Raw genomic sequence first — 111,395 nt, 5'->3', positions numbered from 1 at the left:
AAAAATTGTCATATATGTTCGTAAGCTTTTAGTAAAACATACACTTTTTTTTTTTGTTTAATTTTTTACCACTGTGGAGTCTGTAGACCGTAGAAAGTAGCAGCCATATAAGTACATGTGGGTGAGGCGACCATCGAGAAGTTCATTGTTGGAGGAGTTAAAAAGATAATATTGGTTTATATAATATAAAAATATATATGATTAAATTATTAAAAAGTAAAGAAAATAAAATAATTATGAACTATTAATCAATTTTTTCACAAGTCAACAAAAAACTATCAATAATCTAAGAAAAAATAAGCAAGTAATATGCTATATATAAAGAAAAAAGTATAATATATTATTAACTTATTTATGAGTTTTTCTTTTCTAGTGTAAATTTTCATAACTAAGAGTTATCTTTAATTTTTTATTTTTTATCTCTAATTTATTTTATTTTTTTTCTATTTTTAAATTATAATCTATATTACTTCAATAAAATCTTAAAATTAAATTGTAATTTTTCACTTCTTTATCACGATTTTCTTTTATGATATATAATCATTATTGATTAATTTTTCCAAATTCATAGTCTTACACAAATTTAATATACATTTACTCATTTATTTATACAACTATGTACTTAATTATTGATCTATTTACATTTATAAGTTTGAGAATTAAGATCATTAGTAATATTAAAATATTTAACGGGACATTATTTTTTACTTCGCTCAAGACATTAAAAAAAAAACAAAAACAAAAACCTAGGACCGAATTATTGCAGATACCATTCTAGTGGCTAATGAAGAGGGGGGGGGGGGGGGTGGAATATAAATATGAAAGGGAATAAAATATAAACATTGGATAATCGCCGCTCCCAACAAAAATAATATGCAAAAATAAAATACAGTTTAAACAATTAACGTTTCGAAATACAACTATTTTAAAAATGTTTACACAATTCAATTTTATTGATGATACAAATTAACCGAGTTATCTTTGTTGACAACTATATTTTATCGGATTTTAGTTGCACTAACACTATTTTCTTCTTCTTTTTTTTTAATAAAATTGCAACAATTAAACTTAAAACTTTGAGACTTGAGCATCAATTATAGTATTAGGTGAACCAATGAACTTTGGTTGCTTTAAGTCATCATATATAATTAAATTTATAATTAATTAAATAAAATATTTATTAAAAAATTATTTGCTATAATTACAATTAGTTAATTAAAAGTCCTCGAGGATCCATTCATCTGTTTATTAAATAAAAATTATAATTAATTAATATTTATTTGGTATATTTTTAAAAGATTTAAATATGTTTTTAAACTCTGTAAAATTAGTGAATTTTAATTTTTGTCCCTATAAAATTTGTTTGTTTACTTTTGATTCTTCTAAATTTTGTAAACATTAGTTTTGGTTATTGTAAAATGAACAAATTTTGATCTTAATTTTTGTAAAATATTTTTTTTTAATTTTTATTCCTCTAAAATTTTAAATTACTATTTTTGGTCCCTGATGACCATTTTAAGATATATGTGTAAAACTTATTTTAAAAATTTATATAAAAAAATAAAATGTATTTTATTTATCATAGACAATTATAGACATTACTTGAAATAATCACATAACCTTCTAATAAACACATAAGTGGTAAAATAAATGTCACACAGTAAAAAGGATTAAAACATTAGTTTCAAATTTTAGAATGATGAAAAATAAAGATTTTTTTTTAAATAACTAAAATCAAAATATACTCATTTTATGGAGATCAAAGATATATTTAAGCCTTTTTAAAAATATTTATTTACTTAAATTAAGATGAACATTGAAACACAAATTAAATTTCGTAATAAAAAACTATTTTTTAACCTAACGTATGTTTTCATTACATAAATTAATATTTAAAAAATTTTAATATTTAATTTACTATATTTCGTAAGATATATTTACTACTTAAATTTAATGAAAATATCTAGAAGAAAAAAAATTAATAAAACATTAAATACTCTTTTTTTTTTTAACATTTATAATAAGAAAAATTTAGCAAAACTACTATGATATTAGTAAAATTTAATGTAAAAAACTAATTTTTTAAATATACATAAAATTATTATTATTTTATCTATAATAGATAAAAAAAAAGTATAACATAATGTAAAAATTAAAATTACAAATAAATTTAATATTACATCTGTTCCTATCTATTATATCCAGCATAAAATAATTATTTATTTCTTTATATAACACTCAATCCAAAAATATTTGATGTATTTATTATTTTTAAATTAAAATAATTTAATTAAATATTTTTTTTAAAATTTGATGGAATACATTAATTATAGACTTTTTTAATAAATATGTATTTTAATTAATTAAAAAATTAAACTATATTAATTATAAAAAAAATAGTATATGTACTCTAATTTATTAAGAGAAATATGATTATTAATTAAGAAAAAAAATACATTATAATTTTAGAAAAATATATAAAAGTATAATAAATTTATTATGATAAATTAAGTATTTAAATCTTATATATGATGACATATGTGATATATATATATATATATATATATATATATATATATATATATTATTTGATCATTGATTAGTCAAACTAGTAATACTATTTACGTCATTGGAGCTTCTTATTGGAGTTGGTTTGGTTTCCGTACGAGTGCTAAAATTTTGTCGGAATTTATTGTCGATGCAAACATAATTTTGTAGAGTTCTCCTTGGACTTGTATTTTGTCTATCCTAAAATACAACAAGTAATTTTGACCGATCAAAGCCTTAAATGTGACAGTGCTACATTTGACGTGTGTCCATCTACTCACCTCAATCCTGGCTAATCAAAGCGTCACACAAGGTACTGTATAGTGAAATAAAAAACTAAATTGCATAATATTCAAAAATTAAATTCATATCACATGTACGCCATTCAAAAGGATATTCATTAAAAAATTGCAAATAATTAAAATGAAACCTATGTGACAGGGAAATGCAAATATAACTTGTGTTTTCTCTCGTTGACCACTCAAAAATAGAAATTTGTTTAGAAATGATCCTAGAGCGATAAATAGTTACTATAATTATAACGATCAATATCCTTCTATTATAAATAAGAATTAATATTGAGTTAAAAATTTATTAATTTGAATTTGTTTGAAAGTCTCTAAATAAATTCTTTAGGATAATATATTACATATCTCAAAAGTTTGGATAAATTCATATTTTCAACATTCATGAACAATAAAATTTGCATATTTCATCTCACGCAGTTTTTTTTCTTTCTAAAATTAATCCCTTTTCACATGTATGTCATATGAAAAATACTAAACTATTTTATATTTTTTTACATGATCAACACTCGAGACAAAAAAAAAAAAAAATAATTTTCGTTTTATATCTTTTATCTCACAATCCCACATGATCTCTCGGGTCTAATACTAAAAAAATGATATTGTATTTTGGGGATTTGCATGGGAGGTTGCAGATAAACCATCTAGCATAATATATTGTACACCTTGAGCACTTCATATTTTCAATATTTATGGACAACAAAATTTACATATTCCATCTCACCTAGTTTTTTTCTCTCTAAAATCAATACCTTTCTGCATGTACATCATATGAAAGATGTTAAACTATTTTATATTTTTTACATGATCAACATTCAAGACATTCTTTTTAATTCCGTTTCATATCTTTCATCTCACAATCCCACATGTCAAGTGTATTTGGGGCATGATTTAAATTAGATTTAAAAAAAAAAGGATAAATGATTTGTAGGAAATTGAAAAAAAGTTAAATTGTTTGAAGAGAGTGATTTGTGAGGATTTAAGGATAAATAGAAATGAATCTCATAGAGAAAAAAATTACTTTTTAAAGAGAGGAAATTTGCTAAAAAAAATTAAGAAAATGACAAATTTCTATACATTGATTTTTATTTTTTGTCTCATTCTACTAAATAATAATTAAATATAATAAAAATATAATTTTAAATTACTTATTTATCACTATTTCTTAATTAATTCAACTTTATCAAATAATTACAAATTTCACTTTATTTCTTATCAAATTAATTCTCATTTATTTTCTTTCATTCTTTTAAATTCTTTCCTCTCTCCCAAACAGAGCAATGATGCATGTCAATTCTACATCTTCTTCCAGCAATGCCATGTATTTAATTATGATCATATTGAATTAAATTTACAATTAATCAAATAAAATACTTTTAAAATTAATAAAATTACAATGAATTTATATCTTTAATTATAAGTAATTAATACTTTCTATAATTGCAATTAATTAATTAATTAGATTTCCTATGGGATCCCTTCGTTTTTTAATTAATTAAAAAATTAATTATTTACTTAAATTAAGAAGAACTTTAAAGAAAAAATTAAATTACATCTTTAAAATTAATATTTTTGTACATAATATTTGCTTTCATTACATAATTAATAGTTAATATTTATTATATTTTCAAGAATTATTTATTAGTTAAATTTAATGCAATCATTCAGGAAAAAATCAACACAATATTAAATATAGCATAATATCAAAATTAAAATTACAAATAATTTTAATAATACAATTTATTAATCGATCATAGATAAGTCAAACTAATAATAACGTCTTCGTCATTGGAGATTGTAGATGACTTTAGTTCAAGTAAGAGTGCCAAAAATTTGCCAAAGTTCATGTTGATGCAAACATAATACTAATAGAGTTGAACGTGTGATGTTTTAAATTGACAGTGGTATGCATGTTACTTTTAAAATATACTGAAGACTTTAATTAACATTTGAAATTTAAATGACACTAAATTTGCAAAATGTTTATTTTTTATTGTAAAATTATTTAACACTTCAATAGGATAAAAATATATTAATGAATTTTATATTTATTGAAAATGATATTGCAATACATGATAAAAAAAAAATCTAGTAATAATGTACTATTAAAAACAAATATTTCTCATGTCTCAAATTATAAAATTTTATAATATTAAATTACACGATTTGAAGAATTAACTTAAATCGAAGTTTATTGATAGATTGTGTATTTTGTTTTTACTGAATATAGATTATATATTAGTCTTTTAACTTTGGTATAATATAAAAAGTTGAACTACTCAATCCACATTTTGTTATCAATTATAATCTAAATTAATATATTCAATCAAAATATAAATATTTTGGTCAAAGAGCCCAGCTATTTATAAATATTTTTAATCCTTATATTAATTATTTTAGTTTTTTGGTTATATATTAAAGTTTATAATTTAATATATCATTCTAAATATAAATAGGAATAAATTAATCGATGAAAGGCACAATATTAAGATTAAACTATTTTTTTTTCCAACTTTCCTTTTTATTTGTTAATTTTTCAAAACCACTTTAATATTTCTATTACTACAATTATACAAACCTAAGAATAAATAAAAGAAAAAGGTAACAATAAATAAACAAATAAAATAAAATATATGGTGCAAAGTAAATAAAAGAAAATGACGAAATGGCAAAACTTTTCATATAATTATGTACTTTTGATAATTTACTTCAAATATTCAAAAGAATGCATGGTAAGATGCTGGTGCATCGTGTCAATTTTAAAGAAAGGTATATATACAAAGAACATTTTTGTGTTCATTCCATGATATGCACATTTGGAACAAGGTAAAAAAAGAGGACCAAAATATAGTTAGCAAAAGGTGGGAAATAGAAAAGAGCGAGGCTTAAGGTTACGGTAAAGACAAAGATACCGAAATTGAGCATGCATGGAGTAAACAATTAAAAAGTGGTCAATTCCTTGCACTTGACGAACCAACTATTTCGGCTTCTGATTCGTTACCTCCATCTCTAACGCTACCATTTGTCCTTCCTTCACCATAACAAAAACTTTGCACTAAACCATGCCACAAGCTATTCTAACCTTACCTAGTAAGTCACACTTGCTCACTCAAAAAGTTGTCACCATTTTGAGACACCAAATGTAGTTTGTTCCCCTTTGCTAAAAAACACCACATAATTAACCGACTCTGTCATGCTCAATTCAACCAATCGCTTCTTATTTCTTCCTTTTTTCTTCTTCTTCCTCATTTCCGTTCCCTCCTTTCAACAAAAATGCTTAGCTTCAGCCTCCTCCCTTCATGAAAGGAGCTTCCATAGACCTGATCCTTTGCGTCATTTCAAAAACTACAATGGAGATTTCGATGTTCGAAACAAGCATTATGTGGCTGTGAGTAGTTTTCACTTTAACCATTTTTTATCTTCATTGTTTCTTAAATTTTGTGCTATATCATTCCACTCTAAACTTAAAAAACAAATTATAAGACTTGGTTACGTTACACTTCTTTAGATGTTTTATCTAATCAAATTGCCTCATGTAATAAAGGTTTACATGAAAAGATAAAGCAGATTACTGAAATGAAACTTCAATTTTGATCAGAAAACAATAAAGAACTCAAGAAATTGTATGAGTTTTCTCTGAAAACAAATAAAGTGTATGATCATGTTATATATGTTTACTATGCTTGCTTTCTGATCCTTTTCAGTCTGCGGCATTTACAGGAGTCCACGGATACGCATTTGCCTGCGTCTGGTTGCTATGTGGGTTGGCTTTGGCCATTTTCATGATAGTGAAGTATCTATGCGGTGGCTCAGTTTCATTACCTTGTTTGAACCATTACTATCTCCACATTTTCTTCCTACTCCTCTTCTTCACCTCTCTCGCCATGTAAGTCCCCAATTTCCTACCTACCATTCAATCAAAGCTATAAGCTAAAGTCATAAAACTGTAATTGAGACAATTGGGTGGCATGACAGAGTTGCTTCCAGTTTTGTTCTGGCCACGAGTCAGAAGACCCTGCGGAGGACAGAAAAACTTAAAGAATCTGTGGTTGGTATAGGAGAAGATGCTCTTGGGACCATAAGCAAAGTCATAAAAACAACCAACCAAATGCAGTTCCTTTTGCTTCCGTATAATCCACAGATATGTGCGAGTTTGAATTCCACCACTCAAGACCTCAGAAGCAACTCCCGTGTGATACGCCGTTTTATTGACAAAAGTGGACAATCAATCGATAAGGCCACTCATACTTCGTATGTTTTTCCTTTAAACAACTTCAATTTTATGTTGACAATGCTTATTTCCCACTTAGATTTTATTGATTTCGGTTCTTGATGTGACATAGGTACATAGCACATTTTGTTGTTTTAACCATCAACTTAGTGACACTGGTTGCAGCATTAGGTAATTTCCTTTAACCAATATTGCTTATAAACTTATTATATTAGATCAGGCTAATTTCTTTAATCTAATGGTTGATATTAATTAATGGTTTGCTCCTTTTGTTGTTTTGGCTCAGTTCTAATGCTATTGCATTGGCGTCCTGGATTCATAATGTAAGTTATTTCTTAACTAAAACTATAGTAGTTGTATTCTGAATTACCCTATGCGTATGAGGTATGACTTTTACATTTTGCCTTTGTTTCAGCATAATTTTTTGCTTTTGGATCTTAACAAGCCTGTGCTGGTTCTTGACTGGATTTGATTTCTTCCTTAACACGTGAGTAAACAAACTGTTCATGCTTGAGTTATAAATGTGAATGAAGTCATGAAATAATGCTCTTCTCAAGCTTCATGACGTTGTGTATACTTTGTATTCAGCTTTGCAGATGATGCATGCTCGGCTTTTGAAGACTTCGAAGAAAACCCACAAAACAGTAGCCTAGGTTCGATGTTGCCATGCATTGATGAATCTTTCTCTGGAAAATTGATAGCTAATATTGGCTATACCATCCATAGGTTCATAGTTGAGGTAGAAAATTTGATTTTGGTTCCTTCATTCAGAATCAAAAGGAAGTGAACACACACGGTTTCTTCCAATTCTACTATATCATGTTCTGATGTAATGTTTTTTGTGTGTCTCAGTTGAATACTAATATGTCGGTGATTTATCGGCTCCTAGGAATAAGTGAAGAAAATGAAGAACTAATGGGAGCCATAAAAATTTGTGATCCTTTCTCTGGTGCCTTAAACTTTAGTTATGTTCCACAGAGCTGTCCTCAAGATGCCATTCGGATTGGTGATTTGTCTAAAGTAATTAACTCTTCACTAAACTAAATCTAGTGTGTGTTTATTCGTTTAGCAAAATCATACTCATAACTCTTAAACGCATCTGGGTTAAGATTCTTGCACAGATCACATGTCACAAAGAGGTGAGCACAAGAGAAGAATGCAGAAAAGAGGGGAGATTTCTTCCAGAAGCTTCATATAACATGGCTCATGCCTATAGTAGATCCATCCAGGATTTGTTGGATATATATCCTGACTTGCAAACACTGGCAAAATGCACAGTTGTGAAGAACAAAGTTGCTGAAATTGTGTCACATCAATGCAGGCCAATAAGAATGTCAACTAAATTGTTATGGTCATCTATGCTGTCTCTCTCCATTATTATGGTAGTCTTGGTATTCACCTGGCTGGTTGAGGCTCTTCAATGCTCGGGAAAACCCCCCCCTTCAATATGTTCCAGGAGCCCCAGATCAATATAGGAAATTTTCTTTATTTTCAAACTTAAAAGGGTAGAAAATCAAAGATAAAAGTAGTTTTCTTTCTTTTTCTTTTTTTCTTTTTAGGTGGGAGGGGGGTGTATAAATTAATTTGCCTTTTTTGAGTTATTTTGTTCCAATTTCAGTTTAATAACAGGGAAAATAGCACTCCAAGCAAGTCGTAAGACAAAAGTTGGAGAATGATGTAAAGAAATAAAATAATTTGTTGAAGTGTGAATATTGCTTCTTTGAGGACAAAAATAAGAGTGATATATACTGTAGCTTAACTATTGTATGAGTTGCACTTGCCTATTGGTTTTGGTTTTAAAGTTTTGACATTAGTCTTGCTTCACTCATAAGTTAACAATATAAATTATTTCTTGTATTATTGTTTAAAAGTTTGGCCACAACTACAGGTCAATAGAAATTACAATGACATTAGACTTGCGGGTTTTGGTTTTATCACATCCCAGACGACAAAAAAAAAATGGAGAATAATGTAAAGAAATGAAAATAATTTGTAAGTGTGAATGTTGCTTGTTTGAGGACAAAAATGTGGGTGATATACTGCAGCTTAATCATTGTATGAGTTGCAATTGACAATTGGTTTTGGTTAAGTTTAGACAGTAATATTAGTTGGATATGGATCACTAGTGACAGTAGTATATATAAATAACAAACGATTTTCATTTTAAACATTGGTGTCATAAAGTTGGGTTAAGCTTAATTATTTATTTTTTAAGTTGATAAGAGCTTATTTTAAATGGTATGAACATATTTCTCTTAATACACAATCTTTTATTAATTAGAATAATTCAATCAATTATATACAAATAGTATTGTTAAAAGAATATGTTCCTAATATTGAATTTTTATTGGATCACTCATAAATATTTAATATTATAAATTTTACGTTTAAAATATTAATCTTTCAAATTTTGCATTCGAAATATTTAGTTCTTAATAAAAAAATTAAATAAATAACAATTCTTAATTTACAAACAAATTTTATATGATTGAAATGAAACACAAATCTACTTTCTATCAAAAGTTAATGATACATATTGTTTCTTATATTACTATTTAAAAGTTTGGCCTCAACTACATGTCAACAAAAATTACAATGACATTAGTCTTGTAGGTTTTGGTTTTATCACATCCCAAATATAAAAATATTACAACTTCTAATTATTAGTTCTCTTTATCTTTTATAAAAGTATTGAATGAAAAATTAGATACATATTATATAATTATATATATATTACATGTCTATAGAAATAACAATGAGATTAGTCTTACCGGTTTTTGGTTTTATACTTTTATCACATCCCAGTTAAAGAATACTGTAATATCTTATTATTAATTCTCTTTATATTTTATAAAGTATTGAATGAAAAATTAGATATATAAAGTTTAAAAAAGAAAAAAAAAACATTTATTTTATTTAGTATAAAGGAAGATTTGTAAGAAGATATACAGGAAAGTTTATCATTATTTTTTTATTTAATTATAAAATGTATTGTAAAACTAACAAACAAATGGTAGAATTGGATCATTAAATTGTATAAAGGATGTTGTTGCAGACATCGATTCTCTCCCCTCATTTTATAATTTGTTAATTTCTTTAGATTTTTGACATTGTTGCTGAAAAAAAATTGTCATCAGAAAGTATTTCTTTTCAAAGGTTAATTTGTGTCTACCAATTACAAATTTTCAGTTATAACACAATACGATAATTAAACAAGCACGCGACTTAGCCACGTGCATAACCCTATCAACGAATTCATTAAAACATAACTCTACATATCTAATGAATATGTTAGTTTAAACTTTTTTTCCTTTTAAAAACACTACTTTTTAATAAAATAAGCATTTTTTTATTTTATAATGCGATTCTATTTTAAAAAAAAAAAACAATTTTTTACTTTTTTAAGAAGTAACTTTACCTATTTTTTAAATAATTATTTTTTAAAAATATTTATTTTTAAATTTAAATAAACAGATCCAATTAATATGTTAAAATTATCGGTGTAAAAAGTCAAATTGAAAAAATAAACTTATAACATGCAAGTATATTCTAAAAGGCAATGACATAACGTTGTTGCCTTCACGAGAACATAGAAACCCACCACGTATCTATCTTCAAGAAATAGAACTATAATGAGTTATTATATTTTATAAACTTTTTTCTATTTTATTCTTACATCATTTGATTTTTTAGAGATATTTATTTTATTTAAGTTGGTTTTTTTTTTTGGTTTAGTAAGGATAACTCCTTTTAATCGAAGAGTGAGCTTTTATAAAGGTAAAATGAAAATTTTAATTATTATTTCGTACTCAAACAGGAATAGAACCCACTCCTTAATAGAGGTAGAAATAGGATATGTCAGATTAAATTTTGAATAAGAAAGACTTGTTTTACAAAATTAAAGTTTAAATTTGACTTATTATCTATTATAGACTTTTTTTTTATAAGTTTAACTTGACCTGTTTAAAGACTGATATGACCTATTAGTCTATTTTATATTAATAATATTAAATAGATCAATAAGTTTGATTTTTTAAAAATTAACAAATTTATTTGTAAATACGTCATTGCGAATTATTTTTTAGTTTATATAATATAATTTATTTAATATTATTAAAATTTAAATTTTGAAATATATACAATGTCACAAAGAGAAAAAAAAGTAAATCATTTTCTGTTATAGATAATTTATGTGCAATCATTTATATTGGTGTACACTCATATACAGTCCGTAACCCTAATATATAATGAAAAAGGATAATTGTATAAAAAAATATTTTAAATATTTCCTATATCTAATTTTGTATATTTTAAATAATCAACTCATATTTTAACAAACTAAAATAGTTATAATAATAATTTATAAACTAAATAAATACTTATTGTACATGAGGTAGTCTCAAGACTACTAAATACATATACAATGTCACAAAGAAAGAATAAATGATATTATTTTCTATTAAAGAGACAACTCATGCATATCCAAGTATGTCAACAACCATCTTTGATAAAACCTTATATTTTATTTTGTTGTTCCTCCAATACTCCAAGACATTAAATAAGTTATTATTACTCGTTGGAATATAAACTCCTTCATCAAGATAAGTTTGTAATTTTGATTTCATTGGAGGAATAACTTCCTTTTCACGTACCATGCTCATAATATGGTCAAATCCAATCATGATTGAAGAATTAACTTTAATAGAAGATGTTGAATTATTGCCACCATGACCTATTTCTGCATAAGATGATTCTCCCAAACTCAAAGTCATATACTCATCATATAATTGTTTCAATGACTTCCGAACCTTCACTACATTCTCTTTAGCAACATCCTCGGGTTTATATATTAAGGGAAAACATATATCAACAATATGAAATTTGACCCTAGGGCCTAAAACACTTGCAATAGCCATAAGTAAATTACATTGTCCTCAATACTTGTCAAACTTCATTTTCATTGGAGTTGTCATCTCTCTCATAAAAAGATCTTCATCTTTATAGCTGCACTATCAATTACCATTTTCAGTCTCCACACTTCTACAACATATAAATTTATAGTAGGATACTCACTTCCTGAAATTATATGTGTAGTTAGATTAAACACTTCCAAAAGCTTATAAACTTTCTCAACTTTGTTACAATCTTCAAGTGAAGGTGCATAATCATAATGTGGCTCCCTCTCCTTGTAAGCTACAAAAACAATCTTAAACTTGACAACATTTGATACGTGGAATTCCATCTTACAAGGAAATGAGTAATTAATTTTCTATCTTTCAAATGCTTTTGTTTAACAACATCACAAAAAGCCTTCAACCTATAATCATTGTGATTTATATACTTGACAATACTTTCACGTACATTGAAAACAATAGCCTTAATCTTACCCAATTCATCTTGCACTAGTAGATTCAATATGTGAGCACAATATCTAACATAAAATAATGAATCATCCAAAATTAACTTGGTACTTAATGATAAGTTCTCCTTTAGAGTTCTCAAGCACGAATCATTATAAGATGCATTGTTAATGGATATATATTGAAAAAACTTTATTTTCAATACCCTAAGCCTTTAAATATTTTAAAATTGCATCAGCCACATCAATTCCATATCTTGGAGTAGGAACTTTTACAAAACTCAACTTTTTTTTGAAGTTTCCATGTCATGTGAATGAAATGACTGGTGATAATCATATATTCAGCTACCTGGTGGCTTGATTTTCACATATCTGTTGTTAAACTAATCTTGCTCACATTTTCAACTAAGTCTTCAATTTAAACAATCATGTCTTTCTGTTTTATGAATAACCTTTTGAAACTCTAGATTTGCATATTCAAAGCCCTACATCCAGACCTCATCCTTAACAATGCTAAAAGGATGCTCATGAACTATAATAGCAATGACAAATATTTCTCTTATCTTCTCATTATTATGTCCAACACCAAAGCTCATAAATGGGTTAACATGATTAGAAGAATGAAATGGAATGGTAGATTGCTTCTTTTATACAGTAATGTGTATCATTATTTGCAAGTAACTCCCAGTATGTCGTTTTAGATGGTTAATGCTAACCCTATCCTGTTAATTGCAAATCTACCTTTGCAGTATTTGCAAACAATTATTTTTACGCCTTTACTAATTTCAACTTCATCAAAATCATTCCAAACAATTGATTTTTTTTGCCTTTTCCTCTTAATCACAACAATATCACTTTCTCGATCATTTTCATGTGCATTGTTTTTCACCTGACTTGAATTTGTTGGTATTGGTTCATGTGCATTTAGCAGTAATTGGAATGATAAATGCAACCCCTTTGTTGTTTTCAAATAGTGAAGTCATCCCTTGACACTAAAAAATAATATAATCATGACTATGAACATGAATTCAAGTCTGTAATATAAAAAAGAAACATTGAATCTTTTTCAATCTCAATCCAAAATTGTGAAACTAATAAGAAAATTATATCAATGAGAATCATCTAATTACAAAAAATATAGAAAACATACAAAAAGAAAAAGATAGACAAAGTTACCTGTGAGAGGAAGAATACGAAGTTGTAGACTTGTAGTTGATTATTTTTGTATGAGTTGAGTGATGACTATCAAATATAAAGGTCAAAGATGGAAGATAATGTAGATGAAGGATTGGAGGTGAATTGCAAAGCCACAAAATGAATGAAGGATTGAAGGTTAAAGTTGAAGTCACAATTCAAAATAAAAGATAAAGACACTTAATCAACCAATGACCATGAAGATGAAGGAAGAGAGTAGATGAAGATGTGGCTAAGGTTTCTATTTACGGTTTTTTGATTTTCTATGAATAAGATACATAAAGTGTTTAAGTGAAGTAATAAAAAAATATTGATAATTTATTTTTTGCTTTATAAAATTATTTATTTATTTATATAATTATATTGATAATAATATATGAATATTAATTTTTTAGTATATTATATAGATAAATAGGCTAATTTATCAAATCTAACAGACTTTTTACTAAACCTAAGTCTGACCTTAAATAAATAGACTTTTTTAAAGGCCTAAATATGACATTTTTATTAAATAAGTCAGGTTAGATTAGACTTTAAAGAGATTAGGTCATAGACCCCTATTTAAGGTCTGACCTATTCTCATCCTTACTCCTTTGTTAAAGAGTACACATGTCAAACAACCTTACCTAATGATTATTGATTTAGTTTGAAATCTTTATTATTTATAATATATATATAATATATATATATATATATATATATATATATATATTAAATTTGTGCTAATTTTGAAGATGATATGCTAATAAAAATAAATAACTTCAAACAATATGTATTTTTTATGTTATTTAATTAATATTTATTAATTAACTTATTAATTAATTTCACCAAATACTTTTAGCTTAATCAATTAGTTTTTAAGTTTTCATCTTTTTTTAATTGTTAGCGTATAGTTTATAAGCATTGGTCAACTTATAAGTTTTGTCACCTGTAATAATCTTGTTGTGAAAAATATATTTGGTCTATACAAAAAGAAAAAAAGAAATCAAAATATCTTGATCGGAAGGTATTATAATTAAAACAAAAACTATATACAAGATGTTAGTTTAGGTAGAACTAAGTTCAAATCTTATGGATAAAAAATGTGATTAGGAAAAACTATATACAAGATGTTAGTTTAGGTAGAAGTAAGTTCAAATCTTATGGATAAAAAATGTGATTAGGAATGAAGACTTTATTAAAAGTGTAATGAGTCAAATTTCTTAGTAGAGAATGTTATCAATAGAATTAATATATTTATACAAAAGACATAAAAATTAACAACAAACTTCTTAATGTCTTCGAAGAATAATTAACAAAGTATAAAATGAAATACACGGTTCAACAACTAATTTTAATCAAATATAAATTGATTTAACAACACTTAAATAAAAATAAGATTTCAATTTCTAATTATTTTAAGTTTAATTACACTTTTTGTCACTCATATTTTATAATTTTATAAACGTTGTTACTCAATTTTTAAAATTTTTTGCACTTTTTATCACACTATTGACTCTTTGATATCATATTATTGTGGTATTTTGAATTTTGACAAATTAAGTTAACGGTTAATATAAATTTTTAACGTGAATACAAATGATAATGTGATATAAAGTGTCATAATGTCATTTAATGTACCACATGATAATTAATTAATGATGTCAAACAATCAATTAATAAAATGATATGCAAAATTTTTAAAACTGAGTAATAAAATATATGATTCCAAAAGTTAAATAACAAAATTTACAAAATCATCATATATAAATAAAAAAACGCAATTAACCCATTGTCTCATAAACTATTCTTCCGAAAACAGCTTGTTACTAAGTTAATAAATTCTCAAGATATATTAGCATTCCTAATGAGAGTTTTGGTCGGTCGACAAACATTATTCATAACTTCAATCTTATTAAACTATCTTCACAAAGTAAACAAACAAGTTTTGATTTTGGTGTATATATATTACTTTTAAAATTTAAAAACAATGTTTTTGTTTGCAAATGAACACATTATGATTTTAACCCTATATTTTTTTTTTTAATTTTTATACCCTAAAATATTAAATTATTATTTTTTGTTTCTAACAATAATTTTAAAGTAGATGAATAATATTTATTTTAAGTTTATTATTTTTTTTAAGGATATCACATACTACTAGTGGTAGGGAACATCTAATATTTTAATAAATAAATAAATAAAAATAATTATATAATAACATGGACTAAATCCTAAATTTGTTAATTTTATATGAACTAAAAATATATTTAAACCAAAAAATAAAATATAATAACGTTTTGATTGAACCACAAGCGATTTTCATTATTTTATTGAAAGGAATTTTCCTCTCCATATTATTGCTTTGTTTTTAGTGAAACTTAAAATAAATTTTAGAAATTGTTTTTTTTTTTAAATGAGAAAAAATTATATGTTAGATTTTCTTATTAATATAGAAGTCTTTTTATCAGCAATAGAAAACGAGACTTTTTTATTATATAAAATTGAATATAAAATATATTTTTTTTGAGTGAGCTCAAAACTTAACTTTAGAAGTCTTACTATTAGGTTGACATCGACTTTAAATGATTAACAATTATTTTAAAATGGAAAACAAAATTAAATCATCTCTTACATTATGTTATCTCTTTCGCACAAAAATACAAATATATTAAAAAAAATGAAAAGTAATGGAGAAAGAAATAAAATTTAGAAAGAGATAGAATATGTGTTTGCATTCATTTAAAACATAAAAAATCATGTTTAACTGAAAGTAATAAATAATAGCTTCCATGTTAAATATGATTTTTTACGTTTTAAACGCGAATGTAAACACACATAAAGTACGGAGAGAGGGTGGAGATGTTACTACTTACTAGAGAGGATTCATATTCATCCGCAACACTGTAAAATTCTGATCATAACTTTTGCATCATGCAATTTAGTTTTTATACAGGTGTACTCATACATTACCATTCTGAAATTTTTAGGAAAACTCTTATGTCAAGAAATGATTAATTGTTCATTTTTATTTCTCCTAAGTTTAGGAAATATACTAATTATATTATTGGTAACTCGATCAATTAGACCTTAATCCAAATAAGAAGGGATTCATATCGAATTAATGAGATTAGATGGATGAGATAAAGTCAAATACATATCAGAAAAGCACAACAAAAGACTCTTAATGTTTCTAAAGAATAATTAACAACTCAAGTGAATTTCACCATTGCACATGGAATGTGGTTTGTTCCAACCCATACTGAAATGTCATCATGTGACAAGCATACATTTCTCATTGCGAGAATGAGACATTACTAAAATTGGTTGTATATGTACTGTGACTTTCTGGTAATGAATTATTTATTACTAACACTTTCCTAATGAACGTATTACAGTACTCTCGCAAGAAATTTAGACTAATCACCAGCATCATTGAATTTACGGTCTTCCCTCCGAAAAACAAAATCCAGTTATAGATCGTTTCACCTTTTGTATTTTACTTTTTAAAAAACTTATTTTGTATCGCTTGCAAAACTTCGTTAATTCTAAATCTAAGCAAAACCCCATACCAGAGTAATAAAAAAGCAAGTATCTGTTTATATTTTCTCAACAACTAATTAATGCCCAGCACCTTTGTTAATGCTATTTTCACGTGCCAACATCACAAAAACAAATTTTCAACCCAAAGTCCGTTTTATTGAACATTAGTTGGGTTTTATAATTAGACTAAGGATAATTAAAATTGATAAAGAAGGAAAGAAAATCGTCTTATCATGTACACAACACAAAAACGTTAAAAGAAGAGTCGTGTTAGATGACCAATCATTATCACCATTTGGCCGGAGGATTATTGAATAAAGTGGATTTAAATGCTGAGGTGTTGCTAACTGTCGTGGTCTCATTGGACATGAAACAGTAAAAATCTAGTATTATGTCTTTACCAAAATGTTATGAACATAGCATAAAAGTGTTGGTATCTGAGACAAGGAACTAAACAACAGAAAGAGAGAAAGGAGAAAAACGGAAGAAGAAAGAGATGAAATAAGTTAAAGGATAGAATACTAGTTTGGGGACATTTATGGTAAAAGAGAAGTTCTAGAACTGTTCCTGGGTGGGTACCAAAAAGCCACAGTGAAAACAGCTTTGGTTGCAAATCAATGTCATCAACCTCAAACTCAGATCCAAACAGCATCGGAACTTAACTACCCTTACCCAACATAGTCTCATTAATTTTTTTTTCTGCCTTTTCTCTCTCTGACCTCGTTTTTGGACTTAGCTTAGTTCGGTGGTTGCGTCATGCCAGTGTGTCTGTGACCCTCAAAACCCACCAACGAAACCGCATGTCGGGGAGTTTTCTTCATTCCACCGTTCGGCTGGTACCAGGTGAGCCTCTTTACTTTTGTAACACTTGCCTTTGTTCCGATGTTATTAATTATTATTCTCTTGTTTTCGTTATGCATATATTAGGTTTTTGTTCTTTTTAATGGATCTGACACATGAGGGTTGAACTATGAAGAAGAAGGAAGAATTTGTGCTAGTTATTAATATTTAGATACGAAGTAGGGTAAAGATAGCGGTTTCAATTACTTCTAACAAACCTGGAAGAGAGGGTAATTTATTACAACTAATCAATCATTGAAACTGCTTGCACTTGTACTTTAATTTTGTGATTACATTATGTGAGAAATTCATGAAACTGAAGGGGATTAAGTGATAAAGCCGATTAGGCAATATTCGGTGTCATCATTTGCAGTTTCGTTTTAAGCTGATTTTGATTTATGAAATTCTTCGCGTGTGGGGAAGTCATGTTTGTGAGTGTGACTTCTATTTGGTCACGTTATCAGGTTTCCATAGGTTGCACTTTGTTAATTGCAGCATTATCTTGAAGATAAAAAGGAAGGGAAAATGAGGATGAGGAACAAATGCAGGAAACCAACCAGTTTACGATGCAATGCAGGGAGCAGATGTTCAACTTCTGCTGTGGTGTTCAGCTTGTTAGGATGCCTATTTTTGCTTAATTTATATAGCTATATACACTACAAAGATAGAAATGGTGGAGACTCTCAATTGCGCTTGAGTCGTCATCCCCAATTCCGGGAGCTTCAAGAAGTGGAAGAGGAGAACATTCAAATCCCCCCACCAAGGGGAAAGAGGTCCCCCCGGGCAGCGAAACGCAGACCTAAAAAGAAAACCACATTGATTGATGAATTCTTGGATGAAAATTCCCAACTGAGGCACGTGTTTTTTCCTGGTCATAAAAGAGCTATAGATCCAATGCAGACTGCTGCAAATGAAACATTTTACTACTACCCTGGGAGAATTTGGTTGGATACTGATGGAAATCCTATTCAAGCCCATGGAGGGGGCATTCTATATGATAAAAATTCAAGAACATACTATTGGTATGGTGAATTTAAAGATGGGCCTACCTACCAAGTTCACAACAAAGGAGCTGCCCGGGTAATTCATCTTTTTCAAGAGAACCCTTGTTTTTGTTTGTTAGTTAATAACTGTCCTCATGGCTGTAGGATTTTATGTAGCTTTGATTTTCCCTATTATAATTATAATTTATTGGTTGTTTACATGGTTTCATATTCTGCTTATTAGAGATTAGAGATGCGTGTTTGATTCTAATATATACATCGATCCTTCTTCTCCTTCAGTAGCTTATTTAGAGATGAATTTAATTTGTGTTAAATTATTGTTTAAGGTACCGTATGCTTCGAGTCTATTTTTAAGCAACTTCTGTATCTTTGAAGTTCTGAACATTCTTAATATCATCCTTAATAGCTGAAGTCTTTGAAAGAGAAGTGTTACATATTTCAAAGGTCTCATTGTTCTTAATATGCTAAAATTGGCATAAATTTTCCATATGCTTATTTGTCTATGAAAAAGGGTTATATAATATTAATTGACCTTCCATTTGCACAGATGGAGATATAAACAAATGTAAGGAGTATTGCTAATTTGGATCAAATGAAAACACAAAGATATTAATAATTGTATTTTTTTATTAAAAAAGGTAATTTTAACTGATATAAGCATTAATGAATTTGGATTCATTAAGATGCACTTTATAGAATAAAGTGTGAAGTAATAATTCTTGGTGTTACCTTACAAAGAAAATGAAACCTTCTGCTGCGACTGAAATTGCACAAGTTCATTGCCTTGTTCACCCTTCCACTGCTTAGAAATCCAATCGTTATTTGTTGAAAACCTCTCAAATCTACTGATTATAAGGTGTTATCACTGAACAAGAAGATTTATGATGTTTTTTTTCTGCAACTTGGTAGTCCTAGAAAAATGTTTCACCTAAATAGTCCAATTTCTTCTAGTTATTGAGTCAGAGAAATTTACATGGCTCCTGGCTGTATTCAAAAACAAAGAAATGAAATTACCCTGACTATATACCTTCCACATGGCGTCCCTTAACTCTTCCAGTTGGTAAGACTTTAAGTGATGCTAAAGTTAGAGAAATTTCTTTCAAATGACTCAATTCATCATCTTAATTGACATACACATAGGGTTAGCTACCAAGTTCGCAAGTGGAGTGGCTGAAGAAAAACTTCTGTATCTGTTTCCGAATAACTTGGGCAAAGTACTGTATCACTGGTGGGTTTGCATGTAGAATGCTTTTGCATCGATGCCCAAATAGATACTGATATGAATGATTGTTAGCACCACAAGATGTTTTGTTTTTATCTGCACCTTTCCTTTTTCTCCGTCAATTTTATGAAAAGTAAACTTGTTTTAATAAATTAGTTTGTTCTTTAAATGCATATTTTAAAATAACAATTCTTCATACTCTTTTGGTTAAAGTTGTGGCTTTGTACAATGTTATAAGCCAATTATCTTGCTGTTATAACCTCACGTTCCAGTGGCTACAAAGGAATGCTTTTTCCTTTAATTTATATTTTTCAACCAACCTTGCAAATTTAGTTAGATGCATAACTTTGTCTCCAAACTCAAATTGTTATCTCTCTTTCCACCAGGTGGACATTATTGGAGTTGGTTGCTATTCTTCTAAGGATTTGTGGACCTGGAAACATGAGGGGATTGTATTGGCAGCAGAGGAAACAAATGAAACCCATGATTTGCACAAGTCTAATGTGCTTGAGAGGCCAAAAGTGATATACAATGAGAGGACCGGAAAGTATGTGATGTGGATGCATGTTGATGATGCCAACTATACCAAAGCAGCTGTTGGAGTAGCAACCAGTGACACACCTGATGGACCTTTTGATTATCTTGGTAGCCAAAGACCCCATGGATGTGAAAGCAGGGATATGACAGTTTTCAAAGACGAGGATGGTGTAGCATATCTAATCTACTCCTCCGAAGACAATAGTGAACTACACATTGGACCCCTTACCGAAGATTATCTCAACGTGACATCTGTAATGAGAAGGATTCTTGTGGGACAGCACAGAGAAGCTCCAGCATTGTTCAAGCATCAGGGCACATATTACATGATCACATCAGGCTGCACAGGATGGGCACCAAATGAGGCACTGGCTCATGCAGCTGAGTCTATTTTGGGGCCTTGGGAAACAATTGGAAATCCATGCATTGGAGGGAACAAAGTGTTTAGGCTTACAACCTTCTTTGCTCAGAGCACTTTTGTTCTTCCTTTACCTGGCTTCCCAGGCTCATTTATTTTCATGGCGGATCGGTGGAATCCGGCTGACTTACGAGACTCGAGGTATGTATGGTTGCCTTTGATTGTGGCAGGACCTGTTGATCAGCCTCTTGAGTACAGTTTTCAGTTCCCATTGTGGTCAAGAGTGTCTATCTATTGGCACAGAAAATGGAGACTTCCTCACGGCTGGATCGGGTTCATATAATGTAGCTTCTCTTTGTACATTGTCATATACAAAGATTTCGTATACGGTTATAATATATATCTTGACCTGTTTCATGTCAAGCTCCCTGCTTGAGGAATCGGACATAGAAACATGTGGCTCAATAATATGCTCACGTTAATTTAGGATTAAGTTGAGATTAGTACGAGGGAGCGAATGTATACCGAGAAAGATTATCCACTTGATTGGAATTTTGCTAATAATGCATTGTTGATCAGTTGTGTCATGACTTATGTAATTAATTGTTAGCTATGTAAATGATTCTTTCACGTGTGTTCTTTTATTACTCTATGTTGCTTCATAATTTTAATTTTTTTGTGCGGGTTCCTTTCCTTGGTTACGTGCATAGAGGTGGAGGTAATAAATTCGTTATTTAATGGCGTCATGAGCGAGCTATAGCTGAATTAATTTCTTTTAAAAAATGATAGTTTTTTTTTACCCATCTGCTCCATCTCTCATAATGAGGGTTGATGAGCTACGCTTGTGTGTCTAACCCGTAGCAAGTTACTAGTAATGAGGGCCTAGTTTGGGCCCAATATGAAGCCCATATGATGTGATCCAAGTAGCTAGCCATAACATGCATAACACGTATCATCCAGTGTGGGCTCTAAAAGCCCAAAGGTGTCTGGAAAATAAAAAAAAAATGAGAGGGAATGTGGTTACCATAGATCCATTGGTTCTCATTTTCATTCGTATTCGGGAGGGACTATAGTATAGATACCATAAATTCATTTAATTTTAATTGTAAGTTTGGTCTTCATTTTCTTTAAGATTATGTGATGAGAAAATATTTTGTTCCATTATTGTCGGAAAGAGAAATATTTTGGAGAAAAAAACGGATTAATACGGAGAGACAGAGATCGTGTACATTCTGAAGTACTATGGGTTTGAAATTAATACACTGGAGTTAGCATTCTACATGAACTTGGTCCCATAAAAATATAAAGGCATCAGCTTGTCGTTGTCATTGCTATAGAAAAGGATACAAAAGCTTAAACCTGCAGAAGAAGGTATGGGCCAGCATCAAACTCCCTTTAATAAAAAACCAAAAGAAAGGAGCTATAAATGTTTTTAAATCAAGGAGGAAAAGATGCAAAAAGAGTGGAGTGTATATATGTTAACGTGGAGGGGGCAAGTCTCATCAGAAGTTCAAGATGTGCAACCCTAAAAAGATGAACCCACTATTCATATTATTTCCTTTTCATTGTTTATGTACTTACCAATTTATTGGCTTTCTTAGGAAAAAGGAGCCTCTTATGAGTCCCCCCTTATCTTTCCTCCATGAAAGAGCTCAGGGTTTTGTGGGGGCCATGCAGAGGGTAAAGTTAAAACAGGTGCCATATACAAAGATCATAGATAGGAGTATAGTTTAGACTTAGAGAGAGAAATTAAAAATGAACAAGACCATTTCAAAGACAGCATGCTGTGCTGGCCACTAATTACTATACACCTTTTAATGATGTTCCCAAGCAATAACCCAACTTGTTGGCCGTCCTAAGATTCTATTGCCCATAAACTAGATAACGACCTTGTTTATATGTACCTTCATTTGCCTTTTCCTTATTATTATTTATTAAACTCGATCGTAATATGCTTAAAGATGATATCATCTTCTTACGCAGAAATACCAAATCCTATTTCTTTTGGACCTTTTTGTGAATATGAATTTAATTGGTTTGGTAGGGACGGTAAGTATAACTACTGTTGAAGATCGTAAATATATTGTAAAATACAATGTTATCAGAGAATTCTCCTTCTTAATTATGTTTTATGCCTTGTTGATTAGTTAAGTGCACAAACAATTATGCTGCTCATCTCTGGTCAAATCCGGACCAAAACCGAGCTTTAGATAATACATATATATAAATATATCAATGATCAACTACCACCTACATGAACTTAATTAGTCAATAATCAATACGCTTGAACCTACAAATTTGGAAAGCGACAATTAGTTATATTTTAGCCTAATAAATCAAGAATTTGTTTGCAAAACCAAAATAAAATAACAAATACTTGAGAGAGTATACAACTTCACAATCATTGACGATTCATTAGTGTTTTTCCTAGTTATTGAAAAGGTCACACATGATTATTTTGTAAAGCTGGAAATGGTCCCAGATTTAATCTGAAAAGTAAAAGAAAGAAAAAAACTTTAAATGTCATTATTACTCAATAAAATGTAATTTCTTCTTTACATATTATCTATTATTTAAAAAAAAAATGAAGTATTGCCTTTTTTCTTACAAATTCAATACTAGATATAGAATGATAATACTATTTTTAAAAACTTAATAACAACTCTAGGGTAACTCATGCAAATGTATCTTTAATATATATATAATTAAAACTAAATTCAATGATTTTTCATCATTGCAAAAATACTAAATACTATCCATGAATTTTTTTTCCCTCCAAAATAATCCAAAACACTGAAAAATTGAAATCAAACCCTTTTTCAATTAATTCATACATACATATATAAACTGATCGAAATATAAAGGCAAATATATACAACACGTGAAAAGGCAAAAAATAAAAATGAAAATGAAAATGAAAATAAATTTAGTTGATGATTCCTTTTTGAATAATACATTCAAATCCCCATCCTCCTATCATCCTCATACCCTCCAATTAATCCCACTGTCTTACGTACGGACGAAACTGGAACCAAGAAAACCCCATTAATCAGCTTCAAAAAGAAATTAAAAGAAAGAAAAAAAGAGCTGAGGGCACGTGCTGATAGATCAGAGAGCACGTGGGAAGCAGACCCTCAACTCAACACAACTCATTACTCACGTCAAGTCATTCTCCTCTACTCTACTACGTCAATTGGGCCTCCATGCACTGGCCCACACCACCGCCTGCTCCTTCCACGACAAGAATATTCCGGCGTCGGAGCACTGTGTCATCGCCCAACCCTCCTTATACCTCCTCAACAACGCCCTAACATCATCACAAACCTCCTCACTAAACGCCACCGTACTCAACCCTCCTCCATGCATCCTTTGCGTCCACCGCGCCGCCCTCTCCCGCCGCTCCACCGACTCCGCCGCCGCGCACGCCACCAAGTCCACCACCGCCCTCCCCGCCGCCCGCTCCAGCATCAGCCTCTCGTTGCTCGTCCGCGGAAAACTCTCATCCAACGCTTCAAAGTAAACCCTAAACCACCTCAAACACTCTTCAAACCCTTTCACAAACTCAAACCCCTCCAATCCCACGTCCAAGTCCGCCTCCTCCTCCACCACCGTCACGATCCTCGGTTGCAGCCTCCGCAAGGAGGCTATCACCCTGTCGCGGTGGTCCCCGACGGCGGCGATCGAGTGCAACGTGTTGACGCAGTTTATCGCCAAAGCCTCGTCCTCTTTGATATCCAACTCGCTAAAATCGAACTCGGAGAGTTTACCTTGGTGGTGAACGACGTTGAATTTGAACGGCACGCCCATGAGTCTGGCGAATCTCTCCATTCTGGCGGAGATTTCGTTCATTAGGGATAGGGAGGTTCCGGTGGTGGTGACGAGGGAGGTTAAACGGAGGTGCGGAGTGTCGTCGTTTCGAGTTGCTAAGGCTTCGAAGAGTGTGGGCCATTGAGTGCAATAGGTGTTGCTGATGTCAACTATGTGAAGCTTTGGCTCGCCTTCCAACGCTTCCAGGATGGCGCCATTGGACGCCACGTGGCCGAACGTCGTCCAGGGACTCACCTCTTGGAACTTCAGCACCGTCCTCCGCGTCGATTCGAACGAGCATGTTTTCTCCGACGCCGAAGCTAGGGTTCGGTAGGTTCGCTCTCCGGCTTGGGTGACGCGGCTGAACACGGCTTGGAGGAAGTACGAGGCCAGTTTCTGGTCGGTGTCGCCGTAGGGGGAGGCCAACTCGTTTAGCATCCACATCAGTTGTTGGAGGCGCGTGGTGTTCTTGTCGCCGATGGCTCGTGCGGTCTCCACCAGGATGTCGTGGGCCCACTTGCCGGAGAGTTCCAAAGGGAGGTCTGGGGTGGTGGTGGAGGCTTGATAGGGATAGTAGTGCTTGGAAGAAGACGAGGAGAGGTCTTCTTCATCCATGAAAAACTTTAAGCATTCTTCGTCTTCTTGTGGGTAGGGATAGTTTTGTCTCGAGGATTGAGAACTACTCGTGGTCGTCGAGTTGTTCAAAGATTCATCTTGATCGCCTTCCAAACTTACTACCCTGAACAACGTATCCATTTAAGGTTTAACCTTTTCACTCGCATGGATGCTCTCAACCAATACCAAAGATAATGGACGTAACGAGTTTTTAACGGTGGGAATAGCGGTGTTCAGCATCTTTCAAACCTCACATCTAATGACTAATTTGTACTTGTAAGGTTTAACATTATTTTAACACATCCTTCCTTAGTTCCTATATAGTATTTTGTACAAAATGAATTAGAATTACGCATATGTGGGTCAATTGAAGGGTGAGGTGGAAATGAAAAATGAAAGGAGAAGATAGTATAGTTGTTTGATTTAAATTGTGGTGGATGTAGCTCCTTTTTGTGCAATCGATGTGGGGGTGGGGGTGGGGGGGGGAGGGCAGTGGGGTTGGGTTGGGTTTCTTTTCTAGGTTATTCTTTTATTGGGGTGTGGCTTCTTTATTGAAAAATAAAAAAGAATATGGAGAGAGGGGATTGACTGAGAATTGTATAGTATAGGGGTTGTGGCCTATAGCTGATGCTTAGAATGGAATTGGGTCTGACAAAAGACGAAAAATAACAAAGTGTGAGGAAAAGGTAGGGAGAGGAGATCCTTTTCATTGTTTGTAGATGAGTGGGAGCATGCGTGCCAATTGGAATTGGGTAGAGATAGAGAGAGAAGGTAAAGCTGCCGGCGTGGATCACCTTCATCAAACCCACTATCATCACCATAACCAACTCCAAACACTGCCAAAACTTCCACCAACTTTTTTCTTTTTAGATAATCCCACACATCATCATGTCATCTTAATATATTGTTTTCTCTTAATGCCAAAATGCACTCCTTCTCTAACTTCTAGGGCATGCCTTCTTGCTTATATATATGCACTCGTGTTTGATGGATTATAACTTTATAATAAGTACGCACTAATCAGTAATAATCACCACACAAACTCTACTCTAGGCCATTTCTTTCAACTTTAGAGCCCAAACCAATTAACCATTTATTTTATCCTTTAATTTGTTGTCTTAGTCCTCAAATATTTATATACTGATGGCTACCAAAAACTCTAGCTGCTTAACTTTCTTTTAGTCTCAATCAGCCTTAATCCTAGTTTGATTAGAATAAATTACTTCCACGTTTGTGGCCCAGGCCACCCTCATGACAAATTGACGTTTCAATTAATTATTTTATAAACCACGTCTGCGATTATCGTATATATTGTTCGTACGGGGTTTCGGTATATCCACGTTTGAGTTTCTTTAATTTAATTAGTCATTATGATTATTGTTAGACAACGCGTTTGCCGTGTGACTAGTTTTTCTTACTTATATACCAATTGATTATTGAACGGAGGTGATCTTGTTCGAAAAGGTGCAGGGCTTCTTGAATTTGTTTTTCTTCTTCAATCATTTGGAAAAAAAAAAATCATGTTATATTTTGAGCTCCTAGCTTACCCATGTTATAGTTGCCTTTCAAGTTGTACACTTTTTTTTTCTTCTTCGAAACGATTAATCTCCGACAGGATGAGACAGATTATTAGCCATGCTGAAAATCCATGGATATAAATGGGAAAGGAAGTTTCAAGAAGCTTTCCTTCTTTTTTTTCTTTCTTTATATCCCATAATTGACTTGTTGGACTGGTCGTTGGTGAGTTGGGAGGGTTGAGTGAAACAGATCCACATAGCTTTTGTTTTCAATATGCATTCATCACCATAACTATATAAAAATATAATAAATTAAATGAGAGCAACCTTCTTCAATATATTTTTTAACACTTACAATTTAATAAAGTTTAAGAAATAATAAAACAAATATTAGAAAGAAAAAAATGTTTTTATTAACGTTCCTCTAGTAAATATAATTGATAAATTAAACTGGGTAAAAATATTAGATGCTTAATATATATCCTCCTATGTGCTGCCAACAAATAAAATAAGAAAGCAAATGAAACAAGGCATAGACGTGTACCGCTTAATTGGCGGCTTTTTATCCTTTTCTTTTTCCATCGTTGAGGTGTGTCCCATATCCACTCTGTTTATTTTAAAAGCTGTTACATATGTAAGAAGAAAGGCTATAGTTGGTATGTCACTACCTCAATTAGAACACTAGTTAATTTTCGTTTGGACTGTAGCACATTTATAAAAAAAAATTGCATTATACGTCATTTTCATAAATACCTATTTACTTCTTTCATTTTGTAACTAGTAAAAGTTAAATTTTATGAGGAAGAAAAAACAAAACAAGGAACTACTATTTATTAAAGAGATATAACGGACGTTTATATAATAGTTGCTCAAGAAAATGTTATTTTACTTTACTCTTTTTACTCTTTCAGTGATGGATTTTATGGGGTACTGATATTGCTCTGTTGCATGAGCATAACACATGAGGCGCACTCTGCACCACTGTTCCGAAATCTCAATTTTAACAACAAAAAAAAAAAAAAACAAAACAAGTTATGAAATGTGACAATTACTTTTCAAGGGCATTTTTTCAAATATTTATTATCTGTTTTCCTTTATTTCATCCGCCATGGACATAACTTTAGACACATTTTCCATCTCACAGTCACAGCTATGCATTATCATTGAATACAAAAAAGTTGGTATCACGGCTTTAAGAGACAATTTTAAAAGCACATGTTTATTTTAGGTCCCACTCACGGTTAAATTTAACCTGAATCTATTCCTTTTGTGGTATAAATATTGTTTCATGTGATTTTAGGTATTATTGTGTAAATGTTTACTCTTATTTAGATACTATCCATTAAAAAAAAATAGAGAAAAAATATATCTCTTAGTATTTTGTATGGTTATTAGATGTTATTTGTAGTTATTAAGGATAAAATGAAAAAGAAAAAAAAAAGTGGACACTAAATCAAGTAATTCCTTTTATTATTTAAATTGTGCTATAAGAGAGAGGATTTTTTATACGAGAGTGAGAAGATAAAATTTCAATCTTTAATTAAATTTAATGGCTTAGATTAAAGAATAAAAAAAATTCTACATATCACTATCATATTGTCTTAGACATCATTGTTGTCACTGTTACTATTAAAACACATCAATATTATCATTGTCACAATCATGATTGTTATTACCATCATTACTATCACTCTCATTGTCACCACCAATAAAGGTGGCAACAACACTAAGAGTGGTAGTGACAACAACGTTGGTAAAACAATAATATGAATTCCAATGGTGATAATAACAATAACAGTAGAGACAATATAGTAATAGTGATATGTCATACATGATAAATTTATTTGTAATCTCTTAATTTAAGTCATTAAATTTATATAGAAAAAAAAAGTCAAAATCTATTTACACTAGATATAAGTTTAAAAACTTACACTAAATCTTATATCTTTAATAATTTTTTATACAATACAATTTAATTGATTCAACCATTGAATTGTATGATATTATGCTTAAGATTCGTTATATAAAATTTTACATGATTTCAAAATTATTTAATAGTTCATTACATTATTTTTTTTTAACATGTGATATGATATTCAAAATGTATAAAAAATCATTTTGAAAAACATTTAAAAAAATTATATGAAATTTGATATACATAACCTTGAGTATAATATCTCATGATTCAACAATTAAATCACCTAAATTTACATTATATAAAAAATAATTAAAAATATAAAATTTGATTTAAGTGTTTAAACTTAGATATGATATTAATGTATCCTGAATTATATATATATATATATATATATATATATATATATATATATATGTGTGTGTATTTAACAACATAATTATCAACTAATTATACAAGTATAAAATTTAATATATATTTTTATATAACTAGATGTTTTTATGCTTTATATTTAATTGTGCAATTTTTTTTGTGAATGTTAAGAAATTTAAACATTAAAAAATATTCACTAATAGAATGCGTAATTGTATTCCTGATAAATTGATCCGAATAAATATTTGAAACCCTAAACAACCAACCTAGCAATGCTTTAAAGCAAAAGTACGAAGTGAGAAACCAATGATGCTTTCACTCAGTTTAATTAAATATCTCATTAATTCATTTTTTACAATCAAGAAAAATACACCTTTCCTTTTTTATCATGTCAGAGACACAATCTTGACATGAGATGCATGGAGAGGATCGCGTATGAACCTATGAACTGGTTTTCCTTCCGACCCCATAACACAGTTTTCATTTTTGTTCTCCGTAGTATGCATAATGAATTAATCCATCATTTTAATTTTAAATGTAGTTTGATATTCTGTATTCTGAATTGTACAGCCCCTGTATACATGCCAAAATGTGAGCAGGTATCCATGACTAAAGTCAATGAAAACCTAGCTAGCTAGGCTTACTGACTTGGAAGTGCCCTTGGCCTTGGGAATGACACCCTTAGCATTCACGCCAGACAACTGTTTAGTGAGCAGGAATAAAAGAAATTCCCTGATCGGATTGACTCATAACGCCCTAGAAAGCAAGGAACATTGTACATAGGGATAGGGGAGCTCTCCCTTTAGTTGAAATGTTTAATTTCCAACACTATTAGGATTAGGATTAGGAAAGTCCATCTATCTATCTATCAAATCCATAACCAAATTATAAATCTTTTCTGAGCAGCAACAGAACATGAGGGGGAGAGAGAAAGCAAAATCGAGACCAAATGACTCTAATCTCGCATCCAATGAGTACGCTATATTGTACATAACCTTAATGACGTGCCTAAAAAATTTATCACCCACCTGGCAATGCATAACTACAAGAAAAATATACACTTTTTACAAATTGTACGAAATTGGGATTGTTACCATGCAGAAAAATCTTTAAATTCACTGCTGACAACTCCCACTTTTCTTTTCTTTACTAGAACGGTTGTACCGGTGTCAACACTAGCAGATGTAGCTTGAGCATTCCTAGCTTTCAAGTACTTCCCCACACCACCACCAACCCCCGTACCACCAGATTCAGACGTTCCAGCGCCAGGATTGCTATACCATGAGCCTACCTTACCCTGAAAGATAAGCCAAAGTTAACAAAAATCATGCAGAAGTAAGCAAGAGGTATCTCAAATATTCTGGAACATACATTATCTTCATCCTCCGCATTCTTCTCTTTGGCATTATCCTGCTCTTCTCCCTCATCTGGTTCTGTGTAAGGATTGACAAAGACTGTGACACCTGTTATCTTGATTTCCTCCTGCAAGATAAATATGTATGGAACATAAAGCATTGTTTGAAGTGGCTAGTATGGCACGCTTGATAATGATTAATGGATCATTTAGAAAACATCAAATATTCCGGTAAGCATTGTTAATTATTAAAGCAACACCTCAAACCAGTAAAAACTTGTCACCATCGACAAACAAGCCTGAGGCACAATGAAACACAAAAAAGTATTACCCTGTACTTGAGTAAGATTAAACCTGAATGTTAATAAATGAAATTGCAAAACATAGTAATCCCACATGTCAGTACTTGGTGGTGGTGGTAGTAGTAGTAGTAATAGAAATAGTATCCACAAAGAAAAAATAATGCACAAAACCCAAAGTCCAAACTAGACAGACGTAAGGGAAAAGAATATATTTATGCAGAAGATAACAAAATATGTACAACGGGAGAAGAATCTACTTTTTAAAAGCAGATCCATATTTTGTGATCATATGTTTGTAATTACACCAGTTGAAACTTGATGCATTTGAGAAGAATAAAACCTAAAAGAGGGGGGCAATGTATTGCATCAACAGTGAAAAGAAAATATGACTCACCAGAGGTCGGTCATTATCATCAACAGGAACCTTTTCCATTGCTGCTAGAGTAGTCAAACCACCGACAACTCCTCCAAAAACTGTATGTTTGAAGTTTAGATGATTTGCAGACTTGTACAAGATGAAGAACTGGGAACCATTAGTGTGCGGGCCACTGTTTGCCATGCTTACCACACCCCTTCCTGAGTGAACTAATTTGGAGTTAAGTTCATCTTTAAAAGGCTTTCCCCATATAGATTCACCTCCTCTACCAGTACCAGTAGGATCACCACCCTGTATCATAAAATTCCTGCATAAAATGGATCATAAGACAATAAATCTGAGGCTTAAATTACTCCAGGGAGAAAGACGCAGAGAATGTCATCATACCTAATGTTTCTATGAAAAGCAACTCCATTATAATATCCACGTTCACAAAGAGTGATGAAGTTCTCACATGCCCTGGGTGTTATATCACAATGCAGCTCAATGTTCAAATCACCATGTGTCGTATGCAGTTGCACATATCCCTTCTTTTTTGGATTCTTCTCAACTTTCACATATTCAAAATCATTTTTCGTAACTGGATCAAATGATGTTGAAGTGAAAGACCGAGAAGCAGCACCAGTTGTGAAGCGGCTTTTTACCTGAAATAAGCAACTTCATTAGAAGTTGACAATACATAACATACTTCCCTCTCATCAATAAGAGACAATATGAAAAACATTCACGAGTCTTTACCTAGTGATTACATCTCAAATATGTTAAGATCTCACATCATCTAGAAACAAATATGACAATGTCGTCTTCATAAGATTTGCAATCAGCGTGCCCCTGCCCCCCTGCGGGGTTGGAGTTAGCTTTTGGTGTTATGTTAAGCTCAGTCTATTCTCATTTGTAATAGAGTATCAAAATTCTATCCAATTGATATTTGATTACCGAAAATGTGAAGTCATGTAAAGTTCATGACTATGATGTTGATCCTAGGTTGTGTGTGTGGAGAGGGGGTGGGCTAGGCTAAGCCCTCATTGGCCGGCTAGTCAAAAGACTTAGACAACCCTTTCCCCTTGAGCTAAATTTGGGTTGAGTTAGATCCAGTTTCTTGTCATTTCTAGTGTAAAACCAACCATGTGTTAGAGATGTAATATAAAATCATTCAAGTGGTGACTCTTTCAACTATAATAAAGACACATTAATGGTTTTATATTACATCTCTAAATCTTCATAACATAGAAAAAATCACTTAAATTATGTGTGTAATCTCCCAATATGTATTGGTGAGAAAGAGAACTAACCATCTTTGCATTCACTGGGGCCCTGTCACCAGCCATATGCATAGCTATTCTAGCTGCAGTTTTATCACCTGCTGAGGCTTTAGCAGCAGCTGCACTTCTTCCGTGTACTGAAGCAGATGCAGCATCTACAATACTAAATGCCTGAGGAGCTTTGACCTCTTTATTTGGATCTGATTTGGAATCTTCTTCAATACGTGACCTTGCAGCTAAGATGGCAGCAAGTGCAGCAGCCCTTTCTTTTCGTGCCTTGCCACCACCTCCCCCATGCATTGCAGTTTCCTTTCCTTTCTCAGTTCCAAGCTCCTTAAGCATTTGCTTGATATCACCCGACATGTTTATGTTATAGGTTGGATCTGAACTCATTTTCTGTAATTCTGAATGGAGAAAAAAATTGAACGTCATAGCCAATACTACTAAAAACAACAAAAGCAACAACATCAAGATTCATGACCAAGGTGAGATTTATAACTGACAACAGATGAAGGAGCTAGCATACCTTCATCATCAATTTTCAAACTATTTTTAACATGATCAAAATCCAGAAGAACCTTGCTGTCAAGTGCATTAGGATTCTGCACATAGTACACAGGCCAACAAAACACTTGATATTAAGCCAATTAAAGATGGAGGAATGGGAAAAATGTGCTTGTTCAAATACAACTTACCTGAATGGTTATAAGGTCATCCTTGGTGAATGGCTCATCGGTGAGGAGTTCCTTCCAGTTTTTTGTCTTAATGTTTAACTCTTTAACAGCCTAATCCCCATAACTTACATAAACATAAATATCATCTACATAAGAAATTAGCATTATCAACACTAAGGATCTGAGAAAACAAACCTCATAGCAGAAAACGTTTCCTGTGGTCTTCACTGCCACAATATGTGTAAATTCGGTGAAAACTTTGTTTAGCACTGGGCAATGATATTCTCCTGCAGAATGACAAAGAAAGGTTAGTCATTACAGAAAACTGAATGTATAGGTTATGTTTAGCAAAACTAGCTGATAAGCTAGCTTAAAGTGTATAAAGTTATTAGTTAATCATCCATACACTGTCAGTGTAAAGTTTTTTATACTGGCAACCAATCATATCTTTTAAATTATTTTATTTTATTTTTATTTCATTAAATAAGCAATTGACATGACACTATTAAAAAATATGATTGGTTGCCAGTGTAAAAAAAATTTACATTGGCAGTGTATAGGTGATTAACTTTTAAGTTATTAGTTGAAAGTTTATGAATTAGAAGCATTTGATAAAACTATTTCTTTAAGTAGTTGATAAATGTAAAGGAGAGGGTAAAGGAGATTGTGTATTAAAAAAATCAGGAAAAAAATGGAAAGGAAAAAAATTAAGCTACAAGCTTATAGTTATAAGCAATAAACTACCTGAAGTAACTTAAACTAACAAGGCACAAGTAGGTTGTTTACCTAACATTTTAGTTTAGTCAAACAAGTTTAGAATCAAGTTAAATAAGCTAGAAACTAGCTTATTTGATATGTCAATGTAACAAAGGAAAATGATAAAAGGGTAAAAGAGGCAATTGACATAACTGGAGACATTGAACACGTGGCAAATGAAAAGAGGAAGAGTGGGGCACTAAAATAACTAATTCAAGGCTGCACGATTTCGTGTGGGAGGGGAATTAATATATAGATTCTGTTAGAGGAAAGAGGGAGGGGGGCAGATGATGAATTCTCTTATCTCTCTACTGATTTTCTTGGTTCATGGTTTTCACTCTATTGTAATGCTCTGTTTTTACTGCTAGCTTTCATGGCAGAGTTTTGCACTAGTTTTGCAAAAATACGTAAATAAATCATACAGCATTACACTTCCTTTTTCAATTGATGCTCTGTTGAAATTTGTTCCTTGATCATATACAAATTATACACAACATTTTGGTGCTTTCATTGATTCATGGCGGAGAATACGCGCCTGAAAGAACTCTCAGCAGATGTCAAAAGAATCTTGGATCTCATGGAAGCTCGTAATGCCGATTACTCACATAGGTTTGAGACTATTGAATCCTCTCTTGAGGAATTGATCAAGAAAAAGGTCAGAGGGACACTCCAGTTCTAGCATTACAGGTTCACACCATCCGTTTCAGGTACGAAATGTAAAACTCGATTTTCCACAATTTGATGGTACCAATGTTCTTCAATGGATCTTTAAGGCGGAACAATTCTTTAATTACTATCACACCCCAGATGAACAACGGTTGACTATAGCTGCTATTCACATGGATAACGAAGCTGTACCTTGGTTTCAAATGATGTCTCGAACAAATGCATTTCCATCTTGGATTGGGTTTACTCGAGCTCTTGAACAGGAATTTGGACCTTCCCCTTATGAAAATCCTCGTTCTGATTTGTTTAAGCTTACACAAGTGGGTTCTGTCCATGATTATTATGTGCAGTTTTCTGCCTTAGCTAATCGAGTGCAGGGTGTTACCCCTAAGGCCATATTGGATTGTTTCATTGGTGGGTTGCAACCTGATATCCGCCGCGTGTGATTGCCCAAGACCCCACTACCCTGATCAGATCAGTATCCTTAGCAAAATTGTATGAAGAGAAATACCTCCCTAAGCCCAAACAGTATACCTCTAACTATTCGCCCAAAAACCAAACCACAAACACAAGCCTACCCTTAAACCAAACCGTAAAATCCACCAGCTTACCCCCTCTTTTAACCCGATCCAACCTTAAACCGTCAAATATGCATCAGCAAACATCAAACGTCAAAAAAATGTCCCCAGCTGAAATGCAACTTAGAAGGGAGAAGGGCCTCTGTTTTACCTGTGATGATAAATTTTCACCCAGCCACAGATTTCCTAATAAACAGTACCTGCTATTGCAGATGGATGATGAGGATAATGTGGAACTTGTGCCTGATCCTCCAGATAATTCTGGTAGTCATATGTCACCACCATTGCAGGAGCATCATTTATCTTATAATGCCCTGAAGGGCTCATCGGGCTTAGGAACAATGCGATTTCAAGGATCAATCAATGGTATGCTTGTTCAGGTATTATTGGACAGTGGAAGTTCTGATAACTTCCTCCAACCTAGAATTGCTCACTGTCTCAAATTACCTATTGAACCTATTCCAAATTTCAAGGTGTTAGTGGGAAATGGAAATTCTTTAATTGCTGATGGAGCTGTTAGTGACCTGCACGTTACCATCCAGGGTCATGTGTTAACACTTCCTGTATATCTGCTTCCTGTCTCAGGTGCAGATTTGGTGTTAGGTGCTGCTTGGCTAGCCACACTTGGACCTCACATATCTGACTATAGCAATCTGACTTTGAAATTTTATCTGGGAAATCAGTTTATTACTCTTCGTGGGGAACAACCCAAGCTTCCTGGCCCTGCTGAATTTCATCAGCTCAAAAGGATGATGCACACTAATGCTATTGCTGAGTTATTTACTCTTCACTATGAGATTCCCCCTGGACCTCAAGATCAATGGCTTGAATTACCATGTGACATGGAACCTGAATTAGTTGTGCTGCTTCATACTTATCAACAAGTTTTTTCCATTCCTATTGGTTTACCTCCTAGTAGGTCTCAAAATCACACTATTCCATTATTACAGGGTGCTGGTCCTGTTAAGGTGAGACCCTATCGATATCCCCACAGTCAGAAGCAACAGATTGAGATCATGATTCAAGACATGTTGAATGAAGGAATCATTGTTCCTAGCACGAGTCCATTTTCTTCTCCTATTGTTCTTGTTAAGAAGAAAGATGGAACATGGAGATTTTGTACCGACTATAGGGCCTTAAATGCTATTACAGTTAAGGATAGCTTTCCAATTCCAACTGTAGATGAACTGATTGATGAATTACATGGAAGTCACTATTTTTCCAAGTTGGACCTTCGGTCAGGATATCACCAAATCTTGGTTAGGGAGGAAGATCGATACAAAACGGCTTTTCAAACTCATCAAGGACATTATGAATGGCTTGTCATGCCATTTGGTCTCACTAATGCACCTGCCACTTTTCAGTGTTTAATGAATGAAGTGTTCCATGGATTATTGAGGAAATTTGTGCTTGTATTCTTTGATGACATACTTGTGTATAGTCCCTCATGGTATTCTCATTTACAGCACTTGGAAGCTGTCCTAAAGTTATTACAACAGCATGAATTATATGCCAAGCTGTCTAAATGCTCTTTTGGGGTGCAACAAATAGAGTATTTAGGACACACAGTTTCAGGCAATGGTGTTGCTATGGATAAGGAGAAAGTTCAGGCAGTTCTTGAGTGGTCACCTCCCCGCAATCTTAAATAGTTACGTGGTTTTCTTGGGTTGACTGGTTATTATCGTAGATTTATACGAGGCTATGCATCATTAGCTTCACCTTTAACCAATTTATTGAAGAAGGATAACTTCAAGTGGGATTCTATGGCTGCAGCAGCTTTTGAACGATTGAAGGCAACTGTTACTCAAGCCCCTGTGTTAGCATTACCAAATTTTTCCCAACCCTTCACCTTGGAGACAGATGCTTCTAGCATAGGAGTCGGTGCAGTTTTGACTCAAAACAACCACCCTATTGCTTTCTTCTCTAAGAAATTGACGCCCAAGTTACAAAAGCAATCAACATATACACGAGAGTTTTATGCCATCACTGAGGCCATTGCAAAATTCAAACATTATTTATTGGGTCATCGATTTGTCATCAAAACTGACCAAAGAAGTTTGAAAAGCTTACCGGATCAGGCTCTCCAAACGCCTGAACAACAAAATTGGTTACACAAGCTCCTAGGCTATGATTTTACCATTGAATATAAACCTGGGAAAGATAATGTTGTTGCTGATTCCTTGTCCAAATCGTTTTATATGGCATGGTCTCAACCCCAGTTTCAAATTTTACCTAAGCTAAGAACTGCTATCGCTGTTGATCTTAAGCTGAAGTTTGTCATGGAGTTGTGTTTATCTGATCAACCCCCTAGCCCACACTACTCTGTTCATGATAAATTGCTATATTGGAAAGGACGATTAGTGATTTCTGATGATCATGCACTTATTCAGCAACTTCTGTATGAGTTCCACAGTTCTTTATTAGGGGGACATGCTGGATACAGTAGAACTTTGGCCCGAGTTACTGCTCAATTTTATTGGCCAGGAATGCAAAAAGATGTAAGAGTATATGTCCAGAATTGTCTTGTATGTCACCAAGCAAAGACTACAACTACCCTACCCTCAGGGTTGCTTCAGCCACTACCTATTCCTGACCAAATTTGGGAAGATTTGGCCATGGATTTTATAACTGGTCTTCCTCCTTCACATGGTTTCACAGTAATTATGGTGGTGATAGATAGGTTGTCAAAGTATGCTCACTTTACAACGATGAAATCTGATTATACTAGTAAGTTGGTGGCTGAATCCTTCATGAAAATGGTGGTGAAATTACATGGGTTTCCTAAGACAATCGTATCCGACAGAGACAAAGTTTTCACTAGTCAATTTTGGCAGCACTTGTTTAGATTGAGTGGTACTTCCTTGAACTTGTCAACTGCATACCATCCTCAATCTGATGGCCAATCAGAAGCCTTGAATAAATGTTTGGAGATGTATCTCAGGTGTTTTACGTTTGACAGACCTAAAGATTGGGCTATACTTCCTATCACACTAGTATCGGCATGACACCTTTCAAGGTGGTGTATGGTAGAGACCCTCCTCAGATTTTGAAGTATGTTCCTAACTCTACTGATCCAGTCTCAGTACAGGAACAATTACTGCAGCGAGATGATGTCTTAAAAAAATTGAAAAACAACCTTCAAAGAGCTCAACAAGTGATGAAAAAGTATGCAGATCAGAAACGGATTGCCAGGGTCTTTCAAGTTGGAGATATGGTACTTGTTAAGTTGCAACCTTATAGACAACATACAGTTGCCTTAAGGAAGAATCAGAAATTGAGCTTGCGATATTTTGGGCCTTTTCCTGTAATACAAAAAATAGGCCAGGTTGCTTACAAATTGTTATTGCCTCCTACCACCAAGATCCATCCAGTTTTTCATTCGTCACAGCTAAAAATTTGTCATAGTGCGCATAATCAACCTTATGTTCCTTTGCCTCTCACTACAAATGAGCCTTATCCGGTTATGCAACCTGCCGCCATCTTGCAAAATCGGGTGATTCTCAGGGGCAACAATCAGGTTCAGCAGTATTTAGTTCAATGGGAGGGGTTGGATGCATCTCATGCCACTTGGGAGGACCAAACTGCTCTAGAGTTAGCTTTTCCAAACCTCAACCTTGGGGACAAGGTTGATTCTAATGGGGGAGGAATTGTAACGAAGGAAAATGATAAAAGGGTAAAAGAGGCAATTGACATAGCTGGAGACATTGAACACGTGGCAAATGAAAAGAGGAAGAGTGGGCGCACTAAAATAACTAATTCGAGGTTGCACGATTTCGTGTGGGAGGGGAATTAATATATAGATTCTGTTAAAGGAAAGAGGGAGGGGGGCAGATGATGAATTCTCTTATCTCTCTACTGATTTTCTTGGTTCATGGTTTTCACTCTATTGTAATGCTCTGTTTTTACTGCTAGCTTTCATGGCAGAGTTTTGCACCAGTTTTGCAAAAATACGTAAATAAATCATACAGCATTACACTTCCTTTTTTCCATTGATGCTCTGTTGAAATTTGTTCCTTGATCATATACGAATTATACACATAACAGTCAACCACATACAGGAAAACCATTAATGCCGATCCCATCCCTAACCTCTCCCCCAAACAGAAACAAATCGTATGTATTATGTAACATGAAGAAACATTGATATAAACAATGACAAAACCACACAAGAATAGTTTCAAAAACAAAACATTGTGTTTGAGCTGAGTCAAAATTGTGATTGCCTTTGAAGTTTGTCACAATCTTTCACATTGCAGAAAACTGCAAACAAATGTAGCTGATGCAGTTGTCAAGAGTCAAAAAAAAAAAAAACTTGACAACATGGCAAAAATTGGGGTTGCAAACTGTTTTTAAAACCTTAACAATGCTTTTGGCAATAGTTATGTTTGACTTTAAAAAACAGTATACTTATTGGCATTCAATCAGCAGTCCAACATCCAATAGTTCTAGAGACATATCATTTGCTGTTCAGGAACTAAGGATCTCTATTTTTCAAAACAAAAATCAAGTTCTTAAAATCAATTTTGAATATTAAAATTTCTGAATTTTTATCTAGGTTCCTAGAATCCCAGGAAATCATTGTAAACCTGCCACTTCAATCAATAATGATAAAAGATTTGGTTTAGAAAGCGTGACATGACAAAACAAATCCCACACTTTGGCTACAAACTACATTTTTAGGATGGTATACTCCTCATATCACAATGCTAATTCTCTCAAATATTTATTTCAATCTTTTAACCTATGAAGACTCCATTGTATCACTCAAAACCAATTCAAGAATAGAGCTGCCAATTCAAAGATAGAGATATCTCCATTCAAAATGTTAAAGCTTGAAGAACCAAACGGGTCCAAAACCTATGTATCATCCTTTGTTACAACCAAGGTTAGTGACACAAAAGTAACTTCGATTTTCTTCCTTTTCTTTTTGGGTGGTTCGGGGGTGTGACAAAGGTTAGTAAAATGTGCCATCTATTTCTCTCCTGATAATATTACCATTTTCTAATCCCCAAAAAGCAAAGAAACAAAACATGTCACCCCATTTGGTTAAATTACAATAATAATTTGGGTAAGTGCAACAGTTTTTCATGCAACCAAAATTGTTCCTCCGCCAGCAGAACAGGAGATGCCAACGTTCACAGGTCCATTTTGGCCAATATTACATCACACATAAATTATGGACTTTGATACTTATCTCATCCAAAAATAGAACGGTAGTTGAATTGAGATTCAAATTGCAAATCAGTAGGCCAATTTTTTTCATTGCGTGAATCAAACCATATCTTAAATCATAAGTTTCATGATTAACAATAAAACTTAGCATATATAACAAACAAAAACATATAAAAGCCCAAATTTGTGATCAATAACTAAAAAAATCATAAACCTACATATATATATTAGCATGTTCAAATCAAATGACTGACAAAGTGACCACCAAGCTTGCAAGTGTAGTGACAGACAAAAGACCAAAACCAGCACAATAAAATAGCAGGGAAAACAAGACATGCACAAAGCACGATGGGGCAGACTAGGACAGGCAAAGATGAATACAAAACAAAATGAAATAGACAAAAAAGAGTATAGGAAGCATGATCCCCACTAGGTCTGATTGGAGGGAAATAATCGATTTATTCCCTCCTATTTCCACTTTTTTTTTTATAAAAAAAAAAGCCTGTTTTTAGAGTTTATTGAAATTGGCCATGTAAGAAACCTAGTTGCACAAGAATTGCACAATTCATGCACAGAACATGATTCATGGTGCGATTCGAGCGCCAAAATGATTTGTTCGTTGATTCACATCGCCAGGAGTGTAAATTGTATCATATATTGTATATTGTATGATACTGATAACAATGATAAATAGTACAAACGAATTAACAACAAAATGATGCAATAACTTTAATTCCTAATATGTGCAACCTAAATTAAAAAGTCTAATTATACACGTGAGTGACCAGATTCCTACTCCTAATATATATAGCATATAGGCCTGATTCCTATTCCTTATACATACAGTATATAATTAAGAAACAATAATAATGACTGATTCCCTTGTTGATGAGTACAGAAGAGGGAAAATTGGATCAAAATGTATAACCCGGTGTCAACCTATCATATTAATTCAATGTCATTGATATTTTGTGGGCATGCAAGGATTTAAGTTAGGAGTCTACACATGGAAGCAAAGTCTAATACCAGGAATTAGACGTAAAGCTACAACAACAGCAACAAAGTCATATTACTCTAGGTGAGGTCAACTGCATAGATCACATGACACTCTTCAGCTCAGTTAAACACAGCAATAGGGCACGTTACTTCCAGGTAACAACCTAGCCTAACAGAAATCTGTTGTGGGTCATCCATGAGCTATACCAGCAAGTTCCACGTTGTCTATCAAAGGCCAAACACAACAGTCTTCCTCTATTATCTGGGACTGGCTATCAGACCATAGACAGAGTTTATAAGAGGTGCAGCGCTAGAACTTCCTAGAAAATCCATCCAACTTAGCTTAAAGAAGGAACACGAGAAAATAAAATTTAAACTGCCACAGATTTGTAGCTGAAGTGACAATTTGTAATTTGTGGAGGTTGTACCTAAAGAAGTAGAGCTAACACACTTAATGACAGGGACCAGAACATCCGTTAAAACACACTTAATGACAGGAACCAAAACGTAATCAAAGTGCTCGTATGGGCCTAAAACAAGTAGTTTATAGATATAGGAATCAAAACATACAAATGGCGAGTATATGAACCAAATGAGTAATTAAGCAAGGAACAAAAAAAAGTGATAACCTTCTGAATTCTTGTGAAAAGTGAGTGGAATGAGATCCTGCAGCTTGAGAGGAGTTCCAGTGACGGGATGTTTACCATACTTTATAACATAGGGAGTTATATGCCTGAAGCCAAATTGCAAAACCAATCAAACAATTGGCAACAAAAGAGAAAACGTATAAATATTGATCTCGCAGAGAGACTCACATAACATCGAAAACACTTCCATCAGCCGTGCAGACGGGTTCCCCAAACGGCGTAAACGTAAGCCTAAATGAAAAAAAGAGTTGAATGAATAAAATGAGTGAAAGGAGAGTAAGAATGAGAATATTAGGTTTGTTATCGTACGCGCAGCAATAGAAGGGAAGGCGTTTGAAGGGAGCGCGATTGTCTTTGGATTTGGCGCCTCCCCATTCGGTTGCCCACTCCGTTTTGGTGATGAACATTCTGTCTTTGCTGTGCTGCTTCTTCCCCATGGCTAGGGTTCCTCGTAATCACAACCTGATGAATTACTTTCTTCTTAGATGCAGTTGCGGTTGCAGTTCAACACACCTATCTATTATATTGTGCTTCAATTTCCGCCGAATTTCAGCAATGCAACAAACAGACTCCGCCAACTCGATTTTCTGCTCTCTCACAACCGACTTCACGGGACTACGCGATTTGCTTAAACACCGCCGTGAAGTGGTTCCTGGACCGGGTTTTTTTTTTGCCATGGACATGTCTTACTAACTCAATTTAAAAGGACTTTTTGAGCCTTTTTTTTAGGAATCTTTTTTTTTAATAACTCTCGAAATGGGGTAAGTTTCTAAAAGGCTCGTCGTATAAACAAATCCCTACATTAATAGTACATTTTATTATTTTTTCTAAAATATTTTTAATATTTTTTATTTTCTGATTTTTTAATTTTATTCAAATATTGACATTTAAAGATTAATTTTTCAAGTAAATAATTAATATTTTTTTATTTTTATAAATATGCTCCTTTTTCTTTTTATAAAAAAATTCTAAAATATCATTCTAATTAATTTCTTATTTGTTGAGAGAGGAAAATATTTGTATTTTTTTAATTTACATCTCTTGAGAGATGTTAGTGTAAATGATATTTTTGTTGTGATTTTTTTAAGGAAGTTAATGAAATTTTAACAAAATTTTTTTAAATGAGTTAAAATATAATTTTCATATCTTTCTAGAGAGAAATGTAACTTATTCAAAATAAAATTGTATAACCTGTATATATAAATACAATTTCTAACATTTTTATTCCATGATAAAGTACGAATGTTTGTTTTTTATATAATAAAATAACTTGTTTTGTATTTATAATCAATAATAATATATAATAAAAGGAATGTCTCTTTTTTATGTTCTCTTCTTCAAAGATGATTAGACCTCTATATTTGTATTCTAATATTTTTTTTTTACCAATATATATATATATCTAAGAATTAAATAGAAAAAAATACATATACAAAATAGTGACTTTTTTAAAAATAGTAACTACCAACTTATTTGAATAAATATTATTTATTTTAAAAAAATAGGGAGTGTCTTTTTAATAGCTAGTTGATAAGTAAGCATATAGTTTTGTTGATGGATGGGTGCAAATGCATAGAGAACGATGATTTTTTTTAGATGTTTTTACTATGATGGTATAATTTTGTTTCAAAATTTTCGTAATGAGTAATTTTTAAAAAATATTTTGGAAATGTATAAGTCATGTTTATTATACATAAAATTTAACGTAAAAATCATATTTTAAAGCACAATTTCTTTGTTTATAATTTAAAAATATTTTAAAATTTTAAAAATCAAAATCATGTGTAATAACATTACTTTTGTAAATACTCATATTTGTTTTTTTTTATTTATTTGATTTTTTTTACAAAAAAAAATAGTGAAATCGTGCTTGCTCTCATAACTTTTTTTTTTAAATGGGGGTCGGGATTGAAAACACAATTTTCCCTCCCCCTTGTTTTCTTTACTTTTTATGAAAGTCATGACTGAAAAAATGCTTTTAATACATTATTTCTTTTTAGCATTATTGATTTGACTACACTATTAATTTTAGTACATAAATGTGAATGAAATTACATACATTTTACATGTAATATATTTTCTTTTTTGTAATGTAACTTTCTTTTATGTTTGTATATACTACAAATATTTTTTCCAAACTCATGACTATACATATACATCCACAAACTAAAGTTGAGGTAATTATATATACACTCTTAGTGTAAATGAATATATTATCATTTCTACACTTTTCACATTCACTCACTCCATATCACTTTTACACCTTCACTTTAAGAATGTGGCAAATGCTCTACTAAGACCAATCAATGGGTCATTATTGCACTTTTAAAATACTCATATTTCAACCAAAGTATGAGAGGGACTTGACAAATTGATTCATCCAAAATGTCATGCTACATCGGCTTTCAAAATCTTAGCCTCATTAGATCCTATTGTGAGACAATTAATTGATCAATATAGTTTTGATCATGTCCCTACCATTGAAAAAATTGAGATAAATTATCACTTAGTCACAACATTAATAAAACGTTGGAGAATTGAAACACATGTTTCATTTTCCTCATGGATAGACAACTAACACTTTATAAGACATGGTTTTACAACTTAACCACCCAATTAATGGTGAGTCTATCACTGGTTACAACAGTGCTAATTTGGCTCCTGCTTATGAAATGTTACTTAGAGTAATACCACAGAGTGAACACATTAAAGGAAATACTATTTATTTATCATGGTTTAACTCTTTATTCCAACAACTACCTAGTGATGTTAATGAATTAGTCATTGCACAACACGCTAGACCTCGTATAATGATGCTTATAGGTGGATTTTTGATACTTGTTATCTCCTTTGGCAAGTGTACCAAATTGTATAAGTAGTTCAATGAAAGTATGAGTATCGTCTCCCAAGGGACTTGCGCAACACTTTCCAATTTTACTTGTTATACTAACTAAGCTACCAAAAAGCAATAAGAGTTTGATTTGTTGCAGTAAATAATGTAAACAAACAATAACAATTCTTTTTGGTATTTTGGTAAACACTTAGGGTGCAAAACTTGATTCTAATGCAATATTAATAAATTGTTGAGGTTTGACTTCGCTAAACCTTCCTCTTATGTTTATCACTAAGTTCACAGTAGTTATTATTCATAATTTATCAATTACTCTCAAAAGTAACTAACCCTAATCTCTTACAAGTTGGCATCTAAGTTGCTAACTTAAACTATCAATCTCTTGCATAGTTTAACCAAGAAACCAGCTTTAGAAACAAGAGCTTAAGAAAGACCAATGACATTTATTCTATCTTTAGCAATAAGCACCATTAGCTGCTCTATTTCAAGTCAAAGGTTTAAAATCATTTCTCAATCTCTTAAAAACCTTAAGTTCAAGTTAAGGGGTGATTAAGCTATAACAAGCATTATGCACAAAAAAAGAGCAATAAAACTTAATAATAACTTAGATTGATAGCTTAGAGTTTACACATGAGAATGAGTTTAGTTACATCAAACCCCAACAAGGGTGAGTTTAGCTACACATAGACATGTAGAACTCTACAAATGATGAAGAAAGGAAGAAGCTTGATCTTGAAGGTTCCAGAGCTCTCCAGCTGCCACACAAACTCCAAGAATGATCCTCCTTGCTTCCCTCCTTGAAAATCCCACTTTTAGGTCATAAAAACTTTTGTCTTGTGTGAATAATGACATGTCAGCATAATCCACGCTAAGCGTGAGATGCCACGCTAAGCTTGAGGGAAGGTCTGGAGTGAAATGAGGTTATGGGACTCTCATGCTCAGCCCCAATTTCACGCTCAGCGTGGGGAATAAAATTATGTTCCAGGGATTTTTTGCCGAGCTGAGGCTAAGCTTGGATCTGAGGCTTAGCCTAGGGACTTAACCAAAAAAATTTTCAACTTCGAATTCACCACTTTGTGCTTAACTTCCTTCCTTCTTTCCTAGCTTTCTCCTAAACTACAAAACAACACCCAAATACTTGTAAGTTACCTAAAAACATGATTCAAAGACAAAATGTGATCACCTAACAATTTATATATGTTTTGAGTTAAAAATAATGTCTAAAGCAAGGAAAATTGATATAAGTGTTTCAAACTAGGCCATAAACTTAATGAAATCATGACACTTATCAATACTAAATACATCAACATCAAGCATTCATATGATGTATCTGTTATTATTACAAAACTTAACAATTATTAGAAATTACAATTGGAATTCACCAGTATTGACTTTATTAAATTAAACTTTAAATCATGCGATATTATCCAAACAGATAGATATTGAAGGATACATGTTACTTTTGCAATCATAAGCTTACTAAACAGTTCTCAAATGAGGATGTTGAACAAGGATTTGGATAATTTGAATAAAAAGTAAAGAAAAAACAATGAAGCAGGAACCATATTTTCAATCACAATTCCTTTTTTTTTATATAAATAAATAGTTGTGAGAATAAACACAACTTCATTATTCTATGAAAATAAATAAATAATAATAAATAAAGTTTTTACAAAAATTGTGTTATTAAACACAACTTTAATTTTTATTTTTTTAAATGTCTTAAAATTATAAAATAGAAACACGATTTTTACATTAAATTTTATAAACAAACATATATACCATTATAAAGGAGATACAAGAATATGTAATCGTTTTTTATCTTCACTTTTAGTGGACCATTATACCCCTCAAATATAACACAAAAAAAAATTATATTTTCTTTAAATAATTACAAATAACTTTATAATATTATATCTGTATATAATTATTAGAGGCACAAAATACTTCCACCCCTCCTCTAGTTATTATAAAAGTTATCTAAAACAAAATTACATCATCAGAATAAAATAACTTTTTTCTAGGATGCGGGGAGGAGCAGTTTTGTTGTGCCTCCAATTATGTTGCATACAGACCCGGTGGATGACATTTTATGGGTCTTAGAAAAAATATTAAATTGACATTCTTTAAATATAACTATTAAAATTAAAATATTTTATAAAAAGAAATAAACGCAGATTTTTATTAATTTTGTTTACATCTAATTATATTAAATACATAATATAATTTTAGAGGGTGCGGGTATGATATTAATATGTAGTGCAGTTTTTTTTTAAACAGTTTTTCAAAAGTATCATGTATATACTTTATTAAGTGCAATTTTTACATTTAAGATATATCAAACTTAAATTGTTATATAATATTTTATTGAGTGTAGATTTTTTATTTTAAAATATTTTTTTAATATTTTTTATGAGCTTAATTATGAGTTTTGATTTTCATCCTGTAAACTTTTTTCTTTATTTTTTAGCTTTCTAAATTTTATAAATATTATTTTTTGTTTCACAAGTAAGTTTTAATTTTGATTCTTATATAATATATATATATATATATGTATATATATATATAATATTTTTTCTAAATCTAAAAACACTTTTGTCCTTAACTATTATTTTAAAAGTAGATAAATATTATCAATTTTAAAAATCTATAATTTTTTTTAGAAGTATCAAACACTAATTTAATATTACTAATAGTTGTCGATAACACATAAGAATGTCACTTTATATTTTAGTCAATGGAATATAGTAAAAAAACGATCACATGAAAAATAAAAACTATAAATAATAGTTTTAATTTTAAAAAGAAAAAAAAAATATTTCACAAAAACCAAGATTAAAACGTGTTAATTTTGAAGGTATCAAAATCATATTTAAACTTTTTCGATGGCATTTTTAAAAACTCAACGACAGTTATTTTCTATAAATAAAAAAAATGACAATTTTTTTTTGTTACATATTTGAATTACAATTAAATAAATTTATTTTAAAAAAACATTTAAAAGTATAAAATAAGTTGAAATTGTTAACATGTGAAAGAAAAAAAATTAGAAAGTACTTTTATTTTTTTCTTAAAATATAAGAGATTAAGGAAAGTGGATTGAATTAAAATTTTAATAAATTTAAAAGACTTTTTTTAAATATAAAAATTCATATGATATTTAATCAAGACAATCAAACTTTCTTGGAGAATCCATCAAAATTTAGTAGTATTCAATTTAAACAATTAGATTTTTTTAGGAGTCCGTCGATATTTAGTGATATTCAATTAAAAAAAATACATAAAAAAATTTGTTAGTATTAAGAAAAATATAGAAATTTTAATAAATTATTTTGAATATTAGTTACAAGGATATTAAAGTTAATTATTTGTCAAAAAATAAAAAAGCGTGTTGAATTTACTTTTTTATTATTATTTAGATTATATATTTTTATTAAATCTTATAGTATTACAAATTCATATTTTTTTATAAAATTTATAAAAATCTTTAAAATTTTATAACATAAATCTATTAAAATTTAAATTATAAAGTCTTGATTAAGATCCAAAATTTAAAAGATATGACATCCCTGAAAATACTCTCCCTTAAAAAGAAAAAAGAAAAAATAACTAAACCCCTTTTTAGTAAGAGGGATACAAGACTGCACTTTCAAATTACCTTCACAACCCGCATGGGTTATAAACATCACACATTATAGCCATAACAACCAAGAAAGACAAACCCCATCCAGAAAATCTCAGACCCGGAGATAACCATTTTTCTCTAAATACGATGTTACTATTTCTGCTGTATCACTCGGAGACATACACTCACTTCCTTTTTGTTTTAATACTATCTGCAAGAGAATGAGAAGGTGTGATCAATTAATGAAAGTTCTGCAGAAGTTTCAAGAGGAAAGCAAATACTGAATTACTCACATTTCATTCTCATTCACAATGTTAATTTTCCCCTTCAAAGTTGGATTCCGGGCAAAGAGAAAAAAAAATTCTTATCGCAAGTCGGTATGGTATACTAAAAAGTCTAAAATCTGTTCATATTATTCCTTTTTTACAACACTAACCACTATGTGTTAGTCTAACATTTATAAAAAGCAAGTTATGCAACAAATACACACCTCACAATTATACGGTGGTTCATATGGATCATCTATTCCTGTGAAACCTGCAGAATTCCAAATAATAATTCAATATCGATGCACAATTCGATCAACAATAAAAAGGGAAATAACCACAACCTGATGTAGATAACTTCGTGAAACTAGTATAGTTAAATAATAACACCAACACATACTTGACTGCTACACATAATACCAATAGTCCAAGAAGATAACTATTAGATGCAAAGCAATAATGCAAAATATTAAACCAAGATACCTTTGATCTTTCCAGCCCGAGCAAGCTTGTAGAGTCCCTTTGGGTCCCTTGCTTCACACACATCTAGTGGCACATCTATGAAAACCTGCAAGACGTGTGGGTTAAGGGTTGTAAACTTTGCATTGACATTGAAAAACCTCGTCTTGTTTAATAATGGTAGTCTTGTGTAGTTGTGTCACCATTATTGGCACTTAACAGATGCTAAACAACTCGCATAATTTGGTTCTTCACAGTAAGAATGTACCTCAATAAAATCTCCCTTTGGCAATAGAGCTCGGCAAGCATCCCTATCCTTTCTGTACGGTGATATTAAACTAGTGATGCAAATAACACCTGCATCTGCCAAGAGTTTTGCTACCTCACCTGAAAATTATTTGTCACGATCGATGTTTGAATATTAATAAACAGTATAGTTATATAGAAAAATACATGCAAGATGGAAAGAAGAACTTTTGTGTACGTATATATGTTCTTATGTAATAACTCACCAATCCTTCGTATGTTCTCTGAACGATCTTCTGCTCTAAAACTAAGATCACGGTTTAGACCGTGTCGAATATTGTCACCATCAAGGATGTAAGTCAACTTTCCTTTGGAGTGCAGACTTCTACTCAAAGCACACGCCAGAGTGCTTTTTCCTGAAATCAATATTTACGACTCTAACTAATCGGAGAGAGAGAAAGAGACAGTGCTAGTATCTATCGTAAAAGAATGAAAGGTAAAGGAGTAATGGAGTATCCTTATATTCTAAAGAAACTACACACAATTGTTGTCATTTTTGTGGTTCACTGTTGTTAGGATACAAACACCTCTCGCATCGATAAAATAAGATAAGAAATAACAACTTATAAGTACAAAAATAATTTAATGGTAAAAAAGCCTTTTGAGTAATAACAAAAAACAAAACTGTGAGGACGGACAATATCTAATTACTGTGGGGTATGCTTATGTAATAATCTTATAAAATATCCCCCAACAACTATCGGTAACTAACTATTTTATAGCAGAGACAATTATTGTTGGAAACAAACGTGACACTGCTTCATATAAAGACCATACTGTAATAGCATTCATAAGCGAATAAAATTTATTTTGAATTGACTGGCTTCCATTCATCGTATCATTCTTATGGGGCAAAATTGGTCAAGTGTGGTTGCATAGATAAGATAAAAGAAGTTGACACTGTAACATGGAAAGAAAAGTAGCAGAGAATGAATGACATACAACAATATGACACTTTATATATGAAAAAGGAGCAATACTTAAATGAATGTCCACTATTTTTGGTTGTGCATATAATTTAAGACAATGGACATTGTATAAAAAATAACATCAAACGCAAAAACTACAAATCAGAACACCAGGCATTTAAGAATGATAAAAGGAAGCTAGGACTCTGTTACTCCACACAATTATGCGCTTATTTCGTCTCGACTGCAATAATGAACTAAAGCGAACATTCAAACAATCACTATTCACTATATATATTTAAAAGTTGACTGAATTTCACAAACCTGAACCACTGAGACCCGTTAACCAAATGACGCAGCCTTTTTGTTGAAGTAGTTGTTGTCTATTAAGTTTCTGGACTGAACATTCGTGCCAAAAAATGTTCACTGAATTCCCAGTATTTGACACGTCGCTGAGATTTTTACCTAACTAGATAAAAACTGGATTAGAAGTACATATTAACTGATTTTAAAAATTTTCATGTAGGATCAGATCTTCCAAATAAATCTATCACTCTAATGTTTCTGTTCTTCATCTCCCTAGAATCACTCAAACTCTCTTCAATGTTTTATAGCAATAAAGGCTCGTTAGCTGATTTTAAGTTGATTGCATAGCAGTAAAGGATCTTAGACGCAACTATTATAAAAATATACTCTTATAATAAACACATCACGTGGTGTCGTGCATAATATGCATTAGGCATTAGCCTTTTAAAGTATTTAACGTTGAACATGTGACCATTTTTTTACAGTGAGAGTTGGCTTTCATTATAAATTTTCATTTTTCAAAGACAAGTCCAAGATTGCGAGCGATCTCATTCTACGCTCCACTGTCTGTAATGATTAAAAACCTAATCATACTCAATTCTGTCAAAAGTATATATATATATATATATATATATATATATATATATATATATATGAGAAATGATATGTTTATTTTAGGAATAAGTTTATCTACAATTATTTCGTTTAATAACTTATGTTCTACGTCAAATTTCAACGATCCAACTGTTAAATTTAAAGTTCTTAATGCATAGATCAAATCTACAAATTTTTAAAAATTTAAAAATTATTTAATATTTTATTTTATTAATTCAAATCGACAGATAATCATAAAATTATTTTATATATTAATTTAAATTAATAAAACGAAATATCAAATAATTTTTAATTTTTTTAAAAATTTATAAATTTGATATACGCATTAAAATTTTTAAATTAACGATTGAATCGTTAAAATTTAATGTAGAATATATATGAATTATTAAAACGAATAAATCTATATAAACATACTTTTAGAATAAACTCGATAAATATATATATAAAGAGCAATTAAAGCATTTAAAAAAGAATAAGATTCCAGATGTTGATAGTACCGGATAATGCAGTAGAGTGATTAGTCAAAGGCGTGAATCCATTCAGCTTCTTCACTTGATGTCCCTGGCATTCAGGACTTCCTTCATCGATCAGCGACGCGCCAAGATCTTCCTTGGCCATAATCGGCTTCAACAAGTTTTTACGACTACGGCTTAATCCAGCGACGTTGATTTCGCAGAACTTGGAGAACCCTAACTCATGCGTCGCCGAAGGTCTGTATTCGATGTTCTGGAACACTCCATTACCATACAGTGAACACAGTGCTTGTACAGCGTTCATCTCTACTAACAGAAACGAAATTAGTTGGCAAAAACCAGATTGTGTTAAGCGTTGGCGTATGTGAATTACGACTGATTAAGCTAGGCCTGAAAAATGGAAGATATTGTCAATAAATAAATCAAATAACGAGGTTTGCTAACTTTTATATATATGATCAAACTATACTAACTTGTGAAGGTAGATTTTTCGGTGAATTGTTATTGTTATCGAGTTAGAAGATATTTGCACGACTAGTAAAGTATGTAAAACGTACGGAGTTCAGAATTCGTGTGGTGGTGGCGGGAGCTGAACTGCGTGTCCTGTGTGAGCACGTTAAGGTGGAAAATGACAATGGCGAATTAGAGAATCACTAATGAGAAATGAAGCTTATTTAGATCTTCGAATCGTGCGTGGGATATTGCGTGCTGCCACATCCGTAATCACGATAGATTTGTCACTAAATCACCTTCAACTCTACAATCTACCGCTTTAGGACTCTTCTTAATACATAATCTTTTTATGGGTTATAATTTATTAAAAATCAAGAAAAAGATATTAAAAGATAGTTTTTTAAAAAACATAATATACACATTGTATCAAAACTCACAATCAAAGAAAGAAGAGTATGTTTAAAAGAGTTTTGATGTTGTAGCATTTCTGTAGTTGTTATATTTATTATTTTATTTTAACTTTGCGCTCCAGGTGTCTCGCTCACCTAAACCAATTCGTGGTGAGTTGTCTATCTTAATAGTTTTTTAACTCGCTAAAACGCATGAACATATATTCGATTTGGTTGAGTTGTGTGTCTACTAGTTTTATAACTCGAGAAAAGCACAAAATATATTCTATTTGGTGATAAATATTATAACTATTATTAAGTAAATATAAAGCATTCCTTTTTAGCATTTAAATTATTAATGTATGAATAAACGAATAAAGATATTTCTCTAGAATGCTTGACGTGTGACACTTATCCTAAGAGATGATTAAGTGAAACGCATGGGTGTATATTCCATTTAGTGACAAATATAATAAGTATTATATTAAATAAATATAAAATAGTAAGGTCTATACACAATTTATTTTGGATGTAAAGTTTATATGAAAATAAAATATATCAGCATATACAATAGAAAAAATCAAAATATTTTATTACATTGATTTTTATTTTATGTCATTTAATTATGTTAAAATATTTTATTAAATCGATGTTAAGTGAAGAAAAAAAAAATAGCAAGCAAAAAGAAAAATAAATTGTCTATCTACTCGTTAAAAGGTATTAAGCAGTTGATGTCTTGTAAGGCCACTTGATCTCAATTGTTCTTTTTCTTTAATACCAAACAAAGACACAGTCACACAGAACTGTGTATATATAAAAAGAACTAAAAAGGACAAAGAGTTGTGGTTTGTGATAAAACCGGAGATGTTGAGACTTGTCATTACGCACTGTATATAGATATAGATGTGAGACAATGTATATCCTTTAAGAAAAATAACTGATGCGACACTCGGCACCAGGGTTTGAGTTAAATCAATAATTGAGAATTTAATAATTGATGCGACACTAGCGAAATTTTAGTAATTTTAGAAGAAAACAATCTTACATTTATGAAGAGAATAATAATTACTTTATCTGTCCTAAAAAATAATTTTTTTTAATATTTTTTTATAAAGAAGTATATCTTTCAATAGAATAATTAATCCTTATGAAAATAAAGTGTTATTTCAATAGCTACTTCATATTCAGATCGGAGATGAAATTTTGATCTTTGGTTAAGTATCAATACATTCTTAACATTATAAAAAAAATATCTTTTATTTAGAACTTATTTCACAAAACATTTAAAAGGGTTTATAATTTTTTTTCATTTATTTATAAATTAATTTGACCAAAATATGTTTATTTGCTATAAGTAATTTATTTTAGGAAGGATCAAATTCAATAACAGACTTATTCTATTATCAGAATGAGTAAATTTAATTTTCCATTTTAATTAAATTATTAATATATGTCAAAAATATATTTTATTTTTCACTTGTTGATTTTATATATTAAATACATCGATAATTATTTTCAATATTTATATTTGTCTCTACTGCCCTAGCTCTTAAATCTGTCATTATATTTGAACTCCAATATTTAATTATGGATCATAATTGATTTGCTAACAATTTTTAGTATATTAGTATTATATAAATACATACGGTAACTTCACTTGTTTGTCATTACTAAAATAAAACATTAGATCGTTTTAAGCTTAACATATGGCTCAACTTTCTTTGTTTTCTTTGCCTTAAAAGAAAAATTAGGTAAAAAAATATTTAAAAAAAAACTCTTTAAAGTTAATTAAGGTTATGTTTTATAAAAGAAAAAAACATCTTTCTAAAAGAAAATTGAGTGGAAGAACTTTTAGTAAATAAATAACTTAGATTGGTTTTCTTTATGCTGTCCACTTTAGCTTGCTCACTCCGCTTTCTTTCTTCTAGCTTTCTCCCTACAATCATCTTCCTCTTGAGCGAAAAAATGAAAATTATTAAAGAATTAAAAATGATTTAATCTTCTCATTACTTCTAGGTAACAAAGGTAAACTAGAATTAAACTCCTATGTATAAAATAAGAAAAACGCTAGCTACACAATTTTACTAATAAACACATCCCTTCACACTTTGATGGGTAGCTAGGTAGATATATTCTAAAATTAATTCAGATACAACGATACATGGTGAATACTCCAACAAATAATTGACCCAAGAAATTGATCGTTAGGTTCCAATACTTGAACAAATAAAGTAATTTGAAACGACCTTATCCGAAATATAAAAAGTTAAATTACCAATCGGTACAAAAAGTAACTGACTTGGGCCAGGAAAAAATCTTCAAAACAGCAAAAAAAAAAACAAAAAAAAAGAAGACAACAAACTTTAGTACTCTTGAGTTGTTGAGTCATAATCATAAGTGATAAGACCATCCCCACCCACACTCCTATGTATAGAGTATATAGTATATAGACATAAAAATAAAATGGAAAATGCTTCATCGTCCGAAAGATGGAGCCGAAATTTCTTCCGAATAATTAAAAAATTAATTTAAATAATAAAATATTAGATTAAATAATTATTTTATAATAAATTTATTATAAAATAATAATATTTAAATAATTCGGACAGTAATTCAGAACATCTTTCGGCTTCTGTAGCATTTGCATTTATAACTAACTGTGGTTAGTTGGACGTAGAATTGGAAATCCGAAATGCATTCTTGAGACCAGTTATGAACCTATGGCCAAAAAACCTAGTCATCTTCGGAACCTTGTTTCCGTGGTGACATGGTCCTGCAGACAGAGTATAACTCCCCACTTCATCATCGTTCTTCTTGGTTCCATCTCGAAGCAGAAATCCCGAAGACGAAACAGACCCTCTTCCTCCCCTTTGTATTCTACTACTCTCTGGCGGAACATAATGAAAACTCGCGGAACGCTCCGAGTTCAACGCGTTACTGTTATCAAGAAGGACCTTCTTCATGCCCCTCAGCTCTCTCTCCAGGCTTTGAATGCGAGAGTACGTTGAATCCATGGCCTCTTTGATCTGTGCCGCTTGGCGATGAGCCGTGTCGCGCTGAAGAAATTCTCTTAGTGACGTTCGTTGCTCTGCTTGTTGCGCGCCGCTGGCTGCGGCGGCCACGGAGCGGCGAGTGTTCAGGTGTTCCACTAATATTGCTCGCACCATGAATCTCAGAGGCATTCGTGGGTTTTGAACGCAGTTCACAAGAGTACCACGAGAGAGCTTAGCGCAATCTATGCTGTTGCATATCTCTGTTTTCTGATCCTCCGTTAGGTTACCGTACTTGTTTTCCTTCACACATTTGCCAACATATATTATTATCAAGTAATAATTCATGCACTTTGCAATTCAACATTTTTATTTTTCATGTTATATACTAGGGGTGAGCATTAAACCGACACCCGAACCGAACTCGAAAAACCCGATAAAAAATATTGTTTTTGGATGGGTTCGGGCGGGTCTTATGGGTAAATCGGGTTAAAATTTTGATTTTATACGGGTTATATTAGGCGGGTTCGGTTTTGAATTTTTAAACCCGCCAAAAACCGAACCCAACCGAAAATGAGATAAGTTTAAATTTTTATTACTTTTGTATAACTAAATAACAATGGTCCAAACTTAAAAGTCTTTATTTCAAGTATAATATAGCCATCAATTTGTAACTTATTTTTTTCCTTTTTCTCATAACTTAGATATTTATTTTGTCTTCTCCTTCCTCATTCAACTTCTCAACACACTAGTCCATTTTTAGAGTTATCTTTTTGTTTCTTTCTTTGTCTTTCTTTTCCATCTTCTTATCTCTATTTTGAGTACATTTTGTGTGACTGTGATTTCTTATGATTTTGTAATCTAACTTTATATTTCTTTTCCATGTAACAACTATGAATTTTGTTATCTTTTATTTTTGCTTCTTTAGTTTGTAAATGTTTCAACTACAAATCTACTTACACAATCTATTGTCACCTTCATTCTATTTTTATACACTATTTTAAAATATTTTTTTATCGTTTTAAGCTTCATCTTCCTTAAGATAAATTGGTTTACAAAAAAATTCAAACCCGATTATACTCACCCGCTTAAATCCGAATCCGTTTCAACCCGAACCGCCTCAAATTGAAAGCTTAGTCGGTCGGATATGGGTCACATTTTTTCAAAGTCGGTTTACAATGGGTTGGACATTTTTCACCCGAACCCGACCAAACCCATCCGTTGCTCACCCCTATTATATACAATGGTTTCGTTATTTGGAGATTATTATTATTTTTTGGTTAGATTTTATAGGTTAAAAATATGAGAAATTTTATGGTACCCATCTTATTTGAGAGGGTACCGGTACAATTTTTTATATTTTATATTTTTAATAATTTATTTAAATAATATTTATGATATTTTATTCTTTCAATTTTTAAATTATTTACTCATTTTATTTTTTATTTTATATATTCTAATTTATTTGTAATAATATTATTATGTATTTAAATAGTTTAATTTTAATAATTTTTTAAGTATATTTTTATCTTTTTACTTAAAATTTTTAAATTTCTATATTTTAATTTTAATAAATTTTTAAGTATGTTTTTTGTCTTTTGTCTTAAATTTTTAAATTTATATATTGTAATTTTAATAATTTTTTATTTCTACGATTTGTTAATTTTTTTTTTTAATATTTTATAATATTATTGAAATCTTATAATTTTAATTTCTATAATTTTATCTTACTTTTTATTTTATAAGTATAATTTAGATTATTTATTTTATAATTAAATTAATTTTTTTAAAATTTTTTATGAATTTATATAGAAAAATGTATTAAAATCCCTCAATCTTTGAGGGTACCGTAGCAACTCCTTAAAAATATTCTTCATGTTTCATAATAAGAGGATAAACTCACCATTAATCAGTAATATTATGAAAAGAACATGTTTTTATAGAACATATTTAAATTAGTTGATCGAATTTTTATATGTGACGTGATAATTGATTCATTATTAACACAAATAAACACTTTTAATGTATTTTGCAATATATCTATATTTTCCATTTAGATAATTCTTTTTAATAAATACTTTTTTTATATTTAAACTAAAATTATTAAATCATTTCTTAAAGTATATATAAACATTAGTCATATTTTTTTCTTGAATGATAAAAAGCACACAAAAGAAAATTTTTAATAGAGGAGAAGGAAGGTGAAGAGTTAGAATTTATTTATTTTTTAGAGGAGGAGAGTCACAAGAGGAAATAAGAAATTTTAAAAAATAATTTACTCTTATATTTTTATAATTTTAAATTTAATAAAATAATTAAGAATATTTTTAATATTATATTAAAATATTTTAAAATTCGTCTCATCCAAATCCAAAAAATTGAATTAAAAAAGAAGTGTTTTTAAAATTTTATCTCCTCCCTAGCGAATATTATGTTAAGATTTTGAAATAATTTAATTCCTAATTAGCAGAATAAGAAAAATACATTCATATTTTAATATAATGATTAAATGTACATTTAAAAATTAAAATCATACATTTATGACACGAATAGAGCAAAAGATAGGAGATGAGACGTGGCGTACCTTGAGATAAAGATCAACCATCATGTACAGAACGTCGTGGTTGGGTAACCGTCTATTGAGTGAATACGCAACCGTTTGAAAATCCTGAGGATGCATTTCCACAACCACGTCCAAAAACGTCACGTCGTCTCCTTCCCAAACCAACGCTTCAATACACCTGCTGGCAAGCGACGCTGTCGTTTCGGCTTCGGGAAGCAGAGGCACGCACGAACGCAGAACCCTCGACGCGTCACTGCCAACCACTCTCTCCAAGTACGATTCCGCCACGTCACGCAGACTCTCCCCCACCGTCAACGTCATGCCCAGCATCTCCGCCGCCACTCTCACGGCGGCAACGTTCCTCGCCGTCAAGTGGACTCTGCGCCTGTAACAGAATTCGGCCACCGCGGCGAAAGTCTCCGCCGTTATGTTTAACGGCGGGGAGAGAGCGACGTTAGAGACTCCCGTTAGATGCCGTTTGAGATATGAACTTTGTGATATCATACGATCCTAAAAGCCACGTGAAGAGGAGAACGAATTTAAGGTATCTATCGTACATACGTAACATTGTGACATGTCATTTCATTATTTCATGAATGCTTCATAATAACAAATGAACAAAGTGTTGCACATATTTTTATGTGTTTAAAGGAATGTCCCCTTTTGCTGGGGTTTAAAAGCAGAGCTTTTCAGACAAAGCAAAGAAAGTGAAAAAGAATTGTGGTCAGCACTCAGCATATATGTGTGGTGGGATAAGGATTCCTCTAAGAACAAGAACCATGTATATCCCTTGGTTTCACAGGGTGTTCAACAAAGAACATTGGTGCCTACGTTTAAAAACTTTTTGAGCTACTCAAGGAGGGGTTGGTAGGCCATACCCCCCCTTTAATGTGAGCAAGGGAATTTCCACTTGCAGTACGATGCTTAATCATGCCAAATTCTATAATTTCAAATACATAATTACATTTTTCCCTAATGTCTCTATCAATATTATCTAAGTCACCTTTTCACACCAATCCCAAATTCAATTATATCAATTTTGCATGTATTCAAAAACAAAAAACTAGTGTAGCTAAGAAAAACGTCATATTCTTGCGGTTGCAGCGAAGTTGGTGCATTGATCCAAATACTAAAACAAGAAGAAGCTATAATAATGCAATTTTTTTTGACGGGAAATCGAAGTAAAGGGAAGAGAAGAAATAAAGGGCATTTACGTAACGAAGAGAAAAGAGGTGAATGAGTGACATTATTGGTGAATAATGAATGAACAAACCTTGTGCAGATGAAAAGAGGTTCCTTGAACACGTATCAATACATCTGGTTCGCACCCAGAGTCGAGAGACCTAAACGAATTCATAATTTGATAAAAAAATTTGAGAGGGGAAATAAACAATATTGGGGAAGGAGAACAGGAGGAGCATTTTTATTTTATATAAATAGAAATAATAATAAAGAAATGGTACGAACCACGCATTGATAATGGAGTGGAGGGATGGAGGGGAAGAGGAGGAGGAGGAAGGGGAAAGAGAGGGAGAAGAGAACTCGCGTTCTTCCTCGTAGATGGTCTCAATAGCACCAAATTGGTTCCAGCTCTTCATCTGTGTTGTGTGTCCTTGCCTTGGTTTGGTTTCTATTCCGTTAAATCTTCAAAACCCAAAACACAGTTTTCAAGACTCTCTCTAAATGCTGCTACTGTTATTTTTCCATGGAGTTTATGGGAGCTCATAAATATGGTTTCGGAATGATATTAATGCCACATGTGATGACTCATAAATGCCTGCTTTTATTTGCCTTTGCTTATTTCAATTTTACTTTTTATGCTAAGATAAATTTTCGAATTCAACCATGATTTGTTTGATAAAATTACTGTAACTAATAGCTAAAGCTTATAAGTTCTAAGATTGCGTATGCTTGCGAAAAAAATCTCTGTACATTAGAGAATCAAAAATATTTTGTCAACATAAAAAGTTGTGCAATTAAAGTTATCATTTTTAAATATGCAAATAGTAGTAAATAAAAAATTACCTTAATGTTGTATGTAATGTCAGTTTTATTATAGTCAAATAATGAAATTATTGTACAATAAAAAAGTCACTGAATCACGAACAATTAAGTCAAAACCGTTTCACTCTAGTCTCATGAGTAGACCAATCAGATGCAATAAACGTGGGCAAACAATTTCCTCTCTTTAAAGGCTATTTATGCACTCTGCCATTCCAAACGTTTCTACTGTTCTCACATTAATTTTTATAATAAAAACGCAATGTAAAATTATATTTTTGGTAGATACAAAATTATTTGCATTATAGTATAATTTTATTTTTAAAAAAATTCAAACTTTATTCAATAAATTTTATTATCATAAGTTTGTAACTCTCGAGGAGTACAATGGTAAATCTTTAGTGTCAAAACTTTTAAACTCTTTGTTAATTGAAAACTTTCAACGATCAATTACCTATAAAAAGTAATCAAGTATTTAGGTAGATAATAAATGAATAATAATTTTATTTTAATTTATGTAATTATTTATATTTATCATAATGAACTTGGATTTAGTGAACTTTATTTTTTGATTTATAATCAGGTATAGGTATGTTGATGATAGATTAACCTCTTAATTTAGATTATTTGCTTTGTTAGTTATGTAATTCATATTATTAATGTTTCACGATATGATAGTATCAACTATCTTGATAATCAAGACTGTTGAAACCATTCTAAATAAGAGAAGCATACATAGAGTGATCTTAACATTTGAAATTTACATTTGTAGTTTACTTGTCTTATTATTGATGGAAAAATAATAAAATGTCTTTTTAAATAATATTTTTTAGGTTTTTTTTTTTAGTTTCAAAATATATTTTTTACATTAAAAATGAATTAAAGAAACATGTTTTCATTATTTTAATTTTCTAAAAAAAATCATATAATAAATAAAACAAACATACTTTCCAAAATTTTAAAACATCTTAATAAAAATCATTTAAAAATTAAATGAAAAATAACTGAATAAATTTTTCCCTTTCATTAGAACAACAACAATAATAATAAATAAATTAAAAATAAAACAGTTTATGTTATTGAATTTGGTCCAGCAGGCCCAATCTGAAAACCATCATATGGACCACCCCCATCGTTTTTACGTATAGACGTATAGTCAAATTGGGCTAGCTTGGATGGTAGAAGCAAGACCAAATCCAAGACGACACAAAATACAATTAAATTTGGCTAATGATATATATACACTTATTCATATATATAGCCCACTTTTTTTTATTTTAAAAAAGTGCATATATGATGAGCCTTAAATTTTCTTTTGGGTGATGATATATATACTTCCTATTTTTTATAAATACACCTTTAATTTCTTTTTTTTAAGTAAAATAACCTCTAACTAAATATGATTATGTTGATTGAAACGTTAATTTTAGCATTCTGGAAAGTATTTTCCAGAATAGTAAAATTATTGTTATGAAAAACATTTTCTGGAAGTATGTTTCTTATATAATTCCGAAAAGTTATTTCTGGAACATTAAATTTAGTCTTCCGAAAAATATTTTTTTGAATTATGTAACAAGCACACTTCCAGAAAATGCTTTCCAAAATAAAAAATTTACTTTCTGGAACAAAAGCTTTATTATTCCAAAACAAATAGTGAAAATAATTACTTGGAGGAAAAAATGCATATGATTTGATACATTTTCCTTCGACACTGAACCCGCTTTCAACTTATAACAAGACTAAAAAGGGAAGAGGATAATGCAAAAATTAAAAAGAGAAGGGGAGGTAAGGAGATGTGAAGAAAAAAATAAAGAAAAAGAAACGGGGTGCACAAAGAAGAAAGAAAAATAGTGAAAAGAGAGGTGTGAATCTGAAAAATTATAAATTAGAAAAATATTAAGGATAATTTAAATTTTTTTTAATAAAAAGTATGTATTTATAAAGAAATGGAGGTAAAAAGTATGTATTTATAAAGAAATGGAGGTGTGCATATCATTTGCCTTTTCTTTTTCATTAGAACAACAATAATAATAAAAATAAAATAGTATGTCATAAAGTTGGTCCAGAAGGCCCAATTTTTCCCCCACAATCCCCATCATACCTACTTACAGTCAAACTGGGCTTGCTTAGCAAGACCCAATCCAAAACCACACAATAAACACTTAAATTTAAAAAAATAAAAAAAGAGTGAAACTGAAAACCCTAAATCTCAGTATTTTCTTATACACAAACTCTCCCATTCCCATTCTCATTCTCATTGCCGTGGCAGCGCAGAGAGAGAGAGAGAGAGAGTGACAATGAAGTTCAACCCAAGGGTTTCTAGCAGCCGCCGCAAGAGCCGCAAGGCCCACTTCTCGGCGCCGTCGAGCGTGCGGCGCGTGCTGATGAGCGCGCCTCTCTCCGGCGACCTTCGCTCGAAGTACAACGTGCGGTCGATCCCGGTCCGGAAGGACGACGAGGTGCAAGTGGTGAGGGGAACCTACAAGGGCCGCGAGGGAAAGGTGGTTCAGGTCTATCGCCGCAAGTGGGTCATCCACATCGAGCGCATCACCCGCGAGAAGGTTAACGGCTCCACCGTTAACGTCGGCATTCACCCTTCGAAGGTCGTCGTCACCAAGCTCCGAATGGACAAGGACCGCAAATCCTTGCTCGATCGCAAGGCCAAGGGTCGCGCCGCCGCTGATAAGGAAAAGGGTACCAAGTTTGCTCCTGAGGATATCATGCAGACCGTTGATTAGTCTTCTTTTTTTTATCTCTATCTATATACTCATTTTTACTGCTTTTTGTTGTTTGGAACTTTCGATCGTTTATTAGGGTTTTGTTGAGTTTATTTTGGGGGTCTTGTGCTTTCCATGTTATCGGTTCCGCTATTTTCAGGCCTTGCTGTTTTGTTTAATTTAATGAAATGTTTGACGTTATTGCTGCTAGTGTTGAGTATTGCTTGTTTATTTTTCTTTGTGATTTTCACTGCCGCGCGATTTTGATGAGGTATGTAGGGTTTAGCGTTAGAATGTGGTTGGCTTGGAGATGGAAATAGGTTTTGAGCAATGGAATTGGATTTGTTTGTCTCACAAAGGTTTAATCACTTTTGGTTAAACTATTGTTGGTTTGGGTGCTGGAATTTGAGGTAACATTTTTATTTGTGGATTATCTGTTTTACAAGGAGGTTTGAAGGAGTGAGCTTAGGCAAACTAGCACACCCTTTCTGGTGGACTGTGATATAGATAGGTTTAATTCTAGTGTTATAATCGTAAGATTTGCTGGCTGATGCTTGGAATATGTATGGTGATTGATTCCACCATGCATGTTTTGCCCTCTCTGCCACTCAGTTCTCTTGAGAAAAGCTCAAAGCAAAGGTGCATTTCAAGGTTTATGATTTTTACATGGAATGATGCCTCGAGAAATACGATCTCAAATAACAATGCTTGGTTTCACGATTTGATTGGACTTCAATACGTTTTGTTCCCTATAGTTCCGAACATCCTGAAATTCTTGTTTGATGTTCAATGTCTGTATATTTTGAAGCAAAAACACCTCTCTGCACTTAAATCGACTCTTTTACATAACCTGAACACTTGACTCGTCTTCTCCATATGGATGGACTCACTAATATTTTATTTAAAGGTTATTCATTTTTTAACTTTTTAAATTAGTCAAGTTAAAATGTAATACAAATTACAAAAAAATAATGACTCGCCTTTTTTAGGGCCTGTGTTATTCTATATACCATATTTTAGACTTTTACTATTACTATGTTAGAGGATCTTTGTTTTGTTAGACGTTGAGTCTGTGCTTCATAGGTTATATAAGAAGAGTAGAGTGATAATATATTTGCTTGTCGTTATTTGATTATTGAAATAGAGCAGTGTCCGGGTAGAATGGGGGAGATGTCTAGGCGTTTTGTTTAAGGAGCAAATTTTTACTATCCCTTGACCCTCCACTGAAAGAATGTATGGGTAAGTTAAATTTTCAATGAGAGTAGTAGCTTTCTCATTTTTCAATAGATCTGTTGGCAGTAAACACTGGAAATTTAGTGAAGTGAAAGATAGTCTTGTATTTAATAGATCGTAGCTTTCTCTGCCAGGATCGGAGTATGGTTTGTTTGTCCTGAAATTTTATCTTACCCGAAAGCTGAACCAAATTGCGAGGTGCTCTGCCATATGTAATTTTGCGCTTATTTCAGTTGTGATGGCCTGAAAGGTGAGGGTGGCATCTAGTGTGCATCTTAACACGCCTCCGGCAGAAATTATAATTTCGAAATGATGCTAACTAATGGTTTTTTCTTGGGTGCATCTTAACCCTAAACTATGTATGCTAAACTATATATATATATATATATATATATATATATATATATATATGTATATGTATATGTATATGTATTCATTTGCTTTAAAAATAAGTATACCTGAATTAATTATATTCAATAATTCGTATTTTACATCAAATTTAAATTAATAAAATAAAATATTAAATAGTTTTTAAAATTTATTTTAAAATATAATATTAAAAAATTAAAATTGTACCATATTGAAGATGGTTAAATTACCAAAAAGAAAGAAAATAGTGGTTAACTAATTTTTTGTTATAAAAATTAATCGTTAACAAAGTTATTAAATATTTCGTCAATTATATAATTAAAAAATATGCAATTAGGTATTTAATTATATAAAATTTTGTAAACAATTTTTAATTTTTTTTAATATAATGGTTAGATTGAAAAAATTAAAAATTAAAAAATAAAATAAATGAAATTTTGGTATAGCCGATAATTATGTATGACAAGTTTTATCTAATTTAGACATTCTCATATATGTAATATAATACCAAATTCTACTTACATTTTAATACCATGTTATAACATTAAAATAATATGCAATGAAGTATCTAATTTGATTTTAAAGTCATGCGAGAAATTGTAATTTTATTTTATTTTGAATATTTTTAGAGTAATTAATATTTTAGTTTATGGAACGCACCAGATAAAATTTTATTTTATTCGAGAAAATTTATATTCAATATATATTTTTGAGTTTATAAATTATACATAATTAAATATTTTTAAACATTAATTTTATAATTAAATATTTTTAAACATAAATATAAGACTTATAAAAAATGATTTATATTATAACACAAGATTATTTTATTTAGATAAATTCTAATGAGAGGTTCTTATATAGATATTTATTTTCAAAACTAGAACCGATTTTTATTTTTTATTTTTACCATTGGAATGGAATGATATGACTTCAACGTATAGAACTAGTTTTTATATAAGAATCCACGAGAAGTTCTTGTAACGATAGAGGAAGAAAATAGTTTGATTGTAAAACTCACATAACTTTAATTAAAAATTCAATTTAGATTCTTCCATCGTTTAGAAAAATAGAAAAAGTTTTAAAATCTTGCATGACATATAGACTCAAAAAATGCATAAGGAATCTAAAAGATTCTGAAACTAAAGATGCTTATTGATAATTTTTTAAATATTAAAATTTAACTTAAAATAAAAATAAAATGATATATCAAAAGAAATAAGAGAATAGAAAAACCCTAGAAGATCCACTAGTTACACTAGGAAAAAAAAAAACATCTACTGACTTCATGATGATATTTCTTTACCTATATGAACGATTTATTACAGAATTCCCATACCCCAAAGTTATTAAATATACATAGTTTAGCATATATATATATATGCTAAACTATGTATGTTTAATAAAGAAACCTAAGAAGTCAAGGAACACAAAGGTCCTTCTATTCTTCAAGTCATGAACATTGTGTTAAAGGGGAAAGAAATAAAAAAGAAAGGTGTTTTTTATTTTATTTTATTTTATTTATACTATCTCATTCAGTAGGAAAAATTTGAAGTCAGGAGGAGAAATGAGAGCGATAAAATCACTTATTTTTGTCGCGAGAGAATTTAAAGGGAATCCGTTCATATTTAAATTATGCCGACTAAATTATCGTAAAATCTTTAACTCTCATGTCTCATCCTATTCGTTAATATTTATAAGAGCACAACTACAGATATATTATATTTCCCCTGCCCTCCTCTCACTTTTCTTGTACAGAACAAATGGGTTACTCTTTCCTCCCTCCCTCTTTTTGAACCAAATTCACTGACAGAACTGAGGTTAACAATATTCTAAACGTATGAAAGTAAACAAGTGACAGAAAACAATCTCGAAAATAGAATTGTAAGAAAAAGACACTGGATAAAAATCCTCCAAGACAACAGGACCTCCAAATCTTGTAGCACAATGTTGGAGGAAAAGCAGAAAATTCAATAAAAATTGGGAAACAGAAGCCACTCGTGGATTCCAAGTTATTGAAATATTTTATCAATTCATGAAGAGCCTAGAAATGCTCATCTGTGGAGCTTAATTATTTCCCCTCCTTTCAAGGGCCACCAAAAAAATTGAATGAAGTTTGGAATTCGAATCACTTTTCTAAAAATGAATAAAAACCCTCAAGGTTTGAGGGCAATGGCCAATCCAAACTTGGCTTTTTTATCCAGGGCCTTGGTGTCAATCTCACCGGAAATAGTCAACACTGACTTTGGTATGATCTCATGTTGCAGAAGGGCCCCAAGCCTTCCACGGTTGTTGAGCCTTGCTTTGACCTGTGTCAGATGGTCAACAGCAAAAGACCCTCCTACTGTAAAAATGTTGTCATTTGTTGAGAACTTTCTAGTGATCTCTGCAACAGCAGCACTCTTCTTCAATAGGTCCAGATGATGGACATATGATGCTTTAATGCTGTCACCCTTGTCACCACTGATTGGGAAATACATATAAATTTGTTAGCTTTTAACATGATAGCAATTGCTAGATAATTCTAACACATTTTTTATGGCTAAAAAAGCTTACAGGATTATTGAAGCAGATGAATCAGGTCTCGTGACACTAATCCCAGCAGTGTATTTTGTAAAACCACCAGATGTAGTGTCATAGCCTGCCTCAGCACCAAAAGCAATGCTTGGGGTACCAACGGTTGCAGAAACATCAATGACAGGATTTGAGTGGTTCAGTGCAACGGCTGTCGCTAAGGTAGCATGATCATGGAAGTATTGGACCTCTAACTGTCAAACAAATCAGACAAAATTTTCAGAAACAATGTCCAGCAGTTAGCCGAATTTCCCAGCTAGATGCAAGTTTATGTACCTTGCCAGAATTATAATCAGGAAGTTTAAATGAAGCAATAGTCTTCGTGGACGGAAGAATGTCAGTGAATGTGAGGGTTGTGGAGATCTGGGAAGAGAAAAGGAGTGAGTTAACAAGATGACTTACTCAAGAACAAACACTATATAACCTTAAAAGACAAAGTAACCCACAATTGATGCTGTGTCAAGTTTAACATCGATAATAGTGTTCTTATACTTGTACAGTGCTGCTACATCCCCAGTTGAGAGTGCTCCTTTCTTCAGAGCCGTTGAAGTGATGGCCTGAAAGGAGCAAAAATAAGAAATGTTAAAATGAACATTATGCATCTTTTGCTCCTAGCAAATTACCACGTGCGCTGGTGCACATACATAACACTACAAAAGCAACCATGATTTCAGTAGCAAGACAAGAATTTATAAAGAACATAAACAATACAACTGTAAATAGATATCCTCTCTATATATAATTGTCAACAGTTGTCACTTTCATGTAAAACATCAGCTTCAACATGAACCCACTGCAATACTACATTAAGAATAAGTCCATATTCATGCACAGTATGTTATTGTTGATTATGATGAGTTTGTATTCGTAATCCTAAAAACAGGATAACAATAAAATATATGAATTATTGAACTTAACAGTACTCGCATTCAGATACAACCCAACTTAAGAAAAGCCTTCATTGCTATTAACAGGTATCGATTATACCCAAATCCTCAGATAATAAGCACGCAGTTTGCAATAGGCTAAAATTCCAAAAGGATCAATAAGAGAAGTCAATAATAGATCATCTGTGCCCCTTGTCAGTCTTACATTATCTATTTAGGTCACATGACATTGAATCCATATCCTCTATCAGACTATCCAGATCTTACCTTACCTTAACTCAAGAAGTCAATCTTACATTATCTCAGTTTTAATTATATACTTTCAATCAATTAGATCCTCATAAATCAAATTTCAAGCATCAAACAATTTCTCTCAACCTCTGCAGTCTATTATCAACCTTTCTTTCATGACCTTTCTAATGCACCCAAGTGGTGTTTCCAGTCACCGGATACTTTATTGGCAAAGGTGCACAACTTGTTTGATAATTGATGGTTTGTAACACCTAGAACATATCTAAAAAGGTTGTCATCATGTCAACCTGTAAAAAACAATTCATCAGCTTTAATAGTATATATCAGAATTCATAACCTCGGTACAAAAAGGCATGAAAATGGCATAATCAGCAAGATAACTTTGATCAATTATCAGCGATCAATGACTGCCGATAATACCCCCTTTTAAAATATTTTTTTATCAAGATTTCGCATCTGGATCTGCATTTCTTCTACTTCCAATTCCAAATACATATCCAAGGATAATTCCATTTTCTTGCGTCATTAGATTTGCCCCGAGGTCATGCTAGGTGACATCAAAACCCTTCTGCACAAGTCTACATGCAATTCAACAAGCTCTACACACTCGATCTCTTTGTAATCTCCAGGTATTGTTCATACAGTACTATTCCTTAATCCCCATCCAATAAATTAGTATTTTGATTAAAAAAAATACTACAACAATAAAGGTTGTTTTCTGTAAGAAGAACTTAATTAGTTGATAGTTGATAGGGACTTATTTATCAAACTGCATATTTTGAAAACCAATGCCCCGTTCTTATGATATAGTGGTCATGAATAGCAGTAAGCGAAAATAAAAATCCACAGAATGAATAGATCGACACAAAACAAATTCAGACAGAAGAATTCAGAGCAAGTAACCGCGCATCAAATAGCCTCGACTTCCTTTTATTAATTTTGAATTTGCAGTGATGAATCTGTCTACACAACAAGGACTAACTTAACGTACTAACAATGTAATGAGCCATACGCTTAAAATACAAATAAATATTAGCGAACCCGAGATATATAATTTCTCGAATGCAACTTCATGATTCGTATAAAAAGAACAAGTCAATACAACATGTAAAAGGAGCTTTTAAAGGAACGAGCAACGGTCATCAACAACCACATAATGCGATTAATTAATTGCCGCGTATACACTCGCACTAGATCTTAACAACTAGACCTCGCAGACAATAACGTAATTAATGTATATAACGAAAAATAGATTGATCATAACAGAAATTCGAAGAGCTTACCACTCCGGCGCTGCTGTAGGATGAAACAGTGAGTTTCTGATCGGAGTTGTAGTCCTTAGTCAAAAGATCTATAAGCAATAACAAATCGAAACTTTTAGTCAATTATATTTGTTTTTGCTTCGATAAAGTGCTGTGGAATCAATAATGGAGAATGTTAAAGAGCATGTTCGTTCACCTTTGGCTTTTTTGCCGATATCGGTGAAGAGACCTGGTCCTTTGCTCATTTTCGATACCAGAGAGAATGAGAGACACAGAGAAAGATAGAGAGAGAGAGAGAGAGAGAGAGAGAGAGAGATCTTGATGCTCTGTGCTTCACGAACCAGGGTGTGGCGAGGAAATGACGAACTTTTTTTCACGTTTTAATTTTAAATGTGAATTATGTAATTTAGAATCGCGAATCTGAATGGTTGAACTGGTTGTGTCTGATCGTGCTTTTTTGGCCGTTGATTTAGGGATGCGTGGGACCATCATGTCCGCGCTCGCTCTTTCTTTGATCTGATTTCCAGCTAATACAAATCTTCAAATCAATGAAATCCTCGTTCCACAAGTTATTATTATTATAAATATTTATTAAATACGAGGAGTATGATATATTTTGTACTTTTAAATTATTAAAAAAAATTACAAGTAGATTTTATTAAATATTCACATAATTCTCTAAATTTTAATTAATAATGTATAATATATTAAAAAAGCATGTTAAAAAATATGGTTAACATTTCTCTTTAACTTTTTGTCCCTGGGAGGCACATGGACGTCAATTCTACGAACGTGATTCAAATGATTGACAAAAAAAACTATGATTAACATTCATATCAACTGTATATTTTCTTGCAGAAAATTTACTTTGATTTATTAGTCCTGAATTATTAATCGTTGTTTAATATTAGCCTATAGTGATTGGCGAGTGAAATTTTTTTACATTATGTTATCTAGTTAGTCATAAAGTTATGTCACTGAAGTAAATTTTATTACAGTCGGATCTTATTGTATAATTATAAATTAAATTATCTACTTGGTTTCCCAATATTGCGGTGTTATTACATTAATTTTCTAAATTAATAAAATCAGTTCATTAAAATACAACATAATCTCTAAACTTTTTTATTTATTTTTAATCTTGCTTTTAGTGAAAAATATAATAACATTTTAAAAGATGAATAATTTTTAAACACCAGGTGGTGAGATATAATGGGTTTTTGATGAATCAATACAATAAAAATTAAGAAAATCCACAATAACACTTTAATGTTTAATTTACAAGTATGTTCCATCGAAAATAATTTTAATCGAGACACAGACGAATCACTAAAATTAACTTAATGACAAATAATTAAGAATTTAGAATAATAGAGACCTTCTTCCAGGTAGTACCTTCCCTGCATTGACCGGTCCAAGTCATCTACGCGTATGGAAACTTCTGCTTGTGCCATTCAATATAACTAAATAATATATTTCCGAACTTAGCTAACACTGGTTTTAATTCCCACGTACTGCATCTGCATATATAAATTGATGCCATATAGAGATCAATGGTGCAAGTATCTTCGGCTCCAATATTCTCTATCTTCGTTGCTAAATTTCTTGTTTAAATAACTCTCCATCACTTTCTAAGTCTCCAATGCCGATCCAGTACATTAAACACTGATATTGGAAGGTGATGGAGAGTTGTTTAAACGAGAATTTTCGCAATTAAGTTGAAGAATTGGTCGGAAGCCTTTTCAGGAAAAAAAGACTAAAATTATAGCTCGAGGTAACAACAATGCTGAAAATCTGTTTCGCGATCCCTTCTGTATATATTTGTAGAATTTTAAGTTTATCAGGGTTGTTGAGTAAAATTCTCTATAGGTTGTAATTGCATCATCAAAAAATAAAAATAAAAATAAAAATTGTTCTGTAATTTACACTATTACATAATTTTTTGGGTACAAATTTATACTGCTATTTATATATACTAAAACAAAAACAGACTTGTGTCTTTTACCTATGGGAGGCAGAAAAGTTTTCACTAATTCTAAGACTCTTGTATAGGAATTAAAGAAATCAAAGAGCATGCCTTGAAGAGAAAATAAGTAGTGGTGGAGGATGAAGATGAGCTTGACCTATGTTCGAATATCCATGTGACATAAGAAGAGTTTGAAGAATGGCGCTCTCCATGGTGGAATACTTTGGTGATAAACATTTTCGGCAAACGTGTGTCATATGGGATTGTTCGTATTGTGGATATGTCACAAGACTACATTTTAGATCAGCTCTCAACTGAAAAAGATTATAAACATGCCTTCTTAAGGGACCGTGGATGCTTATTGACCATTATATCGTTGTTCAATGATGACAACCCAACTTTACGATCACAACTCAACAAGTTAGGATGGTGGCATCATGAATATGTATCTCGAGCCTCCCAATCGAGTTATATAATGATTGTTTTCTTTGAAGGGTAGGGAGTGAACTCAAAACCATATTGAAAGTAGATAAAATAAATTCTATTCATTCCCGTGGAAGACTTGCTAGGATTTGTGTGAGATAAATCTAGCAAAGAAAATAGTCTCTCAAATTAATGTTATGGGGCTAATCATTAAATTGGAGTATGAAAGGATACATTGCATATGTTGTAACCGCAGGAAATATGGTCACAAGTAGGGTTAGTGCAATGAAACAAGAATGAATGATATTCTTCCTCAAAGTTTTGGTACCAAGGAGGTAGTAGCAACCATAATTAGTTAATGATATGATAAAGGATTTTGAGGTGGGCTTGCTTTACCCATAGAGACACATGTAAGCGGTAATAAAGCATATCAGATAGCATGTAAAATATCAGAAAATTAAATCAAGCCGTAATGTTGGACTTGGAATTTGAGTATTCCACAATGGCTGCACCGTAATGTTAAATGGCTGCAACACAGACTTGGAATTTTAACTATTCCACAATGGCTGCACCGTCTAAATTTGCTTCAAAGTTAAGAATACTAAAAGTAACTTAATAATTAAGTTTTATAAATTGTAAATGCCTATAAAAGGCAGTGTATGCAAAACAAAGTATGCAGAATTTCCTTTGAGTGAAATTTCATATCTAGAAAAATCTCCTCTTCCTTTTCTCTCATTTCCACTGTACGTATGTTTGAGTGTATTTGATAAAATTATGTCCAACTGATATCAAATTGGTATCAGAGCCTGAGAGTCCGGTGATAGTGTGAGTGAAAAGAAAAAAATATTTGAGTGAGGAACAAAAAGGGTTCTCACTTTGTTAAAAAAAAAATAGAGTTGTTATATCTTTGAGAGAGAGATATGGCCACCAGTTACAATATTATTTGGTCTGGTCCCAAGTTAGATGGGAAATTAGATTTTAGTTATTGGGAGACTTTGATGGCCACACATTTAAGAGCTCACAACATTTGGAGCTTTGTTGAACCGAGATTAGTAGAAGGAGCTGATGATACTGCTAGAAGAAGAGACCAATTGGCGCTGTCACAAATTCACCAAGGAGTAGATTATTCTATTTTTGGCAAAATTGCAAATGCCAAAACTGCCAAAGAAGCGTGGAATATTTTGAAGCTATCATACAAAGGAGTAGAGAAAGCTCAGAAATCTAAACTGCAATCCATGCTTCGAGAATATGAAAGATATGAAATGTCCAGTTCAGAAACAGTGGAACAATATTTTTCACGGGGAACAATATTTTTCACGGGTAACAAATCTTGTCAATAAGATGAGGGTGTATGGAGAAGACATCCCTGAAAGCAAGGTGGTGGAGAAAATTCTACGCACCATGCCGATGAAGTTTGATCATGTGGTGACTACAATAATTGAGTCCCACGACACAGACATCATGACAGTTGCAGAATTGCAAGGTAGCATTGAAAGCCATGTGAGCAGAATCTTGGAGAAAACTGAAAAAGCAAATTAATGAAGAAGCATTGAAAAGCCAGGTGAATTTTACCAACATAGCAGAACCCAGCCGAAGTGAAGACAGTAGAGGTCATGAAGGTGGAAATATAAATTTCAGAAGTAGAGGTCGTGGTAGTTTCAGAGGAAGAGGTCATTGTAATTTTAATCAACAATGGAGAGACAACAATTTCAGGCCACCTAATCAAGGAAGAGGTGGACACAATGTCAGATCTACCAATCGTGGAAGAGGAAGAGGCAGTTTCACCAGCCAGGAGAGGACAAACTTCAATTGCTACCACTGTGGAAAGTTCGGGCACAGAGCTGCAGATTGTAGATTCAACAACAAGCAAATATAGCAGAAAATCAATATAAGCATACTGGTGAGAGTTCTGATAATCCACAAACCTTACTTCTAGTAGCAAATAATTTTTCAGGCGATGGAGATATTTGGTACCTAGATACTGGCTGCAGCAACCACATGTGTGGGAAAAAGGAGTTATTTTTCTCACTAGATGAAACAGTAAAATCTACTGTGAAATTCGAAAATAACTCTAACATTCCGATTTTGGGAAAAGGTCGAGTTGCAATTAGATTGAAGGATGGTTCTCAAAATTTCATCTCTGATGTTTTCTATGCTCCTGGTCTTCATCATAACCTGTTGAGCATGGGACAATTATCAGAGAAAGGCTACAACATGCAGATTTATGATGGCTACTGTATGTTGATTGACAAAAATAGGAGATTCATTGCCAAGGTAAAAATGACTTCTAATCGACTATTCCCTTTGAATGTTCAACACGATAAAATTCCTTGCTTGAGTTCCATTATACAAAATGATGATTGGCTGTGGCACATGCGTTTTGGACATTATCACTTTTCTAGATTAAATTTTTCTATCTAGAAAAGAGTATGTATCTGGTTTGCCTGTTATAAACATTCCTGAAGGTATATGTGAGACTTGTGAAATTGGAAAGAAACACAGAGAATCCTTTCCAACTGGAAAGTCCTGGAGAGCAAGAAAGCCATTGGAGATTGTGCATTCAGATTTATGCATGGTTGAGATACCAACACATGGCGGTAGTAGGTATTTCATTACTTTTATTGATGACTTTAGCAGAAAAGCTTGGGTGTATTTTTTAAAACAGAAATCAGAAGCTTGTGATGCCTTTAAGTCATTTAAGGCATTTGTGGAGAAACAAAGTGGCCGCAAGATTAAAGCATTGAGGACAGATAGAGGCCAAGAATACCTTGCCTGTGCAGATTTCTTTGACCACCATGGAATTCAACATCAAATGACAACTAGATACACTCGTCAACAAAATGGAGTAGTAGAAAGGAAGAACAGAACAATCATGGATATGGTGAGATGCATGCTAAAGGCAAAACAAATGCCTAGAGAATTCTGGGCAGAAGCAGTTTCTACTGTTGTGTATATTTTGAATAGGTGTCCAACAAAGAGTGTTTGTGATAAAACACCAGAAGAAGCTTGGAGTGGAAGGAAGCCCTCAATCCGGCATCTCAAAATTTTTGGGTGTATCATATGCTCATGTACCAGATCAACTCAGAAAGAAGCTTGATGACAAAGGAGAGAAGTGCATCTTCATTGGTTACAGCACCAACTCAAAGGCATATAAGCTTTACAATCTAGTGACAAAAAAGGTAATTATCAGCAGAGATGTGACCTTTGATGAAGAAGGAATGTGGGGTTGGTCTTTCAAATCCCAAAAGGAGCCTGCAGTAAACCCAGAAAACTATGACGAAGAGAATGGAAATATAGATCCAACACCTGATGAGCCAGAAGCATCAAGTAGACCACAAAGGCAAAGAAGACTACCAGCCAGATTGGAGGATTATGTTGTGGGTAATGATAATGACCCATCTGATGAAGAAATTATCAATTTTGCCTTATTTGCAGATTGTGAGCCTGTAACTTTTGAAGAAGCTTCAAATAATCAACATTGAAGAAAAGCAATGGATGAAAAAATTCATGCCATTGAGAAGAATCAAACATGGGAGCTGACAGACTTACCAGCAGACAAAAGGCCAATTGGAGTAAAGTGGGTGTACAAAACTAAGTACAAGTCTAGTGGAGAAATTGATCGCCTTAAAGCAAGGTTGGTAGCAAAAGGATATAAACAAAAGATAGGTATTGATTATTTTGAGGTATTTGCTCCTGTAGCAAGATTAGATACAATTCGTATGTATCTCTCTATCAGCTCAAAATAATTGGAAAATTCATCAAATGGATGTTAAATCTGCTTTTCTGAATGACACTTTGGAAGAAGAAGTATATGTTGAGCAGCCTGCAGGATATGAAGTTGAAGGAAAAGAAGATAAAGTCTACAAATTGAAAAAGGCATTGTATGGTTTGAAGCAGGCACCCAGGGCGTGGTATAAGAAGATTGATTCTTACTTTGTGCATAATGTTTTTCAGAGATGCCCGTTTGAACACACTTTGTATATCAAATTTGTTGATCCTGACAATATTCTTATTGTGTGCCTCTATGTTGATGATCTAATTTTTATTGGCAATAATCCAAAAATGTTTGCAGAATTCAGGGAGGCTATGGTTAAATGTTTTGAAATGACGGATTTGGGTCTAATGTCATACTTTCTTGGCATTGAGGTCATTCAGCAGGATGATGGAATTTTTATATCTCAAAAGAAATATGCTGCTGACATTTTAAAAAAATTCAAGATGGAGAATTCAAAACCAGTTTCTACGCCAGTTGAAGGAAAGTTGAAGCTGACAAGTGACATTGAAGGCAAGAAAGTCAATCCAACTCTCTATAAAAGTTTGATTGGAAGCCTCAGATATTTAACTGCAACCAGGCCAGATATTGTCTATGGAGTTGGACTACTCAGCAGATTCATGGAAAAGCCTCGAGATTCTCATTGGCAGGCAGCTAAAAGAATTCTCAGATACATCAAAGGTACTCTGACAGAAGGAATTTTCTATGATAAAGATATTGATGTGAATCTTGTTGGATATACAGATAGTGATTGGGCAGGAGATATAGAAATGAGAAAGAGCACGTCAGGATATGCATTCAATCTTGGAAGTGGTACAATATCATGGTCATCAAAGAAACAACCTGTTGTCGCCCTTTCAACAGCCGAAGCAAAATACATGGCAACAGCTAGTTGTGCAACTCAGTCAGTATGGTTAAGAAGAATGCTTGAAGTGATGCATCATAAGCAAGATACTCCCACAATGATATTTTGTGATAACAAGTCAGCAATTGCATTATGCAGAAATCCAGTATTTCATGGACGGTCCAAGCACATAGATATTCGGTTTCATAAAATCCGAGAACTGATAGCTGAGAAAGAAGTAGCAATTGAATATTGTCCAACTGAAGAACAAGTTGCAGATATTTTTACAAAACCACTAAAAGCTGAGTTATTTTATAAGTTAAAAAGAATGCTTGGAATGATACAAGCTTGATTTAAGGGAGGCAATGTCAGAAAATTAAATCAAGCCGTAATGTTGGACTTGGAATTTGAGTATTCCACAATGGTTGCACCGTAATGTTAAATGGCTGCAACACAGACTTGGAACTTTAACTATTCCACAATGGCTGCACCGTCTAAATTTGCTTCAAAGTTAAGAATACTAAAAGTAACTTAGTAATTAAGTTTTATAAATTGTAAATGCCTATAAAAGGCAGTGTATGCAAAACAAAGTATGCAGAATTATTTCCTTTGAGTGAAATTTCATATCTAGAAAAATCTCCTCTTCCTTTTCTCTCATTTCCACTGTACGTATGTTTGAGTGTATTTGATAAAATTATGTCCAACTGATATCATAAAATTAATCTTGATAGCTATAATATGGTTCATACTTAGGAGCATGTAGGAGGTTTATGGTGTTTTTGGGACTCTAATCAATGGCACTTAGAGGTTTTGTCGCAATCATCCCAATTTATCCATCTTTAGGTTAAAAAAGGTTCACATATATGGTTCTTAATTATAGTTTACACAAGCCCTCATTCCCAATTTAAGATTGATCTTTGAAGGGATCTTTGTCGTATAGCTTCACATACAAGTGAACCTTGGGGTCTTTTGGAAGATTTTAATGCTATTTTGAAGGATCATGAGCGAAATACTAGTTCTAGACAGACTTGTTTTAGAGGGGATAATGTTTTAAAGGGTTTCATGAGAGATTCACTTATTGGATGTTGGTTTACAGGGGGCACCTTTCACCTAACATCGAAAGTCCCATTTTAAAAGGCTCGATATAACAAATTATAAACTTCGATAAAAGTGTTACTTTTTTTTTTAGGGTGATTGACCATATTGGAGCAGTTCCCAAACTTATTTACGTAAATGGGGTTGTTTTTAAACAATATACACCTTTGAGGTACTTTTTAACGGTGTCGCTATGGCTCATAGCGACACTGGTGACACGTGGCATTTTTGTAACTTCAGCGAAGCCATGAAAGCCATATTAATAATGTCGCTACAGCCTATAGCGACACAAAACAGCTTCATTGAAGTCGCTATAGCCTACAGCGCCTCATATTTAATATAAAAAAGATAATTTTAAAAAATATAAATATAAAAAAAAGAATTTGTGAAAGTGGCGCTATGGCCTATAGCGACACTGTGTCGCTATAGCCCATAGCGCCACCCATTTAAAAAATAAAAAACAAAAATAGAAAAAATATATATATAAAATAAAGAAAAAACACAAAAGGTAAATATATAAATATATATTTTTATGATATTCATAAAATAAATTAAAATGTGGGAAAAATTAATTTCTTTAATAATTAAAAAAAAACGTAAAAAATAGTGGCGTTATGGCCTATAGCGACACTGTGTCGCTATAGGCCATAGCACCACTTTTATAAATATTTAAATAGATAAAAAAGAAAAAAAAATATGTATAAAATAAAGAAATTACAGAAATAATAAATTTATAAATATAAATTTATATGAAATTGATAGTACAAATTAAAATTTGAAAAAAAGAAATTAAGTTAATAATTTTAAAAAATAATTTACTGGAATTAAATAAATTTTTGTAAAATAATTTACTAGAATGTTGAGTATATAATAATTTTTTAACAGATATATTTTATTTAAAAATTGTGTATAGTGTATAATAAAAAATGAAAAAAATAATTTTTTTCTAGGAACAAAATTTATTTATATAAATGGAAATAATAAAAAACACAAAAAAATGAATTACAAAATAATTTTTAGAAAAAAAACTAGTACAATAAATCTGGAGAAAGAAAAAGACCTAATAACCCAAAAAAAACAAAAATTTTGAAAAAAAAAGGCTGGTGTCGCTATGGGGTATAGCGACACAATGTCGCTATGGCCAATAGCGACATCAGCCTTCTTTTTTTTTCAAAATTTTCGTTTTTTTTTTCCTACCTAAAGTCGCTATGGGCTATAGCGACAAAAAGTCGCTATGGCCCATAGTGACATTAGCCCTTTTTTTTTAGTTTTTCGTTTTTTTCTACCTCAGTTTTTTTTTTTCAAAATTTTTGTTTTTTTGGTCATTGGGTCATTTTTTCTCCAGATTTATTCTACCAGTTATTTTTTAAAATTTATTTTGTAATTCATTTTTTTTTTGTACATTTTTTTCCTTCACTTATTTTTTGCCCAGTTTTTTTTTAAATTTACATATAAAAAAATTATTAATACACTTAAATACTAAATTTTCTTTAAACTACACAATTATTTAATACATACAAAAAAAATTAATTGAACCATAAATATATAAAATAAAATTTATATTAAACAAATATATAAATAAAAATATTTCTGAAAATTAAACTAATATGTAAATATTTAAAAAACAAAAATAAAACAAAAGTGGTGTCGCTGCCCATAGCGGCACCACTTTTTAATTTTTTTAATTTTTTTTAATTACATTTTTTACGCCCTATTTTTTTAAAGTAAATTATAAAATTATTATTAATACACTTAAACAATAAATAATTTTCCCCAGTTTTTTCAAAAATTAACATATTTATAAAATAATTTTATTTATATTATTTACTTTCAATACTTTTAACTTAAATATAAAAACGAAAATTAAAAATAAAACGTGATTATTTAAAATTAATTTTTTAAATGAAATGCTAATATTTAAAAAGTAAATAATAAATGGTGTCGCTGTCCATAGCGACACCTATTTAATAGTTAAAAAATAATTAATTTTCCCCAGTTTTTTAAAAAATTAACATATTTATAAAATAATTTTATTTTTTATTTTATTTACTTATTTTTTCCACAATTTTTTTAAAATTTAACATATTATAATATAATTTTATTTTAATTATTTAGTTTCTGTACTTTTAATTATAAATATAAAAATGAAAAATTAAAAATAAAATGTCATTATTGCAAAAATAAAAAATAAAAAATGTGTGGCGCTATGGCCCATAGCGACATGGTGTCGCTATGGGCCATAGTGTCTCTCTTAAAAAATACATATAATTTAATTTAAAATTACATTTTTATAAAACTTAATTTTCTTTTTATAAATATATAATAAATACTTCAGTTTATTATTTTTATTTTACATTTCTATTATTTTCATTTTTTTTTATTTTTTTCTTTACAGAGTGTCGCTATGGGCTACATTATTTTTTTTAGTCCATCAACTGTGGTGGCCCAGCTTATAGCGACACTTATGTGGCTCATTCCAGCCCAACCAAGACTAAAAAAAATGCCACGTGTTACCGGTGTCGCTATGGCCCATAGCGACACCGTTATAAACAACCCCAAAGGCGTAAATACTTTCAAAACAGTCCCATTTACGTAATAAACTTTTAAAATAACCCCAGTTTGGTCAAAAAGCCCTCGTGTTAAGAGGAGCCGAAAAATAATATTATCATGAGAATATAGAAAATTAGGTTTAACACACTTACAACTTACGATTTTAATCATTTTTTATTTGAATTATTTTTAAATTTAAAAATATTTCAAAAATATAAAAATATAACTAAATATATTTTTTAAATATATATGAGAATAATATTTCAATTAACATACAAAGTAATTCTTAAAAATATAATATTAATCTCGAAACAAATCTCTCAAAGTATCAAGATAACAGTGAACAAAATATTCTTGCAAGCAAACTATTCAAGAAGTAATCCAAATCATTATAAATTTTTTTTGAATCAGTCGTTTTATGAAAAATAACCAACTATTTTTATAAAATAATTCAGTTTAATAAGTACTAATAAAAAAAAGACACTTCATGTCTACATTATATTAAAAATAAATAAATAAATAAATAAAGAAAAATGAAAAATTATTCATAAAATAAAATAGTTATTAAAAAATAAATAAAAGATGAAATAATTTATATAAAAATGAAAATTAAAAGTAATTATTAAAAATAATATTTCTTTTATATATTATTATAGATACACTATTATAAAAAAAGAATCGAATCAAATTTTCTTTTAATGAAGCAAAGGGCAAAGATGCGTGTTTGATTTTGATTATTTAAAATTTCGTTTTTACACGGCCGTACTGATAAAGCCTAATTGAACGTGTCAAAGACTCCTCTTTGGTGACGGGCCATGTCTTTTAAGGTGGGCCGGGAGGTCCGAGTCATTGGCAGACCAATAAAAAAAAGGTCCCAGTCATTGACGCGTTTTCTTTTATTTATTTTATTTTTTTTATCTCTTTCTGTTCACGCGTTTTTGATGCATGATTACTATAACAATTTCAGAGGAAACGCGGTGAAAGAAAAAAAACGCAATAAAGAATACCGCGTTTGGTTTACAAAAATTAAAGTCCTTGATAAAATTCTCCACCAGTAATTTCTTTTCAGTCGCACACAAGTTTCTCTATATATTAATAATTAATAACCCTACAAGAGTTACAACCACCAAAATAACGGCATTTTGATATGATGTATAGATGACCGTTACTGAATTCATTGCTGAAGTACAAGCTTTGGTGTACTCAAAACCATAACCTCCACAGTAAATTTTGTCAGGTCCTGAAAAGGTCCAAGAAATATCATAGTGGCAGGTCCACCCACCTTCCTCTCTTTCCACGAAATGCTATTCAAAGTTGCAGCGTAACTTTCAAAGAAAGACTACTATTACTCGTTATTTAGAAACAAACATTATATGACCTCTGTCTGAGACTCCATTTGTCATTGGATATTTTTGATAACAAAGGCATCAGCGAAACATAGCATAGCAAAGGAGTGTGTGTTGTTATTCTTGTTGGATTGAAGGATGATGGAGAGTTATTTAAATGATAACTTTGAAGTGAAGTCCAAAAACTCTTCTGAAGAGGCTCTTCAAAGATGGAGGAAACTATGCGGGTTCGTCAAGAACCCCACAAGACGCTTTCGTTTCACTGCCAATCTCGACAAGAGGGGCGAAGCCGCTGCCATGCGTCGAACCAATCAGGTACCTTTTTTATTCCAGAAATTTTCCATGCTTTAATCATGTTCTACATAAAAGCTATTTTTAGCTCATGTTTCTCTTCTTTCCTCATTTGTTGAACTCGTTGACTATGTCTTTCCTTCATAGCCTCGTATTTCTAATAGTTTTTTTTTTTTTTTCCTTCCGCTGAATACTATATGACTCTAGTCAGTTTTCGTAGTCATTTTTTTTTTGTTAACGAGCATAATTTATCGTAGTGGTTTAAAAGCTGACAATATAACTATTTTAACATTGCGAAAATTGATAGTCATAGTCAAGTTAATACCTGTACGTAAAAAAAAAAAATATTGAATGGTAAAAGGAGTTAATTAAAAACGTTAGAGCAGCAATTTCGAAAACTAGAAATTTAGCCCAAATGCCAATACACGCTGATGCCCCAGTCTCACATTACCTCCCTTGACCCCTGTTTCTTCGACTTCTTCATTCTTTTAAAGCTAAATTCAAGACTGGTGCTTATAAGTTGTAACTTTATAAGCATGTGCTTGACGCGAGAGTTTGTATGTTTGCTGATCTTCGGCTTATTGAGCAACTTTAATCTCGCTTCATTAATTATAAAAGGGCACGATGATTAGAAAATGCATTAATTATCAACTCTATGCAGTATTGTAATGAGTAAATGATACATGGACCATATAATTTTGTTTTAACCCATGTTCATATGCCTTTTTTTTTTTTTTTTTTTTTTTTTTCCGTTTTTAAAACATAAACAATATCATTATGCTGGTCTCCTCAATACGTAGAGTGTGACATCTCCATGTTTTATTTCTCGAAGACTCATTCTGTTATTACTGCAGGAGAAGCTAAGGGTTGCAGTCTTGGTTTCCAAAGCAGCATTTCAATTTATCCAAGGTAAGTTTCTTCAGCATTGTTCTTATAGCTCATATAATTAAGAGTCAATATGTTTACCTGCCTGTGATCACATTCACAGGTGTGCAACTAAGTGATTACAAAGTTCCAGAGGAAGTTAAAGCTGAAGGTTTTCAAATCTGTGGCGAGGAATTGGGGTCTATTGTTGAAGGCCATGATGTAAAGAAGTTCAGACATCATGGTGGTGTTAATGGCATTGCAGAGAAGCTTTCTACATCAACCACTGAGGGGCTTAACAGTGACACTGAGTTGCTGAATAGGAGACAGCAGATATATGGAATCAACAAATTTACTGAAAGTGAACCTACAAGTTTCTGGGTTTTTGTTTGGGAAGCCTTTCAAGACATGACTCTGATGATACTTGCAGTGTGTGCTATTGTGTCACTGCTAGTTGGCATTGCAACTGAAGGATGGCCCAAGGGGGCTCATGATGGTCTTGGAATTGTTGCAAGTATCTTACTTGTTGTGTTTGTGACAGCAACAAGTGATTATCGCCAATCATTACAATTCAGGGATTTAGACAAGGAAAAGAGGAAAATTTCCGTTCAGGTCACAAGAAATGGATATAGACAGAAAATGTCAATATATGAATTACTTCCTGGTGACATTGTGCACCTTGCCATTGGTGACCAAGTCCCTGCTGATGGACTATTTGTCTCAGGATTTTCTGTGTTGATTGATGAATCAAGTTTAACAGGAGAGAGTGAGCCAGTGATTGTGAATTCTGAAAATCCATTTCTTCTTTCTGGAACCAAGGTCCAAGATGGATCATGCAAGATGTTGGTTACCAGTGTTGGCATGAGGACTCAATGGGGTAAGTTGATGGCTACTCTCAGTGAAGGTGGAGATGATGAGACCCCATTACAGGTGAAATTGAATGGTGTGGCAACCATTATTGGGAAGATAGGACTATTCTTTGCCGTGGTTACTTTTGCAGTTCTCGTGCATGGACTCATAAGCCAAAAACTCCAACAAGGAAGCTTAAGGACCTGGACAGGGGATGATGCGTTGGAGCTGTTAGAGTTCTTTGCAGTTGCAGTTACCATAGTTGTTGTTGCTGTTCCAGAAGGGCTACCATTAGCAGTTACACTGAGCCTTGCATTTGCTATGAAAAAAATGATGAATGACAAAGCCCTTGTGAGACATTTGGCAGCATGTGAGACAATGGGATCAGCCACAACTATATGTAGTGACAAGACTGGGACACTAACAACCAATCACATGACTGTTGTTAAAACATGCTTTTGCATGAACAGCAAGGAAGTGAACAACAAGGCTTCTAGTTTGTGCTCTGAACTCCCAGAATCTGCTGTGAAACTTCTGCTACAGTCAATATTCAACAATACAGGAGGAGAGGTCGTGATTAACCAAAATGGAAAACATGAGATTTTAGGAACTCCAACCGAGGCTGCAATATTGGAGTTTGGTTTGTCTTTAGGTGGAGATTTTCAAAAAGAGCGACAAGCATGTAAACTTGTTAAAGTTGAGCCATTCAATTCTACTAAGAAGAAAATGAGTGTGGTGGTGGAGCTCCCTGGTGGAGGCTTAAGAGCCCACTGTAAAGGTGCATCGGAAATAGTTCTGGCTTCTTGTGACAAAGTGCTCAACTCAAATGGTGAGGTTGTGCCACTTGACGAAGAATCAACTAACCATCTTAAGGCTACAATAAACCAGTTTGCAAGTGAGGCACTTAGAACTCTATGCCTTGCCTATGTGGAATTGGAAAACGGGTTCTCTGCTGAAGGCTCTATTCCTGTTTCTGGATATACTTGTATAGGGGTTGTTGGTATCAAAGATCCTGTTCGTCCTGGTGTTAAGGAATCTGTGGCAGAATGTCGTTCAGCTGGAATAACAGTAAGAATGGTTACTGGGGACAACATCAATACTGCAAAGGCCATAGCCAGGGAGTGTGGGATTTTAACTGATGATGGCATAGCCATTGAAGGTCCAGAGTTTAGAGAGAAGAGTGAAAAAGAATTGCTTGAATTGATTCCAAAAATTCAGGTGCCACATAGCTTCTATAAGCATTATATTTTGATTCTTGAGTCCTACTTAATCATACACATGACATGATTTATGGTTGATACTTTATACTTTCACTAACATTGGTGTTTGATTCCTTTTAGGTTATGGCTCGATCCTCACCTTTAGACAAACACATGTTGGTGAAACACCTGCGTACCACGTTTGGGGAAGTGGTAGCTGTAACAGGTGATGGAACTAATGATGCCCCGGCCCTTCATGAAGCTGACATTGGACTTGCAATGGGTATTGCTGGAACTGAGGTGAGCGCAATGCTATGCAATGTTTCCCTTTGTGAACCACTCACTCTACATTTTAGTCATTTAACTCTTAAATTTCAAATGCAAACTTATTTCATAATATATGTACAGGTTGCAAAAGAAAGTGCAGATGTCATAATTCTGGATGATAACTTCTCCACGATAGTAACAGTGGCCAAATGGGGACGTTCAGTTTACATAAATATTCAGAAATTCGTACAGTTTCAGCTGACAGTTAATGTGGTTGCATTAATAGTGAACTTCACATCGGCCTGCTTAACAGGTTAGAATATTAGCTTAATTTTGTTACCTATGAACTTGACACCAGACTGCATGACAGGTTATAGAAACACTTTTTGTTATTATGATCTTACATGCGTTTTCTCTGTCCAGGAACTGCACCACTCACAGCTGTTCAACTTTTGTGGGTGAACATGATAATGGATACACTGGGAGCACTTGCGCTTGCTACCGAACCTCCAAATGATGATTTAATGAAACGTTCACCTGTTGGAAGGAAGGGGAATTTCATCACCAACGTTATGTGGAGGAACATCTTAGGACAATCGTTGTATCAATTTATGGTTATATGGTTTCTTCAGTCAAGAGGAAAATCAATCTTTTTACTTGACGGCCCCGATTCGGATCTGGTCTTAAACACACTTATTTTCAACACCTTTGTGTTCTGTCAGGTAAATTTTCTGAAAAGTTGACAATTTGCTTCGGAATATTTATAACTGAAAAGATTAAATTCAAAGTGTATGTATGATATTTGTATAAAAGTGTCTTACAGGATATGGGTTGATTTGGTTTTGCAGGTATTCAATGAGATAAATTCACGTGAAATGGAGAAAATAAACGTTTTTAAAGGCATATTGGATAATTATGTTTTCGTGGGGGTGATCAGTGCTACTGTTTTCTTCCAAATCATAATAGTGGAGTACTTGGGAACCTTTGCAAATACAACACCTCTCACCCTGACACAGTGGTTCTTTTGCTTATTCGTTGGATTTTTGGGCATGCCTATTGCTGCTCGCTTAAAGAAGATCCCCGTTTGAATCACGTGAATCACTCTTCCTCAAAATCAATAATCGGTTATCTTGTTATTTGTTACATAGCTTCAAGGCCCTTTATTCCTCCTGTACATTCCCTAACTAGTCTAGTATTGCTCGAGGCTTTCTTAGGTTGGAATGACAAATTGAGCAGCGAAGTATATTACCGGAGTCTCGGAGCTGTTTGACAAACTGCCATTAACCATTTCATTTATTAGTTGTTTATTTTCTAGGCCAGTATAATGATATGTCATGTTTGTAAATTACACTTAGATTATCTCAATTTTTATTTACATATCCCATTTGTTTTTTTGTTCCATATAAATTATAATCCTAAATTTCCCTTTCCGTTATTTTAAAAGCACCATTTCCACGAGCCCAGTCCTGTAGCGTCAGTTCAATTCACCGAGACATGGAAAACTGCAATACCAAACAAGAACCTCAATCTTTCCTTATTGCGGATACTTCTTAGTGAATTAATGAAACATGTTTTAAAAACAAGCATTTTTTAAGATATAAATTTCTGTACAATTCACAGGATAGGAGGAACGTCTTAGCAAACTATCGTTTTAACGTTGCCAATCGTAGAAGTATGTACATCAAGCATCTAAAGGCTTCATAAATGATATTTTCAAATTCCTACAAAAAAAAAAAAAAACCAATAACGATTTCTAGTCATCAGCCAAGCTGACCTTTCCAGTTTCATACAGATGATACATCCAAAGAGGTTCGATCAACTCCTTTGTGCATGTCAATTTCCATAGCTCATCTTCATCATCCTCTTCTGCAATTTCCCTCTCTATCTTGGGAAAGATTTCTTGCAGGGAAGACAGCATCATGTCACCCCAATCCTTGTCATCATGCTTAAACAACTTAAAACATACAAACCGCAAGAGTCCTAATGCTAGTCCAAAGTCCTTCTTTTCTAGCCCGACAAGTGAAGAAATCATGAATATAACACCAACTGCATCCATTATACTGGGATTTTTTTTCAGTAATATAATCAGCATTGCCAGAAGCTTATTGAATGCTGAGAATTTCTCTGGTAGAGAACATTCATCATCTTCTTCAGCTTCATTTACGTTGCAGAGCTCAGTCTTGGCTATGATCAAGGGCCATCTTGGAAAATGTAACTTCATTTGTTCAGATGCAGTCGAATGTTCCTCACCACAGTCGGTATGTTTTAAAATACTTGTAGATCCCAACGCCAGAAGCACATCAGGTAGCCATGGCTTTGCTGTTGCAACAAGACGCAATGCATAACTAGAGCCCATGCATGATTCAATTGCAATGATTAAATCAAGCAAGTTATTGGCAAGAGTAAAAGTTTTTGGTGGAGTTATTGAGGATCCACTAGTCTCTGTAAGTATCTGATTGAGAATTTTTGCTGCATACGTGAAAGAGCTTTTCAGGCAAAAAATAATATTTCTTTTATCCTCGTCCTTAAATTGAATTTGGCTATGATATAGCTTGTCCAACAATGATACGATATGTTGCACACTTTTTGATGTGTAATTTAAGAATAATCCATGATTGTGAGGAGCAAAGCACATAGCAGTGGTGTCAGCCATGAACTTGAGAACAGCAGTAAGCATCTTTACCATACAGAATACTTGTTTGGCTTCATCGTATATAAACCCTATGCATATGCTTTAGACAATTAGTCACAGATGGCAGAAATATACAAAGTCAAAGCAGGCATATATCCAATGTTTTAATCAGATAGCAACTATGGCAGAACACAACTACTATATACAAAGTTTGTTCCTAGCCAAGCATACGATGAAAAGATTGAAAATAATAATCATAAAATGTACATAAAGCAAATATTTAGGGTCTTTTTTGTTTCCTTCTAATTTTTTGGTTTAAAAAACTATTGTCTAAAATAATTCTACACTTTTGAGAAATCAATTTTTTGTTCCAAATCTATTAAGCTTTGAAATCTGATTCCAAAACAAGTGTTTAAAAAGCCAAAAAACAGAAACACTTAGAAGAGGTCATGGTTCTAAATTGCAAACCACATTTGTTACGGTTGCATTGTTGCAGCTGCACGGCTACTCATAACAACAACTATCCAAAAACGCAATGAGAATTTTAATTACAACAAATGCCTCAACACATCTACAGCACTGTTCTATTACACTTCTTTTGACAAAAAATAAACAAAAATTCAAACTTCAATCTTATATTCCAATGGGTGAAATCATGTGAGATGTTGAAGGAGGGAGGGAAGTAACTAATGATGACTAGTTCGGCTGCTGGGAAGCTATGTGATGCAATCAAGGCAAGGGGAAAGGGAATGCAAAGTGAATAATTTAAAGAGTTTGATTGATTTTTATTGTTTTCCAATTCTTTTTTATGTTCGGTACAAACATATAACTTCAAGCCACAATCTGCATCACAACAACTGCAACCTCAATTTAAAAACATTGGAGATGTTTCCTCATCCTCCTTCTGTACTGTGATCCTAGTTCAAGGGTGTGGGTCACATTAGGAGTGAGCTTGGTGTGGGTGAACACTGGAACCTGATCCAGACATGGTGCACATGTGCTGATTTTGCAGAAATTTATTCATGATTTTGAAAACTAAAGCAGTTTCAGAAAATAGAAATCAATCAAGCCCTTAGTCCTTAATAAACAAAAAGCAGGAGTCTTCTCAAATGACCTGCATATAATTTTAAATGCAAAATGAGCCTCTAAACATTTATGAAAAAACCTATATTTGTTTTTTATTTTGGGATAATATATAAGCCCTCACAGTTCAGAATAACAAATTGAAATATTTTCCTCCATCTGTGGCATATCACTGTCTAGAATCTCGATTTTTGCTACTAACAATAATAGTTTAGGGTTTAGTGTGATATTCTTTTATAAAGAATTTAGAGTGCGATATTCTTTTATGATGATCAAAATAGAAAAAATCTGACGAGAGCAATTAGAACTAAATAAGTATAAGAAATATGTGAATAGACTAAATCAATTTATTTTAATCTAAAGGTTGATTTAGAGTCGCAATCGATTGAAATACTTCCGGTATTGTGCTTGAGCTACATTTTTTACTTTTTCCCGGTGTGCTTGAGTTACTTAAATTTGGTCAAACCGTCAAAGCAACGCAATCCATTATCAGACCTGAAACAGTACATGTATTTACTCACCACGGTTACTTGTGCGACATGCACCTGTAGGAGATAGCCTACGCCTTTGTGTGGAATTTTGATTTTGATTTGTTCTATTGGTAGGCTGCAACTTACATGAATCCGTATCGTGATTTTTCATGATGTCATCTGCTCCAAATAGTTTTTCTAAACAGCTGAGCACATGCTCTATTGTCAGCTCCAAGATATTCTGCTTAAAATATTTTTTATCAGATAAAGGGTAATCAAATCAGGCAAGCTGTGACTAAAATCAATCAGGTTAATGTATGATAGCCATAAATTCCAATAGAGCGGAAGGCAGTGTTATTAAAACTGGCTTACATCAGTCAGTCAATGCGGTCTAAACTGGTTGGATAAAAAATGTTACGGAATCAAGGACTCGGACAAACTGATGATCCACTAGCTTCCTAACTCAATCAGTATGTTATGATTTTTTTCCAGATTTTTTGTGGTATAATATGAACTTTCAATAATTTTTTAATGATAGAAGTTTATAAGTTATACATGTTTTAAAATCTTGTTAATATATACTACTTCATGCGATTAGACCAATGATTCACTGATCTGACCAATCACTTGGTGACCCAGTGCTCCTATTAAGTCAATAACTGGTCATTCCAAGTCAAACATTACTTTGGTGACATATATCTTCTGCTTTTGATTCTAATTTCATAATATGCAATTATTATAAAATAGAATCCAAAGAAATGAGAGGCAAGCATCTTAAGTCAAGCAAATGCAATTTTTTTTTCTATGTATAAATACAAATTTGTTTCATAAATTAGAAAAGAATATCATTGACAATAATGTACGAGGCAATGAAAATGCATAAAATTATTTCAAAAACACAAAAAAATAAAAACTAAGAGCAACAGAGATGCAAGAAAGTCAGGTTAAGGTAGATAAATTTTAAACAGGGAAATATTAAAAAAAAAAAAAAAAGTGCAAATATTATACTTGCCTCTGACAATGATGTAGAAGAATCAATCTTAGTTTTCTTCCTCTTTGTATCACCATTTTGTATACCATTTTTGCCAACCTTATCAACAGTCATTTGCAGAGCAAGGGCTGTATATGCCATAACAGGAGATGTGTCCATGTATTCACAGTTCCCAGAATGCACAATGCTGACCTCAGAAATCACCTTAAGAGAAAAAAATAACATTTCTAAACTCTGAGACTTCAAAATAGCTTTTCTAGTATCTTCTTGCAGAAGCAAATCTCTAACTTGCCATGCTATCCCAACAGCTACTAAATAATCATCCTCAAAAGATTGTTTTCTGTTAATTATCTTTGATTTAATTGAAAATTTTCCAGAGGATTTAGATTTCTTTCTTTTAGCTAATGGAACACTATGGGATGGCATGTCTGCACCAAATTTAATGTGGCAACGAAAGGCAGACTTGTGCAAGAAGGCTGTTAAGGCTTCAAACATGTCATCAAAACCGCCCAGTGAAAGCAATAATTTATGTGCAGACCTCATTTTAGATTGTCGATCAACATCCTCAGGTAAACCAGTGCAGTTAGTGACAACACTCGTGCATTCTTCAAGAAGTCCATCAACATCATCTGGACAAACAGTGGAGACAATGTTGAATAAAGAAGATTGAGCTTGGCCTTTAGATGCCACAGTTAGTAAACCTCTCACTTTCTCTCCATCAAGTAACTCCCTGAGAGCATTTATATAGCATGGTTCACACGCTAAGTTCTCACAAACATAGCTAGTAGCAACAAGGAAACCCTCAATTTGATTTGCATCTAGCTTATCTGGTGACAAAATCAAACTCAGGAATACTTTGACCAGCTCCATAAGATGAGATTTAGCAGCTCCTTCCAAGATAGCAAACTGGCAAAATCTTGCACCAGCCATTGGAGCCCTTTTTACAAGTGTAATGCAGCGATTACATGCCTCCTCAATGGGTATCTTTGAGGGAAAGTATGAAGGTAGAAGTAATTTTGTTATCTTCTGAGCCACAGGAGGTTGATCACTAGCAAGCGCAGATAATAGCAAATCTAGCTCCACCACCTATATAACAAACAGAAGAACAGGTCAGTCAGAATAAATACTATTAAGATAAACATTAACACAGGACTTTCTTAAACAATTCTAATTATAAGGATGTGTACCTTGTTAAACTGAAAATTTCTAACATCCTTTAGATGGAGTAAGAGATCCACTGCAGCAACTCGTACTGTAAGGACCTTATCCAGCATTAGGTGTCGCAGTCTTGTCAAGAGTACCTTAAGGATTTCATGAGAGTGAGGATTTCCAAGCAAATAAATGATGCCATTCAGCGTGGAAAGCCTGACCTCATTGCATACATCATGAGACATATCACCAATTACTTTTGTTATCATCTTTGTAATGATTGGTGAAGGAATAACTTCCCAAAACAGATGAAGGACACGACAAGAACCCTCAACAGCAATCATTCTCACTTCCGGACAATCATCCGTAAGTAGCTTTTCTAATAAAAAGAACTGCTTATCAAGCAACGTATCTTTCTCCTCTTTTGTGGCATCAGGATCTTCAAGGGGGAACATGTCCAAAAGTAGATGCAAAGCATTTTGACGAACATTTGAGTTTGCAGCCTATTAAAAAAAAGGCAGAGTAAAATTCTGAACACGGAGATATCAGTCATGTCACTGCCTCTACTGATTAACAGTTATTGCAATTTGCAACTCTAATAAAATGCTTTTCGAGAAACCCCATTATAAAAGGATCCTTTTGATTTATATGAGCAGCATCAAATAAATTGGTCTAACAGCCCCAAAATCTGTTTGGTTCAAATGAGGGCAATGGAGGAAAAGAACTTTAATTAATGGAAGGAGAGAGGAAGCATCCCTTGTTTTGTTTGCAAGGAGAGAGTTGGGAAAATAAAATAATTTACTATATTATACACTAAAAATAGACAAATACAATCATTAGGTTTTAATGTTCAGACTAAGATAATTTAGTTAACACAATTCACAAACATAGCATTCCCCCTCCTCTCCAAATCCCTCACAATATTTGAGTTGAGGCAAAAACCAAGGTATTTCTACAAAATAAAAAAAAAACCCATCCCTTCCATTCCCCTCCAATCAAACACTATGGTACGTTAGAAAGTCATATGCTGGCTATTTTACATCTACACAGGCTAGAGACTGTGTGGTAAATATAGTGTTGTGGAAACCCACCTACTACAAGAGAACTCATACAACACCATCCTAACCCTTTCACTTTGGCTACTGATTCTAGCATCCTAATAATATTCAATATACAACAAGGGGCCAAGCTATGATGCATTTACCTGGAGAGACCTAAATATGACAGGTTCCGCGAGTCGATAAAGCATCTTCTCAACCCCATCAGTAGTCCTCTGGTTAATAAATGCTCCCAAAACCCTCCTAATATACGAAGCAAAAGCTCCAGAACCAGCATGTATGGCAGCCTCAATCAAATCCTGCAAGAACCCATTCTCAATGTGACTCCTCGAATCCCCTTGCACAGCTTTCCATGCTCGAAACAGAATATCCCCATAAGCCTCCAGCATCGACTTCCTCCCAAACGGAATTTGCGACCGAATCATGGCCAAAATTTCCTTCCCAAGTTGATCACTCAGCCCAAACACAAACGAAAGAAACCGCCTCCCATCCTCCGTCTTCAAATACAGCGGAGAAATCACACACCGAACCAACAACAGCTTCAAATCCTCGATGCTCTCGTCGTCGAAATCGAAAAGCGCAAACGCCTCGCGAAGCACGCAAACCCTGTGCACGTCCACCTTCCTCTTCAGGGTCAGCGACCTCGACAGAAGGAAAGGGAGGCTCTGCGAGATCAATGTCTCCCTTCCCGCCAAATTCTCCTTCCACCATTCTTCGCACAAACCCTCAATCGCCGACGACAGCGCCGTTTCGGCCTCGAAGACGATTAAGCTGTCGTGCAGCGCCTGAACGCCGGGAAGCAGATCGGCGAGGGAGAAGGGCTTCCTCGGGTGCGAAGCGCAGAGAAGCGCGAGATGCGTGAGAATTTCGAGGCGCGCGAGAAGTTCGTGTCTGTCGTCGACTGGTTCGGGCTCGGAGCGGCGCGAGGAGCGTCGGGGGCGCTTGGAGGGAGGGGTGCGGGGGGAGCCGAGGTTCGTGGCGGCGTTTGGTTCCAGAAGGTTCTGGAAAGATCGGACTGCGGCGGAGATGGAGTCGGAGAGCGTGGAAGGGAGAGAAGAGCAGAGAGGGGAAGAGGGTTTAATGTTGTGGATTAGGGTTTTCAATGAGGATTTTGAAGACTTGAGGCTTTGTTTTGTGGCCAAGGATATGAACTCTTGCGCTGAGGATAGCAGAGACGAACGAAGCCCCTTCTCCATCGCGACTGTAACACCACCACTCCACTCACCTTCACATTTCACCGAGACAGTAGGATAGATAGCAGAGGAGAGGGAAAATTTTCATTTTCAAATTCTCGTATTCATTGGGCTTGGCCCTTTTCTGAAATTCCCAAAAGGCCTGAACCAAACTTCATTCCTGACACGCCTTATTGGATTTTGGCTCATGATATATACACCTTCTTTTTTCTTTTTTCTTTTATAAGTACACCTCTGTTATTTTTATTTTTAAATTATAAAATATTATTTTTTTGAGTTTTTAAATTTTACATCTCCAACTTTTAATTTTTTACTTTCTTTTTTTATTTCACACACTTTTTTTTTTCTTTTAGTTTTCACATGCTATCAAAATAGGTGGGGTGAAAAAAAGGTAAAAAAGGTGCATGTAAAAATTGAAAAAAAGAGGAATGATGTGTGAAAAAAAAGTACTAAAATTAAATGTTGTGAATGTAAAATTAAAATTTTTAAAAAAAATTAGGAATATTTTAAAAAATTATTTTTTTTTAAAAGGAGGTATACTTGTAAAAAAAAAAAGGAGGTGTATATATCATGGACCTTGGATTTTTCAAGCCTTTGGGCTACCTAGACCTTCACAACAGTAGCCCGATCTCAAGTCCAACAGTTGGAACAAAAAAAAATCCAACAAGAGAGTAATATTTTTCGGATGAGAATCAACTTTTATTATTAATTAATTAACATCAAACGAAATTTAATTTAAGGTATTTATCGCATAAAATGATCAAAATTTTGAGCGATATTAAATTTAAGGTGATCTGAGCAAGCTAATCAAACCCAAGCCCAACTAAATTCATTTTATAAAGTTAGGATTTGTAGATGTAGAGGAGATTCAAAATTTTAGAGATACATAGTTTTAGGGAGATTAGATAGTTCGGTGAAAGCAATATTCCAAGCATGGATTATTACAAGGTCAATATATTATTGTGTAATCCTTAATTACGAGGAGTTAAGTTCTTTATTGTTGAGGATTGAGATAGTTATTAGAACTATGTAAATTATTCTTGTTTTTCATTCAATAAAATATATTATTCAATTAATTATTTTTTTATTCTTAATGTCAATTTTGGTTTGATACTCAATGCATAATTTCACATAATTAATTAAGGTTGGAAAACCTTTTTAAAACTATGATTTGGAGAAAATATTAATAACATTAATTACCAAGAAATCAAAATAAACTTCATCGGTCGACTTTTGGTCTCTAACCTTAATATATGTGTTTAACAAAAATTATCAAAGAATTGAGTTTTTCCTTAAACAATCTAAAATTTATCACCTAAAGAACTAGGGTTCAAATACATGCATGAGCTGTTAAATTAACTGTTTAATTACAAAATTGAATAAAAAATTGATAGAATTTTATATAAGAAAAATTAGTAAATTAATCTCTTATTACTTTTATTATATATTAAATTAATCCAAATTATTCTTTTCTTTTAATTTCTGCACTTAAATATTCATTTGCATGATTAAAGTCAATTATGTAGAAAAAATTAGTGAATCAATTTCCAACGACTTCTATTATATATTAAATTCATCCAAATTATTGTTTTCTTTCCATTTATGCAATTAAATATTCTTTACATGATTAAAGTCAATTACTTTTTAATTTATCTGTTTAGTACTAGTATTGTATTAAACAATTATAAACCTAAGTCTTTGTGATTCGAAAACTTGAACTTTTATCTCTTTACTACTACAATTGGTATACTTCCCAAATACATATCACTAGGATTAGCATCTACTTCCGTTTTCTTCATCTTATTTTGTTGTTAATTACTACATCTCTCACACAACTTCACTATGTTATTACTGCATGACGCAATGGTTGCATGGTTGTGGCACAAGGATGCGGCTATTGTTAGAGGAGGTTGACTTGGTTTGAGAGCAAATGTGGTCGAGACTTTGGGGACAATTGGTGTATATAAGCAAAGTGTTACAGGGGGAAGAAGAGGAGGAAGATGAGGTGGTGTTGGAGTTTGAGGAAGACTCCATAAAAGAAGGAGAACCTAAAGATACGAGTGTAACATTTTTTTAACTTTTACAAGTTCTCACTAAAAGAAGAAATATAGATATAACATATTTTTAACTTTTATGAGTCTTAATATAGGTTTAAATAGCGAAAAAATATTGAGTGCAAGTTTGCAATCTTGGAAAAATACAAAGGATGCAAGTATAATTTATCTTTTTATTTATTTATTCATTTTCTTCTCCTAAGAATTATTTAGGAAAGAAGTTTATTCTTACAAGTATGTACAAACTTCGTGAACCTAAAACTGGTAACAGAGTGAGATCCAAACTTTGCCAACCATTCTGCACAGGCATTACCCTATCTCAGCTGTGGGTGAACACGATAGGCTGCTAATTTCTGTTAAATCAATCATCATCATTCAACATGGTGTAGGTAAATTTTATCAAGAAAAAAAGAAGCTTAGGTAAATAATGCGTTTAGAAAAGATATGTCACATTACTTTGTCTTGCACTTTATTTATGTATGCTTTTTAAATGCCAGATCATTGTTTACATTTCCTCCTTTTGGGAGGGAAAAGGAAATTGAGGAATGAAGATACCTGAGACACTCAACGAGACAAACAACGTGTTTGTATGCAGTATATATTGTCATTTTGAGGTTAAAATATTGAATTTGGTCCCTCCTCTCTACCATACGCTTTTAAGCTGATTTTGTCCTCAAGTCATTCATCACTCAAATGAGACGAATTAATTTTTGTCCAATTAAAAAAAGGAAGTAAAAGATGACAATAACGTTTTTCTTATGACATGCATAAGAACAAGAGCAAAAAAGCCTTCAGCCGTGTGATGTAAATGTTTCAGTGGTCCAACAAACATGTCTCTGCAACCCAATCCGTGACAGTTATGTAAATGGAAGCATTTGGACTTTAAAACGTGTGACATCCAATGTCATACTCATAGTCTTTATCATCGACAATGTTGAACTAAGTATGTTTACATCAATCTCCTTAATTTGCTCCATAACTAGCGAGACAACATTGCACTATATATTGTGACACATCACACAGTAAAATTTTAATAACTGACACCACCCGGCATGACATTAATTATGGTGAATTATCATCATCATTGTTATATATGCACCTAAGTATCAACTGTATGAAGTGAACTCTATAGTCTGTGAAGAAAAATGGAATTGTACTTGTTTGGTGTAGGAATGTTTTGAAGTTCATGCCATGCAAAGAAGATTTTATCATTCACTCTTCAGTGTGTTGGTGCTTATAAATTATTTAGCTATCATTGGCCATGTGAATTCTGTTATGACAGAGTTTTTATGTGTCAGTACTTGACGTCAATCCGACCACATCTGAAATTTTAACTGCAAGATTTAACCAAGAATTTGCAGGGCTTATAAAAGAATCTCCATCACTTCTTCAGTCTCCATGTGAACCAAGGAACAATAAGGTACTGAGTCACGGTAATTTGTTCACGGCAAAATACAAGGTCCATGCCAGACTGGATAAGTGTGCAATGCAACCCACAACGCACAAGTGATTCAGATTCTGACACCAAATTCCCATTAATCTTATCTTCCATATCCCTCCCTCCACCCTAAACCAAACAAAACAGAACAACATTTCTTATTTCTTGAATTACGATAGATTGGGCCCGATTGCACCATATTTTGAGGGTGTAGATGATGGAAGCACGAAAGAGATAGCAAAAGAAAAATATGTGATATGTAATGCTATGTCCGTACAGAAAGTGATTTAACAAAAAGGTAAAATAAGATGAAAATATTGTGCAACTGTATAAATATTATCCTTGTTTCAACCAAAATGTGTACCTTAACAGCTAACGATATTTCTTAATTTGTCCACATTTAGATATTATTTCATAGCTGTCATGCATATTTTTTAGATATTATTTTCGAGACATTTTTTTTTTTGAAACCCATTTCATAGTTGAGTTTCTTGAAGGAAATCATTAATAATTTCCAATCATGATGATAATAACAATCCACAGTATTCTTAATTCCACGCAAAGAAAATATATATTGAATCGATTTATCAAAATATGGTTTCTTCATATAACAAACATAAAATTTATACAATAGTATATTTTTTTTGGAAGGGACATATATATACCAGTACGAGTAATATGTATTCTCGCTATTCCTCAAATTTACAGCACTCTCACTTTTGCGTTTTTTTTTCTTCCTTTTTTCCCCTCCCCAGAGAGTGTTCAAGTTTCGAATTGAGAATATGTCTGGTAATGTTCATGGAAACCATGATCTACCTAAATCGAATCGAAACACACTAATCTCTTTAATTTCTTTTTGTTTAAAACATAGCGGGTGAGTGTAATGTTTGTAATTGAATGCAACAATGGTATTGGTTCAATACTATGCATTATTCTGTATCACGTAATCAAACACATTTTAGTACTTTTTTTTAAAAAACTTTTTTAAAACCAAAAGATTAATAAAACACATAAGAAAGCATATGATATCTCAACGAAATAGCACTATAATAACACCTTTTTTTTTCTTGGGTGTAGTAGGTTAGTACTACACTGGTTTAAAATTTGACAGCATTTAATTTACTCAAATAATTTGTTTTTATAATCCAGTAAATTTTGACATATTAAACATGTTTAAGATGTATATCTAAGCCATGTGTCTCCTTTAATTTAACCATTACATACAGTTAATCTTTCATGAATTAGATTATTATTTAAGCAAGTACTGGCAGAGTGGTACTGGCAGTGACCCCTACCATTTATAGGGTTGTAAGTGTAATAATATCAATAAATGATAGTACAAGAAGTAACGGTTAAAGGAAAGTTTCCCAGTTCTCCTGAAAAGGAGCCTCCCACGTCCCAAGCAAACACATAATCACGTTCAACTTTTACAACCTTTATCAATGGCCCAACCCAAATGCTACACAGATACATCAAATCAAACAAAACAAAACCAATTCCCCATTCTGCACGGCTTTCACCCTTTCGAAAGACATACAAAGCATCCCAAGCTCCCTATCAAAGTAGGGTTGCTATTGCCAATTTGCCATCATCGTATACATACATAAAAATATAATAATTCCCATCACAACAAAAAATAAAGTGAAAGAAAAAATGCACTTGAAAAAAGTAGAAATGTAATAGGAGCAGCTCATGAAAGCAAACACTGCCCAAACTCACTATGGACAAGTAGTCCTCAATATAGCTTTCACTCATTTTTCATTTCACCCTCCTTAAAGCTAAGTAGCTAACCACTTTTTTATTTATTTATTTACTCTTCCTTTTTTTTTCTCTATCTTCTTTGTTGTCACTCTGCGGAAACTTTTTGTTGGGTACCGGGAAATAAAACCCCAATCATCAATTCCAAATCATTCCACAAAATGGTGGATGACACTCATTAGACCTATAAGGCTATAACTAACAAGAATAATTTTTTCAGTAGGAAAAAAATATCCTATAATCCAATCAATCAGTAAATACCAATCAATTTTCCCTGTATTATAGATATCACAAACTCTGCGAGGTGCAGCAAGCTAAGGCCGATGTAGCTTTTGTTGTCCCGCACAATTTTCACTGTCCTCAAAACTAAGTTTTCTCTTAGCACCCGTAGAAGTGTCAGATTGATTCTCAAGAACACACGTGGAGCCCGATGGGGTAGATAATAAATTCGAACAAGGGGTCTTAACTTTGCTTTTCTTCTTTTCCTGTATTAGATTGTAACAGAAAAACACATGTCCCTGTTCCATATGAATGTCACACAAACATCATCAAATTGTGTTATATATGTTCTTTCAATTATCATCCGAATAACAAGACATAATTAACATTCGTGAATGCTTTGTAAAAAACTCACACTTTCTATATTTCCCCACGATGAGATCACACTTATTCGAAAATCCATTGCATTTCTTGTTAATGTAGCATCAAAAGCTGCCAATATGGAAGCCGAGGCTATTATAGATGGTCGTTGATCCATCAAATTAACATCTGCACAAAAAAGACTCACTTTCAGATATAATCTTGATAATAATTAATGATTATTTATTTCAAAAGGGAATTGCATTATCCAAAATCACCTTTGACCATGGCCACAATATGTTCAATGGCTTTAGTGATTATTGTTTGTGGTTTGGATCCAGGGCAGAACTTGCCGACAAAGTAATGCAAATAGGCAAAAGGAGTTGCTGATCCCATTTTCCATTCCAAGGTACTCAAAATCATCAGTTCCATGTTCTTAATTACTTTGTTCTCAAAGCGATATTCTTCTATTGGATACTCAGATAAAGGTGGCACATTTTGTTCTTCCATCTTTGCTGCTAGAGATAAACATGCCACAGATAATAACCGAATAGCCCAAGGTCTTGATTCCTGCGATCATTCCAGAAATTAAGTAAAATATAAAAGGAAAGGTAAAATCAACACGATCTGAACCAAAGGATTGGAATTGTGAAATTATGTTAAAGCTTACATCGATGGATCGCTTTGAAAGAAACCGATCAAAGTAAGTCACTGATAAATAGGCCGTCTCAACTTTGAACCCAAATTTTGCTTGTGTCTGAATAATCAACAACAACAAAAAAAAAAGTTTCAACTTTCAACAGCAGAACAAGCAAAAGCAAATTAAGCAAGCACGGTGACAAGTAACATTGAAAACTAACATTGAAAATCCAGTCAATGGCATCCACACGGGCACTCCTCAACCAGTGTCTGTTTGAGTGATCATCAGAGGCCAAAAAATGATGATTCTGGGATCCAAATCTCGTTTCTTGTCTGAACAAATACTCAATGTATTCCTCTTCATCCTCCAAAACGAAACAAGGGTTATCAAGATATTCAATGCCAGGGTTTTCAATCTCATCTTGGTCCTCAAAGAAGCTAGCTTCACCTTCTTCACACATGAGGCTAGACAAGGAAAATAAGGTGCCAGAACTCCCCATTAAAATGTCTCCAATTTCACTTGACTTGTCTTAGAACGTAACTGCTAAATAGTAGAAAATCTAGAGAGATTTGGTTTGTGGAGGTTGAGTGGAGAGAATGGGAAGAAGCGGTTTTGGTGCCGCCAAAAAAAGTAGATGAGATATATAGGGACGTTAATTAGCGGTTACGGGGTTTTGAGACGTGTTTGTATGAGTATACAGCACTCTAGTACTCTACACACACACTGGTGAGAGAGTAGTAGTGAAAAGTGTGGTATGGTGGCTTAGGACTAGGCCACCCCAAAGTCTCTCCAAATGTTGGGAGATTCCAAACTTCACAATATTAAGACTCCATGGGGTACTGATATGGTACGTGCTATACCACTTTTGGTTTTCCCTACAGTTTAGGACAGCTGTAGGATGGTCACTTTTGTCCCATGTGATGCTAAAGGGTTTCATTTGGTCTTAGAGTTCATCATCGTCCACCTTGCACTCTCTTTGTTACTTTTTTTTCGCCCTCCCCTTAATTTTATTTTGCTTATGTCAATTCTCAAGTCAATATATATTTTTGTTAACAAACATATAATAGTTCTGAGTTAAGTCATCTTTTGTTTCTGAATTTAATATACAGCAAAGTAGCTTGATTTTCCCCAATTATGTGTTGTGATTACTATTCGTTCTGATTGTCTATGTTAGCATTCAATAAGGAAGCGGCTAAAGCTCAATCCCACCCACCATATAAAGTAGAATTTGTTAGAAGAATATCCATTCAGAAGTGGAATGAATTATAATCTATGAGGAAAGCTAGCTACCATAAAGTGAGCGTATCTTTAAAATCTGTAACTAATAGTGTATTTATGATTAAATTTAGGAAATTCAAATCATTGTATAGTTAAATTAAAAAGAGCTGAAAAACCTTTATTCTTACTTTAGAAATAGGTTTGAGTTTGGAAGGGTCTTATCATAAACCATGAGCTCCATGACCTTACCTGTCCCCCAAGTTCCATTCGTACATTATTATCGATGGTCTCACTTGTTGGCCTTCCCTGTCTCTCTTTTTTGGTTTCAGAGATCTTGTGTACTAAATCAACCCCTAATGTCCACATTTAAGCATCAGCATATCAAATACGAGCAACCGAATCCACATCTTATTAGTCAAGACACTGTACAATTATAAGTTTGCTCCCCGCGTATAGGCACATCCATACCAAGCTAGATAACTCAACAAATATGAACAAACAAATAGATCTGTGCCAAAAACAACCATTGCTTGTTGAAACTAGTGGGATTACAATGTTTGAACATTAAAGTAAATCGCATAACCAATGTAAAATGAATACAACAGCTAGTTGCTTAGTTCTCTATTATAGGCATGAAGATGATAATTAATATATTCTTTTTGTAGCTTCTTCCATCCATGTAATTAACCATTTTGTCGTTTGCTATCAATGGAAATGCTTTAGATCACTGTAAGCACAGCGATGGCTTTGATCCCGTGGTGATTTCAATTATCCCCTTTGTTTTCTCTGGTTAAGTAGGATTTTTAAATTTTAAAGGTTGAAAAATGGAAAAACTACTTGGACTTTACTTGCTATAATTCCATGAAGTCTTCAATCTTCAAAGTTTTGTTTCTAAACAGTTGTATAAAGCAATTTCTTAATCGGATAATCAGAAAACCCTGCCAATTTGGGAATTTATTAAGCCCCAATAGGGATGAGCAGAAGAACACAGTGAATCTTTTTATCAAAGAAAGACTAGATGTTATGGCCATAATATATTTCTTAATAAGCCTAACAGGCTAAACAACTAACTAGTTAATGTTAGAATCGAATTAAACTAAATGACACAGGATCCAAAATCTGGGATGCCATTAAAACTTGTGGAATACCATCCATCTTTTACAGTTTTTGACTGCCAGATAAGATCACACTGCTGGTCTCACCAAAATAAATAGTGAATTGTCATCATCAGGTTGCAAGCATGTTCCTCAATTAGCTTATACTGCAGGCACATGGATATATCCATTTAACAATTTAAGTTTCAACCCCTCTTTGATAAATATACTAATTGAAAATATTTAATGAAACATTTTTCTTGAACAAAGAAAATCAGGGAGAAAAAATGTGACCTATTTTATTAGGACTATTTTATACGGGTTGAGAAGTAGTAGGAGGTTACATTTGTGAGAGAGAAAGTTGCATTAGGGGGCTAAAGTCCTTAATATTTATGGAGGGGCCATGTTAGGAATTAGAGGGTAAGAAAAGAATTGATGGAAGTATGATAGCACACGTGAATAAAATAGCAGGGGAGGAGCGTCTTCACGTGTGAAAGGCTGGACCACTTCCAGTCTGTGGTAGCATTTGCATCAAAGATTTTATAAAAGGAAGGCAGAGGGAGGAAGAAGACGCTCCTTGTCTATCCTAAGTTGCCACCCACTCACAATAGAATACTGTTACATGAGACAAGTACGTGGCATATGATATAATTAATTACACAACATACTTATAAATAAATACTATAATGATTGTATTATTTTTTAGTTTTGCTTATCTTAAGCTTAGGTAATAGTGATGGGAAGACTAAGTAGAACCTTTGACTCTGAAACATCCACAAGCCCAAGATGGTCAACAAGTTTGACTGCTTATGATACTCTCTTATCTTGCTTACAGGTGCAGAATGGGGTGGGGAAAATCATGGTTCCAAGACCCTGCTTTGCTTTTATGTGTCACTGACCTGCACACACTCGCACAAACAATAAAGACAAGGCTAGGATCATTTTGTAGCATGTATCATATCATGAGTGCGTGAGAAATGAGAATTTTTTCTATGGAAAATAAAATAAGTGCGGTCGAAATTGTTGAGTTTGGTTTGTGAGATATATGTATTGCCTTCAGCAAATTAATTGAATGTTGTTTGGCCAACCATTCATCAATTCCCCCCTTTCGCCAAGCTATTCAGTGTTGGTTTTCATCATTTCACACCCACCACCATTATTCCTTTTCCATTTTCGTGTATTGTTGTTACTTACTACTGTTGCATTATCGAATACAAAATTGAATGACTATGGATGATGGATGGTTACTATTTTTGTGACCTCCTACGATTGATGATGGATGGTTACTATTTTTGTGACCTCATTAATTTGTCAATATCGCATGACCAGAAAAATGTCTACAATATATAAGTCTTGTACGATATTTTTTTTAAGCTTCCCACACCTCTTCCCCTTTCTTTGTTACTATTTTATTTTATGAATATATTTCAATCTTATTTTTATTTTTTGGTGTGTACAATAGCACGCTAACAAAATTTAAATTTACAGAAGAATCAGCGGAAATTTTAATGAGTTATTCTCACGGAGTTCTGCTTAAAAGTTCACAATTTTATCTACATATTTATTTTTACATATAATTATTCTGATTAATTAACAATGAGTAAAATTAGTAAAATTTTCAAGTTAAGTTTAAATGAAAAATAATATTTGACAAAATTAATAAATATTTTACGTTAATATCATGATGACAAAATCTTTAGTTAATTATAAGGATCTTTTATTGAGGACAATTTTATTTGGATATATGATCATTATGGTCAACAAAGTTCTCATTCGAGTATTTAATAGTTATATATTTATACTCAATACTCAGGAATACTAAATAAATTGAAATAATCTATTATTCTTGATCCACATGTTTTTCCATTTCAAGTACACTTATTGATAATTTTATATGCTTTTCAACTTATATTTTTCACATTACAAATTAAATATAAATAATGATAAAAATTTCATTATATATATATATATATATATATATATATATATATGTTAGGAAATTGAAAATAAGGTGTTAGAAACTGTCATAAAATGTTAAATAATAAGTATGATAACTTAGTATTTTTTATGGTTTTTTTTTTCTTTCAATTTATTCATTATGAAATATTTAAAAGAAGTACAATAGTGAGTAAAGGAATGATTTCATTCATAATAATAAATATAAATAGAAAATATAAAATAAATTTTAATTACAGAAACTTAAGATGAAATATCTCCTTTTTTGTCTAAATAAAAGATAATTATCGCTCCTTAAAAAAATTAAAAAAAAAGTTATTGCTTCAAATAAACATGCTTAGTTATAAGGAAAAAATAATGTTTAAAAGTACTTTAGTTCGAATGAAGGATGAAAGAGATTTTAATGAAAGAGAGAGGACATACATTAAAAATTTGGTAAATAATCAAAATAAAATAGTAAGGTGAGATAGGAATTTTAGTGGAGAGAAAAGGAGACTAACTTTTTTTTGTTGTTGTTTGGCTTACGAGGAAAATGGAAATATTTTAAAAATTAATTTATTTTTATACATTTATATTTTTAATTTAAAAATATAAGTAAAGATATTTTAAACAAATATTTAAAAAAATTTAAATTTTTCTCTTCCCCTCCAAATCCTCATTTGAAAAGGAACTAAAATTAAATGAGGGTCTCTTCCTTTCCTAAAAACTAAATCAAACAAAAAATATTTTAAAAGCTCTTCTCTTCCTTTTTATTTATCTATGAACAAACACTATATAAATAAATGAAAGAGTTGATTGCACTTTTAATTTTATAATTTCTATTTTGCGATTTAGATTTTTTACACCAAATTTTTTTTTTATATTTTTAATTGTGAAAATTTAATTCCAATTTTGAAATTATATATATATATATAATAAAAAATTTGGTGCGTTTACCTTCTTCTTCTTCTCCTACTACTAATAGTAATTAAGTAATTTTAGTTTATTTATTAGTTAATCATCTATTAATTGTTAGTAAATTTTAACATGACAAATAAATTTATGACTTAATTACAATTTTTTTCTTCTTATAACCGTTATTCTAGTTCTTTTCTAATTGTAAAATTTTACTCCCCAAAATTTAAAATTAAGAAACTTGTAACCCTTTTCTTTTTCTTTAAAACCCGAACCTACAAAGTTGTTTGGCCTATTTAATTTATAATATAAATGTTCATTATTATATTAATTAATTATATTTTTAATTCACACAGTTGTATGAATTTAATTTTTTTAATATTCAATTTTTATTATTTAATTTTAAGTTAAAATATTATAATATTAAAATAAATAATATAGTATTAGTGTTGTGGTAGAAAAGGAATATATGTAAATATGGGGAAAATAGGATAAAACACATAGGAAAATATATAAGTAATTGTGTGTTTTATATTTATTGTATCAAACATCCACGACAAATATCACTTTGAAATTTTAAGTGAATTGAATTAAATTCAAATACGAGATATCTCATAATAATTCATGACTAAATTATTTTAAATTTTTAAAAATCTCATAATGTCCTTAAATTCAATATTAATTACTCAATTTTGAAGATTTATTTATAAAAAAAATTAAATCATTTTGACTTGAAATTGAACCCTATTATAGTTATAATATAGTCATAATACACAGGCACTCTTCTCAAAATTTTCTGAAGCTTTTTATTTTGAAAAGTTAATTTTGCGTCTAAAGTTATTTAAATTAATTATAATTTGCTAATCGAGTTTAACTGTTAATTGACTGAGGTCTGTGATCGAGTGACCATATAGGTAACCATATACATATTTTCATTTTTCAAGTTTTAAGCCACCCAAGGACTCAAATTTATTAAGAAGAACAACCATCAAACACTCTCCTTATCCTTGTAGAACTCTTGAAATACCAGCCAAATTTGCACAAAACCAGCTCATTGGACAACCCAAAACAGAGAGGACAAAATGAAAAATGGAATGAGAAACATTAACTTAAATTAATTATGAACATTTTTTTATAACGTTAAACATTTTTTTTCTCCTTTAGATCTATATTTAAAATATTTTTTTATTAAATTTGAAACGTACCAACATAATGTATAAAATAATTTTAAATTTATTGATGGTATTTTTGGCAAATTGATACCCAAGATACTTGGCCCGACTTGACATGTGACATACCTAACGTGGGCCGACCCATAACTAGGCCTGAAGTGTTGAAATTAGCGTACTTGGCTTCGTTATTAATTTTTATTTTCAACTTTAACTATATTATTTTAAAACAAATATTTGACTATTTTAAGTAATTTTTTTTCAAATACTTTAATATAATTTAGTTTGAAATTCAGTCACAAATTAATTATTATTTAAAATTGTAATTACCTAAAGAAGAAAAGGAAAAAAAAAAAAAAAACTAATGAATTAGCCGAAAGCCTACAGTTTGCAATTCTCCATAAGACTAGGAAAAGAAAAAAATGATTAATTTCTATAATCACCAGGTATGTTTTAATATAAACTTTACAGTTGAAATAAATGTTAGAGTTATTATATACTTCAATAGCATTCAATGACTTGAAATTAGTTTTTATTATACTTTTTTTGTCAAGATTTAAAATAAACAGATATTATAGAGTTGTTACAACCTTTTGCGCAATTCACAGAGAGTAAACTCGAATGATTAGCTTGAGTAGAATTGGCATTTTCTTTTTTTACAATAACAATAAGGTTAGACGAGGGGATTTCGCATAATTAGGTGAATTACAGTGGTTTACATATAATTTATTAGTGTATATTATGGAGTGAGGAATGGGGTGTGACATAGGTGAAGAGTTTTTAGGTAATGTAAAATAAAGAGAGAGATGTCCACAATTTGTGTTGTGGTATTTTTAGGTAGGAACAAGAGTGACAGATGGAGTGGGTGAGTTTTTTTAGCTTGTTTGTTTCCTTTTTCACGGAAATGTCTAGAGCATCACACACAGGCTCTGATTATTCATCCTCGTCGCTCTCTCCCTTTCTTCTCTGCATCACCGCCCTTTCACATTTCTCAATCCCCCACGGTGGTGTTATTGAGAAAGGAGAGTTCGACCTCAACCACTAGCCACTGCAAACTTCATACACCAGGTAACCTCATCCACTTTCTTTCTTTATTTATTTCCATCGCCATCAATGTTTTTATCTGCACCGCTACCGCTTTTATTTTCATTTCAGATCGTGCTTGCCAATTTTAATTTATTCCTTTTCACTTTTCACGATTGCAAAAATTGATTGCGACATAAATATCTACCTGGTCAATTTGTCAATTTCGGCGTAGATAAATCATTTAGATCCCCTGGCATGCCCAGAAATTTCGTTTGGTTCATGGCGAATTTCGCTTGTTTAAAACGTTAATCAATCGCAACCGCGATTTATTATTGGGAGCGTGAGCTGAAGGACGTTGTTGTCGTGATTCCTAATCGTAATCGCAATTTGACGAGTTGCGCCATGGCAAATTGTGTTATGATAATTGAGATCATGCAATTTGCAATCAAAATCAATCGTTATATGATAGTTTTGTAGGGTTTCGGCAATGATAGGTGTGTTTAAAAACTGGAAGATTCAGGTGTTTGATATGACGTTTTGGATGTTTAGGTTACAAGTACAGATTCATTGAACCTTTCTGGTATTTTTATTTCTGGGTTAGATGATTGGCTTAAATAAAATCTCTCTACAACAATCAATAATGACCGTTGGTTCTTAATAGTTTAGGTATGTGTAATTTTCTTTTATTATACTTTCCAGAAGAGAATGAATGCTCTTGAACGTCGTAATGGGCTTCTTGATGCTTAGATTTACCTGTTTGTGTGTTTTGGGCCTTAGGCTCGTTGAGAATTTTCCTCAATGTCTTTTAAAAGGTAAGAAGTTTAAATAGCAATTTGAGAGTACCAATAGCAATCTCCTGAGATCTACAGGGCTTTATACAAAGATATGTGTGTTTCACCGTGTTAGCAAGGAAGATCCGACACAAAAATGGATTGGCAGATAGCTGCTTGTGTTATGCAACTTTGATGTCTAGTGTTTGAATATTGACTTTGGATATTGAATGAATAGATTATATTGAGAGTAAAATATGCACTTTGTGTGTGTTTATGGTATTCAGTGGAGATTAAATACTTCATATTAATATTATGATTATTTTAAAAAAAAATGTTTTCATATGACATTTAAAATGTTGAAGTTAGAAATTTAAATTCGATGAAGCTTCGCATTTTATTTTTCTTTGTCATTAATTTCTAGGATAGTGGATTGACAAAATATCTCCTACCTAATTTATTAAAATTAGGAAAACTAGTTAATATAGATAATAACAATAAATTTGTCCTACTTTTATAATTTTTTTTAAAAACTAGTATGTTTATACTATTTATCTCTTCTAATTAATATTGGTGTGTGTTTTATATTATTCTCTCTCCAAAATTTATTCAATTATCTTTTTTAACTATTTAAGAGTATATGTCTTTTAAAGAGTTAAAGAGTTTATAATTAATACATTTCATCCAATTAAGAGAACATATTTTAATTAAAGATATTTTAGTTTAAAAATAATTAATATATAAAATAATATAGATCGAGTCTTATATAAAGAAAAAAATAATTATTCTAAATTAAATTTTAAGAATCGGAACAAAGGAGTATTTTTTTTATGTTAAAAAACCCTCGGTTCTTAACAATTTAGATACATGTAAACTTTTTATAATTTCCAAAATCAATTAATACTTATACTGTATGGGGTTGAGGTCGCTCCTTTCCCCCTTTATCACCATGTCTTTTAGGTCTATCCCCCTATTCACACGTTGAAAGCTAATGTGACGGGCTTTTGTTTTGCCCAAATGTAATATGCATTTTAGTGCTTGATATTTTTTTTGGGCCTAAGGCCACGATAAAAATCGGAAAAAAAAACATAACCACACAAGTTGTTTTAGAAAAAGAAAAGGAAAAAGGGAATTCGAAAATCATCTCATTTCAAGAACCTTTTTTGTATTAAACATGTAGCTTAAATTTTCATCAATTTAACATGTGGATTAATTTTTAATCAATTGCGTATAAATTTACAATTAGATAGATCAATTTAATTTTTTAATAATAATAGTAACAGTCACGATGATAATATTAAACACTATATAACAACAAAGTTTAGTAGACATACGTTTTCAATGTAAATGTTACTGTTAAATAATTAGAAATCATATTTATTATCACGTTTAAGGTAGTTAATATTAAAAATGATAATTAGATGATTGTCTAAAAAATGTTTACATATCCATAATAATACTACATCAATAATTTTATATTTTTTATTATGATATTTTTTTGAGTTAAATATATTTTTAATTCTTGTAAATCGAATAATGTTCTTTTTTAGTAACGTCTTTATATATAGTCCTTAATTCCGTAAAAGAAATAAATTATGTGCTTGTAATGTAAAAAAATGTTTACACCGTTCTTATTTGTCGACTCTGAACTTTTTAAGTCTCACAATGTATTGAAATTAAACTCTTTTCATAAATATTACTTGATGTGTAAAGTTGTTTTGTGTTTAATTAAATATTTTTTAGTTTGAATCTTGAATATACAATTTTTTTTTAAATAGGTAGAACTTTTGTTATTTCTAAAATCCTATAAATGATACTTATGATATAGAAAAAAGAAAATTCTTTACAAAAATGAATGACTAAAAACTTTTAAAAAAAATAACTTTACCAAAAAAAAAAGATTAATGACTAAAAGGAGAATTTTTTTTTTTTGAAAGGGTACAGGTATAGTTTTTTATATTTTATATTTTTAATAATTTATTTAAATAATATTTATGATATTTAATTTTTTTAATTTTTTAATTAATTAGTCATTTTATTTTTATTTTATATATTCTAATTTATTTGTAATAATATTATTATATATTTAAATAGTTTAATTTTAATAATTTTTTAAGTATATTTTTATCTTTTCACTTAAATTTTTTGAATTTATATATTTTAATTTTAATAATTTTTTAAGTATAGTTTTTGTCTTAAATTTTTGAATTTCTATATTGTAATTTTAATAATTTTTTAGTTTTACTATTTATTAATTTTTTTCTTTTTTTAAGTATATTTTTATCTTTTCACTTAAATTTTTTGAATTTATATATTTTAATTTTAATAATTTTTTAAGTATAATTTTTGTCTTAAATTTTTTAATTTCTATATTGTAATTTTAATAATTTTTTAGTTTTATTATTTATTAATTTTTTTCTTTTTTTAATATTTTATAATATTATTGAAATCTTATCATTTTAATCTCTATAATCTTATCTTACTTTTTATTTTATAAGTATAATTTGGATTATTCATTTTATAATTAAATTAATTTTTTTAAAATTTTTTATGAGTTTACATAGAAAAATATATTGAAATCCCTCGATCTTTGAGAGAATCATAGCAATTCTTTTTATATAAACGAGAACCATATATGACATTTATCCAAACCCACGTGGAATCTACGACATTTTATCCAAACCTACGTGGAATCGCTTATCTTAATTATACAATAAAAGGAAATAGCAGAATTAAATAACGGTTTAAAATTCATGTACATATTAAATCCAAATACATTTGTTATTTGGTTTTGTTCAGCATATCTTGTCTGACGTTGGAATTGGATAAAATCATGATCTAAACCATCAAAATTAAGATCCATATCTTTCTCACATGCCCTTTTTCCGTGACAGTATTCTGCGAAGAACCAGATTTCTCATTATTCATGACTTGGTTTTATATCTGTTTATGCAGCAGAGAAGCATAAAGTGATGGCTAACATGGACAGTAGTTGTTGTAAATCTCTCGAGAATACTAAGAAATTCACTCCGGTACCGCCACTTCTGCCCCATTCAGCATCAACCAGTTGTTCTTGTGAATATGTGGCGCCGAATAATTCAATACCAAGATGGCGCAGCAACAATGTCTC

The 111,395-nt window shown here is 31.9% G+C and overlaps 12 protein-coding genes and 1 long non-coding RNA gene across 21 annotated transcripts in view; 6 read left to right on the top strand and 7 right to left on the bottom strand.

Moving 5' to 3' along the window:
* Window positions 1-5,562: 5,562 nt before the first annotated feature.
* On the top strand, window positions 5,563-8,836 carry LOC109811183 (uncharacterized). 2 transcript variants are annotated; one of them, XM_020374847.3, is made up of 9 exons: window positions 5,563-6,240; window positions 6,557-6,738; window positions 6,828-7,103; window positions 7,196-7,254; window positions 7,370-7,406; window positions 7,499-7,570; window positions 7,672-7,822; window positions 7,936-8,103; window positions 8,193-8,836. In XM_020374847.3, exons 1-9 carry the CDS (start codon window positions 6,046-6,048, stop codon window positions 8,556-8,558), a joined length of 1,506 nt encoding a protein of 501 aa, XP_020230436.1. In that variant the 5' UTR covers window positions 5,563-6,045; the 3' UTR covers window positions 8,559-8,836. The 2 variants fall into 2 exon arrangements, with proteins under 2 accessions (XP_020230436.1, XP_020230437.1); XM_020374848.3 differs by having other exon boundaries at window positions 6,101-6,240; window positions 6,573-6,738.
* An 8,751-nt stretch (window positions 8,837-17,587) lies between these two features.
* On the top strand, window positions 17,588-21,766 carry LOC109811154 (uncharacterized). Of its 2 annotated transcripts, none has more exons than XM_020374811.3 (3): window positions 17,588-18,001; window positions 18,494-19,078; window positions 20,611-21,766. In XM_020374811.3, the coding sequence occupies exons 2-3, from the start codon at window positions 18,524-18,526 to the stop codon at window positions 21,460-21,462; spliced, it is 1,407 nt and encodes a 468-aa protein (XP_020230400.1). In that variant the 5' UTR covers window positions 17,588-18,001; window positions 18,494-18,523; the 3' UTR covers window positions 21,463-21,766. The 2 variants fall into 2 exon arrangements, with proteins under 2 accessions (XP_020230400.1, XP_020230399.1); XM_020374810.3 differs by having other exon boundaries at window positions 17,589-18,001; window positions 18,463-19,078.
* A 2,154-nt stretch (window positions 21,767-23,920) lies between these two features.
* On the bottom strand, window positions 23,921-26,457 carry LOC109811143 (protein SHORT-ROOT). The gene has a single exon (XM_020374793.3). The coding sequence runs from the start codon at window positions 25,680-25,682 to the stop codon at window positions 24,309-24,311; it is 1,374 nt and encodes a 457-aa protein (XP_020230382.1). The 5' UTR covers window positions 25,683-26,457; the 3' UTR covers window positions 23,921-24,308.
* A 3,765-nt stretch (window positions 26,458-30,222) lies between these two features.
* Window positions 30,223-42,816, bottom strand: PUB49 (plant U-box 49). The gene is made up of 11 exons (XM_020374781.3): window positions 42,438-42,816; window positions 42,297-42,359; window positions 42,111-42,214; window positions 33,509-33,600; window positions 33,335-33,424; window positions 33,166-33,241; window positions 32,670-33,043; window positions 31,765-32,021; window positions 31,396-31,684; window positions 30,717-30,827; window positions 30,223-30,642 (listed from the first exon to the last, which is right to left on the bottom strand). The coding sequence occupies exons 1-11, from the start codon at window positions 42,563-42,565 to the stop codon at window positions 30,436-30,438; spliced, it is 1,791 nt and encodes a 596-aa protein (XP_020230370.1). The 5' UTR covers window positions 42,566-42,816; the 3' UTR covers window positions 30,223-30,435.
* A 2,750-nt stretch (window positions 42,817-45,566) lies between these two features.
* LOC109811168 (adenylyl-sulfate kinase 3) lies at window positions 45,567-52,901 on the bottom strand. Of its 6 annotated transcripts, none has more exons than XR_003805256.2 (9): window positions 52,495-52,865; window positions 51,962-52,327; window positions 50,868-51,008; window positions 49,842-49,991; window positions 49,598-49,716; window positions 49,354-49,438; window positions 49,095-49,141; window positions 48,638-48,815; window positions 45,567-46,090 (listed from the first exon to the last, which is right to left on the bottom strand). XR_003805256.2 is itself a non-coding variant. In XM_029273921.2 (9 exons), exons 2-9 carry the CDS (start codon window positions 52,239-52,241, stop codon window positions 48,812-48,814), a joined length of 858 nt encoding a protein of 285 aa, XP_029129754.1. In that variant the 5' UTR covers window positions 52,242-52,327; window positions 52,495-52,901; the 3' UTR covers window positions 48,473-48,811. The 6 variants fall into 6 exon arrangements, 4 of the variants coding, with proteins under 4 accessions (XP_029129754.1, XP_082922402.1, XP_020230418.1 ...); XR_003805255.2 differs by having other exon boundaries at window positions 45,567-46,095; window positions 52,495-52,864; XM_029273921.2 differs by lacking the exon at window positions 45,567-46,090 and adding an exon at window positions 48,898-48,929 and having other exon boundaries at window positions 48,473-48,815; window positions 52,495-52,901.
* A 2,096-nt stretch (window positions 52,902-54,997) lies between these two features.
* On the bottom strand, window positions 54,998-60,082 carry LOC109811167 (BTB/POZ domain-containing protein At3g49900). The gene is made up of 4 exons (XM_020374826.3): window positions 59,800-60,082; window positions 59,606-59,675; window positions 58,354-58,842; window positions 54,998-56,072 (listed from the first exon to the last, which is right to left on the bottom strand). Exons 1-4 carry the CDS (start codon window positions 59,928-59,930, stop codon window positions 55,443-55,445), a joined length of 1,320 nt encoding a protein of 439 aa, XP_020230415.1. The 5' UTR covers window positions 59,931-60,082; the 3' UTR covers window positions 54,998-55,442.
* LOC145953006 (uncharacterized) lies at window positions 58,740-59,300 on the top strand. The gene is made up of 2 exons (XR_014430527.1): window positions 58,740-58,876; window positions 58,984-59,300. It is a non-coding gene; the product is annotated as an uncharacterized LOC145953006 (long non-coding RNA).
* Window positions 60,083-62,536: 2,454 nt separating the features above from the next.
* LOC109811153 (large ribosomal subunit protein uL24z) lies at window positions 62,537-63,260 on the top strand. Its single transcript, XM_020374809.3, has one exon. The coding sequence runs from the start codon at window positions 62,631-62,633 to the stop codon at window positions 63,069-63,071; it is 441 nt and encodes a 146-aa protein (XP_020230398.1). The 5' UTR covers window positions 62,537-62,630; the 3' UTR covers window positions 63,072-63,260.
* Window positions 63,261-66,507: 3,247 nt separating this feature from the next.
* VDAC2 (voltage dependent anion channel 2) lies at window positions 66,508-70,008 on the bottom strand. Its single transcript, XM_020374849.3, has 6 exons — window positions 69,824-70,008; window positions 69,649-69,716; window positions 67,673-67,783; window positions 67,503-67,589; window positions 67,209-67,420; window positions 66,508-67,115 (listed from the first exon to the last, which is right to left on the bottom strand). Exons 1-6 carry the CDS (start codon window positions 69,870-69,872, stop codon window positions 66,809-66,811), a joined length of 834 nt encoding a protein of 277 aa, XP_020230438.1. The 5' UTR covers window positions 69,873-70,008; the 3' UTR covers window positions 66,508-66,808.
* An 11,394-nt stretch (window positions 70,009-81,402) lies between these two features.
* Window positions 81,403-86,475, top strand: LOC109811122 (calcium-transporting ATPase 2, plasma membrane-type). The gene is made up of 7 exons (XM_020374765.2): window positions 81,403-81,938; window positions 82,769-82,823; window positions 82,903-84,845; window positions 84,968-85,126; window positions 85,235-85,406; window positions 85,517-85,815; window positions 85,942-86,475. Exons 1-7 carry the CDS (start codon window positions 81,762-81,764, stop codon window positions 86,179-86,181), a joined length of 3,045 nt encoding a protein of 1,014 aa, XP_020230354.1. The 5' UTR covers window positions 81,403-81,761; the 3' UTR covers window positions 86,182-86,475.
* Window positions 86,476-86,651: 176 nt separating this feature from the next.
* On the bottom strand, window positions 86,652-93,820 carry HEB1 (ARM repeat superfamily protein). The gene is made up of 5 exons (XM_020374764.3): window positions 92,623-93,820; window positions 91,457-91,921; window positions 90,291-91,355; window positions 89,330-89,519; window positions 86,652-87,814 (listed from the first exon to the last, which is right to left on the bottom strand). The coding sequence occupies exons 1-5, from the start codon at window positions 93,670-93,672 to the stop codon at window positions 86,847-86,849; spliced, it is 3,738 nt and encodes a 1,245-aa protein (XP_020230353.1). The 5' UTR covers window positions 93,673-93,820; the 3' UTR covers window positions 86,652-86,846.
* A 4,614-nt stretch (window positions 93,821-98,434) lies between these two features.
* On the bottom strand, window positions 98,435-101,128 carry LOC109811176 (cyclin-D5-1). Its single transcript, XM_020374839.3, has 5 exons — window positions 100,359-101,128; window positions 100,169-100,255; window positions 99,777-100,068; window positions 99,554-99,687; window positions 98,435-99,437 (listed from the first exon to the last, which is right to left on the bottom strand). Exons 1-5 carry the CDS (start codon window positions 100,635-100,637, stop codon window positions 99,234-99,236), a joined length of 996 nt encoding a protein of 331 aa, XP_020230428.1. The 5' UTR covers window positions 100,638-101,128; the 3' UTR covers window positions 98,435-99,233.
* Window positions 101,129-107,284: 6,156 nt separating this feature from the next.
* The window catches only part of BT4 (BTB and TAZ domain protein 4), a 6,506-nt gene continuing 2,395 nt past the window's right edge, over window positions 107,285-111,395 (top strand). Inside the window, exons 1-2 of one of the 2 annotated variants that reach the window (XM_020374836.3) lie at window positions 107,285-107,537; window positions 111,224-111,395. The exon at window positions 111,224-111,395 is cut by the window's right edge and continues 109 nt beyond it. In XM_020374836.3, the coding sequence (XP_020230425.1) occupies window positions 111,238-111,395 (158 nt within the window). In that variant the 5' untranslated portion in view covers window positions 107,285-107,537; window positions 111,224-111,237. Of the gene's footprint in view, window positions 107,538-111,220 lie in introns of both variants that reach the window. The other variant, XM_020374837.3, reaches the window with a different exon arrangement.

Source organism: Cajanus cajan, chromosome 11, assembly GCF_000230855.2.
Source record: "Cajanus cajan strain Asha chromosome 11, NIPB_CcT2T_4, whole genome shotgun sequence".
Taxonomy (NCBI): domain Eukaryota; kingdom Viridiplantae; phylum Streptophyta; class Magnoliopsida; order Fabales; family Fabaceae; genus Cajanus; species Cajanus cajan.
Note: the sequence above shows the minus strand (reverse complement) of the source record. Positions and strands in the feature narration are given on the sequence as shown.

Excerpts from the sequence above, each read along its gene's own strand:
- LOC109811183 (XM_020374847.3), top strand. The coding sequence starts at position 6,046 with ATGCTCAATTCAACCAATCGCTTCTTATTTCTTCCTTTTTTCTTCTTC. Across the intron at positions 6,739-6,827 it reads TTCTTCACCTCTCTCGCCAT|AGTTGCTTCCAGTTTTGTTC; the intron begins GTAAGTCCCCAA and ends GTGGCATGACAG. Across the intron at positions 7,104-7,195 it reads GATAAGGCCACTCATACTTC|GTACATAGCACATTTTGTTG; the intron begins GTATGTTTTTCC and ends GATGTGACATAG.
- LOC109811154 (XM_020374811.3), top strand. The coding sequence starts at position 18,524 with ATGAGGATGAGGAACAAATGCAGGAAACCAACCAGTTTACGATGCAAT. Across the intron at positions 19,079-20,610 it reads ACAACAAAGGAGCTGCCCGG|GTGGACATTATTGGAGTTGG; the intron begins GTAATTCATCTT and ends TCTTTCCACCAG.
- LOC109811143 (XM_020374793.3), bottom strand. The coding sequence starts at position 25,682 with ATGGATACGTTGTTCAGGGTAGTAAGTTTGGAAGGCGATCAAGATGAA.
- PUB49 (XM_020374781.3), bottom strand. The coding sequence starts at position 42,565 with ATGGGGAAGAAGCAGCACAGCAAAGACAGAATGTTCATCACCAAAACG. Across the intron at positions 42,360-42,437 it reads CTTCCCTTCTATTGCTGCGC|GCTTACGTTTACGCCGTTTG; the intron begins GTACGATAACAA and ends TTTTTCATTTAG. Across the intron at positions 33,044-33,165 it reads TTTGAAAATTGATGATGAAG|AATTACAGAAAATGAGTTCA; the intron begins GTATGCTAGCTC and ends TTCTCCATTCAG.
- LOC109811168 (XM_083066276.1), bottom strand. The coding sequence starts at position 52,241 with ATGAACGCTGTACAAGCACTGTGTTCACTGTATGGTAATGGAGTGTTC. Across the intron at positions 51,009-51,961 it reads TCACTCTACTGCATTATCCG|GTAAAAATCTCAGCGACGTG; the intron begins GTACTATCAACA and ends TTATCTAGTTAG. Across the intron at positions 49,439-49,597 it reads CAAAGGGAGATTTTATTGAG|GTTTTCATAGATGTGCCACT; the intron begins GTACATTCTTAC and ends CACGTCTTGCAG.
- LOC109811167 (XM_020374826.3), bottom strand. The coding sequence starts at position 59,930 with ATGAAGAGCTGGAACCAATTTGGTGCTATTGAGACCATCTACGAGGAA. Across the intron at positions 58,843-59,605 it reads CCTCTTTTCATCTGCACAAG|GATCGTATGATATCACAAAG; the intron begins GTTTGTTCATTC and ends CGTGGCTTTTAG. Across the intron at positions 56,073-58,353 it reads TGGTTGATCTTTATCTCAAG|GAAAACAAGTACGGTAACCT; the intron begins GTACGCCACGTC and ends AAATGTGTGAAG.
- LOC109811153 (XM_020374809.3), top strand. The coding sequence starts at position 62,631 with ATGAAGTTCAACCCAAGGGTTTCTAGCAGCCGCCGCAAGAGCCGCAAG.
- VDAC2 (XM_020374849.3), bottom strand. The coding sequence starts at position 69,872 with ATGAGCAAAGGACCAGGTCTCTTCACCGATATCGGCAAAAAAGCCAAA. Across the intron at positions 69,717-69,823 it reads TATCGGCAAAAAAGCCAAAG|ATCTTTTGACTAAGGACTAC; the intron begins GTGAACGAACAT and ends TATTGCTTATAG. Across the intron at positions 67,116-67,208 it reads TCATCTGCTTCAATAATCCT|TGGTGACAAGGGTGACAGCA; the intron begins GTAAGCTTTTTT and ends TTTCCCAATCAG.
- LOC109811122 (XM_020374765.2), top strand. The coding sequence starts at position 81,762 with ATGATGGAGAGTTATTTAAATGATAACTTTGAAGTGAAGTCCAAAAAC. Across the intron at positions 85,127-85,234 it reads TGGGTATTGCTGGAACTGAG|GTTGCAAAAGAAAGTGCAGA; the intron begins GTGAGCGCAATG and ends ATATATGTACAG. Across the intron at positions 85,816-85,941 it reads ACACCTTTGTGTTCTGTCAG|GTATTCAATGAGATAAATTC; the intron begins GTAAATTTTCTG and ends TTGGTTTTGCAG.
- HEB1 (XM_020374764.3), bottom strand. The coding sequence starts at position 93,672 with ATGGAGAAGGGGCTTCGTTCGTCTCTGCTATCCTCAGCGCAAGAGTTC. Across the intron at positions 91,922-92,622 it reads TCATATTTAGGTCTCTCCAG|GCTGCAAACTCAAATGTTCG; the intron begins GTAAATGCATCA and ends TTTTTTTAATAG. Across the intron at positions 87,815-89,329 it reads ATGTCGCACAAGTAACCGTG|GGTTTATATACGATGAAGCC; the intron begins GTGAGTAAATAC and ends GCATATGCATAG.
- LOC109811176 (XM_020374839.3), bottom strand. The coding sequence starts at position 100,637 with ATGGGGAGTTCTGGCACCTTATTTTCCTTGTCTAGCCTCATGTGTGAA. Across the intron at positions 100,256-100,358 it reads CCATTGACTGGATTTTCAAT|ACACAAGCAAAATTTGGGTT; the intron begins GTTAGTTTTCAA and ends TTGATTATTCAG. Across the intron at positions 100,069-100,168 it reads TTTCAAAGCGATCCATCGAT|GAATCAAGACCTTGGGCTAT; the intron begins GTAAGCTTTAAC and ends GAATGATCGCAG.